The 104,670-nt window shown below is 32.5% G+C and overlaps 19 protein-coding genes across 23 annotated transcripts; 13 read left to right on the top strand and 6 right to left on the bottom strand.

Annotated features, from left to right (window-relative positions):
* Nucleotides 1–7,077: 7,077 nt before the first annotated feature.
* Nucleotides 7,078–8,296, top strand: LOC106121140 (uncharacterized). The gene has a single exon (XM_013316647.1). The coding sequence runs from the start codon at nucleotides 7,185–7,187 to the stop codon at nucleotides 7,767–7,769; it is 585 nt and encodes a 194-aa protein (XP_013172101.1). The 5' UTR covers nucleotides 7,078–7,184; the 3' UTR covers nucleotides 7,770–8,296.
* A 16,055-nt stretch (nucleotides 8,297–24,351) lies between these two features.
* LOC106121066 (gamma-glutamyl hydrolase A) lies at nucleotides 24,352–28,336 on the bottom strand. Its single transcript, XM_013316558.1, has 8 exons — nucleotides 28,223–28,336; nucleotides 27,357–27,556; nucleotides 26,870–27,184; nucleotides 26,736–26,786; nucleotides 26,211–26,443; nucleotides 25,741–25,847; nucleotides 25,353–25,450; nucleotides 24,352–24,634 (listed from the first exon to the last, which is right to left on the bottom strand). Exons 2-8 carry the CDS (start codon nucleotides 27,437–27,439, stop codon nucleotides 24,355–24,357), a joined length of 1,167 nt encoding a protein of 388 aa, XP_013172012.1. The 5' UTR covers nucleotides 27,440–27,556; nucleotides 28,223–28,336; the 3' UTR covers nucleotides 24,352–24,354.
* Nucleotides 28,337–29,010: 674 nt separating this feature from the next.
* Nucleotides 29,011–31,381, top strand: CSN1b (COP9 signalosome subunit 1b). The gene is made up of 4 exons (XM_013316778.1): nucleotides 29,011–29,089; nucleotides 29,221–29,298; nucleotides 29,391–30,737; nucleotides 30,898–31,381. Exons 2-4 carry the CDS (start codon nucleotides 29,287–29,289, stop codon nucleotides 30,988–30,990), a joined length of 1,452 nt encoding a protein of 483 aa, XP_013172232.1. The 5' UTR covers nucleotides 29,011–29,089; nucleotides 29,221–29,286; the 3' UTR covers nucleotides 30,991–31,381.
* A 1,298-nt stretch (nucleotides 31,382–32,679) lies between these two features.
* On the bottom strand, nucleotides 32,680–33,196 carry Trmt112 (tRNA methyltransferase subunit 11-2). Its single transcript, XM_013316779.1, has one exon. It carries the CDS (start codon nucleotides 33,087–33,089, stop codon nucleotides 32,712–32,714), a length of 378 nt encoding a protein of 125 aa, XP_013172233.1. The 5' UTR covers nucleotides 33,090–33,196; the 3' UTR covers nucleotides 32,680–32,711.
* A 304-nt stretch (nucleotides 33,197–33,500) lies between these two features.
* Nucleotides 33,501–38,214, top strand: LOC106121232 (DIS3-like exonuclease 2). The gene is made up of 3 exons (XM_013316777.1): nucleotides 33,501–36,112; nucleotides 36,243–36,501; nucleotides 36,928–38,214. Exons 1-3 carry the CDS (start codon nucleotides 33,744–33,746, stop codon nucleotides 37,120–37,122), a joined length of 2,823 nt encoding a protein of 940 aa, XP_013172231.1. The 5' UTR covers nucleotides 33,501–33,743; the 3' UTR covers nucleotides 37,123–38,214.
* A 275-nt stretch (nucleotides 38,215–38,489) lies between these two features.
* Nucleotides 38,490–39,862, top strand: Fancl (E3 ubiquitin-protein ligase Fancl). Of its 2 annotated transcripts, XM_013317081.1 has the most exons (5): nucleotides 38,490–38,626; nucleotides 38,740–39,139; nucleotides 39,244–39,402; nucleotides 39,477–39,658; nucleotides 39,732–39,862. In XM_013317081.1, exons 2-5 carry the CDS (start codon nucleotides 38,779–38,781, stop codon nucleotides 39,834–39,836), a joined length of 807 nt encoding a protein of 268 aa, XP_013172535.1. In that variant the 5' UTR covers nucleotides 38,490–38,626; nucleotides 38,740–38,778; the 3' UTR covers nucleotides 39,837–39,862. The 2 variants fall into 2 exon arrangements, with proteins under 2 accessions (XP_013172535.1, XP_013172534.1); XM_013317080.1 differs by having other exon boundaries at nucleotides 38,490–39,139.
* Nucleotides 39,863–39,974: 112 nt separating this feature from the next.
* Nucleotides 39,975–43,225, bottom strand: UQCR-C2 (Ubiquinol-cytochrome c reductase core protein 2). Its single transcript, NM_001312574.1, is given in 10 exon segments — nucleotides 39,975–40,128; nucleotides 40,456–40,674; nucleotides 40,927–41,090; nucleotides 41,300–41,397; nucleotides 41,569–41,663; nucleotides 41,874–42,044; nucleotides 42,289–42,420; nucleotides 42,586–42,760; nucleotides 42,840–42,973; nucleotides 43,146–43,225. Coding segments are annotated over 10 exon segments (1,317 nt in total). The 5' UTR covers nucleotides 43,191–43,225; the 3' UTR covers nucleotides 39,975–40,044.
* Nucleotides 43,226–43,505: 280 nt separating this feature from the next.
* Nucleotides 43,506–47,861, top strand: elg1 (enhanced level of genomic instability 1). Of its 2 annotated transcripts, XM_013317017.1 has the most exons (3): nucleotides 43,511–43,589; nucleotides 43,689–47,251; nucleotides 47,367–47,861. In XM_013317017.1, the coding sequence occupies exons 2-3, from the start codon at nucleotides 43,791–43,793 to the stop codon at nucleotides 47,623–47,625; spliced, it is 3,720 nt and encodes a 1,239-aa protein (XP_013172471.1). In that variant the 5' UTR covers nucleotides 43,511–43,589; nucleotides 43,689–43,790; the 3' UTR covers nucleotides 47,626–47,861. The 2 variants fall into 2 exon arrangements, with proteins under 2 accessions (XP_013172470.1, XP_013172471.1); XM_013317016.1 differs by having other exon boundaries at nucleotides 43,506–47,251.
* Nucleotides 47,862–57,325: 9,464 nt separating this feature from the next.
* Nucleotides 57,326–61,566, bottom strand: Ent3 (equilibrative nucleoside transporter 3). Its single transcript, XM_013316667.1, has 10 exons — nucleotides 61,041–61,566; nucleotides 60,429–60,583; nucleotides 59,629–59,832; nucleotides 59,237–59,475; nucleotides 58,987–59,062; nucleotides 58,709–58,912; nucleotides 58,326–58,513; nucleotides 58,057–58,185; nucleotides 57,837–57,948; nucleotides 57,326–57,655 (listed from the first exon to the last, which is right to left on the bottom strand). Exons 1-10 carry the CDS (start codon nucleotides 61,208–61,210, stop codon nucleotides 57,465–57,467), a joined length of 1,668 nt encoding a protein of 555 aa, XP_013172121.1. The 5' UTR covers nucleotides 61,211–61,566; the 3' UTR covers nucleotides 57,326–57,464.
* Nucleotides 61,567–61,695: 129 nt separating this feature from the next.
* Nucleotides 61,696–66,543, bottom strand: P450 (cytochrome P450). Of its 2 annotated transcripts, none has more exons than XM_013316668.1 (9): nucleotides 66,274–66,543; nucleotides 65,701–65,952; nucleotides 65,156–65,381; nucleotides 64,414–64,594; nucleotides 63,463–63,562; nucleotides 62,965–63,151; nucleotides 62,568–62,685; nucleotides 62,356–62,494; nucleotides 61,696–62,085 (listed from the first exon to the last, which is right to left on the bottom strand). In XM_013316668.1, the coding sequence occupies exons 1-9, from the start codon at nucleotides 66,353–66,355 to the stop codon at nucleotides 61,904–61,906; spliced, it is 1,467 nt and encodes a 488-aa protein (XP_013172122.1). In that variant the 5' UTR covers nucleotides 66,356–66,543; the 3' UTR covers nucleotides 61,696–61,903. The 2 variants fall into 2 exon arrangements, with proteins under 2 accessions (XP_013172122.1, XP_013172124.1); XM_013316670.1 differs by lacking the exon at nucleotides 66,274–66,543 and adding an exon at nucleotides 66,035–66,179.
* Nucleotides 66,544–68,011: 1,468 nt separating this feature from the next.
* Nucleotides 68,012–75,782, top strand: LOC106121164 (purine nucleoside phosphorylase). 2 transcript variants are annotated; one of them, XM_013316675.1, is made up of 6 exons: nucleotides 68,012–68,259; nucleotides 70,804–70,916; nucleotides 72,075–72,253; nucleotides 73,233–73,475; nucleotides 74,723–74,866; nucleotides 75,087–75,777. In XM_013316675.1, exons 1-6 carry the CDS (start codon nucleotides 68,159–68,161, stop codon nucleotides 75,279–75,281), a joined length of 975 nt encoding a protein of 324 aa, XP_013172129.1. In that variant the 5' UTR covers nucleotides 68,012–68,158; the 3' UTR covers nucleotides 75,282–75,777.
* A 187-nt stretch (nucleotides 75,783–75,969) lies between these two features.
* On the bottom strand, nucleotides 75,970–78,346 carry SDR39U1 (short chain dehydrogenase/reductase family 39U, member 1). Its single transcript, XM_013316678.1, has 5 exons — nucleotides 78,312–78,346; nucleotides 77,997–78,201; nucleotides 77,452–77,686; nucleotides 76,925–77,158; nucleotides 75,970–76,582 (listed from the first exon to the last, which is right to left on the bottom strand). The coding sequence occupies exons 1-5, from the start codon at nucleotides 78,334–78,336 to the stop codon at nucleotides 76,376–76,378; spliced, it is 906 nt and encodes a 301-aa protein (XP_013172132.1). The 5' UTR covers nucleotides 78,337–78,346; the 3' UTR covers nucleotides 75,970–76,375.
* A 627-nt stretch (nucleotides 78,347–78,973) lies between these two features.
* Tsen34 (tRNA splicing endonuclease subunit 34) lies at nucleotides 78,974–80,710 on the top strand. Its single transcript, XM_013316679.1, has 7 exons — nucleotides 78,974–79,201; nucleotides 79,278–79,364; nucleotides 79,454–79,589; nucleotides 79,674–79,789; nucleotides 79,914–80,024; nucleotides 80,110–80,259; nucleotides 80,508–80,710. Exons 1-7 carry the CDS (start codon nucleotides 79,150–79,152, stop codon nucleotides 80,699–80,701), a joined length of 846 nt encoding a protein of 281 aa, XP_013172133.1. The 5' UTR covers nucleotides 78,974–79,149; the 3' UTR covers nucleotides 80,702–80,710.
* Nucleotides 80,711–81,112: 402 nt separating this feature from the next.
* PDCD-5 (programmed cell death 5) lies at nucleotides 81,113–82,008 on the top strand. Its single transcript, NM_001312629.1, is given in 3 exon segments — nucleotides 81,113–81,176; nucleotides 81,277–81,388; nucleotides 81,460–82,008. Coding segments are annotated over 2 exon segments (285 nt in total). The 5' UTR covers nucleotides 81,113–81,176; nucleotides 81,277–81,318; the 3' UTR covers nucleotides 81,675–82,008.
* Nucleotides 82,009–82,623: 615 nt separating this feature from the next.
* On the top strand, nucleotides 82,624–84,885 carry LOC106121163 (lipase 3-like). Its single transcript, XM_013316674.1, has 5 exons — nucleotides 82,624–82,802; nucleotides 83,232–83,436; nucleotides 83,509–83,879; nucleotides 84,183–84,341; nucleotides 84,425–84,885. Exons 1-5 carry the CDS (start codon nucleotides 82,656–82,658, stop codon nucleotides 84,800–84,802), a joined length of 1,260 nt encoding a protein of 419 aa, XP_013172128.1. The 5' UTR covers nucleotides 82,624–82,655; the 3' UTR covers nucleotides 84,803–84,885.
* A 1,279-nt stretch (nucleotides 84,886–86,164) lies between these two features.
* LOC106121161 (lipase 3-like) lies at nucleotides 86,165–88,294 on the top strand. Its single transcript, XM_013316672.1, has 5 exons — nucleotides 86,165–86,342; nucleotides 86,553–86,757; nucleotides 87,029–87,399; nucleotides 87,464–87,622; nucleotides 87,875–88,294. Exons 1-5 carry the CDS (start codon nucleotides 86,187–86,189, stop codon nucleotides 88,253–88,255), a joined length of 1,272 nt encoding a protein of 423 aa, XP_013172126.1. The 5' UTR covers nucleotides 86,165–86,186; the 3' UTR covers nucleotides 88,256–88,294.
* A 1,218-nt stretch (nucleotides 88,295–89,512) lies between these two features.
* Nucleotides 89,513–91,996, top strand: LOC106121167 (lipase 1-like). The gene is made up of 5 exons (XM_013316680.1): nucleotides 89,513–89,665; nucleotides 89,912–90,116; nucleotides 90,358–90,719; nucleotides 91,015–91,173; nucleotides 91,570–91,996. Exons 1-5 carry the CDS (start codon nucleotides 89,513–89,515, stop codon nucleotides 91,951–91,953), a joined length of 1,263 nt encoding a protein of 420 aa, XP_013172134.1. The 3' UTR covers nucleotides 91,954–91,996.
* A 381-nt stretch (nucleotides 91,997–92,377) lies between these two features.
* On the top strand, nucleotides 92,378–94,649 carry LOC106121160 (lipase 3-like). Its single transcript, XM_013316671.1, has 5 exons — nucleotides 92,378–92,614; nucleotides 92,703–92,907; nucleotides 93,024–93,385; nucleotides 93,605–93,763; nucleotides 94,174–94,649. Exons 1-5 carry the CDS (start codon nucleotides 92,465–92,467, stop codon nucleotides 94,609–94,611), a joined length of 1,314 nt encoding a protein of 437 aa, XP_013172125.1. The 5' UTR covers nucleotides 92,378–92,464; the 3' UTR covers nucleotides 94,612–94,649.
* A 1,753-nt stretch (nucleotides 94,650–96,402) lies between these two features.
* Nucleotides 96,403–98,776, top strand: LOC106121162 (lipase 3-like). The gene is made up of 5 exons (XM_013316673.1): nucleotides 96,403–96,596; nucleotides 97,112–97,316; nucleotides 97,443–97,813; nucleotides 97,883–98,041; nucleotides 98,284–98,776. The coding sequence occupies exons 1-5, from the start codon at nucleotides 96,441–96,443 to the stop codon at nucleotides 98,662–98,664; spliced, it is 1,272 nt and encodes a 423-aa protein (XP_013172127.1). The 5' UTR covers nucleotides 96,403–96,440; the 3' UTR covers nucleotides 98,665–98,776.
* The last annotated feature ends 5,894 nt before the right edge of the window (nucleotides 98,777–104,670 follow it).

Raw genomic sequence — 104,670 nt, forward strand, 5'->3', positions numbered from 1 at the left:
CTTCTATATTCAAAACGTAGGGAATTAAACATTGCGTAACCTGTTAGAAACTCCAACATCAAATCTTTCTTTTGTTGCTTCGATAAATACTGAAAAACACTTTGAACGATATAAAAGCTATTTTTAAACTAGAAAACACATGGAAGCCAAGTAATTTCGCCTTTGAGAATGAAACAAAAAAAATGTCCCCGTACTCTTAACGCTCCGCTTTAGAGTCGATCTCAAAGAAATCAAAGATTCTATACATTTTAGCGTTTTTCCATGGAACATACTTATAAAAGCATCCTTACTTAACATTCCCACTGCATGTCGTCTGTAACTTGAGTACAAAATCGGACCTCACAAGATTAAGTTATTCCAAATAGAAGACATCGCTTAATATAGAAAACTTACTGTCTCGTACTTGTAAAACATCGATATTAAGGCTCTGTTGTTAAGCAATGGACTTATATACGGGTCCAGATTCCACCATGTCCCAACATTTCTTATTCGATTTTCGAAATTGCATATCTGCTAAGAAATTCGGATATAAGTGTGAACAAATCCGCATTGAGCAAACAGGGTTTATGTACAACTCGGTTAATCAAAAAAAAATCAAACACACAACAAAATTGTTAGTAAAAGTGAGATTAGTCATAATTACTATATGAAATTCATATAAGCTGAATCTTTTAAGACATTTCCTACACCAAATATTGCAAACAATACAATTGCGACCTAATTAATAACGACGAAAGAATGTTTTTTTTAATCAAGTCGTCCTATCAATTGTTCTTACAATTCAGTGGCCAGTGTCATAGACGCTACAAGGAGGGTACACGGCCTTCACAACCAAGGTCTCTTTCCCGGATGTTGTACATGCCTACGCCATCCTGATACATACCCTATTTTGGTATTAACTCTTGTTAAAATGAGGACATTGTATTGATAATTTTTTACAAGTAAAATTAAAGACCTGTTAATAGGCGAGTTTCTGTTTTTTAGTTACAATATTTTAATTAATAAAGACATGGTAAATTTATTTAATTTTATGTTAATTTAACATTATAATGGTTTAATTGCTTCTAACTTTACCTTCAAATTGTTTATTGTATATCAATCGTTATTACATTATTGTATTTTTGTTGTAACCTTTGTGATGTGTTTTATATCTTAAAGGAAGTTCATTAGTTTTTTTTTAATTAGTACAACTTGTTTGGTTTATGATAAAATAATAAGATATAGTTTTTTTCCTTTTTAAAAAATCTAATAGCAACATTATTCCAGATTACGATTTTAGAAGTTTTACAACTTTGCAAAATCCGAAAAAAAAGAAGATAAAACTCAAATATTTCAAATTTATTTTTCTATGAAATCTACAAAAAATATTACGATTCTGAAGTTTTTGTCACTTGACGTTGCTTTTATTACACCCAGGAAAAAAATAATTTACTTTATAAAATCGTATTTGGATGGGAATAGAACCTCAGTCCATAACACAGCAATCCTGACAAATTTTGTACACATGCGGTTTGTACTTTAGGGTCATATATTGAATGTATTTCAATTTAACCGTATGTCAGGCTTAATGTCTCAAACAGGCTGTCATTATGACAGGTGAAGCGTTTACGTAACATAATACCGAAATAATACATCGGCCATACACGCAAAGGATTCTAGTTCACGATTACGTAATTCAAATACTATTCGAATATGATGGATACTGTTAGAGTGCGGTTACGCAACGGGATAGCTTGATAGATGTTGTGTACGATGAACAAATTTATATGTATTTAGGATATGTTTGTGTAGATGAGGTTGCGGTTTTGATAACACTACTTCGAGGAATAAGTAGTTTAACTTAATAAGTTAACATTGTTCGAATCGATCGATATGTTCAAGTAGATTTAATTTGTGTTGTTGTTCAACGTTGATCAAAGTCTTAAATGGTAATATACCGTCTAGATTGATGAAATATACAACAAGAATGGTATTAAAAGCATACGAAAAACTGATGTACGTCATAAGGAAAACATGCTTTTGACAACACAATTGCCTGTATTCTTAACTGTAGGCCTAGCACAAATAATTGTGACAAGCGTTATCGTATAGTGATCGAACAAAATTTGTGCAACGTCCCGCTTAAGTTAAATACACCAAATCTCGTAATAAATTTTATGATGACGATACAAAGGCGTAAACATGCCGTAAACATTATCTAGGCCTACCGAAGTCACACCTTAAAGTAAATCGAAAATAAACGTTAACAATTTGAGTTACGTCAATAAATATTTATTTATATAAAGTGAGTTCAGGTTCGTTTTCAACAACAAACCTTCGCACATTGAGCTAACACGAATGACGAGAAATCGTATTTTATACCCGCGGACAAAAGTATCGTAGCAAAGGTCAAAATGTTATTAGGTCTCAAGTATCGTACGATTTAGCCCTGTGATTTTCCTATTACTGAAAAAAAAATTGTTTAATGCCTTACTTATACGAAACTCTGAAACATATCAGATGAAATAAAAATTAATATTATACTAATAATATTAATTTTTGTCAGTATGCAATTGTTTCAATTTTATAAATTAGTGAATTGTGTTTTATTGATCCAGAAACTGGTACATATTCATCAATCATTGTATGGTTAAAAACCCGTATCGAAGTTAAAAGATAAAAAAGTCCGTATGTAAACCGACACACATACAAATGTTTTCCGTTTTTCACTCTTTGTAACTTAGCTATCATGTTTATTTGTACATAAGTATTGTTGTATGTGTCATATTAGAGCTTATAAAAAGCAAACACGTTCCATCTGTCTGTTTGACCTTGATTTTTTTGCAATATTAATTTACAATGCTGGTCAACTTATTTTTTGTAAATACATCGTATCTTGATATACTTGAATAAGTTTGACAAAAAATATTTTGTAATAATTGTTAAATGACATTATTTTAGGTTTATATTATATACAATGCAATAAATCCAATTACAAAGAAAAAAATGTAATTCAATTAATTTAAAAAATCTTCCAAAATTTAAAATTAAAAAAATTATAGCTAAATTGGTTTTAATGTATGACGTCACAAAGTCATTCTCAACATTTACATATATACAACACAGCAAATAATAAATAAAAAAGTTAAATATATAACCTATGTATATTCAGTATATATAGCCTATTGTGTTTTGAAGCAACATTAAAATCATAATAGATTTATTAACATTGGTTACCAAAAACATGTACGGTCTTAGTACAGCTACTAAAGAACATTAAAACCATATAAATATTCTAATCTGACCATAAGCATAACGAAGTGTTTAAATATAATTAAAAATATTTAACTCTCATTTACATAACCGTTGTGAATATTTACGTCTTCCGTAGGTTCAATGAAAACTTACTGCGCGTGGGAAATAAGTTGTTTTGATTTGAAAATACATACTTTGTTTTTCCTCTCGAATTAACACATATTCGACAATTATACAATGCGTTCACTATAACATGGTTTCGTTCCTGCAAAAGTCTACTCTAACCATTATTTTGATGTTTACATTCAACTATTTGTAGAGTTAGCGACGAATTCTTCTATCTTTGTTAACCTAACTAGAATAATTCAAAATATAGACTACTTTTGTATACCGTACAAATAAGCAGCTAAGACGTCAATGATAAATTTAGAAGAATTGTACAAACTTACGGCGATACAGTACCAAAAACTGTTACATTTAAGAGTTATCATCACAATACTAATACGTTTATTATGGTTAAGAGCCTTAATTCTTTAATTTTTAACCACTTTTCCATTGTGCAACAGTTAAAGATATCGTTGTCGCATAACATCCGGTGACACGCTTACTCTACTTCCTAGAAAAAGTATAAAAAACTCTCGGCTTCATGAACCGCATTGCAATAATTAAAGTAAATTAAAATCGAGACTAATGACGAATGCATTTTAATTAAAATGTTTCAATTCATTTGGCGCTCGCGAATCATGTTTACGTATTTTATTACGTAGATTGGTTAAGAATAACGTGATTGATTTGTGACTTGATTGCACGTCACGTGCCTCGGTTTCTCGCGACACTTCGCGCTTTGAGAGGCCGCGTGACTCACACCTTCACGCGATATCGAAATGTAATTTGGCGACAAAATCAACGAAGGTGAAATGGCACGAGATGTTGTTTAATTACGTATTTTAGACCTTTCTAAACGTGTTCTCTTTGCAACGTGTTAGAGTCACGCTGAAATTAAAATAAACAAATGTTTTGTTACTCTTTCACACGGGTTTTAAGACGAGGATGATATAAGTAACTGCGAAGTTGTATGTTTTAATAAACACGTTCCTTTAAAAATTATGTGTAATCCGTCAACCAACCAATCCAATCCAAAAAAGTGCAAGTAACCGATTGATTGCGCTAAAATATCTGCCTATAGACATATTTAACGAGCTTCAAATGCATTATGCTTATGATTTGTTAGGTACTTACTTATTTTCTACTACAATGCAGATGAAATATCCACTAATTAATATGACGCGGCGCAGAAATAATCTATTTGCATCGTTAGGGTTACGCTGAATCTAATCCCATCGCCAGTAGTAGTATAACAAATAGAAAATGATAAACTGCGTCACCAACACTTGTATTTAGAACCATATAACACATGACGCGCCGTTATTGACGCCGTTATAATATTATTCATATTGCATAATACCTCAAGCAACAGACATCCTGTGTATAAATAGATTTGGAAGCATAAGCTGCGGTGATAATGGTTTTCATAGATATTTCTATCTTATAATAGAATTCCGAAAGTAACATTGTTTGTTTTTACATGTGCATAATACGATAACTACAAATTTTGAGGATTTATAATAGGATAAAGGAAATACATAATAATTATTTAAAAAGTTGGTTAAATATCCATTCTTTTTGATGAAATAAAGATTTATGTTTAAAATTGGTTAAATTTAGTAAACAAAGTGAACAATCGATAAATAACCTTTATATTTCAACAGATACCCTAAACAACGTAGACGATCTTAAGCACACCTAAATAAATATATTTGTACACTCCCTGTTGTTAACTTATCCCTATGTTTATTAACTTTAGTCAGAATCTATCCCTGTCCATGCCAGATCATTATAAAATTTGTTGTTAAACTATCAAAATTCAGCAATGTTTTAGAGTAAGGGTATTGCTATTGGCAAAAAGCAGGCGCTAAAAGTTATTGTAAATATATCCTGTTCTCTCCTAAGGCTAATTTGTTAATTTTAGTTTAATGGTTGTAAAAATCTATAAAAATACATATTTATTATTTCCATATATAATAATATAGAAATATTATCTTCATAGAAAAAGGATATTTTATTATAAAATAAGGATTAAAATACATATGTACGTGCGTAACGTAATAGTAAATTGATACTGGCTTACCAACTAAGTTGACAATTGGCTCAATTTACGTGGCCCAAAAAATAAGATTAAATTAAAGTGGATTTTGATGTCTTATCTTATTTATAACCCGAAAAAGCCTTTTAGTGATCTTTGGGTCACTAATTTAGTTTTTAGGTCGGGATTTAGTTCATTTTAACTTCAAGTAAAAAAGTCAGTAACATTTTTTTATAACTTTTAACACAATTTATCTCGATAGTAAAACATATAAACACATCACAGGGAACTACAAATAATTTTATTACTAAATATTCAGTTTATTAAATATTCTTGAAATTTCTTTGTAGTAAGAGCCCTCGACTTTATCGGAAAAGATGCTTGACATAGAAAATGCACTATCAACTAAAAGCGCTTTACATAAGACTTTGTTCTATTTACGACACACGAACTCCGAATAACAAATTCAAAAATCAAACTATAAACTTTTATTAAAATAACAGTAACATTATCAGTGATAAATATTAGAAACAAATTAAAAAAATCACATAAGTAATTACCACAGTATTTAACACAGGAATTTGAAACTTTCCTTTCATATACTTAAGACTGATATTGCAACTGCAAATCTTTTTTTAATCTGAATTTATAAACATAAAAGCCAACACCCACTCAAACATGCCACAAGCAATCCTTCTCGCTTCCAACGTGTCATAAAATATTTAATATCGTCACTCCTCTAAACATTATAAATATAAACTTTCCGTATGGTAATTTAAGGCAACGGGCAAAGAACAATATAAAATATTAGGTTTCAAAGTACTATTCGTCTTGTTCACCTTCACATAAAATAAGATTTAAGTTATTTCAAATGATTAAAAATAATTCTATCAAAATAATTTACGTAACTAGTAGACATTATCATTATTAAAAGAAATATTAACTTTAAGTTTTCTTTCACAAATCTAAGAGACGAGAAGTCAGATATGCAATAATAAAGTTTTTATGTAGTCTGAATTATGTTGAAATACAGGAAACGTCAGTACTACATAGTGTAATATGCCTTTGGTTCTCGGTGTTTCAGATAATCACACATGATGGAAATGCTATTAATACTCAAATATAAAATCATATAAGCGGCCTTTATATGACCGTTTTAGATATGTAAATAACAAACCAAAAGCACAACCCAAAACGTGCACTTCTGTGACATATTGCATACAATAGAACATGAAATGTAACCATCGTATTTATATAAATGACTCCTAAATACACCACAAGCCACGTCACTAATGAATTCATTATCAACTCCCTACTTGAGGTGAGCGCTTATAAATAGACTAGCATTGTTATAATCAGAGTGTCGGATTAAATTTTAGTATCCAACTTCAGTTTAAGTGCGTCAGTGTAAGGGCATAATGTATGATGCAACAGCGCTATAACGCCTTCAGTGAACACGGCGCTAGCTGATTATATTATAAATGCTACAGAACTTTAGACTCTCCAGCGAGATGCGGCTACGGTCGGGTTGTCTACTGCGAACGTGCTAGTACGTGTGTATACAGTAGCAAGCTCGAAATCCTCATCGCGCATGCGCCATTTTATCTATATAAGGAGCCCACCGACCCTCCCACCAACAGTTTACGACTCGACATCGTAGAACGCTCTTCACTCTCTAAACTAAAATTGTTTTGCGATAAACGGAAAAGTTTAGAACAACAAAATTCTTTGCGTTAATGTTCTAAAGTTTTGCTCGATAGAGTTATACAGTTCTTCGGATATAGAAAGTGCTGCAACTAACGAACTTATGAAAAACAAGCTAAGTGTCGATTTTGCTGACAGCGGAACGTTCGTCGGTGATCTGCCGGTGAACAAAGTAGTGCAGCAAAGGACAACCAAGTCTCAACCGCGGCGAGAATCAGTGGCGCCGAAGATCGTGGTGTGCCCGCCAGCAGAAGATATGCCGGAACAAGTCAACGCACCTCGGGGGGCTCGGCTGTTGAAAGCTCTCAGCCGTCGTCTATCGCGACGCGCGAATGACGCCGATTCCTTGGGCAGCTCGAGCAGCAACGACAGCATGTCCTGCGAAAACCGCACCGACGACCGCTCCTCGTGCTCGGCGAGCGACTCCGGGAGCGACGGCTCCGAGCACCGCCGGCGGCATCGCTCCACCGTCTCCCTACGTCGCGTCTTTCAAAATCTGAATTTAACATCGCGCTCGCAATCCAGCTCGCCCACCGAGAGACAACGCCAACCCAAGAAGCAGCAGCAACCGAAACGTATTCTACGCCCGCCGATCACGTACACATACGTCCGCGGCCTCTCCGGCCTGCCCACGCAGAGGGTACCCAGACACACCGTCTGCTGCGCCACCTTGGGCTTGAATCGGTAAAATGCGCCTAAAACATTTTTAAACGAACGAATACGGGCAGAGGTCAAGACTGGTTAAGAATAAAGTATTGTTAAAAAGTTGGAATGATAAATTCTTGTCATATCAATAGAAACAGGTATTCAGGACCGATGCGACGTTGTCTTCGGCGAGGACCAAGTTTGGGGAGGCTTCGAAGCGAGTATTTTTATTCGGGAGTTTCCTCCGCGCGGCTGTAATCACTCAACAACGGAGCTGTGAATATTTTATTAAGAGAAATAAATAAGACTGGGAATACAGATACGAAGATAACAAGAAAGAAATGATACAAAATCCCTTTTAAACAATTAGAAACTTTAAAATGTTTTATGTATCCTGTATTGTAATTTTCCATGCACCTCATTTAGGTAACCATCATTGTCTAATAATTTTGATGATGTAGATTGTATTTTCCCGACTTCTCATGTAAATATTGTTTATCTCTGAATATGATGACATGTGAAATTTAAGAATACAAATGAGGGTGTGAAGGATTATACATTTCTTGTAACCAGAACATAGTGCCTTTCCATAACTTAAAAATTATGTATAAATTATTGGATATACTACTTGATCATAATTGTATACTAAAATAAAAGTTAACTGTTTTTAATGAACTCATCCTTTTTATCACTTACCAATTCCAACACTATTTAATCAAAATTTTCGAATCAAATCTTAACATATGAAATCTTACACGTACAGGTGTATGAAAGTGGATGAGTGGTTGAATTATTGTTCAGTAGTATAAAGAGGTTGCTATTATTATTTAGATAGTATAAATATTAAATCGTTTAGCATAAGTCATTTTTATTGTATAAAAATTTGGTAACTAATAAACACTACAAGAATTATTTTAAACTTTTAATTCATCTCCTATTAATAACAAAACAATTAAAAAATTACTTAGTAACAAATTCCTAAGCTTCTAACTGTTTTTCACGAACTTTCATTGCTTCCATCCATACCATCTCGTTGGCAATCCACAACCGTGTAGTTTTTACCGAATTTTCTTCCTCGCACAGCCGCGTAGTGGAATGGTCTGTCCTCCGCGGTATTTCGAAAACTCTACGACTTAGGGTCTAGCGGTTCCTCTGGTCTTGAAGATGCCCATGGGTGTCGACGAACACCTCGGTGTTCCCACTGCTCGTTTATTCTTATAAAAAAAGCTAATTAGTCTAGAGCGTCAGTGGCCTAATTGTTATGCCCTTAACCAGATCGGACCGTAATCTACACGTCCAGGTTCGATACCCATACCATGAATTAATGTGTTTTTCGATTTTCATGTATTGGAAATATTATAATACATACAAACATGTTTCGGAAATCTGAAATTGAGTTAAATATTATACTATTTATTAAAATAAATGTTTGTGCATTCAACAGTTTACTACGGAATGAAATGGAGATAACACAGATTTAAATTTACTTTACTCCATCTTAAAAACATTGAATTGAATGCAGACTACTTAAATATTGCTTGATTATTGTGATGAAAATAACCCAAAAAGTTGACAAAACTTAATACTAAATTTTGTAATACAGACATTAACTTATTACAGATCAACATTAACATCGTGTATTCATTGTTTAAACCACAAGTTCTATGGGAATATGTGCAACATTATTATTACATTTGGATATATATTTCACCTATACTTCATTATTACAATCCTAATACTTAAACTTCCTTTAGTCTATTTGTAAAATAATACTTTCATAGAAAAAATAAAGGTCAGCTAACTTGATTAACTTAGTTTTTTTTAACAAATAAAGCATTCCGCGGCAAATTAATGGTAGTTAAAAATCTTACTTATTGACTTAAAGTAAGATTTTTAACTCTGTGCTTCTTTAACAGAGAACACTGCAAGTATCGCGAAGACAGTAAAAAATATGATAGGTCGCTACACCCACTGACAGATAACAGATGCGGGTGTCTTCAATCCGCGCAGTTCCACTAATTAACTTCACACACGTGTTTAACGCCTACAACATCACGTGAAAAACTCAAACATGTCACCGCAGTACTGAATAACTAAAAAAAATATGTATCTATGTTACCGTCAAGAATGTAATTGGTTATTTTGAATAATGCCCAGGAATTTATTACATAAACCGTACCGAAAAATTAATTCGCATACTTGACTGATTTCATTATTTCTTAATTAGCGTAGGGAACTGTAAGGAATACAAAAGTTAAATATCTAGTAGAGTTTCTACTGCTTTATTTTCTCAGGGGGTTCGATGGCAGTTTTTTAAAATAAAAAATATACCCAGTTCGGGGTAAATGACCTACGTGCATCTATCGATCCGGAGCCTGAAACTTCCGGTGTTACGCCGACTGCCTTTTGATGCACCTGTATTTAAACATTGTTGTTGATATCATTCTAGCTAAATTAATAAATACCTAATTAAAGGAAAATAGCTATTACTCTGAAACGAGTACATCGACCTTATGAATGTTTCCATTGTGTCTGTTACTTTAATTGGCAGCCCTATGTTCAATGTATATATTATGTAGACAGCTAAATTAACGCCAGGCGATTTGAATTATTTCCAAAGAAAAAAAGATTTTTATCTTAGTTTTTCAATCAAATTTGATACAAATCACCATATTAAAAGATTATCTTTTCTCTAAAATCATTTAGGATATTCACCACAGCGTTTTTAAATTAAAATCTAAAAATAATGAATGGATATCGGATTTAGAGAGTATCCAATAGCGAAAGACCTCCAACAGCTTACACTGAGCCGGTGAAGGTTGTCACAGCGGAATATCTCATGGTCCCAACTTACACACACATACGAACGCCGAAGTCAAACACAGCTGTGTCCATGAGCGTACCGCTTCCATTGAAAACTTACCAAACAACCCTGCAAAAGATTCCTATGTTAATTCACTATGATATCAGTGTGTCGACTGCACAACATTGGCGGCGCAGTGTACCATTTCCTACGTCACGACTACCCCATTTTGGGTTAGTAGGTCACAAGAGGGGAATGCATTGGATCCGCGGGGTGGGGGGGTTAATTTTTTAACCTACCTCAGTGACGTCACTGAAGAGCCTTGGACCCCACTGTACCGCAGTGTATGAATTATGAATGAATAGATCGATTGTTCGATATAGTCATTATACATTTTAATTAAGTATTTACACAGTAAACTTGACTAAATATGGATAAATCTGTTAGATTTACAAATTCAACTGTGGATCAAGAAACGCGCCAAATGTATTTATTTATTTATTAGACAACTACACACAACAGATAAATTATGCAACATTGACCAAAGTAATACAATATACAACACAATAAAACTGATAATTTATCCAATAACAGGTGTACAACATTCATACAAAACAAACAAGTATAAAATACACAAAAAAAACCCTTAAACCTCAGTTATTTTTTATTAGTTTTTTGTTCTAGAATATTTATTAATAAATAAAGGATTAATTGTCCACATGGGACAAACAGATATAAACTTAAATACTAACTTGACATAAACTTTAAATAATATAATGTAATGTAATGAAATGGATCTGAATAAATGCTTATTATTATTATTATAAAAAAGGATTAATTGTAAATTTTGAACATCCTTAAGTAACCTTCGCAATAGGAATAATTTTAGTCATAGGCATGTTACATATTTCGATTAAAAGCAGTGACATTTATTCGAAAACCCATTAAACATGTATCATAAATGCGATGCTTGCCGTGGAAGCAACATGCTCTGCGAGCTGTTAAATGCCACTTATAAATCTATTTATAGCTCACACAATAGACTACACCAATAGTTCGTTGCCATTTAATAATAAAGAAAGATTTTTCAATATATTTGGGCCGAAAAGTTTAGTGCAATGACGTGAATCTAGTACGTAGTTTTTTCGATTCACAAGTTGCATAACAAGCTTACTTTATGACGATGCTAACATAAAACATAGGTATATTTTATTAGAAAATTTTATTGCTATGATATTTTTCTTCTACCAAACATATTGTTTTTGTTGTAGTCCTTGTTATATTTTTACACCTGTGAAAAAAATTGTACGTGTATTGCAAATAACGTGACAAAATACTGAGTCGCTAAAAGTTTGGTATACAAATTAATTGAAAGGTAATTTATTTGAACAAACATCGACTCGTGACTGTGGATCACGCAGCGCGGACCTCGAGCGCGAAACGTAGGGCTTCCTCTGACGTACACCGTCTCGGCGAATGTTGAAAAATGTGACATTACACTTTACGTAACGGCAAAACTTTCATGTATCTTTTACTTTTATTCTTATTACACCTAATAATAGATTTTTACTTATAAGTAATTTAAAAATACACGCACTAATTTCGAGATGCTTCAAAAATAGTGTGGTAAAATTTTAAAAAGAAAATGTAATTTTTTCATAGAAAAGTTCTTACATGACCAATCTCTATTTGTCATCTAAGTACACAGTAACAAGATACAATGTAATTAATTCTAACATTTTGAATGTGCTATCAACATTTTAAAATATTACTTTCTCGGTATGAAAGCTAAAAATGGTTAATTTAGGAAATATCCAGCAGAAATACCAATAGTAGAATTGGACATTCATTGCCCTTTCGTTAATATATGATTCTATTTATCAAACGAAGGACATGGGGAATTTTGACCTGTCTTCGATTCGTACCATTCTATAGAAATCTTCTGATGTCTACAATTTTGTATAGAAATTATTTTGATTGCTCCTTACATTTCCAAAAACTGTTTACTTCATTGTAATCATTCTGTTTACGTGAGTAGCTAAGAAATATTCCATCAAATTGGATACCCCGTCGTGTCCCCGACCTAGACAATATCAAATCAATCAAATGAGTTCTACTTATTTATATTTTATCATTCGAAGTCACATGTCGCTAATGTATCGGAATACTTCGCAAACAAAAATACAGCTTTTCATCTGACTTAACTTATAAGTAGAAAGCTAAAAAGTGCTTACGAGTAATAATTATTTCTAATATTCAAATAACTACTTCTGTTATAAGAGGGTAGCAAGCAAAAATCTTTTTCTTCTAAACATATGTTCCTCTTGAATTTAGTCTTACACTAAATTAAACTTGTTACATTAAGAATAATAAGATATCTGCCTCCGTCGTTTGATTATAATTTGTGAAATAAATTTATTTACAACCCACAGTGTGATCGCACCATATGATGCGTCATATCTAATACACAAAAAACTGTGTATGGCTCATTACGTAGAGTAAAATATCATAATTTTCCGTCGTACAAAGAAATATTGACGTCACACAGACAGCCTGTTAGAATACAAACTAAGGATGTTGTCGCCTACACGGTTTTAGCTACGCCGTAGCGAGCTACGTCGTAGCCGGGAATACTGCGTAGCGATTAAGCTTGTATTGATGCCGTCGTAATTAAGACGTTTACTTAATTACATGGTTCTAATGACCTTATTTGTTTTGTATGATGTAAAACTTAAAGGGTTAAATGTAGGTAATCTTAGGAGAAAAATATTTACGGCGTATACAAATTACGTTTTATAACATAAACAAGCGATTATTAAACCCAAATGTGTTTATCGATCTCTGTTTTGACCAAAATGAAACGAAACTTAGTAAAATCTTTAATTATAATTTATACTTTCATTTAGAAGCTCTTGTCAATAAAAATTATAATCTATTCAATAATTACTGTACTTTTGTTCAAAAAAATAACAGTATTACAAGTCAATATCCTGAAAGAAATAAAATTTACTGTAATGAAATTTATTTATTTGGTTCATTAACAAAACTACAAGTGTTCTTATATTAATTTTAAGCACAAATACAATTTTTAGGCACCATGTTTTTCTAATTAAAGACATTCTCAACGTATATAAAGTAAGAATCGGTGCATAAACAATCAAAAAATAACACGAAAGACTGTTTAAATAAAGAAAATTAACAAACAATATTAAACAAGTAACAATAAAATAGAACATAGACTTGATATAAAAAAGTATAAATACTAAAACCATTTACTTACCTGATTGTGGTTTTTTCCAATACTAAAAGCTCCATTCAATCATTTTTGCTCGGTTTCTTCCACGAGGTATCGCAGACTAGCGACAGTCAACCCGTGACGCACAGTGGTTCTCAACTATTTTTTTTACCAGCCATAAAAATAAATAATGTTTTTCGAAATGTATGTATGTTCTGATGTATATAGGGGTATGTCAATTTAAAGATGACCTTCCGTAATTTAAATTGAACCATTCACCTCGTATTTTTCCCAGAACGTCGGGGTTATTGTTTTATTAATAAAAAAAAATATTTAAGAATTTGTCAAAACAGTTATAAAGTTTGAAAACCTCTATCCGAGCACGTTTAGTTGAGTCTTGTATTGGTCACGTGTACCTTCACATTTCCTCTCAAGACGTCCATTGAATAAAAATAATGGTTCGCCGTGACGCACCCGACAAACAATAGGCTTTCCGCCTTCACAGATTTTTAACCTCGCGTCTCACTAGACAACACCTAATGAGCTTTTCTTTAAACTACAATATAACAAGCTCTTTGCTTTGAATAAAGACAGCAGCTATCTAATTTTTTTTTTCAAAGTATCGGTCCATCCAAGCGACACCCCACTTGCCAAAATCAGTCTGGCTGGTTCTGTATACGTGTAAAATAATGGTCATAATATATACATAGAAACTCACATTAATGCATAAAAATATAATTATGTCTCCGCAACACTTATGTAGTATTTTGTTTAGTTAACCTAATTGTTAGGTTAACTAAACAAAATACTACGTAATCGGCGGTTAATCGGCGATACACGATAGTCTGTTTTGTACGCTCCACACCTAAAGCCGTATGCTTGTAAGCTAATGGCGCTTTTGTATTGCTGGAAATGGAAAATGATATACGCAATGTACTTTGCAGCACTTAAGTGCTTTCTTTAAAGATACAAAATACGCAGGTTATTTTTAATTTTTGTAAAATTCAAGGTATCACTTTAATTTTAAAGGCTTAGCTAAATTCAGCGAGCTTAAAATATTTTTTTTTGTTTATGAACGTACAAATTCGTAATAACAACTAATAAAGTAACAAAACATTTATTATACTGTTACATAATCCGGTAATTTAGAACTAAATGAACGAAGTTTATAGTGATGTTTATGCCTGTTTCGTCTATACTTCGTAACTAAATTCGGCGTCTTTCAAACGACCCTTTCTCATTATAATTCAAAATTAGTCTTCGATAAACATAGGTCCATTGACATTGTTATTTTATAAAGCGAATAAAATGGAAAATACACTAATAAGCTTTCATTGTTTTCTTGTAAACGATTTAAATTGACAGAAAGGAAATGAAATAAAAATATTTTCTGTGAAAATTTGCGATAAATTTTCCATCTTGATTCTTACCGATAATTACATAAAGATGTGTTTGTGAAGTTGTTTATGCTAAAAAAGACAATGAACTTTTTATTTAATGGCCAATTTTCCTCTGTATCAAAACAATGTATCGGAGCACCAGAGATCGTTAAAATTATTGTTATTTTAGACCGAATAAAATATGATATAAAAGAGGCTATGCAGAAGATGAGATTGAATTCATATATGCGTATATGACGGCTAACAGAGATGTATATTAGAGCAATAAATGTTTTTTTTTATATTTAGAATATAAATAAAATCGACAACCCTGTTCGGGAAAGTAGTGAGTATCTTGTAGTTATTTTTATCCGACGCACAACGAACGTGGAGGGGACGTCAGCGTGCCGAACAACGTGGACTCACTTTAAGAAAATATTACAAAATATACATTTAAAAATATCTGTTCAATTTTCTGGTTAAACTTTCTCAAACTATTGGCTATTTTAATCCTTTTAGAAAATATGTTTTATATTTATATACAGATGACAAGTTGTGGAGAAGCTTAAAAATGAGAATGTTTTTAACTGTAAAGATTAATCTTATTTTTATTTTCTAATTATTTAGTTACATGATGAAGTGAAAATGTCAACGATTATTAGAAAGTTCTAACAACAATCATCTTATGTAAACCATTTTTTCAACAAATATTGTATTCATTAAAATAATTAAAGAGCTTTATCCGATTTAAATTGATAATATGCCAGGATATTAGCAAGACTTTATGACCTAATATTTTTTCTAAGGTACTTAATTTTCATTTTAAATTAAACTTTATTGCTTGTTGCATTATTTGACAAATATTTTGATGTTACTACTTTGCATTTAGACCTTTGTTATAATTTTGTCTTTGACATTGGATACACCAGTTCAGATAGTTAACTTTTCAAATCAAATATGTAACAATACATAAAGATAATCAAAAATTTGTTTATCGCAATTACACCTGTTTTTTGGAGACAATAAATCATGAGAAGAAACCCGTAGAGCGCATTAATCGTGCGAAGCCATAAATGTGCAGTTATTAAAGTTTATGATGCTGTGTTACTTGCCGTGGAACTGGAGCTAGGTCGTGTCGTAACCTTACCGTTGTGCTTTTTTATTCTAGCGTACTAGAACAGAAATTACACTCATGACCTAGATACAAAAGCAAAACATAACAATCATAGCAATCAATGCTTGATTAATTAATACATTGGTTGCTTATATTTACGCGTGGACTTAAATACACATTGTAATCAATCAATTTCACGAGCTTCATCGCGTTTTTTCAATATTCTTTAACTCTACGTTTACACTGCTGCACTTAATTATAATTTTCATAAAATGACACAATTTGAAAAGTGAGCAATAGCATTGCCAAGGATGAGATGCCAAGATGATGATTGAAAGACATATCCAGAAATATACCGAATTTAATAACATGATACTCTTGTACAATAATAAAAAATCTTTTTAATTGAAAATTATTCTAGGAGAGAAACCGCTGTGCGGACCTTTTGCTAATGATTATTTAAAAATAGAGGTAGTAAAAAAGAAATAATAGAACAAGGTAGAGAAATGGTGACATCTCATTATGAACACTAGCGACATTCCTGTAAAATTTTGACTGATAATTAGGTTAATTAATAATCTGGTCCCTGTTAAATAGAAGCGGTTACGAAGGCATTTCCATTACAAAGGCTCATTGAATAAATCTTCAATGAATCGGTCGCGGCACCGGGCGCACGGCGCACTCCATCCAAAGGGCACGACCCGCAATATTTGTGTCAAGGATGCTTCTATAAATAGAAATTTCGAATTATCAAGCCCCATCTGTTACTTTACTTTCAATTGCGCTAAGCCATACTTTAAACTGTAAAATTCAATCTAATACGATTCAGAAACCGTATTAATAACAATTAAATCATATTGTTTAATTACGATTGAAACAACCGATGTTATGCCTTTTTGTAGGGTTCCAAGGTGTGAAGTATTCACCTATATAATTTAAAATTCATGGGTATAGTCGGTTGTAATATTTTTACTGGCAATACCAGTGTGCATGGCTGCATACATATTCAAACTAGTAGACAGTGGTTGTATGTAGATGATATAAGATGTCTTTGATTAATAATATCTTAACTAAATGCTAAAGAATTTGATGCTCTAATGTTTGTACGACAAATGACACAAACCGTTGGTTTCTGACACGAAACATATCGTCATCCCGGTCATTATCTTTGATAAAACGAGAGATAACAAGTATATGTTTAAAGGAAGGTTTTGGTCTAAGAAACTCACGGCAAATCAAGTATAATTTAGTAATAAACAATTAGGTTTCTATTTATCAGTTTTCGAAAAAGAAACTATCACTAGGCCATTACAATATTCAAGTAACATCTGTTCTAACTTCAAAAGAAGTCTCTACAGCAGATCGATCACCGATTTTTGGTTTACCTGGAAATAAAATTATTATATCGCAAAATCACGTGACCTTAATAAACCTGCCATATTATAAATAGAAGGAACGACAAGAGAAATGACCTTTAACTCCACAACCACATGGACCTGCGACCTCGGCAATTGTATCTGTATGAGTGAAGCAAGGTGAAGCAAGAGGTGGGGCTGGGTGCACGTACCAACAAGGCTGTGATCCACTTTTGAATGGGCTCGAGGAGGCTCGGCATGACGTCACGGGGGCGTAGCGATGACGTCAGTGCCAGAAACTAGGTCGGCCGGTCAAAGACCCGAAGCAGCATTGCAGTGTCCTTGTATCCGATGCAATAAGCCATAACTTAAAAATTTAATAAAAAATACGTGTAAACCATTAAAACATCAGACTTATTATAAAAATCCATCGCTTTCTATCTCACGAGATATCCTTTTCTTTAAAGTAAAATTAATTCAGTAGTTTCAAAGTTTTATTGTATTCGTAGAAATATTTAGAATGTTTATATTGTTTTAATAATATTCATATAATGAAACAAAAATTATATTCTATCAGTCAATTTTATAGACTGCGACCTCATTCAAGTCTAATTTGCCGTAAGTACTGTAAAAGTCATGAACCTTAACATTTATGAGCTTGTTTTGTTATAAATTGATAATAAAAACAAATAACGATATCCAAGAGACGTTTAATTTATGAAAAAAGTTATTCTTATTTCAAATACATGAATATATTAAAACAACCCAATGAAGCTACACTCATGCAAATGAAGCATTTAAAGTAAAAAAAATTAAAATGGATAAAACATTTCTGCTACAAGATATATTTTGTTGCTAACTGTAAGTTTTTACATTGAAAAATTCAATTTAAAAATAATAGATCAAAAAACAAAAGTGCAGTGCATATTAAATTTGAAATTTCGCACTTATACCGTTTCCAGTTAGGCCGGTATACCAATTTTACATTGAGCGTGCGAACTGGGTCAGAGCTTGCAGCAGGCCCGGGGACGATCGATGTGCCGGCATCAATGAGCACCGGCTTCAACTTGCGCCAAAGACCCCGACTATAAATAGACCTCAAGGTGCATGCGCTCTTAATAAAAAAATCCAAATAAAAACGACGGTTTCATAATTCCAAATTAGCAATTATGCACAAACTGATGTTAACTATAGTAGTAATAGTAGGAGTTACTTTACCGATTTGGATAATTTATTTAATCTATTTAAAACTAGCTATCGCCCGCGACTCCGTCCGCTTGGATATATAAAAAAAATAATTACTGTAGCCCCAACCATCCATCCATCCACATCACATCCATCTAAACATTCGCATATATAATATCAGTAAGTTAAATAAAAAGCAACTCTTCAAAGCATAAATTCGAAAAAATGAATAAATAGGAATATTCTATGTCCGTCTCCTGGCTCTAAGCTCGTTCCTCACCAATTTTCAGCCATATCGGTAAAGCCGTTCTTGAGTCATAAATAGTGTAACTAGCATGACTTTCTTTATACATACTCGTATATACAGATGTTAGAGGTAATATAGAGCTGCAGTAGTCTTTTTTGTCTAGGTTTCTGAGACCAAAATCTCAAATTTAGCCTTGTCTTTCTTATTTGACCAAAGAGAGATAATTATCTATATGTTTTAAACGGAGTTTGTGGTCTCAAAACCCACAATAGGTCTGCTTAGAGAGATTTAACAAAATTACACACCATCTCCAGTATGGATAGTATTAAACTCAAAAATGCCTAGACTTTACATAAGCTTTTGAAATGTTATGTGGCAAGTATAGTAAGTATCGTAAGCTATATACTTAGGTTCTTTCCACGCACTTGTTTAATATTCACCAATCGTAGTCATGTATTTCTGTTATTTGATTTCTATTAAAATGGTTGTTTACATTAGCGTGACGTCAAATTTAAACGTGCTACGAATATCCGAACTGAAGCAATTTCCTATGCCCGAAGCCAGCGTAGTGTTTCACTTCTGTACCCTTTCCTGTCTTGCGAAAGCAATATTTTTAGCCGAACTATGATGTCAATGCCCTTAAAAATAATGAAAGATAAGAAGATATAAAAATAAACAGATGCGACATAAACAAAGTAACACCACAGATAACTGTAACGAGTATTTTACGCTAACTAATATAATAAGTCGAACTTTCGTTAAGTTTGACTAAATTCTATAAGTTAGTACAGACTGTTTACCTCTTGCCATGTATACTCATTTTTATTCACTACCATAAATTCAAAGTTCAAATTGTAATGCGGAATTATTTTTGATTATTGAAAATTATTAAATTTAATATAACCATAGCTGTCGCCCGTGACTTCGTCCGTGTGGAATGAAAAAAAACTTAATTAGTTCCCGGCAATTATTCGACTTTTTCTCATCTTTTAAACCTTCCCTAGACCTCCACGAACATTTCAAGACCAAGATAAGGTAAATCCGTTCAGCCGTTCTCGAGTCTTTGTGAGACAAACGAACAGCAATTAATTTTTATATATATAGATTACGTATCTTACCTTAGTTTTATGCCTTGAAATGTTTGTTAATAATCAAATAATTAATTTAGACAGATTGTAATTAATTAATTTATATTGCATAACTAATGTGAAGTTCAATAACATCTGTATGACTGACGTCATAGCTATATTGTAAGCGTGGAACGCAGCGACACTGCTACCTCCCTTCACCTATTGTATAGGTATTAACAATGACAGCCATTAGGAATATTATTTAATAATTTTCCTCTCTTCGACGTTCTAAACCCGGCAACATATCTCCCTGTGAATTTCCACTGTGGAATCATCGATACAGCAACATGTGTAATTTTTTTGGAAAAAAATGATGAAGACGACAATTTAATTTCAAGTACGTGTGTATTTCAGTTTCATTTAAGCCTGTATCCGTTAATTTGAGATTCTGAACCAATTTTAGCGAGTGAGATATACGAGTATAATTTCGTGAAATGACAATGGAATTTAGGTTTATTGTTTTTTAGGTAACAACTAGTTCTATAAATTGATTATAAATAAAATTGTTTACTTACAAAATAATCTATGAGGATAAATGTATGTTGAATGTGTGCTGAATTGTAATCAACGTGTAGTTATAAACCCTACGAGCTACGTGCTACGAGCTACGAGCTACGATTCACAGATACATGACAATTCACGGAACTGAACAACAGATAAGAGGATTAACCAAAGCTGGATTATTTACAATGTCATGTTAGATCAAAAGCTTTGTTGTCATCTAATACCCATGCGATTTGCCTTGACAAGCTTAACATATTAATTAATAATATTATCAATTCGATATTTTAATAAATAAAAATAGTTAACATCAAAGAAATGCATAAATGATTTGCCAAACATAAAACACACATATAAAAGTGTGGAACAATTTCTTTCTTTTTACAAATCAATTTTAAAGTTACAATAAAGCTTTGAGGCGTCAATCTTCGTTACCGATCCATTTTAATGCAACAATAAAGAAGCGTTTAGTGCCACAGTACAGATTATCCTTGTCCACACATAATGTATTCACCCGTGTCATTGACCTCACTTAATATTCTAAAATATGCCTATTCATAGCTCGTTCACCAGCATAATGTACTGCGAAAGGCATTGAAAAAGCTGTGTCATCGTAATAAATAAATTAAAAACTTCTCACCTTACTGAAAAAGTTCATTTCAAAGGCATAACATGTATTTTAAATATTTTTATATTAGAGAATGAAGCAAAATGTAAAAGAAAATCTGTATTTTTTAGTAACTTGCAAGTGTAAACAGAACACTTTTTCTTACCTGTACATGCATGTATGCTAATAAAGTAATAAAACATTATGTGCTGTATAATTTCAAAACATAAAAAAAAATTATTACCAATCCTTTACATTTGTGCTGAAACGGTTACTCGCGATTAAATCAATATTATTCGTTATTAAGTCATTTATTTTGTGTACATAATTTATTATTGATGCCATTGAACTATTAAATTCTTGTCACGTCCTTCAAATACACTCTGCGTAAGAAAATATCTTGAGAACATTGACCCTAATTTACGACGATGAAAAGGCCTTTTCCGTGAAACGCTAGTAACCCCTTAGTAAAAGCTATCGTCTTCAAAGATTCCAAAGGCACCTATAAAAACATATCTTCATATTATCAAATGACAAAAAAGTAATTGTGTTTTGATAGTGCAAAACTACAATTCTAATATTTCGCCGCAACCCCGGTGGTAAAGAGAAGTTGACAGAGATGGATTTGGGGCAAGCCTTTCATAACTATTTAACTCTATATCTACGGTCACTTGTTTGTCAGGGTCGGTATTCTAGTTACATTATCGATAAACAAAAATGAAAATATTTGTACTAACATGTCTAACTAAACATGTGTGTAATCTTTTCCTCCGCTTCAAAATTCTCTTCTGTATCTAAATAACTGAACTTGAATTCATTAACGAAAAACGGATACGATGACCCATTTCATGAGCGCCAAATACAACAAAATTCAACACCTTAAAGCGTTTAAAACAAAAAAGATGCTGGTCGATCACATATTTTCCTATTTTAGGTTTATTTTTTATCTCCATACATACCGTATGGTTACCTGAATTGTAACATTAATGTTCAGAACATTGAACCTAAGATTGGCCATTCTAATTTTGATTAAAAATCGTCAGATCAAAGACTCGAGCAATAGTCAAAACAAGTGCGGCAATAACCCTTTAACGGATGCTCAACTCGTCTACGGTCTTGTAATCAAACTTTTCCCATCAACAGTCCAAAATGCGGTGTTCGTTTCTGCTTCACAAATTGGCACAATTGCTATGCGTTTAACAGTCCCTTTACAGATATAACATAAACGAATTAACTTTAAAACGATTTGTCGCCTTCCTTGTACAAGCAATTGGCCAAAGTTCGTCGACGGTAATGTAGTGGAAAATTATTTTTTAAGAATTATTTAATAAGTCAAAATTACCTAGGCGATTCGCTTGTATCTTTATAAGAGGACTTTCCCTGAATAAAAATACTCAATAAGTTAATAAAGTAATAAACGTATAAGTTAGTATGTACAGTAATTGCGTGCGAATCTTTGTTGTGATATGGCTTTAGATAAGCTAGCTGTGTGCATATGAAATCCTAGATAATAACTGGCTATTGAATTGCGCAACATGCGTTAAAAGCATCAGAAGCTCTGCTAATCGATTTAACATAATGCAAGCACGTCGACGTCGACTGACATAACATCCACACATCGTTAATATTCATTATGTAACTTAGTTAAGGTTGCGTTTGCGATATCGTGAAACTGGGTTAAATCCTCACAGCTTTATAGGCTTCGAAATTTACTTATTCTTTATTATAATTTATATATTTTCTATCCACAAAATTTATATATTTTTTTCTTGATCTAAAGACATACTAGCAATAGCCTGGGACTCTGTCCGCGCGGAATTAAAAAAAAATATATAACCTGCGTGTGTTTTCCGGACTATGTTCTACATCTAATCCAAATTTCAGCGATATCTCTGCCACTATTCTGGAGATGCCTCCTAACAAACCTCCATGAATCTGAACTTTATCTTTTCACATTTACACAGTAAATTAAAACTACTAGACTACAAGAGCATAAAATGATTAGCGTAAATAAAATAATATTGGTAAGAATATCGATTACATACAGTGAGAATATAATCGGGATGTAAGAAGTCAAGTACACCTTATATTAATGTGTGTATTATCCACATTTAAATTGTAAGGGTTGCGTTGTATCCCGCTGGTTCACCGAAACGATCAGACGAGGGTCGATCAAACGCAGCCGCGGGCTATTTGCGAATCCACCGCAGACTGATATGTACAGGACTTAAATACTCTCTATAACACACTCACATAACATACAATGAAACCAAAAGGTCTCAATTTATGTAATACATAACAACTCTTTTAGAATTTTACAATATCTTGTAGACGACATTACATCTCTACAACTTTTGGGAATGTATCGTCGAATTTAGGTAGACAACATTTAGCATAGAATTGAAAGGACAAATCTTAAATAAAACAATTGAAAATGCGGTAAGCAAAGGCAGACTAAGCAAATTATGCCAAACGACCTCGGCATACTTAAAAAAGACTTATATTACTATCTTACGATGACACACCTCAATGTAACGATGTTTTAGAGATTTTACTGACACTCATTTTAGCACTTTTGATAACTTTGGCCTTACTTTTTAGATGTCATTTTTTTCTACAATAACATAATTATTTCGTGAACAGTACTCAAGAATAAATTCTTAATCATTCACGATAAAATCTACATCTTGATATTTTCATAGAATGTTTTATTATTCGATGACGATAAGATTTTTTAACTAATCTTTATATCTTTTATCCGATCTAATTAATTTCCCTTTTTTTATCGAGCCGTCTTAAAATAATCTTCTACTTATGAAAATATAATACTTAAATACCCTAAACTATAATATTTAAAGATTAATGCTTTTAATACAATTTCTTCGGTCGATGTTTAAATGTGAAGTGTAGTTATTCATAGTATCATATCATATTTATATTATATATATCGTAAATCTTTCCGCTTATTGACATACAAGAAATATATAGAAATATAGAAAAGTATGAACTTCGAGTTGACATTGTTAAATATTTCAATAAAAGAAAAATGAAACAACATTTATAGTTTGTTATTTATTTTGTCGTCATATTTCCTCTTGGTTCAAAGAAGTAACACTGGTGGTACATACTGCCTAAGATACCGGTGAAATGTGGCTCGTAGTTATAAATTACGTATTTATTCTCTTCATTAGCGGTCGCGAACGAATGTAAATTCCGTCTGCATTCGCTTACAAAGAAATCCATGAAGTAGCGATTCGCTTTGATTGCGTTCATTGAATGTGCGTAGTTCTTTGACAACTTCCATTCGAAGGAATTCTTCTCTGGATGGAACTGCACACCATAGAATGGATACCTATAAAATGCATGGTTTTTATCATCTATTACTTGCATAAAACTCCATTATGAGGAATGGCGACTGACACTATCTTATATTTATATCCAGAATGCTGTAAATTTTCAATCATTGTAAAATAAGAATAAAACGGTAACATAGTTTTATACAAATATTTTGCGATTTACAAATTTTAGCATAAAAGGTCGATGTTTCTTTGTTTACAAAATGCAAGTCTTGATTTGAAAGCATGTTTGTGTATTTTTAAAGTTTATATGCAGAGGAAATCATAACACGATTCAGTTTAGTTGTTGATAAGTTCATCCGCAACATTTTCGTATATAAACACGAACCTTTCCTTATAAAAGCAAGGCGTTGAACCTAAACATTAAGGTGAGAGTGACCTGTAGCATCAATTTCAAAGTTGTGGTTAGACCCCTCAGTGTTTAAACGCTTCAGCGAGCGCTTATTAAGCAAAATGGACTAGATATTAATGTAATTTCCTTTTCACACCGCTCGTGTCAACGAACTACGAACTCTATACAACTGAAAAGCCGACTTATAATACGTAAATAATCTTAAAATACGTTTTGACATTCTATGAAAATATATAACTCTGTCAATTTTACAATATAGCCTATAGCGTCCTAGCTGTGGTTAACTATTTTATTATAATTATACATATAATATCATATGTTTTTTTTGTGTTAATTTTGATATTCTTAGTTTTCTTTCTCACCTCCTATGTTCAATAGTGGCAATAAATTTGACACCGTAATCATCATCACTGTACGACGACACACGCCAGTCCTTCACCAGATCATGAGACTCCATGTTCTGAAACAATTATACAATCATTTTCATCTCAGCAATCATTTTGATAACAACCGACTAAGTGACTCATTATCATTAGCTCACTATACGTCCTCATTGAAAGGCTCAGAGCCTAACTCATTTATAGCTGTGACCAGGTTAGTCGACCAGCCTGGGCCAGGGTGGATTGCTTGACATCACACTTATCTTTGAATTACTTCGCAGATGTGTATTTTAAGATAAAGATAGAACTATTTAATCGACTTAGACAGACCACTTGATTTTCTTTTTTTTTTATTCAAATGAATACCGACCTTATCGACAATGCAAAACTGATGCGCGTTGACGGTTACATCTTCATTAGCCAGTATGTCAACAATATCCTCTGGAGCCTGCTTAAACATTTTGCTACTACGATAATCTGGGAAAGTTAAATTCTACTTAATATTAAGTAACTATACATATATACTTTTAGTACTGACCCTCCATGTTCCAATTCTAAGAAAGCTTATAATATTCATTCTTCAAACGAGTTGAAGCTTGTTTTGTTATATAATACTAGCTTTCGACCACGTCTAGGTCCGCGCAGAATAAAAAAAACTTAGTATAGTAGCCTAAGTGTTCTTCCAGACTATGTTACTACTACATCTATGCCAAATTTCAGCGAGATCGATGGAGCCGTTTTGGAGATACTTCATAGAAACATTCATCCATCCAAACATTCGCAAAATGTAATATTAGTAAGATTAAAAAATACTTACTTTACAACTAAGTATTAACTTACCTTCTGTAAAATGTAACGGCAAATTGTTATAAGAATAACATCTGATCCTATTCTCTTTCTCTCCACGGCCAGACGCAATGATGATGAAGAGTTCGAATCCTAGACAAGTACCGAATATAGGGAAATAGTCGCCTGCGTCATTTAATTCTATAGCTATTTCGTAAATATGCTGACCAGCGTCAGCATAACCATCGGACTGATTGAAATAAGTCGCGCCTCCAGGAAAAAGAACACTGTAAATCCAACAGAATAAAGTAAATTAACAAAATTCTTACTTTTTAATATTTTCTCTATTTAATGCATCTATTCACCTATTTATCATTTAGTTTTAGACAATTTTATTAAAAGGGGGAACCCCCGCACAAAAGCTTAACTCAAAATTGTGTGCTAGTAACAATCCTTTTTAATGTGGACCATTTTTCGAATAAATAATTATTTTTAAGTGCAATTTCTGTGTTCATTCGCAAGATCCGCGTCGTGGGTAAAAAAAAAACAAAGTAAAATAACACAGTAATTTTAACTTACCCATTCAATTTACTCATAATATCTCTGTAATATTGTCGATCTTTTCCAATTCTGAAAATTTTTCATATCTTTAGAAAAATATTATCAATTAAAATATTTAGCTGCTTATTAAAATGTTATATTAATCTACTAACAGGATAGGAACTACTCGTGCACCTGATGCTTCTATATCTTTGACATATGAAGCAGCGATATAACTGGTGTAATTCTCTTCAGGATATTTGCCGTGCAGGTAAAACGATTGTTCCTGGGACAGTACTCCTATGATAGGACGCTCGTTGATAGATGTTTCTTCATCCAACCGTACGATAACAGCGCCATCGCATTTCAAAATGTATCCCGTTGTTAAAGTCAACAATAACAACAAAACTCCTTTGGCGGCAAATAACTCCATCAAATTCGGCACAACCACCATCTTCACAAACTCTATAAAACTGCCGTTAAAACACCTACAATAGCGTTTTATAGATTACTATCGAACAATATCTCTAGTTATATCTATCTGCTGATTGATACTTTATCTTTGATCTCTTTTTATAATTTTGATTTAACTATATTATCTCATGTTTACATCACTGTAAATACTATAACGCTGTTACGAAGTTTAAATAAATAACCTACCACAGTATTAAAAGGTTTGCACTATCGTTCGCTATGCAAATTATAATATTCTTCAATATTTCATTCTTATACGCAACTTTCATTAGTGAATGAACTGTATACACTCTCTTAAAATAGATGGCTTCTCCGCTGAACTATACACGGGTGACAGTCGAAATAAAATTAGATTATTTAGCTCAGTATAGAAGACATCGCCAGTTCTAAAAATACATGTACATACACAGTGTATTTAGTAAATTTTAAATATATACACATTCATATTAACAATATAAATTATGTTCGTAATCACTTTTAATAATCTTTAAATGATATTGTCTCTGAAATAATCAGTTTTACAATTTCCCGCCATTTTGTCGTCGCTTCAATAGTCTAAATGTATGAAAATATTGCTAGCGATTTCGTCAGCGCAAGATTTTAAAAAAAACTTGTCAAATAGCCTATATGTTTTTTCAGACAGTATTCTACATCTATATAAAATTTCATCTAGACGTTCATGCAGACGTTCTGGAGATACAAAAATAACAAACATCCATCCATCCAAATTTTCGCATTTATAACATTAGTATGAAGTCGTGTGATGGATGAGCATAGTAATAAATCGAAATAATAACCAATTAGTTAACTATAGACTAGCCCAATTTTAAATTAATATCGCACACTATTTTAATAAAGGCATAACTTCACTCCGTCGAATATGCGTTGTGCAAGGCTTCTGTGGAAAAAATAGCTTAAAAAAGGCCAAGTTACTTACTAGCTTCAATCAATTATTACTTATCATTTAAGATATTACAATATACGGATTATTAAAATCGGCTAATTTAAAATACTCTATAAATTAACTGTACTGTAGATAATCTACTACTTACAAAACTTTTGTCTTGTATATTTTAATTATTACACGGCGTTATTTAACTTAAATTATTAAACACCTATAAACATGAAGTTAACTTTTTGTTTGACATAAGGAACAAATTCCTCGACTCTTGTGATTTTTCTTTTACAATGAACTAATGCAAATATTATAATTCAAGAAGTTTTTATAATATTTGGTAATACACCAAAATTATTACATTATCTTTAAACATAGAAACCTGAAAAGGGTAGCGAAATTGACATTACCAACGTCGTCGGATACCGAACATTGACCAGTATCGTACAGCGCATGCGTATAATTTCGTAATACGTGTTGTAATGAGATCTTCATTTGATTGTAGGTAAGTCAGGCTTCCATAATACTAAATATCGATATAATATCGGTGAAATAACAATAAGAGTAGCTGATATCAATTGAACATATTTTTTTTTAAAGTAAACTACAAAAACCAGTAAGTTTATCTCACGGAACAAATAGGGTATTAAATAAAAATGTACTCATAGTCTTGTCTTTAAATTGATATCTTAACGTCTATCCAGCAAATTCCTAAAACCTCCTTTTTTATTTACTTTAACTTCAACTCCAACCAACTTAGATACTTCTGAGTACAGAGAAAACTGAAAAAAATATCAATTTAAATATCGTGATGATTATTTCTTTTAAGTGTCTTTATAAAGGTTTTTCAATGGGTTATAAATTGCTTTAAAAAGCATCATAGTTTTGATCATTTTACAGGAGACTCAAAATAAACCGATTAAATCGATAAAATTGTTTTCAAACAAAAAGGATGCACATGGTAACACTGAAATTCTCGTCAAAAAGAAAAATGCCGCTGCAAAAAAGAAACGTAATGATAAAGGTATTTTGATAATAACTATTCTTTTGACAAGGACTTGTTTTAATTTAAAAAATCGTGATTAAGTTTATTTAAAATACAACATGTTAATTGATATTAAAATGCATAGAATTTACAAAGGAGTTATGTTCTAGGTTGGTTTCCTGCGTTGACAGTGGAATTCGTGTATTTTCTTTATCACTCCAATAGATTCAAGAAAAATGTTCGAAATGGTAAGTCGTTGATTCTGAAATACGTTTCTTATAGTTCCTCCTCCTTTAAATCGTAGTAAATGTAATAATGATACGATTTACTGTATTCATAGAGTATGGCGGAGCCGATGGTTGTGGATGTACCACTGGAAGATAATGAGAACAATGAGGCGGAATGTTACGTGGTTGAAAATCCTAGTTTAGATCTCGAGACATATGCTGCATCTTATACTGGCTTTGCTAAATTGTACAGATTGATGTTCATAGCTGACCATTGCCCACAATTGAGATTAGAAGCTTTGAAGATGGCAATTTCTTACGTTATGACCACATATAACGTAAATCTCTATCAAACTCTTCATAAAAAACTCGCTGAAGCCATTGCTTCTGCTGGTTTACCGGATGTTGCTGTCCAAATGGGCTCTCAAGACATACCTGTCTTAGATACAATGTGGGTGGAAGCAAAAACCAAAAAAGCTGCTATAAAGCTTGAAAAACTAGACACTGACCTCAAGAATTATAAAACAAATTCAATTAAAGAGAGTATCCGGAGAGGTCATGATGATCTTGGAGATCACTATTTGGATTGTGGAGATCTCACTGGAGCATTGAAATGCTATTCTAGAGCTCGAGATTACTGTACAAGTGGTAAACATATTATTATGATGTGCCTCAATGTTGTTAAAGTATCAGTGTACTTGCAAAACTGGGCACATGTTCTTAATTATGTATCAAAGGCGGTTGCCACACCAGACTTCAATGAAATTCCAGGAAAAGATTCCAACCAGTCCATTTTGACTCGCTTAAAATGTGCTGCGGGCTTAGCTGAGCTAGCAACAAAGAAATATAAATCTGCCGCAAAGCAATTTCTTGCAGCAAGCATTGATCATTGTGATTACTCAGAACTTCTCAGTAGTAATAATGTTGCAGTTTATGGAGGACTATGTGCTCTGGCAACATTTGATCGGTCTGAATTACAGAAACAAGTCATAGTTAGCAGTTCTTTTAAATTATTCTTAGAACTAGAGCCACAGTTACGTGACATCATTTTTAAATTTTATGAATCTAAATATGCTTCATGTTTAAGGTTACTTGATGAGATTAGGGACAACCTTCTCTTAGATATGTATCTAGCACCACACTTAAATTCACTCTATATGCAAATACGCAACAGAGCACTAATCCAGTACTTCAGCCCTTACCTCTCTGCTGACATGCGCCTTATGGCTGCAGCTTTTAACCGCACAGTGACTGCTCTTGAAGATGAATTAATGCAATTAATACTAGATGGCCAAATCCAAGCCCGCATTGATTCACACAATAAAATACTGTATGCTAAAGATGTAGATCAAAGAAGCACTACATTTGAAAGGAGCCTGGCTATGGGAAAGGAGTATCAACGGAGGACATCTATGCTTATTCTGCGTGCTGCAATGCTCAAGAACCAGATTCATGTCAAGGTGAGTATTTAACACTGGAACAACTTTTAAGCATAGAGTTTATAGCATAGTAATATATTACAATTTTAAATTGTACATATGTTATCAACCATGTGAACTTTAATCAACAAATTACAATTTACCAAATTACAATAATAAAAAAAATATTTTCCTTTGGTAGAATGTTGGCCGTGAAACAGGTCCTCAAAGTGGAGAGGCTCCTGGCTCCAGCACCAGCCTCACTCCACGTGGCTTCGACCCTGTGCCGTTGTGATGAATTACCTCATAAGCTAGCAAACATTTTCCTTTCACATGACAATTTAAATGTTACCTACCTTGAATAACATGACATATAATTAAATCTTAGTCACAGAATAACATAAAAATGTTTCCACATTTACATTTTCATGTGAAGAAAAAAATTCAAATAGAATCCCTTTTTAAGTACTGATAATATTTGCTTGTATTTGTTTACTGAAAATGCAGATATAGATCTGTATTTCAGCAAATTTGCCAATGTAAAATGCTGGTATCGTTTTAAGGAAAATGTTGAATTAAAATGGCTGGTGCAAGCATTATTCACATTGTTTATACAGAATTATTCATGTAACCAATAATTATTATGTCTACGTAATTTTTAATAACATTAAAAGTAAAGCCATACTTGTTTTGTTTTTTATGATCTGTCATTATATTATTAAGACTGAATATGAGACTATTTTTATTGACAGTTTATCCATACCTTGGGGGTTGATACAATTGAAGCAGTAGCCATCATACAAGTTATAAAACTCAGAACATCAAATTAAAAAAAAAGTACATTATCAACACCTTTTGTAATAGAAAATTGATTTGTTTTATTTTTGTTTCAATATTAGCAGATTTTTGTACATTTATTAATACCTATTTTTGTACTATTCCAAGTAAGCTCTAGGCTCGTGATAGGATATGGTTTATGAACTCTCAACCACATGATGGGAAATCCGTAACCTTAATCATTAGGCTATTGGCGCTCTAAATACACCAATCATATATTTTTTAATTTGATTAGATTCTGCTTACATATTTCATTGAGTATGGTAAATGCTTGCTCCTTGGGTGCAGTGATTTTCTACTATATATGCTCAAGTATTTTTAAGGCTAAATTCGTTAAATTGTAAAAAATTTAAGAAATCAATAAATCCTGACAAATGCTGTTACATTAGAAACAGTTGTAGTGACTGTAACATCTGTGGCTTAAATGGATCAGTTCCAAGTGACAAAATGAAAATGACTGGTTTTGTATACCAGTGGAAATGTTACTATATTTCCTATAATCAACATACAACAATTTGCACACCCTCTTGAATACTGCTGCAATTTCAAAACCCATACTCAAGAAAAATGTGTTTAAAATAGAACATGTACAATATTTTCACTTATTTTTAGAACTACATTTTTCAGCATGTTAAATTGTATGATGAAAGTACATAATATTTTCATAACAGCTGTCTCCCGCGACTCCATCCGCGCGGAATAAAAAAAATAACTTAATGAATAGCCTATGTTCTTCCTCACTATGTTCTACATGTGTGAAAATTACATCAAGATCCATTCCGAAGATACCTTCAAACAAACATCCATTCAAACCTTTACATGTTATAAACATTAGTAAGATGAATGCTATAGTAAAAGTGATTCATATTTTTATATACCTGCTACATTAAATGTATATTCATTGAACATAGTAAATACCTTTTATTACATCTCTGTGAATGCTATAGTTTCACATACATTAAATATGAGACTGGATGAGTCATCCATAAATTGAAGAAGTGTAAACTGAGATTAGGGATAGGTTTATACTAAAAATAAAATCTGAATATACGGAAAATTATTACATATTGCCATATGTTTTGATTGAATTTACTTATTTACAAATTTTAGAACATGGAACATAATATTAATTTGATATGAAAATGAATACAGTAAAAACATTATTATTTAACATAACATTTATTGTACTTCTGCTTCTGTTAATAACATATTGGGAATGCCTTTTGTAATTGGAAATTGTCTACCAGATTCAGGACATGTGAGATAACCTTCTTCCACTTCAACCTCCAATAACACTTTGTGAGCTTTCCTTAAAAACTCTTCATTATCTTCGAACTTGGGGTCTATAGTTGGTGGTAATCCTTCATTGTGTCCAATACTGTCAGCCGCTTTCCACAATACTTCCCAATCTAATTTTGGTATTATCCGGGAAATAAATTCAGGATTATATTCAACCTCAGACACTTTTACAACAGTTGCGGTTATAGCCAAGGGATAGCCGGTTATTACCCCTTTTAAACATTTAGATGTGAGCATATTATGAGTGATAAGCTTCATTTTAACCAATTTTGTTTTGTCAATGAATTCATCACAATTAAATTTTGTTTTAATTTTTCCCAGCGCCTAAAATCTAAAAGACATTGACATATGTCATCTTTTTTTTAGTTTCCGTTTCCTAGAAATTGTTTTATTTGGTACTGAAAAGCAAAAAGCCATGTTTATCAGTCACTTTAGATGTGTGTGCACAATAACATGCGTAAAATAGTGAACTTGATTTTTTCGATTATATAATTAGCGATATGATTTAACGTTAACTAGAAATATGTTTAGCATTTAATAAAATCTGGCAACCTGACTCTTAATTAATTACTCTCTGTGCATTTTGGTTTCACTTTTTGGCATTTTTTATATACTCTTTGGCTTAGCTCTTTAGTTTTTGGTCACGTTTATATGTTAACTTGTCAACAATGTACGTGTCATAGTGTGTCAGTTTTTGTTGGTTTTTGTGAGTCTAAATTCATGTATGTCTGAGTTTTGAAAATGTCTTTCATTATAATTTGTTTACCATGTTTGCATATAATATAGATTAGTAAAAAGTAAATATTGTTTATTTAACCATCCACATCAAAAGCACTCGTACAACATTCAACAATAAAGAAAATCGATGAACGGTTAACTGTATTTTGTGGTAAGACATTTAAAGTTTTGAAAATGTCTGACCAAAAGAAATCGATTAAAAACTCAGCGTTGGCAGAAAGTACGAGATCGCCTAACAATGAAGAGGCATCGGGAACGCAAGAAGTTGCAACAAATCATGGGAGTGCTACTGATGTCGAAGGCTATAAGGTGGAAAGTAAGAATACACCAAAAGGTAAAAATTCAAGGAAAAAAGAGAAAATAAGAAACATGCATTTAGAAATGCCAACAACAACTGGCACTCAACAGCAAGGGCACGCAATTCCGGGAGTCAGCACTGCACCACAGTATCAGCCCTTTTCTGCATTATTTCATCAAGATTTATTTATACATCCAGGTATTCCTTTAAATGCAAATAACTCCAAATATTTGGAAAATCTTGCACATTTGCAACTTTACCAACACAGCATGCAAAATAATTGTGTGAATTTATTGAGGATGAATAATCAAATTGGCAGTTTACCAAATTCTCCTTTAACCCACCCAAGCTCTATATCACATGCATGGAGCAACCCAGGTACACCCTTGTGCAATGATCAAATCACCCCGCGATTTTTGCAAAATGTGATGCAACATCCTCTTCTTAACCAGATGTATGGAAGACAAGGTAACCTACAATTTAGACAAGATAAAAGACAAGTTGTCTCTGGTAAAAATGGCACTATTAAAGAAACTCCCACAAAGAATAAAAATGGTAAGAAGAAAGATCAAGAGGATAAAAACTTTGAACCTTATTTAAATGCAGAAGCGGTAGATGCTGGCTTAAAGGAAAATAGTTTGGTAGAAGGTGTTTTAAGAATAAATCCCAAACAGTTTCAACATGCATATGTTTCCAGCAGTGACAGAAGCCTTCAAGATATCCTTATTGATGGGGTTAAAAATAGAAATAGATCTCTTGAAGGTGATGTGGTAATTGTGCAAATAATACATCAGCCCGATGAGAGCAATGATGAATCAAAGCAAAAGAAAGGAAAGGTTGTTTACATCAAAGAAAAATTACATACCAGAACCTGCATTGGTCATTTAAAACTGATGCCAGATAAGAATAGACAGAAAGCATTGTTTGTGCCAAGAGACCACAGAGTCCCTAGATTAAATATCCCTTTCACATGTTGGCCAGATAATTTTTATGCAGAGGCAAAGAGTTACGAAAATACCCTATTTTTGGCCAAAATAGAAAGTTGGTTTGATACAAGATTTGCTTTAGGTAAAATAATATGTAACATTGGCCAATCTGGGGATATGCTTTCAGAAGCAAAAGCAATTCTAGCTCAGACAGATTTAGATGTTACCCCATTTGGACCTGAAGTAAGAGATCTCTATCCACGTTTGGATTACGTGATACCAGTGGAAGAAATAAAAATACGAGAGGACTGTCGTAAATTATGCACCTTTAGTATTGATCCAGCAAATTGTCGAGATATTGATGATGCTGTGTCATGCAGAAAACTTGAAAACGGAAATTACGAAATCGGAGTACATATTTCAGATGTATCCCATTTTTTGACAGAGAATACTATATTAGATGAGAAAGTAGCAGAAAAAGCCACAACAATTTATTTAGTTGAGAAGGCATACCACATGCTCCCTGATGATTTATGCATGCTATGTTCTTTATTCCCAGGTGTTGATAAGCTTGCCTTTTCTGTATTTTGGGAAATAACTGATAATGCAGAAGTCTTAAGTCACAGATTCTCCAAAACAGTCATTCATTCATGTTGTCAATTAAGCTATGATCATGCTCAGGCTGTTTTGGATAGTAGAGAAGATGCAGAGATGTTATTCCCCGAGTTTTATAATGGTTTTGAATATAAAGATGTTTATGATACAATTAAAACTCTTGGCAAAATTTCATCAATATTTAGAAAATCTAGATTTGACAATGGTGCATTACGTATTGACCAACCAAAAGTGTCATTTCATCTGAATCCTTCAACAGGACTACCAGATGCCCTTTGGGTGTATGAAAACAAACAAAGCCATCAGCTTATTGAAGAGTTTATGTTACTAGCTAATATGACTGTAGCAAAGAGAATTTATGATGACTATCCTAATTTAGCATTCTTGAGATGCCATCCTCCACCTAGTGGATATATGTTGCAACAGCTGGCGAAATCATTAAAACCAATGGGTATTGACTTGGATGTTACTTCAGCGGGTAGCTTGCACAAATCATTATTGCAATATATTGAGCCAAGTGTGGCTGATAGAGGCAAGGCTATGGTTCTCAATATGTTGTGTGCTAAACCAATGACAAGAGCTAAATATTTCTGTGCTGGTGGCTGCACAAGTGATGATGATTTCCAGCATTATGCTCTTAATGTTCCACTTTATACTCACTTTACTAGCCCCATTCGACGATATGCTGATATTATGGTCCATAGGTAAATTATATTTATGTTACTAAATTTTCACCCAACATTATATTGTAAGTTTATAACTCTTACAATTTATAGAGATGTGGTGCTAATAATGATATATTCACAATATATAAATCTAATGATATTTTTTCAGGCTTTTATCAGCAAGTTTAAATTTTCGAGAAACACCAAAGTGGGAAATTGACAAAGTAAAAATGGTTGCGGCTCAATGTAACAAACAAAAGTACAATGCTAAAAGAGCAAGTGAACTTTCAACAGAGTTATATACATTGAAGTATATAGAAATGAATTCACCTTATGTTACTGATGCAGTAGTTGTTGATATTAGGGAAAAATATATTGATGTCATCATAGTCGCTATAGGATTGAACAGAAGAATTTTCTTCAACAATGTAAGTTTTTTTTTTATTTATTATACAAAAACTTAACATAACAATACAAGTAGCAGTTTACAATTTCTTTTTGGATTATGCCTTTAAAATTTAATTCATAATTTTTTTTAATAGGTGGAACTCTCTAATCTTACTATAAATGCGAATGTTGAATATCTAGAGGAACACATAGCCTACCAATTAAATTTTTTTTTTGTCAATCCCCTGTGATCGTTAACGCGGGCATTAGCTAGTTTTAATAAGTAATAGGGGTACTCTAGGGTGGTCAAGTCATATTGGCAACTGCAACATATATTAAAGAACAAGTATAGGCTGTTTTCTATTTCCTAGTCATATAGTAGGCGTTAAATATATAGTCACAACATTTTAGGATAGTAATGCTTTTTAAACTGAAATATATTTTTCAAAACAATCATATTTTTACAGGATTTCCCCGGAGAACATAAATGTATCAAGAATGATGCAGGTATCAAACTATCTAAAATGGAACTGCTATGGAAAGCAACGGATACTTTACCAGACGTGAAACAAGTGATTGAAGTCTTCTCTATTGTAGAGGTAGAATTGAATAGAGATGAAGATATGGTTAAAGTTGATACTAAACTTGTAAGACCAGTTTGAATTGTTTAGGATGAAATTATTGAATGAATTTTCCATATCCATTTCAATCGTAGATGTGTGTGATGACTTTTTAATTTTAAATTGTAGCTGAATGTTAAAAAAGAGCTATTTAGATATTAGTTATATTTTCTTACTAAATTGACTTGTAGATTTTGTCCCTTTAGGACTATATTTTACATCTATGACTTGTTTGATTGTGAGAATTTTTTATAATAAATGTGGTAGTGGTGTACTATCTGTTGCAATTATTAAGCTTAATTGCACAATGAACGACCTTTCTCTTTCTCAAATTAAAGTTTACTAGTATTGCATTTTGAATGGTCTCTGTAATGTACTTAATATTAAGGCATTTTATTTCTCAGGAATAATAATAGATGGGATAATGATTATTTCCATATCAAATATGGCTAGAAATTTTGAATCTATTACATGGTCGCCTTGTTTGTGACTCAAATTTTATGACAATTTTAAAAATTACTTATATGTTTTTGAATGGATTTTTTAGTGTAATTTTGACGTACAAATGCAATTTGGTGAAAAGTATTAAAATTTTTAGACTAAATGTAATCTAAATTATTTAAAATATATTTATAGACATTAGAACGTTTATGAACTTGTAATTATTGATTTTAATTCCTCGCACAAAAATGTTCTTTTAAATAATAAGTGTCGTGTTTACAATTTTTAAGAGTTATGGACAAATGAACGTTTGCCTTTTTTAATTTTATTATGTGTAGTATTTTAGCATAATATTTTTGCACTAGCATTGTATAGATTTACTCGTCGTGTTGAGTGGTATAGCCACTAAGTACAAGATATTGAATATTGACGTAGATTAAGAACGGATGCTCAACAGGCAAACCTTCTAGCAAATAATTACAAAATAATAATTGGAATTGTTGACGTTTTACAACATTATAAAATATAGAGTTGGAAATAAGCATTTTTTTATTCCATTAGGGAAATCTTCCATTTTAAAACTCTAAAAAAAACTTGGATTACTTAAGGTTTACCTAAACATTAAGCGTATGTAAAGATTTTCTTTTTAAATATAATAATAATTAGGTATGTTACGTTCTAATAATATAACAATTTGCAACACTAAGTCATTTGGATTCAAATCAAATAAAAATGTTTTCACGTATGCATTTATAAAGTAGTCTTTTGTAAATTATTTATTGTGAATATTTCAATTTCTCTTGAACTTCTAAAATAAAATTTTGTTCAAAATTTAATAATTTTATTAATCGAAATAACCTGTTAATGTTTTATTTAATAACCTGTTAATGTTAATTAACCTTCCAGTACATTTTTTTCTGAACGAAGTTGTCAGTTTAGTGACAGGTGACACCAAAGAGTATATAAAATTATGGGTGACACTGTCAATGTCAGTTTTGTTTTGTTATCGCTTATCACCTGCATTGAATCAAGGATTGGCTAAAGAAATTGAAAAAATAAGTCTATTTAATCTTGAGTTTGCAGTTTTTAGTACTAATATAATAGGGTAAATGCCAATATCCAATGGAGTCAAAGAAAGAAATGAGAGAACTTTTTTGTTTTTCTAATTATAAATCTATTACAAAATTTGTTAACAATTTAGAAAAGTTCTTTTTACAGAAAAAAAATACATATTTATGCTCCTCTAATTCCATTGATATGGAACAAATTGACAAAACTTACTTGAATGAGATTAAAAATGTTGATAATGTCAACGTTTATTTCGGTAAAACATTAGAAGAACTCAAATGCGTTATATCTGATGACGGGTTTCGAGAACATGAGATTTTTATAAAATTTTCTGGACCTAGAAAATATGAGATAACTAAGGTTAATTTACCACATTTACCTTATCAAGATGAAGTATACAACAGTATAAATGAAATAATTGATACATTCAGGAATCATGTAATCAATTTAAGTAATTATTTCTTTGAGTTGGAACAAATCGATCAATTTTGTTCTATTATGGAACCACTACATCCCACTTATAAAGACGAATATCGAAAAATAGCTCTAGGTCTGTAATGTACTAAAATTTTGTTTGATACAGTATAAATATAAGCGCTAGCTTATTCAATACAAGAATAAATATGTTCATTAAATAAAAATAAATTTTAACAGATGAAAGAACTTGGCTCCATATAGAAGTAACTCCAGATGGTGCAGCAAAAAACATTTACCTAATAGGTCAATCTGAAGCTTGGAATGATAAATTACAAAAAGGTTTTTTAACATGGGATCATGATAAAAGTATCATTGATAATATCATTTCTACATTTGGTAATGGTTTATCTAAAATAATTTTATTTACATAAATAAGAAGTTTAATTATTAATCATATTGTACTATTTTAGATATATCTAGTTTTTCAAATAAACATCACATTATTTTATCGGAACCAGTAACAACAATGTTAGAGAAACAACATTGTGCTATTTGCCTGTGTGAGGAATTGCCAGATAATCCTAGTGTGCCACAGCCTATCTGTCAAAATAATGCTTGTGGTGTTTACTACCATAGGAGCTGCTTATATGAGGTTTGTGATGTTTATTTTCTTATCTTTTATCTTTATTGTTTTTAATGCAAATTTTAAATTTTTTTTTCTTTAGTGGCTCCTTGCATCAGCTGGTGGACGCCCACCAGCTTTTGGAGTGGCAACCGGTAGCTGCCCAACATGTTGTCATCCTATAGCATGTTCACTACTTGAAAAATAAATAATTTATATTATACTCTTCCTTAACTGTGGGCATAATTTTATATAAGAGATCTCAGTACAGGAAACAGGAAAAGATGTAGCAAACCTTAGTATCTTCAACTCTTTATTCCAGCTGAACAATAAATTATAGAGTTTAATATACAACAAAACATGGTAAATTTCAAATGATCTAAGTAAATTAATGTCATTACATCAAAATAAATGATTTACAATTCATCTACAAATGGAACAAATACTAGATTTCCTGCGGATCCCATAGATAGCTTAGACCTGGAAGCATTTGCCATGGCCTGTAAAAAATAAAATATATATCACATGAGGCATATTTATGGAATTTAATTGCATTACACACTCATACATCAAAGTTTTAATGATAAATTGCCAAAAATTAAGATGAAAAAACACTATTATCAATAAAGAACCATTGATACATTTTTAATTAGATTAGATGAAATTCAGAAGAGATGAGACACAATAAAGTAAAAAAAAGATCAATTCTGTCTGGTAGACTTATGAAAAAAATTAAAGGGAGCAGAACCTTTCATTCTCATCAAAGACAGGGGACTATAATATAAGTTAATACAATTATCACAGCAATGGACTTGATTACAACTTACTTGTGACACATCATTGGTAGACAGCTGATCAATTTCCCTGGCAATGTCGAGGGGTGACTTAGCACTGCCAGTGAACAGGCCCTGTGCAGCCAGAGACTCCACCAAGGAAGTACCATCCTCGGCCTCTGCTAGAACTTGCAGCTTCAACTGGTTTTTCCCAGCCTTGATAGCATCAGCACTGAGTGGCTGTTTAAGGAGGTTGGCAACTGCTTTCACAGCCTGAGGACAAAATAATATACATTCATTGCCAAGTGAGAGAAGAAGAATCTTACTGTAAAACATACCCCAATTGTACTTTACCTTATAATTTCCCTTGTACTTAAAACTTTTTTTTTTATTTGATTTAAGTGGTTAATGTAAGATTTACTATAACAACATACCTACCCCAATAATCCATAGCAATATTATAATATATTCCAAATTTAGTATAGTATTAAGACAGAGATTTAATATAAATACACATGTACTCACCGCATTGGCTTCATCCTTGGGCACAGAAAGTACAACACCAAACAAGCCGCTATCACTGTAGGACACATTGAAGCCAGCAGCAGCAAATGGTCCAATGTTGCCTATAGCCTTTGCTACTGGCGAGTTGTTGGCGCCCCATTTGGTCACTGGCCCACAGCCCAAAGCTATACACAAAAATATCTTTATTATTGTTCAACTTCAGACTAGGTTTAAAAACTAATAAGTAGTATTTTTTAATACAAAACTGGATTTTTTTAAAATCTTCTAATTGAACCTCTTTGTCAATAATTAGAATATGAATAAGTACCACAACTACTCAGAATGTCTATTCGATTGGTTGAAGTCTTGTAAAAATGTAGACAAGTAAACTCACCTCGGGCAGCAACAGCTAATGCAAGGGATTGCGGGATACTAGCTGGTGCCCCTTGTAGGGCCAGAGCTACGTGGGCTAGATCACCGCCCATCTCCTTCCTAAGATTATTATAAAAAAGAAATCTTAATAAAACATTACACTTGTTTATTACAGAAAGAACCATACTATCAAAAATTGGAATTATATTTCGAGGTGATTTTTTGAAGCTTAAACCAAATCTTAATGGAATAATTATAAAATAACCTAAAGCATAATTGTATTTTACTAACCGTAACTCTCCACCATAGTAGGTGGTGGTGTCACTCTTGGACTCTTGAACTAATGATGATAATTGAAGACTGTCAGCAAGGAGGCAGGCTGTGTCCTACAATATTTATTTATATTACTACTTTATTATGGCTTACTATTTTTGGCTACCTACACATTATGCCACATATATATAAGGTAATGTAAGATAAAAAAAATTATTAACAGTGCAGTTAATTCATTTTTGGCCAGTTTCTTTACAGTTGCTAAGAGTTGGAGGGCAATTTTTTAAGTACCACAAATAAATTGTTGTATGAAATATATTTACCTGATTATCACCAATAAGAGCAATGGCACAACGATTCGGTACCAGGTTGTTACTGGCAAAGTGCTGGAGAGACTCCGAGCTGATCTTTCCAATCTTCTTGGGAGCAATGAAGAGAGAATTGCCAAGTCCACGACGATATGCAGCCTTGTGCAACAGATCTACTGCACGCACCTGCACAAAAATAATTATCACTTAACTAAGTACTTTATGAATTTTATTTGTTACATACATCTTTTCTCTATATCAGATTTATATTCATGCAAAAAAACCACTTTACTTATGGGAGACTTACTAATTCTTACATATTACTATCCTACAATGTTAGTGTTTTTAATAATTTATCTATTATTAAAAGCACATATGGCAGTAGACTACTATTTTTCATATCACTAACATAAGTGAATATTTAAAATACCTGAGGTGGTAGGGCAGCAATATCATATCTCAGACGTGGCAAATTGTCAGTCAGCTCCCATGGACGAAACTCTTGGTTTGATACAATCTTGTTAAGATACTCCAGTGCTGTTTTTAAGTTGTCTTGAGTAGCCTAATAAATACAACAATAAATATATTATTACAATAAATGAAATATAAAATTTGAAACTAAAAGTATACCAATTTCACTTGCTACAATAAGCTAATGATTTCAGTACAAAAGTTACTAACGTTATTAGCCATAAATGTCATCCATAAGTAATGTAAAAATACTTACTTCAACAGTATAGTAAATAAATTCACGGTCTCCTGATGCTGTAAATGATGCACCAATTTGTGTGAGTTGTCTACGGATCATGTATGCACTTGAGTTCTTTGTTGACAGGCCTGCAGCGGAACGTAGAACGTGGGCAAGACCGAGCTCAGTCTGGGGTTCATAACGGGAACCCGCCCTATAACACAATATTCAATTACTGCAATTTGAAATTTAGGTTTTTTTATAGAATATAGCCTTAATTTAAATAAACTTACTTAAAGGCAATCGTAAGGCGAGTGACAGGTGACCCATTGTCGAGCGCAGCCACGAATGTTTTATTTGGCAAAACACTTGTCTGAAGTCTAGGCTCCTTCTTCGCAACTGGAGCTGTTTGCGCATATCCCCTGCTCTGAAGTGCATAAGCTTTTATCAGAACTACATACGATTGAGCTTAACATTTATATCTTTAATTTGCGATAAAATGAAATAATAGGTTTTACATAACAGGGGTTTGACATTAGGAATCATACTTTGTATTCTTAGATTTTTCATTAAAATATAAATAAGAATTGCGCACTTACCGTTACATGACGAATAAAAGGGGTAGCAAGAGATTTCGAGGACATTATTACAAGATTTCGGTAGGTGCTTACAAAAATCTGATAGGCAAAAATCCAATGCTCAACGAGCAAGAGGCCTTATTGAAGTCGACTGTCAATCTCAATTTGTCAAAAGTGGCAAATAGTCCAAAGATTATTTTTAATCATTTTATTTTTTGGTTATTTGCTTTTCTTACTTAATTTGTTTATTACAAACTTTTCATCTAACGAATACGAAACTTTCTCATTTAAATTGAAAAAATCATAATCGTAAGCAATAAAAAATTTCTATAAGACGGAAGTGTTTTCACATTTATGACGATTTAAGCTGTCATTGTCAAAGTCTGGTGCGCGGCCCCGTAAACAATGGCGCCAAATTCTATACATGAATGTTGTTTTGTATTTTACTAATTATAAAGTATTAAGGTCAGTCCTTAGTTTTTAGTCAGCAATAATTTAAATGCTTAAAGGCATTATATGGTTAAAAATGTGATAGAACTTAGAAAACCTCTTTCTTGTTGTCAGATATATTTTAAAATGCAACGTATTGAAGAACATAAAATTGGCACATGATACGTGAGATATAAAAATAAAATCTATTATATATCTTTACTGTTGTTTATAGTGATGTCAGTTTGTTTGGACACTGTTTTTATCAAAGACATAAAAAGAGAAGCCAAACCTTTTAAAAATAACATAAAGCACAAGGATAGAACTGTGTTAAGATGCAAGAACAATATTTTAAAGCCGAAGTGTGACAGAACTCTTAAAAGGAAACTCAAAAAGTATAAACTTAGGAAAGATGGAAAGGAAGACCAAGAAATCATAGATGTGTCTCAAACTTTCATTACTTCATTAATCATCAAATCTCCCAACACCAAAATGAGCACTGCTACTGGTTTAAAAAGTAAATTAAAACCATCTAGAGTCAAGCAAAGTTTTACAATGCATAGGCGAAAAAAAGATGCTTTGTGTAAAAAACCTGAAGAGCTTGATCCAAACACTGTAAGTCCTACACAATCATTAGAATCGAAAAGTCAAACAGATGCTTTTAAAGTACTAATGGATTCTCGTAATAAGGTGATTGGATCTAATTCTCCAGGCAAAGAAAGGGTATTAGATGAAAGTGAATTACAAGAAGTTATTGAAAGGAAAGAGCTCAAAGTCAGAAGGTCTCTATCACTGAAAAAAATGGCTCAAGCTAAAGGAGCCTTACAGAAACAGGAACAGGAGGAATCCAGAGAAATGGATGTCAAAAATAAAATGGTGAAAAGAGCTGAAAGGTTAAGAAATATGATAACAAAACCTGATTTACATTCAAGTAAAACTATCAATAAGAAGCACCTTCCTGAGCCACAAGTAGATAAAATAAATCAAACGCCTAAGACTGAAAATGCTAAAAGTAAAAAAAGTGAATCTTTAAGCATTTCAAATTCATTTCCTACTACCAATTTGACAGATAGCACACTTAAACATGACATATCCAATGAAGAAGTGGAATTTCTGAAAAAATTATCACCCTCTATTAGAAAAAAAGAAAATATGCTTTGTTATTTCAATATAGTTACAAAAGAATTAGAATGTAAATCTGTTAATGAAAATGATGGTGTAGATGAACAAGCAATTATTAAAGTGAAAATTACATCAAAAAGTAAAAAGAAAAAGAAGCAAGAAAAAAATATTGCTAACATACATGATCCAGTGTTGATTATTGAAAGTAATGTTAATGATACACAAAATGTATCAATATCTAAAGACCAAGAGTCTAAGGAAGTTGTTACTGACAGAAAAAAGCGTAAAAGAAAAAAACATGTCCCTGAAAGGGAATCTACTAACTCTTCAGAAGTAACATCAATTGATTCTAGGCCTAAAAGAAATATCAAAAAACCAATTAAATATGAGGATGCTTTGTTATCAAGTTCAGATGAAGAATTCCATATTTTCACACCTAAAAAGAAAAAAGGTGCTGTAAATAATGTTGAACAAACAAAGATAACTAACAATGAGCAAACAATAGAAGTTAAGAATTCAATATCAAACAAATGTATTAAACAATATCCAAATAAAGCATCTACAAAAAAGAATATTCCCTCAGTAAATGTACCAGTTAAGAAGCCGTTAAAATTAGCCCCAATATTTACTTCAAAACCACAACTGACTGCTGAAGAATTAAAGGCCAAACAAGAATTTCTGCGTAGTGGTATTCCAAATCATGTAAAAAAGAATAATAAGCAACAAGTTATCAATACATCAAGTAGTAATAGTTTTCTGCCAGTGGTTCATATACAACAGATTGATCCAAATCATGTTACAAATTGTACCACACTTTCATTTTTGTTACATTCCGATGATGAACCACATGTCACAAACTCTTTATCTGATTTCTATAAAAACTTACTGACATTAAACACTGTGAATGAGAATTTAAATGTATTAGATTTCAAAAATAATGTTAAAACACTATTAAAGACAATGAAGAGCCTATATTCAAAATTTCCTGTTTATCGTACTTACCATTCATTAAAAGCTAAAAGTAGAGGAGAAATTGGAGAAACACAATGTATTTATTTAGATAACAGTGTTGAAATAATCAATGGCATAACAGACACCTGTAATGATAATCCAGATAAATTAAAATGGACAGATAAATATAAGGCAACATCAACAAAACAAATAATAGGGAACTTTGAAAGCATCAAAGAACTTAGGAAATGGTTAATTTCATGGACAGAAAATTATGTACCGGAACAAAAAGATTCAGATTCATCTGACTTTTGCTATTCAGATACTGACAGTGGAGATGTCAAAAGAATGAGAAATAATCTGCTTATACTAACTGGAAAGACTGGCTGTGGAAAAACATCTAGTGTATATGCCGTTGCGTCAGAGTTATCAATCAAAGTAATTGAAGTAAATGCAAGTAGCAAAAGGACTGGTAAAATCATGCTCCAAGATTTACAAGAAGCAACCCAGTCCCATAAAGTAAACAGACAGATGGATGGCATTGAAACCTCTCAGAAATCAATAGATCTTGATTCTAACACACCACAGATTAAAAAACGCGGAAGACCTAAGAAGCAGACTCTTGAGAATCTGTCTCAGAAATCTGTTTCTTCAAAGAAAGATACAAATAGTGAACCATTTTCAAGTCAAGATAGCACTAGGACTGTTATGTCTCTTATTTTAATTGATGATGCTGATATAATTTTTGAGCAAGATGATGGATTTTGTTCTGCAATAGCTCAACTAGTGCATAGTTCTAAACGCCCAGTTATTTTAATTACTGAATCAGTGAATTGTCCCCATCTGCAAAAATTTCTTAAATACAGTCAAATTATAAATCTGCAACCTTTCCTGCCTAGAATGCTTGGGACATGGCTAGATATTATGTGTTTGGCCGATAGTAGCATTTGCTATCCTGGCTTAGGAGCTAAACTTTTAGATTTGTTTAAAGGGGATATAAGGAAGACTATCAATTGTTTGCAATTTTACATGACGTCACATAGACACATTTTAAAACAAGATAATGCATCTCAAGGATATGATTTCATAGATGCAGGTGATGATGAAGGTTCAAGTATGTCATGGGCTGTTAATGACGAAGTTGAAGATAGAGTTGCAAATTCTAATACTATTTGTAACTCAAGTATTCAGTATTTTTTGGATAAGCAGATAAATATTCATAACCCCTCACCATTTCTTACTTTTAATATATGGTGGAGTTTACCTGAATTTTTATGTTTTTACCATAATGATATAGGTACAGTTTATACAAAGAAAAATGAGAAAATATGCAATGATATATTGAAATTAGAAACAATATCATCAGTAACAGAAACCCTTTCAGTTCTTGACCTGTTTGAAAACACTACAGCAGAATTACATCCCAATGTAACATCCAAGCCTTGGTTCTCTCCCGAAAGTACTAGTTTGATTGAAGGCGAGAATTTTGAATATTACGATAGAACGTATGACGTCACACAAGATATTTCACAATTTTTATTGACCAGCAGCATTCAGAATGCACAAAGAAATTTAAAATACGAACAGAGAACTGATGTAGAGTTTCCTTCTATGACTTTGCAAAGGTGAGCTTTTTGTTGTATACCCTCTAAATGTGTTTTTATGTTCTTAAAGAGCAGTGCAACTGCTAGTGCTGACGAAGTACCATTGTTATAAATAAATTGTTTTTTCTTCTTTCAGAGAGCGTGACAAAATATTACATCGACATAAAAGTTTGACTAGTTACTTGAACCCAGCAGCTGTGTTGGATCGTAAAGCAGTTGCGTTGGACTACTGGTCAAGTTGTCGTAGTATATGCAGATTGGAAAAAACCAAAACAGATTTAAGTAGCAAGAGAAATAATAGATTTTGTCATTACCTTAAATCATTAAATATTTTGTGTAATAATGAATATTTTGATAAGTTGGGTGACAGTTTATATTTAGGTGAGAATATTTAGAAGTATTAAATTAACTTCAAATTAGTTAAATAATTATGTGGTGAACTTCTGGTTTTTTTTTATAACTCTACACATATCTTGAGTACTATAGTTTGCACTTTTTTTTTATAATTTCTTTCTCTTCAAACAAATAAGTAAACTTTTATACTTTGCTAGATAAAAAGCTGTTTACTTTCTTAATGACATTGTTACTTTTTACTAATTTCATTTAATAAATTAATTTTTGTCTTAAGGATCAGAGCTGACATTTTTTTTATTAAAAATGTTTTTAATCCGTAGAAAAAAACTATTTGAATGTATATTTCAATGCAAATAAATTATTTTATATTTGATTTAAAAATATAATAATTTAGTCTAGTTTAATTTAATACAATTAGTTAAATATTTATTGATACAGCTTGTAATTCTGTCTGAAAACAATTTGGGGATAATCAATATTGTTACTTTTAGTGTAAATATTATAAAATAAACTGTGACAAAGTTTGAAGTATTAATTTTTAATTAATTATCAAGGATGTTTTAGTAGAAAATGGAATTGACTGATTCTTTTTAAAATAATACTTGTTATCAAAATATTCGAGAGAGATTCGAATGTCTAATGGTTTTTTATGACAATAAATTATCGTCATGAATAATCAAGATTTTTCTAGAAGGTCACTTTCTCGATTTTTTTTAGAAAATGATAAACACGATATTTGAATGATGTCTCGTCAAGTCGTATAATCTAGTGACCCAGTTTCGAATACTGTTGATAGCAGGATACAAGAACTGATGATAGCGATGAATTTTCTAGAAATTTATACGTGATATATGTTGGTACAATTGCAACTATACTATTTTTAACTTAAATGAAGGATTAGTGCATCATTTATTTTAATCAGAAAACATAAAGGCGTACTGCACATGTGCACATTTGAAATTGTCATGCAAGTATATTTGTAATCTAGACATATATTTTTATAGAACATAATTGAGTATACTTTAAAAAAAGATGTTTATACAACGTTTATCTTGTAACTAAGCAGACCACTTTAGTATCTCTGAGAAAAAAAGGCCGATATGCTTTGACAGCTACTAATAAACGTTTTTTTTATAGATAAGCTATTGGAAAAACAGTTCTATTTTTAAATTAAATTTATTACCAATCATTACTGTCAGGTTACAAGGAATAAAATAATATAATGTCATAATAAATTTTGGTCTTTATTGGTTTGAATGATTGAATACAATAGGTAGAGGTATAAAAGTACCAAGATTACTAGTACTTTTTATATTTGATTAATGTAACGAATAGTGTTCCGTATAATTGTGATTTTCTTATTTTAACGTAAAATCTTTAACTTCCCAAAAGTAAAACTTGATTTGGAAATACAATTTCGGATGATATTTACCAACTTTTCATGAAAAAACTGAACTAAAAATAATTGAAATTTAGAAGGAAAATTTAATTACATTCAAGGTTATTGACCTCATATCAGAGACGTATAAGTGTCAGTGTGCGAAATATTTCTCATAATACATTCAATAAAATATTATTACGAAAATATTCATCAAAATTAGACGACATTTTAACATGAAAAATTATATCTCATATTGTGTAAAAATACTATTTAATTGTGATTAAGTCATTGAACCTACGTCAATGTTTATGTTATAAACATGCTTCAAATTCCTGGCAGTCACGTTTAGATCGACTTTTCGTTATCACGTTATAAGAATTTGTTTAGACAACTCTTAACCTAATTGGGCTGTAGCGGACTTACACATTTGTTGTCAGTGACGAAAACGAACAAAAAAACATTTAAACTATGCCATTTAACTTATACGAAAAAAGACTATTTAAATTATAATACCTTTTCCTACCTCTACGAAACAGGCCATTTAAAGTACGTAACCTCTTCCAAACTCTACGAAAAAGGACCATTTAAACTGTGATACCCTTTCCAACCTTTACATTTATCAAGTGTATGTATGTAGAAATGACATAAAAGGAGCACTTTCTCCTTATCAACCCACTACGGACGCAGATATCATCACTTCCTGTAGTTAAGTGACCGGCTGCTAGTTTTCAAAAGGTCCCGATAGTCTTGAATATTAATCGAGTTACTGCCAGGACTTTATAAATAGCATTGACTTGTTTACACCATGCACGCGAGATAAACGCATCTCACAACTCGATACTATAATTTTAATCTGTGCTTCTAGAAATATCTCGTGTACGTTTGCTTCTGTATATTCATTTGAAATATTGTAAAAGTTTATCGCATAAGTACTACCACAGATTTGACTGTTTTATCCGAAAAAAATAAATTGGTACCAATAGTAGTAGTAGAATAAATAATTCGACATTTTAAAACTAAAAATGCTTTGGAACAAAGTGGCTAATTCGCTTACAAGGGCGGCGTAGCATGCCGTAGCACTCGGGGAAAAGGACCAAAAATTATGTCACTCGTCATTCGGAAGATTTTGTCAACCCTTTGTACTTGGTGACCGTCGACAAAAAAAGATGGCCGCCTGATATATCTATTATACGTAGATGATGATACGGCGACTACCTCGTTGCATTACACCACTACTGTTCGGTTATAATTGTGGAAATATTGTTCATGTTATTTTAAGCCAAAGGTTTGCATGTAATATCTGCTATCAAGCCCGCCAACGTTGATGATTATAACACAGAGTGCCTTTCAGTTAACTTTTACTGCCCACTATAAAAGGCAGATAACAATTTCTCGCTATAAATAAATCAAAAGTAGATTTCATATAGTATTTCTATTTTTTCATATCGTAGTTATAAATATTAAGATTTATTACGGGTGACAGTTCTATTTACTTGATTTTTTTAAACGCAATATAGGTGCATTTTTAATATCACGATATCAACTGAACCTATTTTAGCACTGAGTAACCAGGTTTCTATAGTATAAGTCGATTAAAAATATCAGTACATAGGTCAAATGTTAAAAATGCGATTAAATATTTTTACTTATTTAAATTGGTTTTGCGTCAATGCCTCTAGGTAATTTAATAAGCTTTAACAAGATAGTTTATTATACAACGTAAACGTATCTTTGTTTACTTTCAATATGTATTTAATTGCGTAGTTATTTTCTTTATAGGAATATTATTTTTAGTCATGATTTCGTCTACGCAGAATTAAAAGGGGTGAAAAGTATCTCACGCGTTATTCGAGTGCCAAAATTTGCTGGGTTGAGTCGTGACGGAGGTATCAAAGAAATTTGAGAATTTGAAGGGGAACCGTACACATTTTCATTATCAAAAGTATCGTATATGGTCTTCCAGACTGTGTTCTATACCTACATCAAATTTTATAGGGGTCCGTAAAGCCGTTTTGGAGATTAATTCTAATAAACATACATCTTCATCCGTCCAAATTTTCACATTTATAATATTAGTAAGATATGAATGATGGTTCAAGAACGTAATACATAAATGTCTTGTTCATAATTTTTTCATAGATTCTTTGTGCTGAACATGAAATAGCGTATCGGATTTGTTCGGTGTAAGGTCTTTGTCACATTAGGAATGAGGTATGTTTGATATTATATCTTTTTCATTAGTATTAAAAGTGAAATGATAAGTAAGCGTATTTGCTATTTAATTGAATATGAATGTTTTCATTAAATGCATTTAAATGACGTACATTTAGAGATATAAGTACTTGTGCACATATTTTACGATATGTTTGAAACATATAATGCAGTTTAATTGCATTTATTATCTATAACAATTACAATAAAATATTATCTTTGCACACTGACAATGCACTATCATACTGTGATAATTTGACACAAATACTTATTTACTAATTAATTAATAATTTATTTCAGCTTAACTGAAATTAAAAAAAACACTGCAAAATTTTATTTAGCCGAACCTATGATCGAATCATAAATGTTGATTGTATAAAACGCTTTCTCAAAGATTTTCAATTACTATTTAAAAGTTGATGTTTCCAAACTGGAGTAACGAGATAAAAAATATGAGTCTTGTTTTATTTTTTATTAAACATTAATATGAAAATAACATTAAAGTGTTGTTCCATGAAAGTGCACAAAAACTTAAAACATAAAACATTAATAAAGAAATTAAAATGAAGGGAATTGTAAAATTATATTTATAAATCGTATACTAAAATTATCACAATATTTGTGCGATCACAAAGTAGGTCAAACCTATCTAGTATCTTGAGCCAATCTCTCTAGTAGATTATTAAATGTTTGTAGATGGTAATTGACAAAATCATTTACTTAATTAACTATGTCCTGCGTCTGTGTGTTATTATAAGACCACTGTAACTATGGACCTAGTAACATTTGTAACTAACAAGATTGTAGTTTTAAGAGTAAGCGATATGAATAACAATATACTGGTATCGACGTGGGAATGAGATAAATAGTTATGTTTACATATACTTTTGATCAGTCGCGATGCAAACGAGGTTGCCGATCCAGTGATTACTGGTCAGAATCTAGAACAATATCGAAGTTATCGGTAATTACACGCCTTTAATCACAGTTATGATTTATCAAATAAAGATAGAGACCGAATAATTTATTTAACTAGCAATGCACCGCGGTTTTACTCGACGTACACACGTTCCTGGCAACAGAAAGTTCCCGGCTTTTTACGGATGAAAATGTATGGCTGTCATTTTCTCTCATCGTAAATTACGTCCAAGTTCCATTAAAAATAATCATCCTCGTGTCTGATATTATAGAACATATTCCTATTATTTATGTACCAAAAATAAAATTATACAAGATTATTTCTCATGAAAATAAAATTAGTGGATATTGTATCCACTTCATTTCAGAGAAATTCATTGGACCACCCAACAACACCGCTATCATTCAGATATCAGCAAAGCTCATATTTGCCGAAAGCGGTAATTATAAGACAGAATATTTAAAAACATGTTTTTGGCGATAAGCATAATTTGAGAGAGTAATTGGTAGTCGTAGTAACTATAGAGTTTTAAGGCCGCTAAACGGTCGGTAACACTGGCGCCGGAGTAGGGGTTATCGTGGGCGCGTGCGAGACGACAGTCGGTGGCGACGCGGCGCGCATAAATATGAAGTTATTTGCTACTTGAGCGTAGTCTATACGGTGTACTGATCAGGAACGGTACGATGGTGCGAAGTATACTGCGCGGCGATACATGTGGATACTGCAACGCGTGCGTACGCATACGCCTTTGCGCCGCGCGAGGCAGGAGTCCTGAACCTTTGGAGTGCGCCTACAAGCACATCCTAGAGTCGTATAGTGGTGAAAGCCCCGTTACCAAGGCACCAGAATCCCCGAAGCCGGTCTGCGCGTGCTGTCGATGGACCTCTGACGCCCAGTTCCCTGAAACTCCGCCATCTTTAAGCGATCTCAGTACGGAATGGAGTTCCAGGTCTTCCCACCGGTCACGCACGCGCCGACGCAAGAGGTAGGCTATGAACGCGTGGACTCCGTGGTACGGCTACGAAGAGATGTCATATATTTTTAAATTCGCTTCCTGAGGCGATGAAGCTCCTGCATACTGTCAATGATTCCTAGTCACTATACTATAGTTATTTGCTGTTTTCTTATTACGTGTATAATAAATTATTTACAATAAAATTTACGGTGTCTTATTATTTTTTTGTATTCCCTTTACATGATGATTCGTGACAAAATACATAGCTCATTTCTTTAGGAGTAAACACTGTTTTAATTGGACGGTAATTGGTCCGATTATGACCTCGACGATCGGCGGTCCTTAGTGCCCTTGTTCCATTTACAGATTTGATTTAGAAAAAGCGATAAACTAGATAAGTTCTTGTTCCAAATTTGCATAGTTAACAACTACTATTTTCTTAGATACATGTTGATGGATTTTCTAACCGTGGATTTCCTTCGAAAAGCATATTATTATAATACCTTGGTTACTTCAGAAACCCTTTGCTTCGCCTGATGTTTTATATAGTACGTAATATTGAAAGCAAGTAGCAAGCAAATTAAGTAAACAAAGGTATGACCAATTCCATGCGTGGCCAGTGCGATATTTGACTTTTTTAGTTATTGTGCAAAAATTTTGAAATAAAGTTAAGTGGTATCGTATAATAAGACTAGCCAAATTTATTTATTTATGTAAAAAATATCTTTGAAGAACTTTATGGAATTTGGCAGTTTTAGGGTAAAATATAGTTAGTTATGGGTTAGTGTCGATTGGAATGCAGTATGAGTAAGGAGCGTCGGTGGCTCAGTGGTAAAGCACTTGACTTGCAATCTGCAGGCATGGCGGGATTCGAACCCAGGACGGGTTCGAATCCCGCCATGTATCAATGTGTTTTTCGATTTCCGATTTACATATGTACATTTATCCGAAGTTCTTACGATGATGATGATGAGTAATGGCCTAGGATGATTCACACTTTATGTGTTGTGTAATACAATTAAAATGTTTATAAAGAGGGATAAAGATAGTAAGGGTGTGGTCTGAGAATGAAACATTGACGTAAATTGCACGTAGATATGCCTGTCCTTTCACCTTAAGTGTAATAAATAATATAAAACCAATCATTTATAATATTTTAATAAAGTACGCAACGACTTATTCTTATTCATCTTACTAATATGTGAATGTTATGTTATGGTTATGTTAGGTTTTAACATATGAATGGGTGATGGATGGATGAATGTTCTTAGAAGATATCTCCAGAACCGTTGTATAGATCTCGTTGAAATTTGATGTACATGTAGAACATAGCTTGGAAGAGTACACAGGCCTATGATCCCGGAGAGGTTTACTGTTCCAGTGGAATACGTTTGATTTGCATATTTACTCGATAACTCCTCAATATCACCATCTTATTGAAATTTGGAATAGACATACTCGAGAACTTTAGACTTCTAAAGAACATAGTATTGAATAACACATTCACACTTTATTTAAAGAACTTTAACTAAAGCTGGTAGTTATATAACAGGTCTATATATCTATAATGTTTTACCTAAAATTAGCTTAGATTTTAGACTTCTAGAATATCAAAAGGTGGAAGAATGATCACCCGCGACTAAGGATACGCTCCGAGCCCCTCATTGGGGACGAATAGTGAGCTTATGCTGATGATCAAAATTTTGGCGAAATTTGGTGTAAGCAATCTTTTATTACCTTAAATACTTAAATATATTTTGATATTATGTAATATCCTACAAAAATACTCGTATTTATCTGAATAGATGTGATTTCCTATATTATCTATATAACTATAGCAAATATTGTTTCATAATTGCGAACTAAATAATTGACCAATTAGTTATTTTCGGCGACACGAAAACTTGATAAAAGGTTATTATCCTTACTGAGATATAGAAGCGTAAAAACGTAATACCACGACATAGGCTCGTGTTGTCCGACTTTCTCGTGTACCCATGACACGTTATTAAACTTATAAATAAATCAGTTCTTATAAAATTAAAGCTGAGTCTTTATAGCGAACCCTTTCTAGTCTTCTCAACGCTATGGTATGTAACATTATAACAGAGTAATATGCAAGAATTTAATTTTTCACACTTTTATTTTTACAAGCGCTACTACGACGAAACTTTCATACTAACAACCTTAGCGAACAAGTTATGTAATTAGCAACAGTGTCACGAACAAATTGTTGGAAAACTACATGTTAACCTTTAGATATATTCTTTTTTTTTTGTAAGGTTATCTTAAACTTAATTTGTAAAGTGCATCTGTGTCGGTGATTTTTTTGTCGGATCACACAATTAATAAGCTGGTATCAACGTACATGCATGATTATTTCATGTCTAGAGATAGTGTAAAAAAATCTATGTAATTTTTTCAAATCATTATAACAATATCAGTTTATTACATTAAGATCTAATAGACAGAGAAATCAAAGATTTTATTGCTCGATTTCCAAAATAGAAAGAAATGGATTTAATACAGTTACACATCTTTCCACCTCCACATATGTAATATAGGTTATGTACTACGTTTTAATGAAAGAAAGTACGCAAATACAAAGATTATTACATCACCTCGTGTAATGAGACATTGTCGTCTTAAATGATTTGGTATTTTGGTTGTACATAAAATTTTTATGTAATTAATCATCAAAGGGTCAATATCCTATTTATGAACAGGCTAGAAAAAAAATGTGATAAATTATGCGACATTCACTTGATTTTAATAATTTAATAGCGTGATTTACAAACAATGTTTTGTCTACAGTTTCATATCGTAATAACAATAATTTTTCGCTTCTTATCCATATAGGGTTGACAGAAATGTCAAATATTGTAGATCGCCATTCTAAATTTAACAAAATATGAATTCTTCATACTTAATTAAATAAGTAAACATATTTATAAAATAGATAAAACATTTTATAACTTTAAATATTATTTCAAAACATGTGATGATGTGCGTAACACGAATTATAACAAAATAATTCAAAAAATATTTTAAAAATGCTGTACTTACCTATGAATATAACTTGTATATACAAAATATTTACATTTATGTATCTATAATTTAAATATTAGTTACTACAAGCAGGAAGTGGATTGAGTCGTAATTATCTACTTGTTTTTACTGTTAAAATATTAACAAACATTTGATAACAAATAACCTAAATAAAAAATAGACTATTGAAATAATAGCAAAAATATACTCAAATGAACTAATATTAGTTGTAAATTAAAGAACTACACTACACTAATTAATTGTAGATTTTTGTGTTAAATTACACCATAGAGCAAAAAATTATGTAAAATCAATTTTAGTATGCTTTATTTGTTGGTTATAAACCCATTAATAAGTACCCCAACATAGATCAAATAAAATAGTGTTTTTTTATTTAAAAGAAAGATAGATTTTACAGCTGACTTCCTTCTAATAACGGCTAGTGAGTGCCAGATTATTATTTTTCTAATTTCACGGAATCTAATGTATTGTTTAATAATTATTTCATCATTTTATATTTTGAATGGACCTAAAGATATGTTAATATAATGGATATAATTAGCACCTATGACTAAACTACTCAGATCGATCTACATAAAATGTTCTATATTTCTTCACTTTCTTCTTTCTGTCTTTCAGTCTCACTACAAATCCATCTTGATGAATCATCGCTCTTAACTATATTTAAGAATATTAATAAAACTAATATTTACATCGTGTACTACAGTGTAAGCAATTTTTATAAGATACATACTTGAGAAAGTTAAAAATTTATGTAAATAATATCAGTTAATATTTAAAAAAACTGTAATAATCATCCAATAATAGTAAATGGCACAGGACCGGGCATTGTGGCAATCGATGGGGGAGGCCTACGTCCAGCAGTGGACAAATTTAGGCTGATTATGATAATATGATGAATAGTAAATAGTGTACTCTTAGCATTTAGTGTGTAGATGTCTTTAGGCAGCGGTTACTTAGCCTTTTTAACGACACCAAGTTGACTCTTGTAAGTTGTTTGTTTGGTTTGCTCCTCTTGTAGAAAATCAGAAAAGAGATTTATCATTGCAACAAAACTAGTTCAAATAAGATTCTTTGGTACTCCAGTTTTATAATGGATACTATCTGTCGCCCGAGACTCTGTCCTTGCGGAAATAAAAAACAACCTTAGTTAGTAGCCTATGTGTTCTACATCAATACCAAATTCCATGCAGCAGTTCTACACCTTCTAACGATCATCCAAACATTCGCATTTATCATATTAGTAAGAAGTAAGATTATCTTGAACGGGTTTCCGCTTGTTATTGTAAAAGTGTTTAAAGAAAAAAAATTGGATAAAATAATACTTATAGTTTGAGTAACACTTTCAGTGCAATGCAGATAGTATATACGTGACGTTAGGAGCAGAGGTAGTTAGTGGTGGCAGTGTCGGCAGTGGAGGTGTGGGGTATGTCCGGCAGGGGGCGCCGGCGGGCGGTCCCAGCATGCTCAGTAGCAAGTACGACACTAACGAACCGGACAGTAACCCCCCGTTGTAGGACAACGTCATCATGTTACCTGAAAAACATAATCTTTCATATTACAGAATTTGGCGCTTAGGCTAAAGAAATGTTAGCTAAAAATCTATACTAAAGAAAACAATGCAATACAAAACTACTACTAGTGCCATCTATAAGAATTCGAGGAAAATACACATCATTAAATGTTGTTATCAGTTTCATACACTGAACATACGTACCAGCTATTTCTCGATGTTCTCGCCCGACTCTAGATGGCGCTAGAATCATTGGTACTGAACCAAAGAGTCCATTAGTGAAGCCAAGAACCACAGAGAACAAGATAGGATACATCTGTGAAGAAAAGCAGTCATTTATAGCGACTTTTAGAGAGACCTAACTCCAATTGCGCGGGAACGCAGCAGTCATTTGTCTTTTATGAGTAGTTGCGTCATAACTTACGTCACCAACAATATGCGGCGAGTGTCTAGGCGCGGCGCAGAGCAGCATCAGTGGCACAAGCAGTAGCCTAAGTCCGCTCGCCATTAACAGCTGGCTGCGGCTCCATTCATATGGCCAAGCGGCGGCTATCTGGCATTGACAAAGTTACTTTCAGTACCATAAAATACTTCTAAGAGATTTTACACTGCTGAAACACGTTTGTCAACTTGTTATACTTAATTGATTCGGCAACATTAATTACCTTCAGAATCGGACAGTTTTTTCCTCACCTTGCCAATAAAGTCGAAGGAATTAAACGCAGACATGAGGATAATTGGCATCCAGGAACCGAGGCGACAGGAGGGCACCTCGGAGGCAATGCCGGGGTAGAGGCTCAGGGTGGTGAAGTAAACCAAACCGATTGATACCATGTAGGGATAGATCGCGCGTGCCACCGCCCACCTAGCAAGCACCCCGCCTGGAAAAATTACATATAGATAACCTTACCAATATTTTATAAGTAACATATAGCCCGATTTAAGTCTGAAAAGATTATGATAATGAGTTAAATGTTTAGGGAGAGTAGGAATAAATTCGTTCTGACTATAATTTTAGGAAACAAAACTATGTTATAATCCTGATTAGCTTTCGAAAGTCAATATGTTTATCTTACGTTTGAAGCTACTCCATGAGGCCGGTCGTTCAGGAGACTCGACCACAACGTCCTCAACCTTATAGGAGGGCCGTGGAGTGCGCAGTGCAGTCGACGCCTCCGACACGCTGGGCGGAGGGGAAGCGAGCGGCGCTGACGTCACGGGAATGGTGGCCGTCGGGGAATACACCGGGTTCGCGAAGCTAAACGCGTTCTCACCATCCACTATAGAAATTTTACCTTAATTGTTTAGTTCAATAATAATTTTAAGTATGTAGATCAAAGATAAAAAATCTTACCAGTCCCCGTGTTGGAGAGTGCAGGACTCTGCAATTTTAAGACGCCGAAAGCACCGTCTCCAGATTCGCTCTCCATCTAAAATATTACGACTATATAGCATACTCAATATTAATTTAACTTGACAAATTGTTGCATACTTTTTGTTTTGATACACAAAAGTTTATGAATATATTGAATTCACATTAAACTAAATATGCAATAAATACCTTTTAAGGTAGGTCACAAAGTAAAATAAGATTTTTAGATTACCAATGTAGCGTCTTCGTTAGGATTTAAATGCAACTGAATGCGCCTTCTATGTCGAGATTCGTTCGTCAGTCTGAGATAGTACTGCACCAGCGGATGACGCATCATCACCTGATGCAGCATCGAATGACCCAGTAAGATCAGAATAGAAAACACAAAGAACATGAACGTGCTCCGTCGTGGCTGCCGGAATCCATACTTCGTTATAATCCGATCAATAGATACCCAAAATCCAGCAGCGCCTGTAGGAAAAATAATATTAAATGTTCAGTTAAGTAACTACAGGCTATTCATTGTTGAAATTTATAAATAATAAATATTATTCAAAACATAACTGTGAAATAAAATCACTTAATATCAGTTGTTACTCAATTAGCGCTTTTTGGGCTACTTACTTTCCCCAGCCATCACGGCCTGCGTGTATCTAGGGGGTAGACAGCCGGCAAAGCCGTAGTACGAGGCCTGCTGTACCGTGCAGCCAAATGCCACCACGCCGATCGCAACCAAGTTGATTGTGTACGACACATTGGTAGAGAAACCATCCCATCCGATGTTGCAGACTGCCACGAAGAGCATCGTAGCAAGCGATAGTAATATGCCTGTAAAAAAAACCATTGTTCGCGTAACGTGTTCTGTCCACAGGTTACTTCACGTTTCAAATGAATTAAACAGAAAAAGGAAAGAAGAAGAAAAGAAGTGATAACCTACTTTACTATTTACGCTCTTAGAACGTGTTTTATACCATTGCAAAACTGCTTGTTAGTAAAGCGTTACTACAGTCTAAGAAACTCGTGTTAGGTATCATATTTCGAGTAATTTTGACTAGCGCATGCGCTTGTATGGATTTATAAATCCGCTGATATTAGATTACATATGAAAAAGTTTAATATTTCATTTGTCAGATCAATGTCAATTAGTTTTATTGCAATTATAACAAAGAATAATATAATATATACACATATATGCACTATAGTTTTGTGTTTTAATTAAATCTTTACTTAAGTTTATATGTTGTAAAGAGCTATATAGTAAAGGTGAAAAACAAACATTCTTCTTTCAAGAAGAACTCCACAGAACAACAATCGAGCGGCATGCCCTCGCGCGCACAACATACAAGCATAAACTTCAAAGTTCTGTGACGAACTCTTAAACGAATTTCTTAAAGTTTCGCTTCGATTTACAAATATATCGGTACCGAATGTAATCCTGGTGTTGTACGTGAAGAGGTCTAGCATAAGATTGTTAATGACGACGGCGACGCAGGCAGACGCGATGTACACCGTCGACATGTCGAACATTATTGTCGTGTTCGGGTAATGATGCTGGAAGTAGTCCACGGCCATTATGAAACTGAAAGCAAAGGTACTGCGTAAAATATGTTTAAGAAATATGCATCCCTACTCTTACGCTCTAAATGTATAATAGTGAAGACATAAAGAAGAGAATGAATTTTGTTTTCTTATCCATCAGTTATTCATTACTATCAGGATATTTCAATCTGCTATTCTTAGTATTCAAATATTAATGTAAGTACTTTATGAATCGTTTCAACAACAACAACTGTCTAGCTTTTGGACTATTTTACTTGCTTTAACTGCATAGCTGGTTTAGATTGGCGTTTGAACATAATACCTACTAGCGCTTGTCCTCGTTTAAAAACAGGAGCTAATGTATCATCAGCTCGTAGCTCATATAAAGGGGTTCGAGCATATGTCACGGTTGACTAGGCCTTAGTGAACACGTCAGCATAGTGCGGATTATTAGGAGCGAATACTAAATAAAAATCTCTAATGATGGTTTCCATTACCTATTGAAAGGCAGGAGGAAAGCAGTTCCAGCGACGAAGAGTGTGAGGTACACGGAGTTGTATCTGTCGGGTGGGGGTCCCGTGGGTTCGGGCATGGCGGTGAGGGGCTCCCCCCGCGCCGCCCTGATGGCGTCAATGCGGGCGTACCCGCGCCCTAGAGTCTCATTCATCTTATCTTCCACTTTAATCGACTGCCAAGTTCATTTCCTTATCACAGTACTGCTTGGTTTAAATTTGATGTATTTCGTTTAGTTTGGTCTTGTCTTAATCTTTTAAATTTAATACACTCACTGAATTACAGAACTGATGACACATTATGTTAATAAAATCACCGAAACATATAATCTCATTCAATCGTTTACTACATCCATTAGTAAACATATAAAGCTTTATTGTTGATGTTTCAATCGATTAAAGAGAAATTTATTACACTGGTACACTAATTATTGCGTAATAACGATTATTTTAATGTAATATGATTTATTGTTTTGTTTTTAAGAATTATTTAGAGTTATTACAACAAATGATGCCGGTTTTACTTGACAGTGTGTTCGGTGAAAGTCTGAACTTCGACGCATGCGTGCCGCGCATTGATTTTTAGAGATGGGACTTTTAGAGAGGTTAAAATAAAACATCTTCCGGTTTCCACCACGAATTGCCATTTTATTGCCATAGATATTAAAGATAAAAATCAACACACTACTACAAAACACGAGAGCCTAAGTACAAGAATATAATAGGAATATATACTTCATCCTTTACTTTAGGAAATAAAAATTAACACATTGGAAAACAGAAAACACGAAAACATTAAAACCTATCCTTTTAAAAAAGTACAAAAAACAGCCCACTTATCGACAGGTTCAATATCTAGGTTCAAAGATGATATTAAATTCTTGAGCAGTTAGAGTGACGCCTTCGATTGGCACAGTAGACGGTAGGGGTGAGCCTTCCGGTACTTTGAGTCGAAACTTCTGCAAGATGTGTGTTAAAAATAAAAAGAGTTCCGAACGCGCCAACCCTTCTCCGATGCAACGTCTTCGTCCTAAAAAAAAATAATCCAAGAAATGCATATAAATTATTGCCGAAACGGCTGATAAATTGGACGAAAATTTACGTCCAATTTATAATATCAGCTACTTAGTTATAAAACAGGAATCAAGAGATTCAATCATTGTACAAAGTTTTTTTATTAACAATTTATTTTTATGTGCGCAATGGAATATACATACTTTTTAATCTTGTCATAAGCGGCCATGGCCTGATTATCGTATAATGCTCTTTCTCCCGATAAAAGAAGTAATATTTATATTACCTGTTCCAAATGGCATCAGCCAATCGTCTTGAATTAAATTTCCTTCCTTTGTTAGAAAACGTTCCGGTTTGAAATCTGTTGGGTCTTTCCAATGTTTTCCGTTATGAAGATCATAAAACGCAAGCAGTAGAAATGTACCCTGAAGAATTTCACAATTAATAATTATGAAAACTTAAACTTCATTTAGGATGAGAAGTATTTACTTTGCCAACCTTGGGTATAACGTATTTGCCAAGTTTCGCGTCCTCCAGGGCCATATGCGGTATTCCCATTGCGGCAATAGTCGAAATTCGTAACGCCTCCAATAAAACTGCCTCCGTATAAATTAACCTAGAAAATTTTAAAGGGTTTTAAACTTAAGTTAATTGAAATTTACCCTCATTAACTTTATTCCTTTCAATATTTAGGATTTTTATATGAGGAAGTGTTAAAAGAGCAGCGGGGCGCTTAATGTTAAGTAAGCCGAAGCTCAAAGACGTATAAAACACGAGAGGAACTGCAGTTACTATGGCAGCCTTTAAGAAGATGACATCGTTTTTTGAAAAACGCTAAGACGCAACTTTTTAATTAAAGTGACTATCACAAGTTTTAATACTAAGTTAATTATACTTAGATCTGTCACTGAGGGTTGGTAGCCGTGAACGGCCGATTTCTTTGTCGATTTCCATTTGTAAGCGATCTTGCACTCTTTGTTCCCTGACCACATACAGCAAGAGGAAGACTGCTGTGTTGCTGACAGTTTCTACGCCTGCTTCTAACAAGTCTAGACATACCACCTGGAGTTCTTCAGCAGTCACTGTAGCATAGAACATCAATATTGAGAAAGTACTCTTATAAATTGAGACAATGAATTCAATCTGTTTTTTATATTCTTCTTGTTGTTTGTCTTCTGAATTATCAGTTATAATACAATTAATAACAATTATTTACTTCACTAAATATGTGGTAAAGAAAATTGGCGATGCAATTTATTATTGACGAGGTAACGCATAAAATATCACCAATAGTCTGTAAAATGTTATTATGTCTCACGCCTACTTATTTATTGTATTGTTCTAGTTGCAATAAGTTCAATTTAAGAATATAAAAATCAAAGTGATTTCATACATGTTTTATCTTCCTGGTTCTTCATTTCAATAAGAAATGCGTCAATCACATCTCTTGGATTTTTATCGTCTAGATTTGCCCGGTGTTCTTCGATTACTTCCTAAAAGAAATATTACAAGATTTAACGAATACTTAAGTATATTTATTGTAGGAAGTTGCTGAGTTCATGTTGTTTGTTTGGTTGTTACATTTTTTACTATACAACATATTTTTTTAGTAATATAGCGTAGATAAGAAAATAGCACATAGTCTGACGTCATATTAATACAAACATAGTGGCCATGAACTAAATGTTTTATCTTTTTCATAAAAGATATGAATTAATTATTGTAAGTATCTTAATTTTCAACCAGGAAAATATTGTAGTTTGATTGTAAAGGTAGAACTATGTCTATTAGTGGAATCATTTACTATTTATTCAAAGAAAAGCTTGTTTTTTATTAACATTAACAGGAGCTAAATGTTCTAATTTAAATAGATATTTTGGTCGCCTAATGTTATTCGATACTTTATCATTGGCGCTTTTCAATTTGCATAGCTAGTTTTGTTTATTTTTGTAATAAATATCTAGTGAGAAAAATTTGAATATAATACTGAGCGTTCACAGGTCGGGATTGGAGGCATAGGGCGCAACACATAATATGGATTATTATTTTACATGCGTTCACTGTATCGGCAGCGATAGGATTGCCGATGCCTGTTTCAGTCTGATATTCTGATCGTACGTGTGTACATATGAATGGAGGAAAGCAATGAATGTTATTATTGATTTTACGTGAGTATTGTTGTCTCTGTTTTGTCAAAGACAATGTGAGGGATGAAAAGATGTATCCATAAAAAGTGTCTGCAGCCAAAACCTACACTCAGAAAAGTACCCTTTTAAAATCCTTTCTGCGCCAAACCGAATTTTAAATTTTAACGTTATAGACGTCTTTGTGTAGTTATACTTACCTTCAAATAAGCGTATATAGAATGATTAATCTTCATAAGTTCAGTGTATCCGATGAGATCGGGCATTATGTGCCTGAGGAACGGCAGAAAGTTCAGTACTCCGCCGCTCATGTCGACCACTTTGAACGATCGTGTTATCAGATCACATAGTGATTTCAAACGTTCATCCGTAAGGTCATATCTAAAAATATTTTTATAAGACGTTTTAAATAGAGGACAAAAATTGAGTCACCGGCATGTAAATTAGCTTTACATATAGTCAGTCAGTTCAGTTCAGACAATTCTTGACGTTGTTTAAATGATCGCTTTTGAAGTCCTAAGTTCAATATTGAATAAAGTAATATAAAAGTTTGAATTTCGTAGACTATCTAATATTTGAAATTGAACTTATTTTATGCCAATAAAAAGGCTGGCACTACGACACCATTATACTTCTGTTTTTAATAATGTATTAATATTTAATACACTATTGCAGTATCGTGTGAAATTTTCATGGTGATTAGATTGTGATTCATAAATGTATTTCTTTTTACTACGGTAACAGGTAAAAGGAACGAAAATGTATATTTAAGTTGCGGTTCTTTTTTTTATAACATAAGGGTGTTCATCCCCTAGTAGTGATCACCGACGTCCATGGACATCTACAACAGAGTACTGCAGATGCATTTCCGGTCTTTAGGAAAGGTGTATGCTCGAATCTTGAAGGACTATGTTCTGCGCAAAATATTTAACAATAACCAACCTTTTACCTGCTACCAAGCGCCAAACGACATTGACAATGCACACATTAAACAGTTTATTGACGCAAACTGCCCGCCCAGCGCTGTTCTCTAATAGTATGGTCAGCGCCTGACATTCCTCGCTTATCTGAGCCTCCATAGCCTTAGAACCGTAGCCGTAATGCTTCAAATACTTTAACACGGTCCGCCTTCTTTTATTCCAATACGGTCCATCAGCGAACACTAAGCCTGAATTAGCAAGTTATTTATTTTAAATGAAATTTTATATATTCTGTAATTTGGTTAAATGTGATACTCTAACATTGATACTAGTAGGAGTTATTGCTGTGAATGTGAGATTTTATTTACTAAAGAAGTGGAACAAATAAGCGTCTGTTCCCGTCTAATTATGCTGTGGGTAATACAATTGTGATTGGCAAAGTTGCAAAGAACATTCATCTAATGGCCACTAAAATTTTGATATAAAAAATACTACCTTCTCTACAACATAAGTTCGTATAAAAACGTGGATTCGAATCGAAGTACTAAAAATATGAAATTAACGTACCTAATTTCTTTCCGAATGATCTCATCAGATAAAAGAAGCCATCAGGTCTACCTTCGAAAACTTCCCTCGAGGATACCTCCTTTATGTAATCCTTACCAGACACAACTATGACATTGATAGTCCCGAGCTGCAAGCCTAGTATATCTCCATACTTCTGGGACAGTGTTTGCCATACTTTATGGCGATATTTTAACTTTTTATGTTTGTACCACACAGTTAACATATTACCAATGAAAGGCAATAGACCAGGACCTAAAATATAACAGGACTCTTACAAATAAGAAAGATAAAAGTGCTTATTTATCTTGTACTCAGTATAATATTTCGTTCGCACATTTCTCTTTGTACGGTTCTGGCAATTTCGTCGGCTTTCATGGACTATTCGAATACATTATGCACGTTACAATGCTTATATTATTTTTCTAAAGTATGACAGAATTCCATGCGCAAATATATAGAACATTTAGAAAATAAATCAAAACTGACAGTAAAGTAATATGACTTTTGATTGAATTTTTTAAGAGGTAAAAAAAGATTAATCCTGGATTTCCAAGAGCAAAAATTCAAAGTAACCTGGTGGGTAAGCTGGTGGTCGTTGGGTAGTCAGAGTGATGAGATAGAAAAATAAAAAAACAATTAGGATGACGGTCCACATCACTGCACTGCACAAAAATCAACTGAAACTGTTTAGTTACCGGTAGCGAAACTATTTTTTCTTAGAGATTTTATCGCAAAACGACAAATAATCACGCCTTGTGTTATGCAAATTAACGAGGAAGTAAGTTTAAAATAATCTAAGATCTAACAAACAATGGTTGGTATTGATACCGTATTTATTTCTTTATGTTCGTAGATGAAAGAAGTTACATATTTATGGTTTTAAAATATACTTACACGTGTTTCATCACATTTGAGTTCTAGTTTTTTTTTTTTAATTTTGTCTTTTTTCAGACTCGATTATTATTTTATTGTGGTCATGCAAATCATGTGTGCAAATCTTAATTGTTAAAAGATTGATAGTACACATTTAACTTTTCGGGTTTTGATATGAAATTGTCCTGACATTTTCATTTTTTGCTAATTAAAACCAACATATCGTTGAAATGAAGTCAGAACACGTTAGATAAACAAGAAATTGACCTTTCAGAAACCGGATGTTAAAAAAAAAAAATTGTAACACGGTCAAGGTATGTTTACTAATATATAAACTTGTCTTATTAAAAAGTTTGCTTTCTTCGATTTTGATAGTGCGGAAATTTTTTAAATATTTATTTTCAATCCATATATTTGATAAGATTATTGTTACTGGGCGGGGTTGACAGATAATTATTAAATGACTTTAATTTTACATTCACACGACACTCTTTTAGATAATTATCTATCTCTTATGCCAATCTTGATCATTAAGAATTATACGATTTGCAATAACTAAAAACCGTAATGCACATTTTCTGATACTTACGTAGTATCTGATACGGTACGTTTTTATCTTTTATTGCGTAGATTATCTTATATTCGTGGTATTTACTAGGTATAAGATACTAAAGTTATGTTATTGACAGAGTTAAACTAAGATAGCATTTCATTGAGGCATGAATGTGAGCTTGTCTATAAAACAGGTAATAAAATAAGCTAATATTTTATGTTCTAAACTAATGGCTTAATGATATTAAACAACGAATTTAGAAACCGTGATTATTGTTATTAACTCTTTTTTGCTGCAATCGATAAAGATAAAAAATCCAAACTGAAAAGGCTGGATTAAAAGGTGAGAGATTCGCTTTTGTTTCGGCGTTTTCAATTCTTCTATTATAAAGTGGTTACGTGTTGTACACAATTGTTGTGAAAAGAAAAGTCTTTGAGGTCAAAAATTAGCGATTGAATTATTAAAATTTCATTTGCACCTCTTGATGATAAAATATAATAATATTTAAATAATCTAAACTGGTTGGAAACAGCCAATCTTGCGCAACTGTCCCATACTTTTCACAACCTTGAGAACTTGTATTTTGCATATTTTTGTCAAGAATGATGATAAGAATAAAACTAAACGAGATAAGAAAAAAAAGTCCATTAATCGATTGAAATGAAAAATTAATACGCTTTTTAACAAAATTTGTTTGTTTAATTGTTATCAATAATAGTTACTTTGAAAAGTGATTTACGTTATCACTCTCGAAACGAATATTAAAAACAATATTGTTCAAAAACAAATCTGACGACACAATTGCTAGCGGGTGTTAAATCATACAGCCGCGATATGTGGTCGACTTGATAACGCGTTCAGTGTTTATACGTCTTGAAAATTAACCGTACGTTATGACTGGTCATTGTGGTGACCGATCGCTATATAACTGATGTAGAGCTCCGGTCGCCGCATTTAATGTTGTATTATCGAACGATATAGACCTGCGTCTAACTTAACCTAACCTAATCTTTTATCGATATAATTAAAGTGATGGCACCGATCACAGACAGTGTGAACGGAAGTAAAATTTATACGCCCGTGAAGCAAAGTCTACCAGAAGTTGATCCTGATGACGGATATGGCGCGAAACGGTATGTTTTAAAAAATATCTGAGTTTCAATTATGATATCTTACGATAAAAACTTTGGTAATATTTTTAACATTCGAGAACAGACATGAGAGAGACAAGTTTAAAATGCATAGTTAAAGCGAAAAAAAGCTATTTTTTTTCAAGGTTTAAAATAAAATAAAAATAAAACTGAAATAATTACGGTAGCATTTCGCTTAGTTGTTGATCGTTACATATTTTTAAATGAAACATACAAAACTGGTCCTTATGTTTTAAAACACAATATTATTAGTGATTACATAAGTAAGAGGACGGCAGCGGCGGTATTCAACTGAGGTTAATTGACAGCAAGTTGTTCATCCTTGGCTCCTCGATACGATACACAGTGAATAGTTTGCGAGATATCAATATCAATATTATACAGAGAAAATACTTGTTTGTTGCTAATAAAGTTTAAAAAGTTTGAACTGATTTTCCTCAACTTTTATTGAAATGAAAATTTTAAATAAAAGTTGAGGAAAATCAGAAAAAAAATTTAATTGAAAATTATTAAAATGAAAATGTTGGGCGCATAATGTGGTTATTGTCATGAAATTTAAATTTGGATGAAAACAGTTAGTGATATACTTTAAAAATGTTTTTCTATAAAAAGTAGAGTTTGTGTTAAAACCGCGATGATTTTCTATATCGTATTTTGGTATCGTAAATAGGTTTCTGGAAAAAAATAGAAAATGTGTTGTAATGCTTGTTTAATTATTGAAAAACTCCAATTAAAATTACCAAAATCCTACAAAAATATTTCTCTGAATAAAATTGACTTATTTATGATATCTAATCATGAAGACACTATTATGTATCAACTACGTAAATAGTTTATTTCAATCGCTTCGGTTACTTCTAAGTCTTTTTCGCATTATGAATATACATATTCTTATAATTATTTTGTCTAAAAAACAACTCGTAAAAGAAAATATCAAGGAACAAATTATAGTGAAAATAACGTTATTCAAGTATAGTCATTAACATAATATAAATTACAAATGCATAATTTTTCATATATGGATACTTCTAGTAATTGGCTTCTTTAACAATCACTGATGAGATATATCTTTAGTTCTACAAACATGTTTCTTGTATGTCTGGACCGGGGGCCGGACTCACTTGAGATGGTCAAAGTTGTCAATCAACTTATACTTTTTGTAAAAAAAAAGAAGACTCGACTGGTCTGACGTCACATAGTCTAGTATTATAAAAATTGTCGACGAAACCTGTATATAAGTGTTATGCCAGTGTCAATTTACAGTGTTACATTCATATTTTCAAGTACACTACATGTTGTGTATTATTCGAGTCGTGGTTACATAAAAACATTCGGTTTAGTGAAAATTTTGCTTTTTAATCTTTCCTTTTTATTCTTTTTTTGTATTTAATTTATAATGTTTGACCTGGACTCACGATACAAATTCCGGTAATTTCCTTTTTTAATTTATGATTACTTTTATTGATTAAAAAAATCATTAATCTTAAGTTATTTAGTAACATTGTGTTATATTAAAAACTTGATTCACGATAATAATTTTGATAAATTCAGAATGTCTTAAAATGTATTCCACATTTAAAAGTTATAAAAATTTTATGCACATTTATTAGCCAGCTTTTTAGATAAATACTTTAGACATAAAACATGAGAGTTTTTTGTAAGTTATGGGTATATTTTTATAAAAATTATTACATTTTCAAGACATTAATTTTGGCATACCGTAAGTCATCTAATAGTTATTAAATTCTACAAGGAGAATAAAATAATTTATATAAATGTTGCTTTTATTGCTTTTAATAAGAATACTTGCTCAAAACATGTTAGTGAAAAATTACAAATCATTGTGTAATAGTTCCAAATTAATATACGAAAAAAACGAGTCTAATAATAGTTAAGGATATTATAGCACGAACGAAGTCAGGTTTAAATTATCATACTACTATATCAAAACATCTATAGATAGATAATATATGTGTTTCGATAGGAATTGATCATTTGATTTTAATTCAACAAATAATTTTCTTTTTTTTATTCCTGTAGTAGTTTTTAATAACCCAATAATAAATAAAATTAAAACTAACTTACTTAAAATTTTTAAGCACTGAAACGTGTCTAAAGTAATTACTTTTTGTTCAATTTGTAGAGAACGAGAACATAAATATTAAAACGACTACTGATTGCTTATTATCATAAGTATAAATTTAAAGAAAAGCAATATCTTTTATACAAAAAAGACTTGAAAATTCTTCAAATATGTAATTGCATTTAAGTATAAATTCTTCCAAATCAATCGTCTTATTAAATATTATAAATTAGTAGTTAATAATTATGTTATTGTGAAAGCTGCATATATTATCTACGAATAAATTCAAAGGAGTCCAGAAGTGTTGAAGTCAACCAAATCTCACCGGGTCACTCTGAAGCCTAGTCACCCCTTCTATAAGCTATACTCAAGTCTTTCGGTGGGGACGTATATCAGTTAACGATAATTAATTATCAATTGATAAATAATAACTTTATTTACAGGTATTCGTACGAAACCCTTGTGGAGATAGCAAATTTCCTACTCTCCCGCGTCTCAATCCGGCCATGCATCGGCGTCATTTGCGGCTCTGGGATGGGTTCGTATTGGAAACAGGGTATTTATTGCTTCAAATTATATGTGCATATAACTTTTTACGCATTATCGTAACAATTTAAATACCATCAAGCAATCAGTATGATCGAAGTGCGAATGCGAGTAAATTAGGACATGGACCAATTTAAACTATACTTATTTGTTAACATAAATATCGTATTACTGCATACAGTGAGCCAGTTTTTATTTAAACACGTGGTTTAACCTTTTGATCGCCCATGATTGATATTATGGACGTCAACGTGGTTACAAAAAATATGTTTTAACCTTAAATATGTATGTATATCCAAAACTTCTTTCGCTAGCCTACGAATAATCATATTACAATTAGTGTGATTTTTGGTAATGTTATCAGCGTGCGATAAAAAGGTTAAGTATTATTGAAGCTACATCTACGTCATTTACGGTTAGACCCATAAAAAATATGATGATCTCTTTCAACGTGGTATGTACACTAAATACCATTGCCTCCTTTTCATTTATAGCATTGTTTGTTTTGAAACTTTGTGTTGGCTTACACTTAGATAAAGATCAGCATAATGCGACAAGCTTATCGGGCCAGTTAGTCTAAGTTACACTTAATTACAATAGTCTTTAGTGTAACTTTTGAGTGTTGATTTTGAAAATAATGTTCATATAGTACCTTTCACTAAAGGTTTTTTGGTACATTAAAACAGTATTCGTTTAAATTCGTATAATTCAAACAGAGTTCTCGTTAACCACTATCAGTCTTTACTTTGTTAAACATATCAGTTTTTAGGAAAAATTACAATAATTTATTATTTCAACGAATCATTATCATAATAACTGTGTTGTGATTTATATTACTACGAATGAAGTTTTGTAGCTTTATTAGCTAAGATTTGACGTAATTAAAATAAGCAAATAGTGTATGTGAATAGCTTAGTAACAATTTAAGCTCTGTTTAAATATTAACTATAGTTTTATGGCGAATTAAGTCCACGATGATTATTCCTGTTTCTGGCTAAAAATAATCCAAATCTATATTTGCCATTGATGCTTCGTATCGCATTTTAGTTGAGAGTTAGTGGATATTGGGCTGTAGTAACACTTTGCTTCGCCATAATTTCACATTACCACAAAAAATATCTTTATTTGAATAAAATAGATGAGTTACGAGATTATTTTTTGTTTATAGGATCATTGGCTGAAACTATAACTGACGCGGAGTGCATACCTTATGAAGATATACCCAATTTCCCCGTCAGCACTGTTGAGGGACACCATGGGAAACTAGTGTTCGGGAGACTGGATGGCATTCCAGTAGTAGCGATGCAAGGACGCTTTCACTATTACGAAGGATATCCGTTATGGAAAGTAAGTTGTTCAGATTGCTTTTAATTGAGCTTCAAAGATTCCTTTTTTATATTTTAAATATCGAACCTTTGAATTCCATGGGATTAAAAGAAAATATTGCACCTAATCGCTAAAAACAATTGTGAGTTAGAAATTAATTGACTCTAATTAAAATACATTATATAATCGGTATTTTGCAATGACGACATTTCCGGAATATTTTTGTTATCGTCACTGTAGTAAACATTAGATTATATTTCTATCATCGGTTCATTAACAATGGAAACATTGCTTAGGAATTTTTCTTGGCTATGATAAAGCCGTCGTTCACCGTTGGAATTATCTAGATTGGCTGATGCAAGGCGTTCTCGACCCCCAGTGGAAGGTTATCTGCAGTCGCGGGCATCACAATAAAGGGGTAAACGCGTTAAGATAAACGTTCGTAAATACGTCGCATTGATAGTAGGACTTGTTGTTAAACATTTGTAAGTCGAAGTTTACTTTAAGACATCAATAATTTATTATTGATAGATCACTTTATAGTATGTAATGAATTTGACGATGTAACGGTGTTTTTAAGAAAGCCGTGTGCAAATCTTTGAACGCTACTAAACTATGAAAAATACTATACTTTATTTTGTATCCCAGTATTTCATTCATTATTTGAGTCTATTATGACAGTACGGTTAGCCAACGTATACAGCAAAGAGTATATAAAATTCACAGTAAACTATACAGCATAGTCATCTTCGCTATAATTGTAACCTTTGAAATGCCTTATTATGTTATGCGTAGGAAAGACATTACACTCACGTATGTTACTCGTTATTTCTTTAACGCATAACTTCATGAAATGTCATGTAATTATAGTCGTCAATAGTTACTAAGCTAAGGTTGTCTTGTTTCCATTAACTTTGTTTTGATTAATAGGTGACAAGAATCCTGTTTGTTCTTATATGTTCGATAACCTTTAATCATTTCCTGTTTTTCCTGTCCACAGTGCTGCCTACCGGTTAGAGTTATGAAGCTTATTGGGGTGAAGACACTTATCGCCACTAACGCTGCGGGCGGTCTGAACCCTAATTATAAGATTGGCGATTTGATGATAATGAAGGATCACATTAATATGATGGGTTTCGCTGGCAACAATCCCTTACTCGGACCAAATGACGAGAGATTCGGACCCCGATTTATACCGATGAACAAAGCTTATAATTATGAATACAGACAAATTGCTAAACAGGTAAATATGAAGAAACAATTTATATTCTAGCAGGGTTTTAAGTAAATTAGTTTTCCTGATTGCAAGAAAGGCTCTTGTAAAATGTATGACATCGCTAGTTCCACAGAAATGGCTTTTAATTATTTAATTAGCGGAGTAAATATATTTGTTATTTTATTATAATATGACGCAATCACAACGACATTTTACAATCACTTTTATTTGTAAGATTTCATTTATTTCTTCATGTTTTCTATTTACATTTAATTCAATTGTATGGCGATAAATACGTTGTAGTCTATTTTTGTCAATTGTTTACAGTTTTTTTTAACAAATTACAGTTTACTAACGGAGACCTTCACTATTAATATAACACTATTTTTATATAGTTCTGAGAAAGGAATGGAGCTTGCAATGTACAGTAAAGCCAAGGCTAAGACCTAACTTGTAAAAAATAGCACTAAACATTCATTTCGACCTTCATATACCCGACAAATTGTCGATTAATTGATGGTCGAAAGGATTAAAAAAAAAAACAAATTTGTGCCAGTCGTATTTTTATTCGAACAGATATTCTCATTTAATCTGTTGTAATATGAACACAGGGTTACGAATGTCTCGTAATAAAAATGTGATTAAACATATCCATGATTAAGAAAGAACAAGAACTAATAATATATGAAGATGTATTTGTTAAAGAGATTTATTAATTAAGTCCGGTTTCTGATATTAGCGATTATTATTTTTTCAATTAAATTTATAAATCCGTGCAGTTAATTTCAAAGCAAACAAGTAAATTAGATATGTATTGATCTCCTTAATCCGATTTTATTAAATTTAATTAGTTATGTTAATATATTACATTACCATAACCGAAGGTGAAGGTTATCTGAGGTCGTAAGAGATTCAAATCGTACTGGGTTGAGAAGCGTGTACGTTTAAAAATATTATGCTAAAGAATATTCGAGCAGCCAAATACGCAAATACAGTTGCTTTAAAAAACGTTAACATTAAACTTTTGTCACGATAATTTCCGCAGAAGGGATTTTGGATTATTTCTAAAATATTTCAGCAAAAGAAATCTATTGAATTATTTTAGTAAGTCATATGATAAGTATGACATATTTGTTATTTAAACAAGGATTAACTAGATGCCAAAAGTTTTGAAATAATTCTCCCTTAATTTTTGTGTCCTATTCTAAGGATACACACTTGCACACTTGCACACTTGCAAGCACATTTAGATTGACTGTATTTTTTCTTTTTAGTTGGCCAAAGAACTAAACATAGAGAATTTAGTAAGAGAGGGAGTGTACACTTGCCTCGGGGGACCTAATTTCGAGACGGTCGCAGAACTAAACATGTTGAAGATGGTTGGAGTTGACGCTGTGGGTATGTCGACTGTACACGAGGTAAGTTCTTTTTGTAATGGAAATAGTCCGTAAAAACGTTATGTTAGAAATATATAGACGGATTCAGCGCAAGTTCCGAAGACACGCGCGCTACTGCGCCTGAGTGCTTGCTGTGTGACGCTATAAGATTCTATGCTCAGTTTGAAACAATTAATTTATATTCTTTACAACTTTTTCACAAGTTTTTTTTCTGTGAGTCACGTAAACGTATTTATTCCAGGTAATTATTGCGAGACATTGCGACATGAAAGTATTCGCTCTGTCTTTAATAACCAACGAGTGTGTGACGCGCTACGACCAGGACGATGAGGCGAACCACGAAGAGGTTTTGGACGTGGGTAGAATGAGGCAGGACATCCTACGCAAATACGTCACCAGACTAGTTGCTAAGTTCGCTGAAGTAGAAAACTATTAGTAACCAGCTTAAATATACGTATACATATTTAAAAATATAATAATTTACACGAAACACTGAAAAAAAATTGCCAAATTCCAAATTTTGTTAATAATTTACAGAATTTATTTGTTTTCCATGTTAGGTTAATTTTTGATAGAAAATTTTGTAGCGTTATATCTTGCCATTGTATTTAAGAGTGATGTTTAGCAGATTGTCTGTACCCAGTAATCTCATAATCATAGATAAGATATAGTAATTTTTATAATTATCTAAGCTATAATTGTTTAATTCTGCATGAACACATTATAAGTTATTTAGAAATTAAATTTTATTTATTTCAACATATTTTATATTATTTTTCTGTACCAAATTAAAGAAATAAATAAAATGTATAATATATTATATCCCTTTCATGCGAATTTATTGTAATTACATATAATACATATACATATGTAAATATTTAGTTTAAATACTAGAGTTTAGGTATGCTAAGCATTTCTATGATCGTCTGTAATATATTACTTTTTGTATTATATAAATAAAAAATGTACAAAATAGATTTATTATTTTATTTCACGCTCATAGAAAGCAGAATATCCGAACAGTGAATTTTTATATTTATATATTATTACTCTTTTATTTTTCTAATGAAAATTGTACCTTTTTAAATATATTTTTAGTTTTTATAATAATGGAAGTGAAGATATAGTTCAATAAAATCAAAATGTACTCATTAACAAAATTTATTTACGAATTAATTGAAATAATGCATTTGTTTTGCCAATTTACTTGAATATAAAATAAGTCTTTAGACGAAGACAACGCGACTTCAAACAAAAACATTCATGCTGTAATCATGTACGTTATGTAGATTACATTGACTAAAATAGGGACCACATCAATTGTAAATATGATTTTAAAAATAATCTCACTAATTCACAGTTCAAATTATAATATTGACGCAAAAAAATCTTGTTAAAAATATCACTAATGTAATTATTTGACTTCATTTACTTATTAAATTTAGTATAAACCAATGTTTTAAGTGTAAATAACTTTCATTATTATCAACAGTTGCCTTGTCACTTTTATATGAAGATTTAAATTCCTCTTTACTTCCTAGGCAACAGATATGCACATTCTTTGCAAGCATCATCAATATTAGCATATTTATATTTAAATCCATATTCAAGAACTCTCTTAGGTACTACATACTGGCCCTTGGTTACAATCATGGCTCTCTCCGGGTGAAGCATGTAGTTCAGCACAAATTCTGGAACTGGCAGAAATGCTGGTCTGCTCAATGCTTTTGCAAAAGACTGGAATAAAAAGTAATAAATGTCTATAGTATGTAAGATCTTGTATACAACGAAAGTTAAAATCAAAAATCTATAAGATAGTGTTGGCTATCTACTAGGCTCACTATTAGTTCAACTGTATGGTACCTAGTATAAGCTAGAACAGTTAATTGTGGTAGCAAAAAGTTTTTCAGAAACCTATTAACATTTATTTAAAATGAAGTCCTGCCTTCTGCTTCTTTTATGACCTCAAATTTAAAACTAACAAAGTATCAAAAAGTTTTGGTATGTATTTTTTAGAAAAATCTAAATGTAGATTTTGGATAGTTATTGTTAAAAAGTATTTTTGTAAGGCATATGTACCTGAGTAAATTGTTCATTAGTAACAACTTGTGGAGCAACACCATTCAAAATTCCTTTGACTTGTTCATTTTCTATAGAATACTTTATAAGTGCTGTCAGATCGTCAATATGGATCCATGGCAAATATTGCTTGCCTGAACCCAGTCTGCCACCGAGGCCAAAGAAAAACGGTACAATCATATTCTTAATCATTCCACCATTTCGACCGATTACTGCACCAGAACGGATTATAACCTTGAACAATAATATCAAACTGATGTAATTAAGTTTATTGCATTAAAGGAAAAAAGAAGTTTATTGCATAATAAATGATATTATTTCAATCTATAAAGTGTTGCCTTCTGCATAAAAATGTGCTCAATTATCTAGTTATTAAATCTACAGTAACTTTTATCAATGCTTTAAACCTATAAATAACATTTGCTTAAGCATTTGGCAACAAATTATGGTCTCTCCTTAATTAGCTCTTGAAATTTCAAGAGCTATTAAATTAATCATTGCTTTTAAAATTATTGATATTAACTTACCAATCTAACAGGTGGATCTACATAGGCTGCCTTTTCCCATTCCACTAAGAGTTTAGAAAAGAAATCAGTTCCAGTTGTGGGACTGTTTTCATCATATTTTATTGTCTCTGATGGTTCATAGGCTCCCACTCCGGTAACCAAAACAAAAACCTTTGGTTTCTTATTGGTTTGATTTATAGCCTTTGCTAATGACTTGGTTGTATAAACTCGTGAATTTTGAACATTTTGTTTAAATCTGTAATTATTACATAAACTTTACTCATAGAGTAGTTACTATTTAACTGTGAATAATATATTATTCCACTAGAAAATATTAGAACATTAATTATTGTTTACATGCAATAACTTGGAATGCAAACCACAATTAAAAATAATAAGCCATGATACTTTTTTTTTAAATACCAGACATTTACTTCCTACTTTAGTAATGTATAGTATTTTTAGCATTAAAAAAGTTTTCTAAGATATGTAGCAAAATATAACAGCCAGCAAATATCGCAAACTATTCTAATTAGATTGAATATCTCATGTTTTAAATACCATACCCAGGGGTCCAACTCTTTTTAAAATCCATAAACTGTTGTCCTGCACAGTTAACTACTGCGGTTGTACATTCTGGCAATCCTGATTTCTCCAAAGTCGACCAAGATATGTTATTGGCGGCGGGCATCCGTGATACATTTACTACATTATAACCATTCGACGTTAGCAATTTGTTTAAATTTTGACCTATGAAACCAGTACCACCACCTGCACAAAGAATGACTTATTACAACAGATTTTAAATATATTTTAAAATACTTTTACTCCAAAGTTCATTAAAATAAGTCGTTTACTTTCTACTTAATTAAATAACATACCGATTAAAACCTTTTTAATTAACATGATAGTGTTATGTAATAATGTTATTAATAGGAGAAAATTATGCTGTAAAAGAGTTTTTAATATTTTTCTATTAGTTTTATTCCATATTCCAAATAATATATTATTCTTTTATTGTATTAAATTATTTCAAGGATAACAAACAACAATATAACACCGCACTCAGCTGACAGCTGATTTTGACTAATGTTCTGACATTGACATTTTGACTTTGATTTTTTTAATAGCAGGATGGGGTATGGGCAGAATTTCAAAGAAAGAAAATACATAAGAGATTTTATAATTCAGGATATTTTACCTCCTTGTTTTAGTACAAGAGTAAGATTGAGCTTATTACATATTTCTCAAAATACATGAACGTGTATCAGCTTATTGAAATTGCATCGAGCAATTAGATTCTAAAAGAGGTTATTTTTTACCCCTTAAAGTTAGCTCACCTTATGTGGTGCATGAACATTTTCCAAATATGACCTAAAGGTCTATGTTACCAGGTCATAAAATTAAAAAAAAAGTGGTGTCAGTCATGTTAATATCACTGTCATCCTGTCAACTGTCAGTGTCACATGCTTATTTATTGGATTTCTATATTTCTCAACCGCAATTATTTATTTGTTTGTTAATTATTAAAAGTAATTTGTACAAATGCTATGTAATTTATAAAAATCATATTTTAATTAAATATGGAAATAATGTTAGCATTTGCTTGTTCTTTTTATATTTAATGTAAAACAATAAGTAATTAAGAAAACTTCTTTTTAATTTAAGTAAATGTATATATTAATTATAGGATTTAAATAATTGTTATGTCTTTCAAAGATGGTACCATTATATGTAAAAACTGGTGTGGCATATGTATGGAATGCTGAAGGTTTGTTTTAATATGATTATTTGAAAGCTATTCACTTCCAACAATCTCATACATACTTTTTAAATATATTTTATAGATTGGCTAACACTCCGTACAAAATATCGTATGAGTGGAGCTCTGATAGGCACAGTTCCTTCATTTCCTAGACAAAATGATTTTCAAGGTTTGGCAATAAAATATTTTTTGAATGAAACATTACAAAATTTGTAATATTGCAACAGATTAAGTGTGATATATTAATTAATTTTGCAGGACTACCTTTGGCTCTTATGTCTGAAGAATCAGCATTATTAGTCGAGATGGGTATTTGTGAATTACATATTGCAAAAAATTTAAATGATAGTCCTGGAGAAGAAGAAAAACTTAACATAGAAACTTTAGAACAAAAGTATAAAATATAAAATAGTTACTTCACTTGTTTGTAAGTTGTCAAGTTTTTAAATATAATAAAAATACTTTAATTAATTTTTAGGATAATAGAAGAGCAAAATGAGGCATTTAAGAAGAAAAAAATTGAACAATTATCACAAAAAATTGACATTATTCTAGCAGGAAAGAAACAAAAGTTACTGCAAAAAGGACTTTCTGGTATGTGTTATTAAATACCTTTTCTGAATGATTAAGCTTTCTCTTGATTGATAATTCTTGATGGCATATTAACTAAAATGCTTACACTTAACACATAAAAAAGTAATCTCTTTTCTTATTACAGATGTGCACTTAGACAAAGAAACATTATTACAAGAAGAAATTAATAAGTTTCCTAGTTTGACAGCATCACAAGCATTGGTGCATTTACCTACAGAACATTCAAGAGAATTAGGTAATTATGTGCTGCATCTGAAGCTGTTCAACTTTTATTCAAATCTTTTTGTTCAATTTTTTTTATTTACTGATAAATTATGCAGTTACAGAAACAGTGTCAATAGATTTCTTGCAACCCAGTGTAGTGGATAGAGAGGGTAGCATCCGTTATAACATATTCAAGGATCTATGGTTAAAAGGGCATTACATTACAAATGGGTCTAAATTTGGATGTGACTATTTAATATATCCAGGTATTTACATCTGATGCTTTTCTTATTCTGTTTATAAAACCTACTGCATGTTCATTTATGATAATTAACATAGAAAATGATTCCATTTGTCAACAATTCACCTAATAGTAAAGTAGTAGTAAAGTAATGATAGAATTTTTGTATCAAACAGTAAAACAAAGAAAATAAAAGCATAAGATAAAGGAGCTATTAAGCCTTGTGAGGGTTAAGAAGTAGTTTCTGAATAAATACATTTTACTTTTTTGCAGGAGACCCCGTGCGATTTCATGCCACTTACATGGTCCGATGTGTATATGACACAATAGCTCCATTCCGACCAACGAACTTGGTGGCTTTTGGTCGTCTATCTGTAGCTGTTAATAAATTAGCTATATTAGCTTTCGCCAATAGTTTTGGAAAGATCGAGTATCAAACACTTCAATGGCACGACAATATAAATTGATAAAAAATTTACAGTTGTTTCATTTTTATACAAATTTTATAGTAATCCTTATTCAAATTCTTTCACAACATTAATTTAATTGTAAAAATGAAATAAACAGTTCAGAGAAGCCGCAAATGAGCATGGTTCATGGTCGGTCCGCAATAATATCCTCTGATATACTCAATATTACAAGTATGGCAGATGTGCAAAATGAAATTCAACAATTGAAAAAACTCTCATCATATTTTGGGAAATCATGTATTTTACAATTATTTATTATTAATAATCTGCCCCATAAAAGCTCGATTATATTTAACTTGCAACACCCGTCAATTTAATTGTCAATGTCAAAACTTGAATCATAGCATCTCCAGTTTCAATAATCTTGAATTTATTTTTATAAAGGGATTAATTGAAATATTTCGCTATGGATGATCCTGAACTTGAAAGAATTCGCCAGCAACGTCTTGCCCAATTGCAAGCACAACATGGGGTATGTTTTATTGTTTTAGGTTATGTATTAAAATGTTTGGTCGCTTTAAGACCGCAGGGAGACTATATATAAATACTTAATTATGTAAATTATTTTTAAGGGCACAGGAGATCCTAATCAAGCTAAAGCTCAAGAAGAAAAGATGAGAGCTATGGAAGATGCAAAACATTCTATTTTGGCCCAAGTGCTGAGTCAAGACGCGAGAGCCAGATGTAAATAAAACTTTATTTTTAACCAGTTTTTATGAAAATTTACATTATCAAACTTCATTTTCTTTTTCCAGTGAACACAATAAAGCTTAGTAAGCCGGAAAAAGGTACTATGGTTGAAAATATGATTTGCAGAATGGCACAAGTTGGACAAGTAAGCGGTAAAATATCTGAAAATGAACTAATTGAGTTGCTACAATCTGTTAATCAACAAATGCCGAAGACAACAAGCACTGTCAAGTTTGACCGCCGTAGAGCTGCTCTTGATTCTGACGATGATGATTTTTAGCAAATGGAAAGATCTTATTTTTATATAAAGCTTTTAGCTGCCTTTGCATGTAACTCAGAAATTATCTTGTATTTTTTAAAGCTAATGGTGTCTGATTAGTTTAAGAAAGCATTAAAATGACAGTCTAATGTATTTCTTTGTTTAAATTTTGTAACATAATTTGATGGAATATTTGGTACAAAGTTCATTTTTACATTTACATTCACTGATTACATTCAAGTTTTTGTTTTCAATGAATAGACTTGTATTCTTCTTATTCAAGCTTTTCACAAGCAATTTGTAACTCATGTACTTTACATTACACTTAACTAAACATATTTTACAAATAAATTAATGTCCTTTATCTTATTTATCAATTTTACCTGCAACAAAAAATTGCCTTAAAAAACTAGCAAACCTTAATTAAAGCATTCATTAAAGTTGTAATTTGATTGTAGCAAACAGTGGTGGATATCAGCTCTTTTAGGGTGGTTTTAATAAAGTAAAAACTTAACCACATTAATAATAAGGTACATACAAATAATATGTAGTGATGTAATGATGACTGACTAAAATGTTTAGATTTAATATTTCATATAGCATTTCTGGAACAGGTAACTACAACTGGCTATGTCGATTTTCCCACTTTACCCCCAATTACATAAATGAGAAACTCGGGTTAGAGTAACCTTAATAAGCGAGACATCGCGATCCCTTGGACTCTCACTTTCGCAAGTTCGACTGTATATCTAATAACGATTCAGACTTTAAAAGGATTAGATAATAATACCAATTGGCAATGATAAAGTATTTCGTGAACAGATTTTTTGTGGTTCGTATTTAAAATCGTTTAAAATATTTATTAAATTTCATATACTTCAATATTTTTGATAATATCGACATTGGTGATGATCGATGGTCTATTGCTATCGCGTTATATCTGCACGGCAAATGTTATAAAAGGTCTAATGATCTTTCGGAGTAACAAGTGTTAATGACGAAATGGCGCGAACGACACTGATTGTGCTGTTTGCGGGATTCGCTGTTGTCTCAGCGGGCTACGCTGGTGTTATTGAAGACCTAGTTAATAGTGATATCATCAAGCCTCGGTTTTCAGACAATGTATTAGAGGATGCTAACTTAGACGTTGTAAGTAAAATGATTTTTTTTATAATGTCCATCGATTCAAAGAGATTACATGGGTTATGATCACCAATGTGAATATAGAAATTGCTTTGTTAAACACGATATAAACCTGCGATTTGAGTCTGTTATGTTATACAGAAGACTAGCATTGCCTAATATGTATGCTCTGTTTTTTATATCCATTTTTATAGTATTTCTATCACAATTGCAGTAATTCATTTTAACGTCATTTTCTTGTACAACTCTTCCAAACTAGAGGTTTAGACGGAAATACCCAAATAAAAAAACCCCTTCGACGTTACTATGTAATAAGCTTTTAGCAACAGTTATCTATTTAATTCTTCGTAAGCTGTACGCAACAGTTTATCTATAATAGATGTTATTGTAAAACGTGATTTGCTGAGGAAATTAATCTTTATATTTCCCTTTAAGCCGGAACTGGTTCGGAAATACAGATATCCGTTGGAAGTGCACGAGGTGACGACTTCAGATGGATATATTCTTCGGATGCACCGCATTCCGCACGGCAGGGACCAGAACAATGCCCCTGGTGTGAAGCGACCTATAGTGTTTTTAATGCACGGGTTACTATGCTCGTCAGCCGATTGGGTTATTATGGGCCCTGGCAATGGTTTTGGTACGATAAAAGAATTTCCTTCTGAGTTATTTTTAGCGTTATTTGATTATTAACATGTTAATTATTTTGCAGCATACATTCTCGCCGAAAATGGATTCGATGTATGGATGGGCAATGCTCGCGGTAATTACTATTCGCGAAGACACGTTCGTTTGAATCCCAACTCAATACTTAGCAACGCTTTCTGGGAATTCTCCTGGGATGAAATAGGAAATATAGATTTACCAACCATGATAGATTATACACTTAAGTACACAAGGCAAGAAAAACTCCATTACATTGGTCATTCACAAGGCACAACATCGTTCTTTGTTATGGCGTCACTTCGTCCTGAGTACAACAATAAGATAATTTCGATGCATGCGTTTGCTCCTGTTGCATACATGGCACATAATAAGAGTCTTCTATTAAACATTTTAGCACGTTATGTCAACGATATAGAGGTAAATATTCAATAGTTTAAAATAATTACGATATCTACGAGTTCTATTTTATGGAATGTCATAACACTTAGCTACTAATGGGAAGTTTGGAGGTTAATGAATTTTAAAATTAACGCACTTTAAAGAAGAACATAAGTGTAAACATAACATAATAATTAATGTTGATGAATATTGTGTAGCACACAAATGCACACGTAACCGAAAAATCTATTTAGCAAAGTGAAGATAAGCTTTAAATATTAAATACATTTGAAAAAAAACCCTAAATATAATTTTATATGTAATGACGTACGTATATTTTAGGAACTTGCGAGCCGTTTTGGAATTGGTGAATTCATGCCTAACAACCAGATAATGACATGGGCTGGAGAGTCGATGTGCAGGGATCAGGTCGTTACCCAGGCTATTTGCAGCAATATATTGTTCCTAATCGGTGGATGGAATGAGGATCAACATAATGCGGTGAGAAACGGCGCCTTCTAAGTAAATTTTGAAAATCTTTTTTTTTTATTTATTATTTCATGTTTATTTTTTTATGTCCACAGACAATGATGCCAGCGATATTTGGTCACACTCCCGCTGGTGCCGCTGTAAGACAATTCGCTCACTACGGTCAAAGTATTGCTGGCAAAGAATTCCGTCGCTACGACCATGGCTTGTTGAGGAATATGATTGTATACGGCAATATGAGACCACCAAAATATAATCTAGCGAATGTTAGAGTACCCACCTTTTTGCACTACTCCAACAATGATCCTTTATCTCAAGTTAGAGATGTTTATCGTCTGCATCAAGAGCTAGGTGAAGGAATCAAGATGTTGTTACCATTGCCCTCATTTACTCATTTAGATTACATGTGGGGGATAGATGCGAAGACTGTATTGTACGACAGAGTAATAGCTTTGATGAAATCCATCGGATAGACGTAATCGTAAAATGAAAAATAAAGTCAAGTAAAAATACATAAACTCTTAATACAATAAAGTTTAACAATTTTTATTAAAAACATTTTGTTTATTTTTGTTCATACTTTCTAGACTAATCTAGTTAATAATGTTCACACGTCAAAGTAAGTTTGTATGCGTTGGATGCTTTTAAATTGTATTTCACAAACGCCTCGAGATATAAAGTTTTCCGTATATACGAAATGCCGGTTATTTGACACCGTATACTTGTTAAAGTCAGAACTTAAGACAATAATTGAATAATTTTGCACTGATGTCTCACTAAATCTTAATAGAGTGATATAAATTAAGTATTAAATAAAGTCTTCTACTTTTTTAAAATCAACGATTACAATAGTTAACTTGAAATATAAATAAACATCTTGATAACGACATACCTCACATACTGGACAAACACAAAACAACAAAAAACAGTGCTGTCTATATATGCCCGAAATAAGCAAAACTTTACTGTATAAAGCGTATAAAGTAAGAGTAAATATTATGAAAAATATGTTGGCACAAAGTATCATCTAACGCTGGTCGTGTACAGAGGTACTGTGGGCGGGGCGCGGGATACGAGAAGTAATAGAATAATAGAATAGCGTCCCATGACTACGAAGCTACTCTTTGATGCCTACATTCAATGTACAAGCGCCATATGCAAACTATAAAACGAGCAGTTACGCAAAGTGGCTACGGAGCAAACCTCAATCTGTTCAACTGCTACGACGCACCCCTTCCCTACGAAACATTCCCATCACGGAGATTTCTATACAAATCTATGTCCATCCATCGCTTAAATCGAGCCTCAATATAAGTTGTACCTCAACACTATTTGCACCTCCAATACATATCACTAATCGTTACCCGTGGTACCAGTTGGTTACTGCAGTAAATCTGATGTTTTTTACGGATTCAGTGTCCGCGTAGCCGCGTAACGCGGTAACGAGTACCGGTAGTAAATCTGACGTATTCAAGGATTGATTGACCTGACCATATAAAAGCTACGCTTCAAATGTATTCCTTTGTAATTTTTCTGCAACTTAAAAATATAAATTTATATTAAAATTTTTACAAACACCTGAATTTGATTTCAACTAAAGTTAAGCGTCTTAAGATTTAATAATTTCATTAAAATAAGATAATGAAACGAATTTGCGATAATGACCAAATCAATAAATACACTTTATTCTATTTGGCAAAAATAAACATTGAGCATTTGTATTAAGGTACAATTCAATGTCATTTTTAATCTTCTAGTATTGACGACCGTAACTGATGGTAAAGATTGGCTATCATGAATGATGTACTCTTATATATAAGACCTGATTCGTCTTCTTTAATTTAATTACTTTCCGATATGTGGCAAAGAAAACTAATTGTGTTTTTCTTCGGGGTGTCTCTGGCGTCAGCTGGGACGGCACCAAACGCCGAATACATTGAGGAATTAGTCCAAAGTGATAGTTTTGGTCCACGATTTTCGGATAATTTAATAGAGGATGCCATATTGGATGTCGTAAGTTCTTTTTATTTGATTGTTTTGGATTCAGTGTTAACGTTTTGCTTTTCTCCACTGGCTGTTCAAGAAAAGCATAAGTGCACTCTGTTATCACAAGAAAATGTAGTCAGTATTTATAATTTGATTTCATGCTTATTGGTTTAGTTTCTGAATGTTTACGCTTTCTAATATTAAGATTTAAAAATGGAATATCTCTAAACTTACTAGCCAGGACTTGTTCGAAAATACAATTATCCATTGGAAGTTCATGAGGTGAGAACTCCAGATGGATACATTCTACGCATGCACCGCATACCACACGGCAGAGATCAGAACAATGTGCCCGGGGTGAAGAAACCTGTAGTATTCTTAATGCATGGATTGCTTAGTTCCTCAGCTGATTGGATTGTTATGGGGCCTGGCAGTGCCTTTGGTAACTATCCTTATGGTATTGTTCGAAATCATTATTAGTACGAGCACGATCTTGACATTTAAATGTATTTAAAACCAAATAAAAAATAGTTTTCAGGCGAACTTAACTTAGGATCAGTTCGCTAGTTTGGGAAAAATTCAAATATTGGAAATCAAAGTAATCTATATTATTTTTTTGTTATAATGATTAATCAAAAAAGGTAAAAATGTAATATGTAGTGTAGTTACATATTCTTAAATGACTTTGTGGTTAACCGATCTGTTTTTTGAAGGTTACCTTCTTGCTGAAAAAGGATTCGATGTATGGATGGGCAACGCACGCGGTAACTACTATTCGCGTAGGCATGTTCGTTTGAATCCCAACTCAATACTGAGCAACGCTTTCTGGGAATTCTCTTGGGATGAGATCGGAAATATAGATTTACCAACGATGATAAATTATGCTTTAAATCACACTGGACAGAAAAAACTTCATTATGTTGGACATTCTCAAGGCACGACTGCATTCTTCGTCATGGGATCACTCAAACCTGAGTTTAATAACAAAATATTATCTATGCATGCTTTTGGTCCTGTTGCGTACATGGCTCACAATAGGAGTCCTTTGTTGAACGCTATTTCACCATTTGCTAACAGGATCGAGGTAAGAAATTGTGACGAAGAAGTCCAAACGTTGATGGTTTTCTTTAATGATGCCTATATTTTAGGAACTTGCGTCTCTCATTGGTATAGGTGAATTTATGCCAAATAATTTGATAATGACTTGGGCCGGCCAAGCTTTGTGCAGAGATGAAGTGGTGACGCAGGCGATATGTAGTAACATACTGTTTTTGATAGGAGGATGGAACGAAGCACAACACAATGCTGTAAGTAGCCCAAGAATTATTCGAGATATTTTCTTGACCATTTTGTATTTAGATTGAACTTTCTTCAGAGTAGGTTAAGGTAAAATCTGTAAAAACCTCAAGTCACCTCAAGTTCCACTTGGATCCGGCATTCCTTTGCAGATAGTATAATATATATACACACATGCTTCAATCTCATTCAATCTCAATCAGAAGAAAAGTTCGCTTCAATATAAGACTCTATATTTACCATGTATTCATTTCTGTTGATAGACAATGTTACCGGTAATATTAGGCCACGCCCCTGCCGGTGCTGCGGTAAGACAGTTCGCTCACTACGGTCAAAGTATCGCTGGTAAAGAGTTCCGGCGCTACGACCACGGCTGGATGAATAATTTGCGAATTTACGGCAATTTGATGCCACCGAAATATGATTTGGGAAATATTAAGATTCCCGTATTCTTGCACTACACCTACAATGATCCCTTGTCTCAAGTTGAAGATGTTGATCGTCTTCATAAGGAACTGGGAGCGAGTACTAAGATGCTTGTACCTCTACCTTTATTTAATCATTTAGATTTTATATGGGGAATAGATGCAAAAGAATTGTTGTTTGACAAAGTTATAAAAATTATGCGATCTATTAATGTATAATTTTAATGTGAAATTATAAAGAATTTAAGAGTTGTTTTTCTGAACAATTGAATTAAATAAAATATATTAAATCCAAGTACTAAACAGTTTTATTTCTAAACCGAGTTTATGAAGTTCATATACGCCATACTGTTTATGAACAAACTTTTCATCATTCTAGAAGCTTGGAGAAGTCCACAAAGTCATGATCTTTTAATAGTGTTATTGTTCTCGACTACTTTTTTTATCATTTCATCGAATATTATTGTATTACATTCCTAGTTTTAATTGTTTTTGAACGCTATTGGTAGAAAAATTATCTGATATCGTAGATAGACGTATCTATGTTAGCGGTCGTTGAATAGTTATGACAAAAACAAGTAGCAAATACCTAATTGATTTGGTATTGATAAGATTTAAAGGTTAGATAGCGGAAATTATATCAGTTAATGACGTCTATTTTCTTTAAATCACAGGCAGCCTTTTTGGTTCGTGTATAATAATGTCTAAAATACAGGACAATTTGTCAGTCTGTTTTCTCAGCTTAACTGGTGTCTAGAAATAACCTAATCAACATCTAAGGTTGGCGACAGGCAGGCCGGCCATAAAAATTTAACCGAAATATTAAGGTTTTTACAACCTTGCGCGTAGATTCCACGTGAGCGCTATAAGGCCAGGGAGACGACGATGATGGCCTTGAGAAGGAAAAGATTGATAACCAAAGAGCTCTGTTCTTGATATGAAACTGCAGTTTATATCTCGAAGTTTCAGTACAAAGTTTCACCTAATCCAGAATAAAACTGCAAATACTTGACACTAGCTCAATCCGCAATAAAAATCAATTGAATTAATTTGAATCTCGAAGAGAAAATGTAAAAAAATCCTTTTTTGTAATGGAAATGTTTCGTTCTGATTGTTTACGTTCTGTCTCTAATACAAAAAGAACGTACATAAGTAATCAGAACCTTGAACCATTTCAATTTCAAGGGCATAACCGAACCTGTTGCACCTTAACACTGATCTTGCATTTTACATTGTGATATAATTACGGATATATTATCATACTTATGTTATTTAATAAACAAAATATTAAACCCGGAAAAAACAAAGGATTTATTTTGCTTTATTTTTCCGGGTGCTTAAATGTATTTTAAATACGGTTCATTATTTAATTTTAGTATAATAGATAAGATTTGTGGAATTGCTCGATATCTTAATACAAAAGAATATAAAACATTGGTAAGTTTTTAACTCTTAATTGTTTATTCGGCTACCGCCATGTCCGGTAGGATATTATTGTTATTGGTTGCTGGAGTTACTATAGTGTCCGGAAGATCACCGCAATCTGACTACATTGATGATCTAGTCAGGACTGAGAGGTACAGTCAACGATTTTCAAACAATGTAAAGGAAGATGCTAAATTGGACGTAGTAAGTAAGATTATTAACATTTTTATTTATAATAAAAGCACCTTATATGAATAATAGAAATTAATAAGTAAAGAAGTAGAAGACGACAGCGCCATATTAACTCCTGTTTTGTGAACGGAAGTCTATTCTGTCAACTCTAGCGAGATTACTTAAATATGAAAGTAGAAAGCATTTTTAAATCTCAAGTTGTATACTTCAACAACTGTAACCGTTGATAATGTGTTAAAATAATTCTTCCATTTTTAGCCCGAGCTTATTAAAAAATACAAATATCCATTGGAAGTGCATGAGGTGACGACTCCAGATGGATACATTCTGCAGATGCATCGCATTCCGCACGGCAGGGTCCAGAACAATGTGCCCGGTACAAAGAGACCCGTTGTGTTTTTGATGCACGGTTTACTTTGTTCTTCAGCTGATTGGATTATATCAGGGCCTGGCAGTGCCTTTGGTAAATATAACTAAAAATATAACTATATTTCCATACATTTTTATCGTAGACTTCTTTCAATATTTCGTGAACCCCGCTAATACATTTCTCTAACTTTAACTTTGTTTCCCGCCATCATACACTCCACCGGGCCTCAAGACCCCAGGACCACTTTGACCATTTTAGGAATGAATAAACTCAACACAAGGTCTATGACCTGAATTCAATATTTTTTGGCTACTCTTAATATTTTTTATCATAGGTTACATTCTCGCCGAAGAGGGATTTGATGTTTGGATGGGCAACGCACGTGGAAATTATTACTCACGCAATCATGTTGAATTGAATCCTGATAATACAGATTTCTGGGATTTTTCTTGGGATGAAATTGGCCATATTGACCTACCAACAATGATAGATCATGCTTTAGCAGAAACAGGAAATGAGAAAATTCATTATGTAGGTCATTCTCAAGGCACGACAGCTTTCTTAGTCTTATGCTCTCTCCGTCCCGAATACAACGACAAAATAATTTCCATGCACGCATTCTCTCCTGTTGCATTTATGGCGCACAATGAAAGTCCTGTATTAAACGCTATAGCTCCGTTTGCTAACAGTATCAAGGTAAATATCGACTAATTTCTGATTATCTCTTAAGTAAAATGATGTAAAATAGTATGCCATTTGATCCACTCGAATTTTATGTGGCTTGGAATTAACAATTCAAAGTATGGCATAGATGTATTTTGATCGAAGTTTAAAGACAACCCATACAGTTGCTAGACCAATAACTATTTGGTGCTTAGTGAAAAGAATATTTGGATGTTATTCCAATGATTATCAGTAAAATTCAACCAACATCAAAATATACAATAAATTATTGTATTTTGTGTATGTTCCACTTTTTTTATTATTTCAGATTCTGGCATCTCTCATCGGCATTGGTGAAATAATGCCAAACTCTATGTTACTAACATGGGCCGGACAGATATTTTGCAAAGATAGCGCCATCACTCAAGAAATCTGTAGCAATATATTGTTCGCTGTTGGGGGATGGAACGATGCACATCTTAACACTGTAAGTGATTTTATAATATTATTTTACTAACATATTTTTCTTCCACAACTCCTGTTAGATATGAGTTTATATTATATTTCCTATTAGGAATTAGAGAATGAACTAGTTTCTTACTATTCTGTTTTAAATGAACTTAAAAAAATTATAAACTTCTCGAGGTGCCGTTGCATACACAGAGGAAGTTGTACAAGCTACTAATACAAGATGGCGCTCTGTGTTGCCCGATTCAGATTATAATAATTGCCATATCAAACAACAACTAATAAGCCTAATCCATTATTAGTTGGTTTTTTGGTAGTTGACTCAAAGAGTTCAATTCTAAAAACCATTGATTGAACGGATATAAGGTTACTTTAAGATTTTTTTAATAATACTACATTTATTATTGCATTGCAGACAATGATGCCAGTTATATTTGGCCACACTCCTGCCGGTTCGTCAGTTAAACAGTTTGCTCATTACGGCCAAAGTATCGCCACGAAGGAATTCCGTCGTTACAATCATGGCTTTGTGAAGAACTTAAGACTGTACGGCCGTCGAAGTCCGCCTAAATATGATTTGTCTAATATTGTTGTACCCATATTTTTCTATTATTCCGACAACGATCCTTTATCTCAAAGTAAAGACGTTTATCGTTTATATGAAGAATTGGGAAGTGAAAGTAAAGTATTGTTACCTTTGCCATCATTCGGACATTTAGATTACCTTTGGGGTATAGACGTTAAACCATTGTTGTATGATACAGTGGTACAATTGATGGAGGTTTTAGAAGACCAGTAATTTTATAAAACGACTGAAATTTGTATATAAACTATTGCATAACTTAAGACATTAGCATTATTTATTAAATAAATAAAGTGATTTTTTTAAAATTAAAACATGTTTTATTATATTTACGCATTAAGAAGTCACGACTATTTTTGCTTTAGTGATAAATAATGTTTAATAAATCATTCGTGATGTTGACATAAATTGTGAAAATTATTACATGATAGTAGTATACAATTTTGTATAATTTACAAAACGTTAGTTACGCTTGCTTTGTAGAATAATGTGTGAACACAGAGATGATTGTGAAGGGTTAAATAATAATCTAAGCTTATAATAAGAAATTCGTGTAAATCACCATAACTCGGGAAGTTTTTTCTTCACAAATTAAAAGAACATTTTAAGAAACCATAGTTTTTAACGTGATGATTTAAAAGTGATGTAAACAAATCGTGAATCGTGTTTTGAAAGTGATGAAAATTCTTTATTTTAACTACTTACGATTGCTTACTTGGCTACAGAGATGTGCAGTAAATTATTAATGTTGTTTGTGTGCGTGTCTCTTGTATCCGGACGATCCCCTCATGCCGATTATATCGATGAGTTGATTAGAAGTGAGAGCTACAATTATATATTTCCAGACAACACGTTGGAGGATGCGAAGTTAGATGTGGTAAATGATTACATTTATTAAGTCTCTCATCTTTAATTTTCAAATGCTTCTACTAGCAATAACGATTAATGGTGAATTTATTGTCTAGCCTGGTCTCATCCGAAAATATAAATATCCAATGGAAGTACACGAGGTGACAACATCAGATGGATATATTCTGCAAATGCACCGCATTCCGCACGGCCGAGACCAGAACCAAGTTCCCGACCCAAAGCGACCCATAGTTTTTCTGATGCACGGGTTGTTATGTTCTTCAGCTGATTGGGTCATGTCGGGGCCTGGCAGTGCCTTTGGTAATTAAACCATTTTTGTAACGATATGTTACGACAACTATAGATTCACTATTGCCTTTTCGCTATTGATAAGTAGCTAAATCTTAATATTTATTATTTTCTTTTATATTTTTAAGGTTACCTTCTCGCCGAGGAAGGATACGATGTATGGATGGGTAATGCTCGCGGAAATTATTATTCACGAAAACATATTAGTGTGAATCCTGACGATATAGATTTTTGGCAATTTTCCTGGGACGAAATTGGAGATATAGATTTACCAACAATGATAGACTATATCTTAGATCATACGGAACGAGAGAAAATTTACTACGTTGGCCATTCTCAAGGAACGACAGTTTTCTTCGTAATGTGCTCTCTCCACCCTGAGTATAATTATAAGATTAAGGCCATGCATGCGTTCTCTCCCATTGCGTTTATGGCGCATAATGAAAGTCCTTTATTAAAAGCCATGGCCTCGTTTGACAACAGTATGAAGGTAATAACTAATGTGATATTCTAGCACAAAGTAGATGTTCCTAATTGACTAATTATGATTGCTTTTCCCAATTGCTGCTTCAATGTATCTGTTGTTATGATTAACATACCAGATTACGTCCGCTTACGAAGTAGCTGTTGTTACTGCTTCCTTGACTGACACTGTGAGTTAATATTTAAGCAGGCGTCTGTATGGCTTTTTGTTGTTCTTCTACTTCAGATACTGTCGGCTCTTATTGGCGTTGGAGAGGTAATGTCTAATAACTTATTTCTGAAGTGGGCTGGAGAGTCGTTCTGTAAAGATCAAGCTATCACCCAGGCGATCTGTAGCAACATATTGTTTTATATAGGTGGTTGGAGCGATGAACAACTTAACACTGTAAGTACATTGATTTAGAGAGCTTCTCTTGTCAAATAAAATGAGTTTTGGATGTAGTTTTAAAGCTTAAACTATTTGTGTTAAAAAGTTTATTTAAATTTTTAAGTAAATCTGCCGAAGGAATAACGTTGGCCAACAAATGCTTTGGATTTCGTAAATTTTTTTGTTAGTAGTCGCCTACGTAGTAACAGAAACCTTTGTGCAAAATGATAAGTTTCTAGACCCAGTAGTTTTGGGCTATGCGTTGATACTGACTCAGTCAGTTTACGTTTTTGATATAAAGCTTATTAGTATTTCTACATTAGAGCCTAAAAATATTAAAGCAATGTAAACGATACAAGATTCATACTTGAAATATTCCCATTCCAATGGAGTGAATACATTTAATATTAAATTTTGTATCTTTACAGACAATGATGCCAGTATATTTCGGTCACACTCCAGCCGGTTCGTCGGTTAGACAGTTCATACATTACGAACAAGGATTTTTTACTAAAGATTTCCGACGCTATAACCACGGCCCATTGAAGAACATCGTGTTATATGGCACACGACTTCCGCCCAAATACGATTTATCAAACATCTTGGTCCCAGTATTCCTGTATTATTCTAATATTGATCCTTTGGCAGCGGTTCCAGATGTCAATCGTCTTTACAAGGAATTGGGTAGCAAAAGTAAAATGATGATACTTCTACCTTCGTTCAATCATTTTGATTACGTGTGGGGAATTAATGCAAACACGTTATTGTACGATGTTGTTATAAGGTTGATGCGTTTCGTGGACGCTTATGATAATTTCATGCGTAAACCGTATCTCACCGAATATTACAAAATATTAATGGGATAAAAGAACTTTGTGGATAAGTGACGTATTTACGAACAAAATGAACGAAACTTTACTCAGCTACTGCATAGAGTTAATTTATAATAAAAAATATTAATGCTGTCGCATCAAATTACGTTCGGAGTATTTACCATGACAAAGAAAGTGTGCCGCAAGAGAAAATTCAAGGGGTGCAACTTTTTTATTTCGCACTTCCCTGATATTATAAATATTTGACGTTAATTGTTTAAAAAAGGTACTTATCAATATGATTTCGTTATAACCGTGAGTTGTTAAATATAACTGTTATGTTTGTTTTATTATTTTTTTATTGTTTTTTGTTCAGTTTGACCGTTATAATAAAATCGGCAGTAATATTTTTCTTTTTTTATTATTGACTTGTAAAAGAAATTCAATATATTATTGGCATTGTGAATTGAAATTTTTGTATGTACTTTTAGCCATTATTAATTAGAATTCTTTGGCGCGAATGGCGCGCTTTCATTTCAAAGTCAAGTGTCAGAATGATTAGTGAGGGGATATAAACGTCGACATTTTAGTAAGGCTAGTGTTGTGCCACAGTGTCGGATTTTCTTCCTAACACTACTGTATATCAGTTCATTCGTTAATATTATTAAAATTACAATAGCAATCACGTCACAAAATCAATCTTCAATAATAATAAAGCGATTAAAATTATTTGGTCTGATAATACTCAAACATTAGATAATTGTTGATTGTGTCGGTAACCTCATACAATTCACAATATTGATAAAATAAAAATGTGGTATCCCTTTGTTCAATTGCTTTTATTACGCATATAGCGCTGGATGTAAACGATGGTACAGAATTATGTCAGACGTAAATTAAAATAATAGGATGAGACATAAACCTCATAGAAACGCAAAAGTGTGACGTAAGAAGAGGCAGTTACTAAAATTGAAAAAGGTATACGATTACAACATCATCTAAGGATTAATTTAAAATTAATAAAAAGACATATACAAAAAAATTATAAGAAGCAACATAATTGCCAATTACATTAAGATGTACATTAAGATGTAATTGGCAATTATGTTTGATGATGATCATGATCATATAATTTGTAACTTCAATTTGAATCACAAGAAATATGCAGGTAATAAGCAGTAACGAAAATGTTGACGACTTCGGATGTAAGGGTAAATAGAAAATATCTGAGTGCACTGTCTATATATGAGTCTTTACTCTTGATTAAGGTGTGGTAATATGAAGGTATTGAAAGACTGCAAAACATATAGAAAGTAAAAAAGACAAATACACCACACAGATATGCTAAAAACATTGGAAAAATTCGACACATTTAAAATTTTTGCCTTAAATGCTGTATATATAGTTCTGGTAAAATCATCAGAAATCCATTCTGGAATTAAAATAAAAGTCCCTTTATCCTGCCACGACGGCCCTTTTGAATATGAATTTCTGATAAGCTTAATATCGTTCTTGTCTGCGACTTATAAATTCAATTTCAGGTTATGAAATTAATTATAGTCAGTTTTAAAGTGGCTAATAAATTATTTATTTTATAAAAAGCGATTTAGTACAACGTTGGATAATTATTTTGAATTAATATGACAAGTCACTGTACCTCGAAAATTTCAGTATTAAAATACAGTAAAAATTTATCTATATGATGGATCAAATAACAACCCCACATGTTGCTATATATTGTCTGACCATTTGATATTACTAATGATAGATACGTTGATAAAAATTATACATTTTATTAATCAATATTAATATCGTAAAAAAGATTTTTATCAAGAGTATATAAGGCTTAATCAATTTTCCTAAATTAAGTTTTCTTATGCAACATGTGGCTTATTACTACATCATTGTTGTTTATTTTGGTAAACTTTGTAGTCGGAGGAAGGTCACCACATGCAGATTACGTTGAGCAGTTGGTAAGAGCCAACAAATTCGGATCACGATTATCAAATAATATATACGAAGATGCTAGATTGGATGTGGTAAGTGATAAGTTTCTTTGTTAGATAATTTCTGATTTATACCAGGTGTAATGTTTCGATATGATATTATAGCTTTTGCCCACGACTTCGCCTGCGCAGAATTAAAAAAAGGCTGAGAAAAAAGGGAGCTACATCTCATGTCTTACTCAAAATTGTGTTCTATATCTGTGCCTTTTAGTAAAATCTGTTGAACCGTTGCGTTATCGAGTTATCGAGTAAATATCAAACGTATCCCGCGGGAACGGTTCTTTCAGACTGTGTACTACATCTATACTAAATTTTATCGAAACCTATGCAGCCTTTCTGGAGATAGCCAACAAACATTTATCAAACATTAGCATTCACTTATAGTATTAGTAGCAACTAAGAAAATGGTGGTGTTATATTGTCATTCCATGATTTTACCAAGTAGTTGATTCATTGAATTCAGTTATGAAAATGATAAACAAGAGAAAGCGTAAAAGTTTTTGTCCTAAAATAAAATGTATGATTTAAAGTTGTATTTAATTTTTAAGCCTGACCTCATCCGGAAATATGGATATCCGGTAGAATCACACAACGTGAGGACTTCAGATGGCTACATTCTGCAGATGTTCCGTATTCCACACGGTCGGGACCAGAACAATGTGCCCGGTGTCAAGAAACCTGTTGTATTTCTGATGCATGGACTATTGGCTTCATCTGCTGATTGGGTCCTTATGGGACCTGGCAGTGCTTTTGGTAAGTATAATAAAAACAAGTGTTGCAAAATTCAAGCTTATCTTTTGTTTTGATACTAATGCTTAACTTACACTGAAAAATCTTTTAGGCAAATATATTTCTTTACATCATGTTATCGTATTACAGGATATCTTCTAGCCGAGGAAGGATACGATGTGTGGATGGGCAACGCCCGCGGAAGCACCTACTCTCGGAGGCATATCCGTTTGAACCCCGATTCCAAAATCAATAAATCCTTCTGGCATTTCTCTTGGGATGAAATTGGTAACATAGACTTGCCGGCAATGATAAACTACGCTTTAGCTCACACGGGACAGAAGAAACTTCATTATATTGGACATTCTCAAGGAACAACAGTGTTCTTTGTTATGGGCTCTCTGCGGCCAGAGTTCAATAACAAAATAATTTCGATGCACGCTTTTGGTCCCGTCGCGTACATGGCACATAATAAGAGTCCTTTGTTAAACGCCATATCACCGCATGCTGAAAGCATAGAGGTAAACATTTCTCGCTTTACTTTAATGAACTTAAATTGTTTATTTTATTTTAATTACCATTTTCTGTAGAGGATTCTTTCCCGCATCGGCACGGGTGAGTTCTTAGGTGATACCTCGCTGTCGACTTGGTTCGGAGAGACATTCTGCAAGGATGGAGCAATCACCCAGCCGTTGTGCAGCAATATGATATTCCTTATAACGGGCAGAAACGAGGAGCAATTTAACGCTGTAAGTATTTGAATACAAAAACTTATAGCCAAATTCATAGCAAAGTGTTTTATATGAACTTTATTAATTTCTTGAGTCGAACTTTATTCTACTATCATTTAAGTTATTTAACTACTAAGTCACCATGTCAACCAAAGCTTGTTTTTTTTTTGAATGTTTCTCCTTTAAAAAAACATACAAACTTTAAAGATTTGAACATCACCTACTTTAACCCTATTCTTAGCACGACTATTTTTTTACAGACAATGTTGCCAGTGATCATGGGGCACTACCCTGCAGGAGCAGCGGTTAGGCAGCTTGTTCATTACGGTCAGGGCATCGTTGATAAAGAGTTCTGTCGTTACGACCACGGCTGGATGAAGAACATCCTCAGATACGGCACAACAAGACCACCCAGATATAACTTGGGAAATATTAAAATTCCAACATTTTTACACTACACGTATAATGATCCTTTGTCGCAAGTGGAAGATGTTACTCGTCTGCACAGAGAACTGGGCGCGGGCGTCAAAAAGCTTGTACCTCATCCGCTTTTTAATCACATTGATTTCATGTGGGCAATTGATGCTAGGGAATTGTTGTACGACAGAGTGTTACAGTTAATGCGGTCTGTTGAAGACTAAGTAAAATGAATTAGAATGATCGAAGTTTGTACCCTACTTAGGAAAGTTAGTGAAGCTAATATTTATATTTTCTGGTTTTTTGCTATCATTAATAGATTTTTGCTATCGTTAATTTGTTTTATTTATTTCTAAAACTTCTCTTAAACATCCCAAAAAAGATGATTGAAACAATCACAAACTCGTTACTGTTGTTGGGAGGGAGTTGGGACTACAAAGGGGAAATGGCAACAATACAATACTATCCAGCTAAATCAGTGCCTATTGTTTAAATTGTAGCTTACTGCCAAACATCTATGGTCGAAAAGCAACCCACTGGAAAGGGCAGAAATTACTAATTTGGCGATAGCACCAGTGGTGGCGTCGACCATGGGAGCGTCGGTGGCTCAGGGGTTTAAGCACTAAACTTGCAATCAGCAGGTCCTGGGTTCGAATACCGCCATGTACCAATGTGTTTTTAAATTTTCGGTTTACATACATATTGTACGCTAATGTACACCCGATGTTCTTACGGTGAAGGAAGACATCGTGATGCAACCTGCATATATCTGAGAAGAAATTAAAAGATATGTGTGAAGTCAACCAACCCGCACTGAGCCGTCGTTGACTATGGCCTAGTCACCCCTAACATAGGGTAGGCTCCGAACCCCTCGGTGGGGACGTATACGTATACGATGAACCAGTGGTGGTACTTAATGTCAATATGTCTAAAACTTGTCGTGTCCTACTATTCCATATTATTACCATTTTAGATAACACAGTTTCAACGACGCTTGATACTTTAAGATTAATATGGAAACGAGTTCAACTAAGAAATATGGATGTTAAAGAAAAGCTCTCATCAAGTAGCATAAAAATATTTTCTTTTTTTACTCAAATTGCTGATTAAAATTCTTTTTATCAAATCTGAACTCAGTTGCTCGAGCATTAACGTAACAACGGTTCAGTTCCATTACAGGCTTAGTTAGATCCGTAAATCAGGAAATTACAAAGTCCATGTCGTTTCAATTTGAAAAAAATAATTCTCTAACTTATTTCTTAAAGACGTATTTTTTATACGAGAACAACATGAACACTGTTAAAATATTGATTAAAATTGTTTGAATTCTGAAACTTAAATGAATTTTTGATAGTTAAAGAATTTTTGTCACAATGAAAATGCATTTGCTTTTATTCTCAAAAATAATATAATGAAAAATATTTACAGTAAGATATGTAGTATTGTTGAGTAAAAGAATACAGGGCTATATTATTATAATACAGAACAAAGGCCATGTCTAAATATAAGTAGTTGATTGACGGTTATTTTAGTATTAAATTTGAAATTCATGACAAGAACCTGAAATAATTACGATCAGCTATTGAAGAATATTGTTCTCTTGCTAACAATATCTGAAACTAATTGGCGTGAGTTGAATATTAGACTAATTTAAAGACAACGATGCTATATTTCATTTACAAATTCAAAATGTAAACTAAATAATTATTAATTGTAGATAACGTTTTTAAAATATATGTGAAAACTAATATAAATATTTAGATAAGTATTTTTACTGAAGAAACTTTCTTAAAAAAATGATTCATTTAAAATTCTCCACTTTTTATCTGTCTGTTAAAAGCTCACATTTACGAGCTTTAAGTGAGCTTAAAATACACCGTAGCTCGGAAAAGCGCCGTCAGCGGCACGTTCACTGCGGCGGTCGTCATGCGAATATGCTAAAGTAATTAGCTGTCGGATATAAGCTCTCAAAAGCAAAGTACAAGAGCCTTTATGTTTTAGATATCTGCACGTAGTAGGTAAAATTAGGTCACGATATTGTGAATACTGTGTTGAAACCTTTAAGGTAAGCCTCCACTATCGTAGAACCTATATCAAAACAAGATGTCTTGAGATCCGTTCAAATCTTTATTGTAATAACTGCTATTGGCTATTTATAAAATAAGTCGTCAATACACATTTAGTATTGATAAGTACCACGTACGACAGTAAACTTACCAATTCCCTTTACTATGACAATTTATTGCAATGATATAAAATTATTTTTCTTTGTCTTTATCCATTTAATATTTTTTTTGTCTTTGATCTCATTACATTCTTAGAGTTTCTTTAAAACCATAAAGGAGTGAAGATAAACTAGAATTAGTTTTGCAAGTCTCTGTGCTTCTTGTTCTTACATCTTTGTTCCTAAGACAATTCATATAAGTCTTGTTTTATTAATTTTATGAAGACAATAGTTTAATATTATATTACAGATGTCTGCAATTTAATCTTAATAGTTTTTACCCGCGAGTTCGTCCGCGCGGTTTACTGCAAAAAACTTTCGCATTTATAATATTAGAGAGTATTGTAAATCACTGGAATTTTTTGAGTATTTTATTTTTCTCGAGTTTTGATTATTCTAATTTCTATTCTAAAAATATAATCAAAAAGGTTATGACTTTTACTTACTGATTACCTATACTTTACCGTTTTTATAACTATCGATAATTATACGAACTGTGTCAATTGCTTGATAGGATTTTCATTGTAGAACTAGTTAAAACTTTCCTTGAACTATTATTCCTTCATCTGGATAGAGTTTGACATAATTTCTCTTGGGAATCGTAAAATCATAGTTGACTGCATGTTGCAATATTGTTACGAAAACATACATATTGTGTGATGCTACTGAATGATGATGATACTATTGTGGTGATGGCAATAACAATGTTTACAATGGTGATAATGACGACATTTACCATGATAATCAATTATACAACAGTTCACTATACAAATTACTCTGGTATATTATAATTTATATTTTATAACTTTAACTAGTTTCTTTACACTTTCATGAATTTTTAACAAATTTAATTTCTATCTATGAAGTTAAATCAAACTTTACTTAGTTGGGATGTCGTATTTTAATCTAGTGTACTACTTTTGTACGAGCCTAACTTTACTACCAATGTGACGCAGGCCACATTAGGTGTTTTTGACTATTTATCACCTACCGGATTAACATATTTAAGAACCACTGAGATATAATTGTACAGTTGTATCTAAAACATGTTATTGTTTGCCTCTAGGTTATGCATGGAATTTCCAAACTGTGGTGCAAAACATAACGTGTGGGAATTAGTGAAGGTTGAACCGTACTGTTTGTAACAGTTTGCGTAGTCAGTAGAGTGTAGCGGCCTCGCTCACTAGCTATTCACGCGTCAACGCACTCAACGCATTGGGGATTAATATTGCCTATGCATATGTTGAAATATATTGGCTTTAATTTATAGGTAAAAATAACGTTCAGCTATTATGTTGTTGCAATGGTTTTTAAGTACTTCGCCCCCTTTAGACATTTTTAATGGTAGATGACGACAAATTTGCATGGTACAAATAAAGGGTAAAACAACGCTTTGATGGCATAATTTAACATCGAAGATATTAAAAATGATACTACTTACTGATACGTAATGGGGTAAGTTTAGAAATTTATTTGATTGTATATAATAATTAAAAGTATTAATAAAAAAAACCTCAAAAAGCTCAACCTATAGTTAGTCTTCAATATTGTATGCTAGTGTTATCAGTCTCGCAAAGCAAGTTTTAAAAAAGGAACAAAGTAAAACAATCTAAAAGAATATAAAGCGTGAAATTAACATAAAGGTAATTTAAGGTCGATACGTAGAGGGTAGAATAGATTGACGTAATTCAGTAAAGGTGGCATCGCCGAGTACTAGGATGCGCGAAAGGTCGACGCGTGACCTAATTAAGTTTGTGCCTTGTTTATGTATTCACCTGTATATTGTGAACTAAATTATATTAAATAACATGTAATTAGTACGTCATAGGGCGTTTAATAACTAGTTGTTTTTTTATCTATAAAAAGGTATACCAAAGACAGTTCGATTGATCATTCGACAAAATATGTAGGTTAAACTTTTAAATGGAGTTTTTTGTACACATTCGATGTTTAAAAGATATGACTTTCGAGCTGTTTCGGTTGTGTCTGGGATACATTTCCAAGTTAACGTTTACATTTTGTGAAAATGCGATTTATTCTTAAAATATAACTCTCTAATGGAATCTTTATGACATTAGGTTCATGTTCAACATTTCAAAAAAGTTTTTAATACTTTCTAGGTCAAACGATACAGTTATAACAAATTCAGAAACCGAAATTCAAAAGTATGAGGATGAATTTTTAATAGACAGTTGTAACTCGAGTCAACATATGTTGCGAAACGAGCCGGCTGGCAGACGACGATATGAAAAATTGCAGACATTTATCAGCCGCGGCGGCGCGTCGTGAGGTCGCATTCTGCGGTCGATTTACCGCTGACGGCGAATCTAATGTAGAACAAGATTTATACGCTACACACTATTACTTTGTTATTGTCCGATAACTATGGAACTATCGAGTCGAGTTTAGCGCTATTTTAGACAGGCACAACTTAACTGTTAACTGGAATTATAAATAACTACTAGGGGACCCGACAGACGTTGTCCTGTCTACACGTCTTTAATTTGAATAAATTAATATGAAGTTAATATTTGATGAAAATTGTGAATCTAAACCATTCCCAGATCCCCTTGAACACACACAAAAACATAAAACTTAATAAACCCATATTGGTACAGTCTATAGGAATTTTAGACACTTTAGATTAGAATAAAAATCTGACTCTCACTTGCACGTCATAGTTGGTTCAGTCGTTTCGGATACAGAAGATTACAATGAACAGATCCATATATACACGCATAGACATGCTTACATACCCGTCAGAAAACGTTACATTCCTGTCAGTCGGGTAATAAAATTCCCACGCGTTTTCGATGTAATTCCACAGCGACTCTGGGATGATATTTATTTAATATGCAAATCTTTTAGAAAAGATTTTCTTTGTGTAGGAAACAGCTATCTCGGCTCAAAGGCTAGCTTAATTATATTGTATTCATTTTATTATAAGACTTTCTATAGCCAAATTTGGATTATGAAGAATATTTCTTGTTATAAAGAACATCTTTGTCTATTATAATGGAAGTAATAAATAGTAATATCGTTTTTAAACATAGTAACAATGAATATAAACTGAAACGCGATAATAGAAAATATCATTAGAAACTTATAGGTTCTTATTTCGTGTCGTGATGGAATTTTCCAGTACAGATATTTCTTTATCTGTACTGCGTAAAAGAAAGCTGGGAAAACGTATATCCTTTATTCATGTTTCTTGAATATAGCTTGTTATTTCAATTTATTTCTTCCTAGAGACAAAATGCAATGCACACAAGCATTTCTTGTTATAAAATTCTCGATATATTTTATAGGATTCTCATAAAATTAGATTTTCATATTATTTAATTAAGAACAACACAACTAAGTTATTGTTTCGGAAGACGCAAAGATAAAGTTTTAAGGTTTGTTATATAATTCAATTTGTTTTTGAAACTTCTATAAATATTCAGGGAATTGAAATAATTTATTTCCGAATAATAATAATACAAAACATTACTTTTGTTCGTAATATTTATATTATAAGTATTATGTACAAAGAATGCCTACTCATAGTTAACTGAGATCTGCACGTAAACTCTTATTCAGATCACGTAAAAAAGAATTTATAAGAGACGTATGATTCTATTCGATAAATAATACTCCTGCGTGTTGCCTGTCAGATAAAAACTGATATAATGTCGTCACAAAAAATCTAATGGATCGTAAATTTCGTTGCGTTTCGTTGCGTCGTTGTTTGCTAGAACTATTATACTTTTAATGCACTAACACTGTTTCATTTTAAAAATGTTTAGAACAAAAGTTATAAAAGTCCCCAATCGTGACTGAATTTCAAAAACTGCGACGCCTGCAACTTTATAATAAGATTACAGTTGCCTTTGCACTGCGAAATTTCCAATTCAAATTTTAGCGTTGGTAAAAAAAAACTGGGGTATTTTAACGAAAATGTAGTAGATCTATTTTAAACGGCCGCCGACTAATAATATAACTAATCTAGAATTTTACAGGTTAT

This window comes from Papilio xuthus, unplaced genomic scaffold (assembly GCF_000836235.2).
Source record: "Papilio xuthus unplaced genomic scaffold, Pxut_1.1 DF826945.1, whole genome shotgun sequence".
In the NCBI taxonomy this organism is placed as follows: Eukaryota; Metazoa; Arthropoda; class Insecta; order Lepidoptera; family Papilionidae; genus Papilio; species Papilio xuthus.

Coding starts and splice junctions, on each gene's coding strand:
- LOC106121140 (XM_013316647.1), top strand. CDS start 7,185: ATGAAAAACAAGCTAAGTGTCGATTTTGCTGACAGCGGAACGTTCGTC.
- LOC106121066 (XM_013316558.1), bottom strand. CDS start 27,439: ATGAAAGTTGCGTATAAGAATGAAATATTGAAGAATATTATAATTTGC. Junction 25,848..26,210: donor GCCGTTACATTTTACAGAAG/GTAAGTTAATAC, acceptor TAACTTTCCCAG/ATTATCGTAGTAGCAAAATG. Junction 25,451..25,740: donor AGTTTTGCATTGTCGATAAG/GTCGGTATTCAT, acceptor TAATTGTTTCAG/AACATGGAGTCTCATGATCT.
- CSN1b (XM_013316778.1), top strand. Junction 30,738..30,897: donor AGAACCAGATTCATGTCAAG/GTGAGTATTTAA, acceptor TTCCTTTGGTAG/AATGTTGGCCGTGAAACAGG.
- Trmt112 (XM_013316779.1), bottom strand. CDS start 33,089: ATGAAGCTTATCACTCATAATATGCTCACATCTAAATGTTTAAAAGGG.
- LOC106121232 (XM_013316777.1), top strand. CDS start 33,744: ATGTCTGACCAAAAGAAATCGATTAAAAACTCAGCGTTGGCAGAAAGT. Junction 36,113..36,242: donor GCTGATATTATGGTCCATAG/GTAAATTATATT, acceptor ATATTTTTTCAG/GCTTTTATCAGCAAGTTTAA. Junction 36,502..36,927: donor GAAGAATTTTCTTCAACAAT/GTAAGTTTTTTT, acceptor ATATTTTTACAG/GATTTCCCCGGAGAACATAA.
- Fancl (XM_013317080.1), top strand. CDS start 38,644: ATGGAGTCAAAGAAAGAAATGAGAGAACTTTTTTGTTTTTCTAATTAT. Junction 39,140..39,243: donor ATATCGAAAAATAGCTCTAG/GTCTGTAATGTA, acceptor AAATTTTAACAG/ATGAAAGAACTTGGCTCCAT. Junction 39,403..39,476: donor TAATATCATTTCTACATTTG/GTAATGGTTTAT, acceptor GTACTATTTTAG/ATATATCTAGTTTTTCAAAT.
- elg1 (XM_013317016.1), top strand. CDS start 43,791: ATGTCAGTTTGTTTGGACACTGTTTTTATCAAAGACATAAAAAGAGAA. Junction 47,252..47,366: donor CCTTCTATGACTTTGCAAAG/GTGAGCTTTTTG, acceptor TTCTTCTTTCAG/AGAGCGTGACAAAATATTAC.
- Ent3 (XM_013316667.1), bottom strand. CDS start 61,210: ATGAATGAGACTCTAGGGCGCGGGTACGCCCGCATTGACGCCATCAGG. Junction 58,913..58,986: donor ACTCTCCAACACGGGGACTG/GTAAGATTTTTT, acceptor AAATTTCTATAG/TGGATGGTGAGAACGCGTTT. Junction 57,949..58,056: donor CGCCGCATATTGTTGGTGAC/GTAAGTTATGAC, acceptor TTTTCTTCACAG/ATGTATCCTATCTTGTTCTC.
- P450 (XM_013316668.1), bottom strand. CDS start 66,355: ATGTGGACCGTCATCCTAATTGTTTTTTTATTTTTCTATCTCATCACT. Junction 64,595..65,155: donor CGCTTGGTAGCAGGTAAAAG/GTTGGTTATTGT, acceptor AAATATTTTTAG/ATATGACCTTACGGATGAAC. Junction 62,495..62,567: donor GCAAATACGTTATACCCAAG/GTTGGCAAAGTA, acceptor GAAATTCTTCAG/GGTACATTTCTACTGCTTGC.
- LOC106121164 (XM_013316675.1), top strand. CDS start 68,159: ATGGCACCGATCACAGACAGTGTGAACGGAAGTAAAATTTATACGCCC. Junction 72,254..73,232: donor AAGGATATCCGTTATGGAAA/GTAAGTTGTTCA, acceptor TCCTGTCCACAG/TGCTGCCTACCGGTTAGAGT. Junction 74,867..75,086: donor GTATGTCGACTGTACACGAG/GTAAGTTCTTTT, acceptor TATTTATTCCAG/GTAATTATTGCGAGACATTG.
- SDR39U1 (XM_013316678.1), bottom strand. CDS start 78,336: ATGTTAATTAAAAAGGTTTTAATCG. Junction 77,159..77,451: donor TAGATCCACCTGTTAGATTG/GTAAGTTAATAT, acceptor TTATTGTTCAAG/GTTATAATCCGTTCTGGTGC. Junction 76,583..76,924: donor CTAATGAACAATTTACTCAG/GTACATATGCCT, acceptor TTTTTATTCCAG/TCTTTTGCAAAAGCATTGAG.
- Tsen34 (XM_013316679.1), top strand. CDS start 79,150: ATGGTACCATTATATGTAAAAACTGGTGTGGCATATGTATGGAATGCT. Junction 79,790..79,913: donor ACTGCAAAAAGGACTTTCTG/GTATGTGTTATT, acceptor TTCTTATTACAG/ATGTGCACTTAGACAAAGAA. Junction 80,025..80,109: donor AGAACATTCAAGAGAATTAG/GTAATTATGTGC, acceptor TAAATTATGCAG/TTACAGAAACAGTGTCAATA.
- LOC106121163 (XM_013316674.1), top strand. CDS start 82,656: ATGGCGCGAACGACACTGATTGTGCTGTTTGCGGGATTCGCTGTTGTC. Junction 82,803..83,231: donor AGGATGCTAACTTAGACGTT/GTAAGTAAAATG, acceptor TTTCCCTTTAAG/CCGGAACTGGTTCGGAAATA. Junction 83,880..84,182: donor GTTATGTCAACGATATAGAG/GTAAATATTCAA, acceptor CGTATATTTTAG/GAACTTGCGAGCCGTTTTGG.
- LOC106121161 (XM_013316672.1), top strand. CDS start 86,187: ATGTGGCAAAGAAAACTAATTGTGTTTTTCTTCGGGGTGTCTCTGGCG. Junction 86,343..86,552: donor AGGATGCCATATTGGATGTC/GTAAGTTCTTTT, acceptor TAAACTTACTAG/CCAGGACTTGTTCGAAAATA. Junction 87,623..87,874: donor ACGAAGCACAACACAATGCT/GTAAGTAGCCCA, acceptor TTCTGTTGATAG/ACAATGTTACCGGTAATATT.
- LOC106121167 (XM_013316680.1), top strand. CDS start 89,513: ATGTCCGGTAGGATATTATTGTTATTGGTTGCTGGAGTTACTATAGTG. Junction 90,720..91,014: donor CGTTTGCTAACAGTATCAAG/GTAAATATCGAC, acceptor TTATTATTTCAG/ATTCTGGCATCTCTCATCGG. Junction 91,174..91,569: donor ACGATGCACATCTTAACACT/GTAAGTGATTTT, acceptor ATTGCATTGCAG/ACAATGATGCCAGTTATATT.
- LOC106121160 (XM_013316671.1), top strand. CDS start 92,465: ATGTGCAGTAAATTATTAATGTTGTTTGTGTGCGTGTCTCTTGTATCC. Junction 93,386..93,604: donor CGTTTGACAACAGTATGAAG/GTAATAACTAAT, acceptor CTTCTACTTCAG/ATACTGTCGGCTCTTATTGG. Junction 93,764..94,173: donor GCGATGAACAACTTAACACT/GTAAGTACATTG, acceptor GTATCTTTACAG/ACAATGATGCCAGTATATTT.
- LOC106121162 (XM_013316673.1), top strand. CDS start 96,441: ATGTGGCTTATTACTACATCATTGTTGTTTATTTTGGTAAACTTTGTA. Junction 97,317..97,442: donor GGGACCTGGCAGTGCTTTTG/GTAAGTATAATA, acceptor ATCGTATTACAG/GATATCTTCTAGCCGAGGAA. Junction 98,042..98,283: donor ACGAGGAGCAATTTAACGCT/GTAAGTATTTGA, acceptor ATTTTTTTACAG/ACAATGTTGCCAGTGATCAT.